General features: G+C 45.0%; 7 protein-coding genes across 32 annotated transcripts in view; 5 read left to right on the top strand and 2 right to left on the bottom strand.

Annotated features, from left to right (window-relative positions):
- Positions 1 to 22,680, top strand: part of sema3h (sema domain, immunoglobulin domain (Ig), short basic domain, secreted, (semaphorin) 3H) — a 124,074-nt gene extending 101,394 nt beyond the window's left edge. The window contains exons 9-18 of one of the 2 annotated variants that reach the window (XM_040193327.2): positions 10,421 to 10,490; positions 14,853 to 14,997; positions 15,133 to 15,222; positions 15,447 to 15,576; positions 15,715 to 15,803; positions 16,060 to 16,101; positions 16,715 to 16,869; positions 17,379 to 17,440; positions 17,894 to 18,036; positions 18,299 to 22,680. In XM_040193327.2, coding sequence (XP_040049261.2) covers positions 10,421 to 10,490; positions 14,853 to 14,997; positions 15,133 to 15,222; positions 15,447 to 15,576; positions 15,715 to 15,803; positions 16,060 to 16,101; positions 16,715 to 16,869; positions 17,379 to 17,440; positions 17,894 to 18,036; positions 18,299 to 18,760 — 1,388 coding nt within the window. In that variant the 3' untranslated portion in view covers positions 18,761 to 22,680. Of the gene's footprint in view, positions 1 to 10,420; positions 10,491 to 14,852; positions 14,998 to 15,132; positions 15,223 to 15,446; positions 15,577 to 15,714; positions 15,804 to 16,059; positions 16,102 to 16,711; positions 16,870 to 17,378; positions 17,441 to 17,893; positions 18,037 to 18,298 lie in introns of both variants that reach the window. The other variant, XM_040193326.2, reaches the window with a different exon arrangement.
- Positions 22,681 to 31,555: 8,875 nt separating this feature from the next.
- On the top strand, positions 31,556 to 38,502 carry borcs6 (BLOC-1 related complex subunit 6). Of its 2 annotated transcripts, none has more exons than XM_040193351.2 (7): positions 31,556 to 31,915; positions 32,703 to 33,322; positions 33,762 to 33,951; positions 34,149 to 34,331; positions 35,700 to 35,863; positions 35,977 to 36,060; positions 36,391 to 38,502. In XM_040193351.2, exons 2-7 carry the CDS (start codon positions 32,714 to 32,716, stop codon positions 36,514 to 36,516), a joined length of 1,356 nt encoding a protein of 451 aa, XP_040049285.2. In that variant the 5' UTR covers positions 31,556 to 31,915; positions 32,703 to 32,713; the 3' UTR covers positions 36,517 to 38,502. The 2 variants fall into 2 exon arrangements, with proteins under 2 accessions (XP_040049285.2, XP_040049286.2); XM_040193352.2 differs by having other exon boundaries at positions 31,888 to 32,058.
- A 726-nt stretch (positions 38,503 to 39,228) lies between these two features.
- Positions 39,229 to 48,333, bottom strand: LOC120829318 (hyaluronidase-2). 3 transcript variants are annotated; one of them, XM_078093600.1, is made up of 7 exons: positions 47,841 to 48,333; positions 43,243 to 43,905; positions 42,036 to 42,284; positions 41,681 to 41,827; positions 41,307 to 41,393; positions 40,981 to 41,163; positions 39,229 to 39,776 (listed from the first exon to the last, which is right to left on the bottom strand). In XM_078093600.1, exons 2-7 carry the CDS (start codon positions 43,846 to 43,848, stop codon positions 39,390 to 39,392), a joined length of 1,659 nt encoding a protein of 552 aa, XP_077949726.1. In that variant the 5' UTR covers positions 43,849 to 43,905; positions 47,841 to 48,333; the 3' UTR covers positions 39,229 to 39,389. The 3 variants fall into 3 exon arrangements, with proteins under 3 accessions (XP_077949726.1, XP_040049272.2, XP_040049271.2); XM_040193338.2 differs by having other exon boundaries at positions 40,945 to 41,163; positions 47,841 to 48,265; XM_040193337.2 differs by having other exon boundaries at positions 40,933 to 41,163; positions 47,841 to 48,261.
- Positions 48,334 to 88,696: 40,363 nt separating this feature from the next.
- Positions 88,697 to 97,627, top strand: xpc (xeroderma pigmentosum, complementation group C). The gene is made up of 14 exons (XM_040193307.2): positions 88,697 to 90,418; positions 91,805 to 92,098; positions 92,269 to 92,365; positions 92,767 to 92,851; positions 92,959 to 93,116; positions 93,228 to 93,348; positions 93,453 to 93,542; positions 93,991 to 94,860; positions 94,982 to 95,142; positions 95,225 to 95,306; positions 95,445 to 95,576; positions 95,716 to 95,885; positions 96,331 to 96,424; positions 96,628 to 97,627. Exons 1-14 carry the CDS (start codon positions 90,313 to 90,315, stop codon positions 96,958 to 96,960), a joined length of 2,793 nt encoding a protein of 930 aa, XP_040049241.2. The 5' UTR covers positions 88,697 to 90,312; the 3' UTR covers positions 96,961 to 97,627.
- Positions 97,628 to 98,430: 803 nt separating this feature from the next.
- On the top strand, positions 98,431 to 120,203 carry LOC120829320 (inosine-5'-monophosphate dehydrogenase 2). 3 transcript variants are annotated; one of them, XM_078093565.1, is made up of 26 exons: positions 102,116 to 102,185; positions 102,329 to 102,401; positions 102,922 to 103,063; positions 104,304 to 104,425; positions 104,727 to 104,836; positions 105,268 to 105,385; positions 105,601 to 105,651; positions 105,778 to 105,799; positions 106,199 to 106,350; positions 106,777 to 106,920; positions 107,439 to 107,507; positions 107,767 to 107,892; positions 108,176 to 111,311; positions 113,345 to 113,393; positions 113,749 to 113,850; positions 113,938 to 114,012; positions 114,341 to 114,547; positions 114,718 to 114,805; positions 114,945 to 115,144; positions 115,235 to 115,325; positions 115,630 to 115,725; positions 117,789 to 117,932; positions 118,151 to 118,295; positions 119,280 to 119,423; positions 119,623 to 119,706; positions 119,835 to 120,203. In XM_078093565.1, exons 13-26 carry the CDS (start codon positions 111,214 to 111,216, stop codon positions 119,854 to 119,856), a joined length of 1,545 nt encoding a protein of 514 aa, XP_077949691.1. In that variant the 5' UTR covers positions 102,116 to 102,185; positions 102,329 to 102,401; positions 102,922 to 103,063; positions 104,304 to 104,425; positions 104,727 to 104,836; positions 105,268 to 105,385; positions 105,601 to 105,651; positions 105,778 to 105,799; positions 106,199 to 106,350; positions 106,777 to 106,920; positions 107,439 to 107,507; positions 107,767 to 107,892; positions 108,176 to 111,213; the 3' UTR covers positions 119,857 to 120,203. The 3 variants fall into 3 exon arrangements, with proteins under 3 accessions (XP_040049276.1, XP_077949691.1, XP_040049274.1); XM_040193340.2 differs by lacking the exons at positions 102,116 to 102,185; positions 102,329 to 102,401; positions 102,922 to 103,063; ... (3 more) ...; positions 105,601 to 105,651; positions 105,778 to 105,799 and adding an exon at positions 116,361 to 116,432; XM_040193342.2 differs by lacking the exons at positions 113,345 to 113,393; positions 113,749 to 113,850; positions 113,938 to 114,012; ... (8 more) ...; positions 119,623 to 119,706; positions 119,835 to 120,203 and adding exons at positions 98,431 to 98,565; positions 100,826 to 101,341 and having other exon boundaries at positions 102,118 to 102,185; positions 108,176 to 109,753.
- Positions 120,204 to 126,940: 6,737 nt separating this feature from the next.
- LOC120829310 (uncharacterized) lies at positions 126,941 to 134,753 on the bottom strand. Of its 20 annotated transcripts, none has more exons than XM_040193316.2 (14): positions 134,521 to 134,753; positions 133,532 to 133,637; positions 132,989 to 133,181; positions 132,759 to 132,833; positions 130,564 to 130,670; positions 130,051 to 130,243; positions 129,827 to 129,901; positions 129,482 to 129,682; positions 129,035 to 129,194; positions 128,872 to 128,930; positions 128,729 to 128,795; positions 128,548 to 128,657; positions 128,378 to 128,462; positions 126,941 to 128,297 (listed from the first exon to the last, which is right to left on the bottom strand). In XM_040193316.2, the coding sequence occupies exons 2-14, from the start codon at positions 133,609 to 133,611 to the stop codon at positions 127,210 to 127,212; spliced, it is 2,493 nt and encodes an 830-aa protein (XP_040049250.2). In that variant the 5' UTR covers positions 133,612 to 133,637; positions 134,521 to 134,753; the 3' UTR covers positions 126,941 to 127,209. The 20 variants fall into 20 exon arrangements, with proteins under 20 accessions (XP_040049250.2, XP_040049254.2, XP_040049255.2 ...); XM_040193320.2 differs by having other exon boundaries at positions 128,548 to 128,618; XM_040193321.2 differs by having other exon boundaries at positions 128,548 to 128,615.
- On the top strand, positions 134,040 to 140,166 carry dalrd3 (DALR anticodon binding domain containing 3). Its single transcript, XM_040193334.2, has 13 exons — positions 134,040 to 134,497; positions 135,362 to 135,669; positions 135,856 to 136,175; positions 136,787 to 136,845; positions 136,976 to 137,077; positions 137,165 to 137,229; positions 137,571 to 137,629; positions 137,719 to 137,801; positions 138,032 to 138,158; positions 138,319 to 138,377; positions 138,525 to 138,641; positions 138,726 to 138,794; positions 138,990 to 140,166. The coding sequence occupies exons 1-13, from the start codon at positions 134,234 to 134,236 to the stop codon at positions 139,107 to 139,109; spliced, it is 1,752 nt and encodes a 583-aa protein (XP_040049268.1). The 5' UTR covers positions 134,040 to 134,233; the 3' UTR covers positions 139,110 to 140,166.
- Positions 140,167 to 141,081: the final 915 nt, after the last annotated feature.

The raw sequence follows: 141,081 nt of genomic DNA, 5'->3' as shown, positions 1-141,081 counted from the left end.
ATGTATGAGGCCAGTGGAGTCCTTTCTTCATACCAAATTAGCAGAGGATGGTTTCGATCCATCGACCTCTGGGTTATGGGCCCAGCACGCTTCCGCTGCGCCACATCAGTGCCTTGGACTCAAAGCTGCGATTCTTAATTAGTCTAAAACTAATAATAAATTTGATGAGCCAAGCACCATTGTCGAGAAGCCACACAATGATTTGAGATGACCACTGTTGGATCATTTTACCGCCATTTAATACAAGTTGCAGTGAAATAGTGGTAAAAAATCAGTTAGCAGAGGATGGTTTCGATCCATCGACCTCTGGGTTATGGGGCCAGCACGCTTCCGCTGGGCCACTCTGCTGTAAAACACCCCAGATGGGACTCGAACCGACAATTGCTAATGTATGGGGCCCGTGGAGTCCTTTCTTCATACTGAGTTAGCAGAGGATGGTTTCGATCCATCGACCTCTGGGTTATGGGCCCAGCACGCTTCCGCTGCGCCACTCTGCTTCAAATCAGTGCCTTGGACTCAAAGCTGCGATTCTTAATTAGTTTAATACTAATTTTAAATTTGATGAGCAAAGCACTATTGTCGAGCAGCCACACAATGATTTGAGATGACCACTGTTGGATCATTATCCGCCATTTAATACAAGTTGCAGTGAAAGAGTGCAAAAAAAGCAGTTAGCAGAGGATGGTTTCGATCCATCGACCTCTGGGTTATGGGCCCAGCACGCTTCCGCTGCGCCACTCTGCTGTAAATCACCCCAGATGGGACTCGAACCGACAATTCCTAATGTATGAGGCCAGTGGAGTCCTTTCTTCATACCGAGTTAGCAGAGGATGGTTTCGATCCATCGACCTCTGGGTTATGGGCCCAGCACGCTTCCGCTGCGCCACTCTGCTACACATCAATGCTTTGGACTCGAAGATGCGATTCTTAAATAGTTTAATACTAATATTAAATTTGATAAGCAAAGCACTATTGTCGAGAAGCCACACAATGATTTGAGATGACCACTGTTGGATCATTTTACCGCCATTTTATACAAGTTGCAGTGAAAGAGTGGTAAAAAAGCAGTTAGCAGAGGATGGTTTCGATCCATCGACCTCTGGGTTATGGGCCCAGCACGCTTCCGCTGCGCCACTCTGCTATACATCAGTGCCTTGGACTCAAAGCTGCGATTCTTAATTAGTTTAATACTAATATTAAATTTGATGAGCAAAGCACTATTGTCGAGAAGCCACACAATGATTTGAGATGACCACTGTTGGATCATTATCCTCCATTTAATACAAGTTGCAGTGAAAGAGTGCAAAAAAATCAGTTAGCAGAGGATGGTTTCGATCCATCGACCTCTGGGTTATGGGCCCAGCACGCTTCCGCTGCGCCACTCTGCTGTAAATCACCCCAGATGGGACTCGAACCGACAGTTGCTAATGTATGAGGCCCGTGGAGTCCTTTCTTCATACTGCGTTAGCAGAGGATGGTTTCGATCCATCGACCTCTGGGTTATGGGCCCAGCACGCTTCCGCTGCGCCACTCTGCTACACATCAATGCTTTGGACTCGAAGATGCGATTCTTAAATAGTTTAATACTAATATTAAATTTGATAAGCAAAGCACTATTGTCGAGAAGCCACACAATGATTTGAGATGACCACTGTTGGATCATTTTACCGCCATTTTATACAAGTTGCAATGAAAGAGTGGTAAAAAATCAGTTAGCAGAGGATGGTTTCAATCCATCGACGTCTGGGTTATGGGCCCAGCACGCTTCCGCTGCGCCACTCTGCTATGCATCAGTGCCTTGGACTCAAAGCTGCGATTCTTAATTAGTTTAATACTAATATTAAATTTGATGAGCAAAGCACTATTGTCGAGACGCCACACAATGATTTGAGATGACCACTGTTGGATCATTATCCTCCATTTAATACAAGTTGCAGTGAAGGAGTGCAAAAAAATCAGTTAGCAGAGGCTGGTTTCGATCCATCGACCTCTGGGTTATGGGCCCAGCAAGCTTCCGCTGCGCCACTCTGCTGTAAATAACCACAGATGGGACTCGAACCGACAATTCCTAATGTATGAGGCCAGTGGAGTCCTTTCTTCATACCAAATTAGCAGAGGATGGTTTCGATCCATCGACCTCTGGGTTATGGGCCCAGCACGCTTCCGCTGCGCCACATCAGTGCCTTGGACTCAAAGCTGCGATTCTTAATTAGTCTAAAACTAATAATAAATTTGATGAGCCAAGCACCATTGTCGAGAAGCCACACAATGATTTGAGATGACCACTGTTGGATCATTTTACCGCCATTTAATACAAGTTGCAGTGAAATAGTGGTAAAAAATCAGTTAGCAGAGGATGGTTTCGATCCATCGACCTCTGGGTTATGGGGCCAGCACGCTTCCGCTGGGCCACTCTGCTGTAAAACACCCCAGATGGGACTCGAACCGACAATTGCTAATGTATGGGGCCCGTGGAGTCCTTTCTTCATACTGAGTTAGCAGAGGATGGTTTCGATCCATCGACCTCTGGGTTATGGGCCCAGCACGCTTCCGCTGCGCCACTCTGCTTCACATCAGTGCCTTGGACTCAAAGCTGCGATTCTTAATTAGTTTAATACTAATTTTAAATTTGATGAGCAAAGCACTATTGTCGAGCAGCCACACAATGATTTGAGATGACCACTGTTGGATCATTATCCGCCATTTAATACAAGTTGCAGTGAAAGAGTGCAAAAAAAGCAGTTAGCAGAGGATGGTTTCGATCCATCGACCTCTGGGTTATGGGCCCAGCACGCTTCCGCTGCGCCACTCTGCTGTAAATCACCCCAGATGGGACTCGAACCGACAATTCCTAATGTATGAGGCCAGTGGAGTCCTTTCTTCATACCGAGTTAGCAGAGGATGGTTTCGATCCATCGACCTCTGGGTTATGGGCCCAGCACGCTTCCGCTGCGCCACTCTGCTACACATCAATGCTTTGGACTCGAAGATGCGATTCTTAAATAGTTTAATACTAATATTAAATTTGATAAGCAAAGCACTATTGTCGAGAAGCCACACAATGATTTGAGATGACCACTGTTGGATCATTTTACCGCCATTTTATACAAGTTGCAGTGAAAGAGTGGTAAAAAAGCAGTTAGCAGAGGATGGTTTCGATCCATCGACCTCTGGGTTATGGGCCCAGCACGCTTCCGCTGCGCCACTCTGCTTTAAATCACCCCAGATGGGACTCGAACCGACAATTGCTAATGTATGAGGCCCGTGGAGTCCTTTCTTCATACTGCGTTAGCAGAAGATGGTTTCGATCCATCGACGTCTGGGTTATGGGCCCAGCACGCTTCCGCTGCGCCACTCTGCTATGCATCAGTGCCTTGGACTCAAAGCTGCGATTCTTAATTAGTTTAATACTAATATTAAATTTGATGAGCAAAGCACTATTGTCGAGACGCCACACAATGATTTGAGATGACCACTGTTGGATCATTATCCTCCATTTAATACAAGTTGCAGTGAAGGAGTGCAAAAAAATCAGTTAGCAGAGGATGGTTTCGATCCATCGACCTCTGGGTTATGGGCCCAGCACGCTTCCGCTGCACCACATCAGTGCCTTGGACTCAAAGCTGCGATTCTTAATTAGTTTAATACTAATTTTAAATTTGATGAGCAAAGCACTATTGTCGAGCAGCCACACAATGATTTGAGATGACCACTGTTGGATCATTATCCTCCATTTAATACAAGTTGCAGTGAAAGAGTGCAAAAAAATCAGTTAGCAGAGGATGGTTTCGATCCATCGACCTCTGGGTTATGGGCCCAGCACGCTTCCGCTGCACCACTCTGCTGTAAATCACCCCAGATGGGACTCGAACCGACAATTTCTAATGTATGAGGCCAGTGGAGTCCTTTCTTCATACCAAATTAGCAGAGGATGGTTTCGATCCATCGACCTCTGGGTTATGGGCCCAGCACGCTTCCGCTGCGCCACTCTGCTATACATCAGTGCCTTGGACTCAAAGCTGCGATTCTTAATTAGTTTAATACTAATATTAAATTTGATGAGCAAAGCACTATTGTCGAGAAGCCACACAATGATTTGAGATGACCACTGTTGGATCATTATCCTCCATTTAATACAAGTTGCAGTGAAAGAGTGCAAAAAAATCAGTTAGCAGAGGATGGTTTCGATCCATCAACCTCTGGGTTATGGGCCCAGCAAGCTTCCGCTGCGCCACTCTGCTGTAAATAACCACAGATGGGACTCGAACCGACAATTGCTAATGTATGGGGCCCGTGGAGTCCTTTCTTCATACTGAGTTAGCAGAGGATTGTTTCGATCCATCGACCTCTGGGTTATGGGCCCAGCACGCTTCCGCTGCGCCACTCTGCTATACATCACTGCATTGGACTCAAAGCTGCGATTCTTAATTAGTTTAATACTAATTTTAAATTTGATGAGCAAAGCACTATTGTCGAGCAGCCACACAATGATTTGAGATGACCACTGTTGGATCATTATCCGCCATTTAATACAAGTTGCAGTGAAAGAGTGCAAAAAAAGCAGTTAGCAGAGGATGATTTCGATCCATCGACCTCTGGGTTATGGGCCCAGCACGCTTCCGCTGCGCCACTCTGCTACACATCAATGCTTTGGACTCGAAGACGCGATTCTTAAATAGTTTAATACTAATATTAAATTTGATAAGCAAAGCACTATTGTCGAGAAGCCACACAATGATTTGAGATGACCACTGTTGGATCATTTTACCGCCATTTTATACAAGTTGCAATGAAAGAGTGGTAAAAAATCAGTTAGCAGAGGATGGTTTCGATCCATCGACCTCTGGGTTATGGGCCCAGCACGCTTCCGCTGCGCCACTCTGCTGTAAATCACCCCAGATGGGACTCGAACCGACAATTCCTAATGTATGAGGCCAGTGGAGTCCTTTCTTCATACAGAATTAGCAGAGGATGGTTTCGATCCATCGACCTCTGGGTTATGGGCCCATCACGCTTCCGCTGCGCCACTCTGCTGTAAATCACCCCAGATGGGACTCGAACCGACAGTTCCTAATGTATGAGGCCAGTGGAGTCCTTTCTTCATACTGCGTTAGCAGAGGATGGTTTCGATCCATCGACCTCTGGGTTATGGGCCCAGCACGCTTCCGCTGCGCCACTCTGCTATACATCAGTGCCTTGGACTCAAAGCTGCGATTCTTAATTAGTTTAATACTAATATTAAATTTGATAAGCAAAGCACCATTGTCGAGAAGCCACACAATGATTTGAGATGACCACTGTTGGATCATTATCCGCCATTTAATACAAGTTGCAGTGAAAGAGTGCAAAAAAAGCAGTTAGCAGAGGATGGTTTCGATCCATCGACCTCTGGGTTATGGGCCCAGCACGCTTCCGCTGCGCCACTCTGCTATACATCAGTGCCTTGGACTCAAAGCTGCGATTCTTAATTAGTTTAATACTAATATTAAATTTGATGAGCCAAGCACCATTGTCGAGAAGCCACACAATGATTTGAGATGACCACTGTTGGATCATTTTACCGCCATTTAATACAAGTTGCAGTGAAATAGTGGTAAAAAATCAGTTAGCAGAGGATGGTTTCGATCCATCGACCTCTGGGTTATGGGCCCAGCACGCTTCCGCTGCGCCACTCTGCTATACATCAGTGCCTTGGACTCAAAGCTACGATTTTAAATTAGTTTAAAAATAAAAATAAATTTGATGAGCCAAGCACCATTGTCGAGAAGCCACACAATGATTTTAGATGACCACTGTTGGAACATTTCACCGCCTTTTAATACAAGTTGCAGTGAAAGAGTGGTAAAAAATCACATCTGTGGTGATTTATCAATATAAATCACCACAGATGGGACTATAGTTTAATTTGATGTCAACAATCAATTTCTGACTTGTTAGGACCACACACATGTCTACCCCGAATGCTTGTGGCCTTCTTCAGATAAGGGGGTTTATAATTATACTTGCGATTACGCTTTGACACATACATTCAAACAAAAACACAAACACATAAACAGGAGATTAACAGATCAGGAGAATGGTTTTCATGGATGTGTTTATACCATGCTCCACTACTCAAACACACCACAACTGTAAAGCCTGGACTGTGCGCGAGTCCCTTATATCAGCTGGGCAATGGATACCACGTTGCAGCTCTTTTGGCTGGATTTTTGTAGCTGAGAAGTTACAAACAACTTATTTCGAAGTATACACTAAATGCGACAGCCACCTCTTGCTCCTTTTGTGTACCATAGTAGTTGCTGACTCACATATTCAAGAAATTTAGCCCAGTTAGCATTGTTGTGTTTGTCCTTAATCACTACAGACTAACTAATTACAAATGATTGCCTTGAGTTTTCTGCTCAGTTGTTTTTGTGCCTTGACTAGTAGAAGTTTACTTGATGAGTCTAACTGGGAAATGATACGTCAAGCCTTATTGAACTGTCAAGTTAAAGTGTTTAGCTTTTTCTCTCTGATTGAGGAAATTCCTCCTGTTTCCTATTCAAGTAGAAAAACCATCCAGCTCACAGTAACATGTTCTGTTTTGCTTACTGCTGCTGTGGTTGTAGTTGTTGTGAAGGATGGTCTCGGTGCTATAGCACTAGAGACAATGAGGTACTTTGTGCCATTTCTGTAAGAGATTCAATGTTCCAGACATGAGACAGCACAAAAACCGTGTCACCCGCTAACCCTCGAATAGCATAGAAGGAGGCAGAGGAAGAAGAAATATGACGAATAAAGAGTAGCTATGTTTGGATGTCACTGGAGCAGTTCTGGACTGAACCGAGAGTGTTACATATAAATAAAAAGGAGGTGGGGAGGATAAAGACTGATTTGTATCTGTCTTTATTTTAAGATTTCCCCCTGACTTCCAGATGACGGACTATTTTGTGTTGGTCCATTACAAAAAATCCCAATGAAATAGATTTCAATCTGTGGTTTTACCTTGACAAATTTGTTGGTCAAAAACTGTCTGAGATTCAGTGTGAATTCTACAAAAGGTATTCAGACAATGACATTTGCCACTGAGTGAAAATGCCCTTTACAGCAGTCTTGGATGAGACAGTCTGGACATCATTGTTAAAATTGAGACATCAGGATTGAGATAATGGTGGAGGGGTGGGGAGGGAGAGGGAGGGGGGATCACAAGAGAATAGAAAAAAGGTGCATTAACAGAAGGAATAGGGCCAATAGCTGGGGGGGGGGTAAATAACCAGACAAGATGGTGGCAGGGCTGTTATTGGCAAAAAATACTGTAAGATGAGGGGGGGGGACAAAACAGCAGAGAAGCAGGGAGGATAGGGGTGTTTGCCCGGGGCTCTACGGCCGAACAATAAGGGGGAAGATAGGGGCTGAGGTTGCAGGTCACCAGGCTACACAAGACCATCGTCCCTGAGTGAAACACAGCAGCTTTTTGTTTGGAGAGAAAGACGCAAGAAAAAGACACCAGAGAAAATAGGCCAGACAGACAGATGGATGGGGAGATCGATGGATCGAGAGATAGCGGGAGGGAGGAGGGAGCTTGGGAGGGAGGAGGGAGGGTGGGATGGAGAATAGGAGGGACGGCGATTGTGAAAAACAAAGAGGATGAGAGACATCCAGAGGGATCCTGGGGAGTCGAGCAGGACTCGAGCAAGAAGGCATAAGGGATGAGCACTAGATGGAAAGATAAAGAGAAAAAGATGTGAGAAGACAATTCGGGTAACAAAGGAAAGCAGCTCAGAATGAGGGATTACCATTAGAATGAGACGGGGGGCTCCTGTCTGACAGTAACAGAGAAAGGAAATAAAGATAACTGCAAATGCACATATTTTAATAAGTCTTTCCTGCTTCATCTTGACTCACCTGCTAAGATAACTTTGCAGTCAGAAGCCGATTCATATTTAGTGTGCTTCGTGTTTGTGATAAGTGTGTGTGTGTGTGTGTGTGTGTGTGTGCTTTGCTTTCTCTGCCCTGTTAAAAACGATTGAAATCAAAGTCAATACGGTTAAAAAAACGAGGTGAGGTAGAACAGCACCGAATAAGGAGTAATTCGTACTACACAAAGAGATAAGAGTGAATTTCTCCAAAGCTGAGCTGTAAATAACCGGGACGTCTTGTTCAAAGTCAAAAAAAGAATATTGTTGTTCTGGTTGCGTCTTCCAAAGTTTAACTTTGTTATTATGAGAAGCTGAAGGCGTTGTGAGGTGCTGAGAAGAGAGACGCAGACTGACTTTCAAGCAGGAGGCAGCGATTCAGAGTTTTTCCCTACAGGCTTCACCAAAGTTTACATTAAGTTTACGCAGTATACTTTTTCAATTTTGAACCGAGAATATTATCACGCTGCTCTTGTCTGCTGTAGGCTCCTTGTCATTCACAGAAAGTTTAGATCTCTCTTTCCTTTGCCAGAAGCTCGTGCACGGCAGGGTCGGTTGGTCGGTCCACCTTGTCTTATACCTGGTGACTATGAGCATTATCCCTGAGAGCAGGTCAGCATGCTGACCTTTAGCTCAGAGCCCACTGTACCCAAGTCCATGCAGTAGCTAATTACATAAATTATATCAAGGTTTCTAAACAATATTATGTCATGTGCTTGTGCTGCATTTTTGGTCATATTGAAACATTAAAGCAGCAAACAGTAACAGTTTTGCAGTTTAGTCATTGGTAAAAAAATAACAAAATCAACTCTCAACTCACTTCGTGTCTAGAAACCTTTGACCTGCAAATGATCAAATCAGTGGTCAATAGAGGACAGGAACCGAACGAAAGAGAGATATCCGCTCAAATGAGACCTGAATAGCACTGAATAACATTTAATAATAAAGTGATTTTTTAAAATGAGGGATGGAGGGAGTGAGCAGCGTGTAGCCAGAAGGCTGCAGACAACAACAGACCGTACGTATCGTATCAGCGTGGCCTCGACTATGTCCTTTGGTCCCTCCAGGGTGCAGGCATGTGTCCATAGATGCTTTTATTTCTCTCTGTTTGATGCGTATGGGCTTCCGAAGCTTTCGCTGTGTGTGGCAAGTGTGTGTGTGTGTGTGTGTCTGTGTGATGAGATGAGATTAGACTTCATGCAGGGCTGTAGTTCCATGGAGGCCATCTGAAGCAGCAGGAACGTCAGGAATGCGGGAACAGTGATATGCTTCACTGTCTCTGTTCCGGCAACTACATGGGTGAGGAAAGGAGAGAAGCGAAGAGAGGAAAAAAGAAGTTGAGAATAAAGGCATGAGACATGTGGAGCACATCCATACCTTGTTTCGAACACCCCTTTTTCAACCTTTGTTGCGGCTGCCAAACTCTTTGTGTCTCAACATTAACTGGAGTACTTTCCGGTTAAAATCTTTTGTTAGAGTTTCTAAGGCTTTTAAAGTTATTTGTCCTACCGTACCTCTGGGAGCCGAGTAAAGTCATGTATTTATAGAATATCGCAGCATGCCACACAGAAAACAAAGCGCTCCGCTCATATCTGAGACAAAAGTGCAGAAGAAAAACAAGAAATGCACAACCTTGGCTCTGCTGTGACAGCAGACAACTGGATTATACAACGATGAGCAGCACAAAAAATATCAGGAAAGAAATGTTGCTAACGGGATTGACGCTTCGAGAGCATGAGGTGGTGTAGGTTTTTTAAAAATCTTGGACCTTTTTGTTCATTTTTCTGTAACACACTTCATTTCCTCTCTAATTTGCAAAAATGAACTTGATTAGCAAAGGAGAGAAACTACAGGATAACGATTTTATCAAAACAGCATTTTGCTCTATTTGTAAAACGTAATGTGTGCTTATTATATTATACGTTATAGAACTTTAATGAGTCATTCAGTAAAGTTCCATAAAAAGATAAATCAAAATCGTATTATATCATATTATATAAAAACATGAACATCGCCGTGCAGCCAATCTGTGTATTTTCTCAAATGCCAGAACACACTAAAAATCCATAATGCAAATGGTGTCTGAAGACTGACAGATGGAGAAAGCGAAAATTCCCCCTCCGCCTGATAACGCTGTGTGAAGCCCCGCTATCAGATGATGAGAAATATTTCAAATGTTTTGATTCGCTGTGTTTGAAATGGAGAGTGAGGGCTTAAGTGTGGTGTTAGTACGTGTGATAGCAGGTGTTGGTCTCCTGTGGTGCTCTGCTCTCCCATTGTGGCTGATAATTAATGGCTGCGGATGAATTTCAAGCAGCGAGTCGGCCGTGCTGCCAGCATGCCCGACTCTATTTGTCAAACCCTCACTGATAGATGCACAAACACACATGCAGGTACAACGATGACCACATTTTTACAAAAGTTCAGACACTGTTGTCTTTTTCACTCTGGCTGAAATAATACTTCCTTGTTTCTCTCCCTTCCTTTTCCTCATTACTCCCTCCTTTCCTTGTTCCCTCATTCAGAAGACATCTTTATCCTCCAGGCCAAAGACAAGAAGAATCCTCTGATCTACGGCCTGTTTACCACCTCCAGGTACGTGCCTCTGCAAAATAGAAACAAGGAAATGCACTTCAGTAACTTGAAATGGCAATTTGAAATCTGTGCATCCTTATTTAAGAGTTAAACGTGGCAGTATCGCAATTGGCGCGAGGCACAGGGAGTGTGTTTAATTTCCACTGGGTGGAGGGTTTTCATTCCTTTAGAGATCGCTCATAGTGAAAAGAAATGAGTTGAGTCATTTGTTTTGATTAGCAACCCACTGCATCGATATGTTTTTTTAGTGCAACACTGCGAGTACCTTCTTACTTTGACTGTAAACGAAACAACTCCAGATCTTAATAAAATGGAAGTGAAGCAAAGGTGTGTAGTCCACCACCTATGGCCTCCTAGGTGTAGATATGACAAAATATATATAAAGCGTAGGCGTAAATTCAGTCAAATTTAGTCAGCTCGTTGAGCCCTCGCCAACCAGACGTGTGCACCGTTTCCGTAAACCAATCGCATCGGGGCTGTCCGTTAAGAGCTGTTCTCCACTCAGTGGTTGCAGTCAGTGGACATTTCAGCAAGCACCAGAGGCAACCATCCGCCACTCGTGACACCTGCACTCAGCAGGAAACATCTGGCATGTCATAGGTAGTAATGAAACAAAGGATTGGTCAAGTTCTTGAATTTTTCCGGCCCAACTTGAAATGGCCTGGTATCCCACGCATGGGACAACTCTTTCCGACTCAGATTTAAACTTTACTTTTTATTAAAGTCCTTTTGTCTGGAGCCACTTATTCACTTATTGGGCTCCCAAAAATGGGGCTATGCCTCATCTCATCTCGGTATCCTGGCCCCTGATCTACCCTACGGCTGGATGGAGTCCGAGCCCCAACAACTTGCCCTTTGCAATATTTATGCCTGTTTAATAAATTATTGTTGGAAGTTCATGAATTCAATCTCTGATTGAAATCGCTACATTGGTCGCTACCATTTAATTTAAAAAACACAAATATTGACTTTCTTTTGTATTTTTTTTTGCTTTTATTATTACTCTTATAATAATAATAAGGGAAATTCAAAATATGAAAGTAATGCAGAAACGCAGTTATTTTGTATCCAAAGCGATTTACAATAAGTGCATTCAACCATAAGATACAAACTCAGAAGAATAAGAAAGTCCAATTTCATCAAGTAAGCCAATTTGAAACTTGTTATAGATAAGTGCCATTATAAGTACAATTTAAGTGCTACAATTTGTTAGTGTTTTTAGTCAAAGTAGAGTCTGAAGAGGTGTGTATTTAGTTGCGGCGGAAGATGCAGTCCTGGTGTCTCTCTGTCATCGGAGAGCTCGTTCCACCATTTAGGAGCAGGACAGCAAAGAGTCGTGATCTTCTCGAGTGTTTTGCTCTCAGTGAGGGAGAAATGAGCAGTTTTGCAGATGCAGAGCGGAGAGTGCGGGTTGGGATGTAGGGTTTGACCATGTCCTGGATGTAAGCTGGACCCGATCCATTCACAGCATGGTAGGTGAGCACCAATGTTTTGAACTGGATGCGGGCAGCCACCGGTAGCCAGTGAAGAGAGCGGAGGAGTGGAGTAGTGTGGGAGAATTTAGGAAGGTTTATGGCGGTAGCGGGGAGACCTGCCAGGAGGGAGTTGTAATAGTCCAGGCGGGAGATGACCTTGCAGGGATGCGGGGGAAGAGCCTGAATCAGTACCTGCGCCGTCTTCTGAGTTAGAAGGGGACGTATTCTCCCGATGTTGTAAAGCATGTATCTACAGGATCGTCTTGTCGCAGTGATGTTGGGAGTCAGGGAGAGTTGGCTGTCAAGTGTCCCACCGAGGTTTCTCGCAGTCAAAGTGGCCGTTAACACAGAATTGCCAAATTTCTATAAAGTCCTGAGTAGGAGAACCTTTTCCCGGAAAAAGAAGTAGTTCAGTCTTGTCGGGGTTGATTTTCAGATGGTGGGCGGACATCCACTGAGAGATGTCAGTCAGACAGGCAGAGATCCGCGCCGCCACCTGAGTATCCAAGTGAGAGAAGGAGAGAATTAGTTGGGTGTCATCGGCATAGCTGTGGTAGGAGAAGCCACGCAAGCGAATGACAGCGCCAAGAGAGTTGGTGTAGAGCGAGAAGAGGAGGGAACCGAGGACGGAACCCTGAGGAACTCCAGTAGTAAGAGGACAAGGTTCCGACACAGATCCTCTCCAGGTTACCCGGTAGGAGCGGCCCTCAAGGTATAGAGAGAAGGGAGAGAGCAGAGCCTGAGACCTTTGAAAACTTTGAGATTTTGAGGAGAAAAACATGTAAACAAATTGTGAAATGCAAAAAGTATTGCCAAAGTAAAACAAAAGGCTTTGTCAAAAGCTCAAAGCAAGGTCAAAGCATGAAAATATAATGGCAGCACTGAGAAGGATGTTTGAATGTGTGAGTATCTAGGAAAGGCTTATTTTCCACCTACATACCAGAGAGGAAGATAATAGCATTTCCCTGCTGGGACAGAATAATGACAATGACAAAAACTGCACTGTAAAAGTCAGACACTCAAAAAGAGGCTCTCACAAAGACCGACAGCAGGTGAACAGATACAATACGTATACTGAAGACTGACCCCAATTAGTCGAATATTGGGCTTTTTGATTTGATTCAACTGACAATCTCACAGTAGAGTCATCGCAAGCACGTACTGATGAAAGAGAGGAATATTAACAAACAACCTCATAACATTGTCAGAGCTCCAGGTTTGTTTTAAATAAATGAACGGTTGTCTTTTATCAACTGAGGGAGGCTGGTAGACACTCACATTCATGCACACGCACGCCCACGGCAAACCCTGCTGTCCATCATTATTCTGAAACAACAGCTATGCAATAGTAACCTGCAGCTCAGCCCGTAATGGGAATCAAATAGTGAGGAAAAGTAGTAGACATTATTCAATGATCAGTCAATTCTTTGTCTGGAGCACCAAAAGAATACTGAAACAATCACTGAATGTAATATAGTTGGGGGAAATATAGAGTGAGGAAAAGCCAGAAAAAATAAACTGCAGTGAACTTTGCAGCGACAAACTGCAGTTCCTCATTTCCTGCAAACTTAACGGCAGCACATGCTTTGAAAATAACCCAGTTTCTGAGCCGGACGGCAGGGCTCTACAGTAGCAGCAGATGTGTGACGACATTTGACACGGCGGAGCAGGGAGTTGGTCTAGGTCTGGGTTCGGGAAAGTGTCTGGAATCTCAGCAGGGAACGGACAAAAATCCAAAGCATCAGCCAGGGTGGGGTCCCAACCACAGAAGAGCTGAGACCTGAAAGGTCATCCCCTGTGAATGGAAACTTTCCTCACTGCTTCACTCATTAGTGCACTCACACAGACGTTGCTGTCCAGTGCGGTGAAGCCCAGGGTCTAGGCTTTGGATCTGCCCGCTACTATTTGCTACCATTTAGCCAGGACGTTTTCAAACCACGGTCTTTTAGGGACACAGTGGTGGTCCTCTGCAGACTGTGTGCCGGTAACGTAACAATGTTGAGATGAAAGTAGCTTAGCAGCTAGCTTAGCATAGCGGTGCTTTAAGTGGTCCATTTTACGTCCAATGCAAAAAGCTCTCTTTATCTTGATGTAACTGACTGCAGCTAGCAGCCGTTTTGTGTCCACGGTCAACTTCCGGTTTACCGGAAGTAAACGTTACCTACGTTAAAATATTTGTTGCATTAATCTCGGCCACATTAATCCCATAGATTAATGTGTTTATGTTGACAGCCCTAATAAATGTATAAATTCTATTATTTCTGGTCATGTGTTTGGATTCTTACACATCTCAGACACAGGTGATAATATTTCTTTAAAGAAGGAAAGTATCTTGCATGGGGGTTTCAAGCTGTTGAAAGAATTTAACCTTGATGATGTGCCATTGAGCGCTGAACCACATCCCACCAACATGAACTCTGACCTATGTAGCCAAGACGTCCTCACTGGGACCTCTGAACTTAACAATTTGTAATTTGTAACATTTGTATGATCCATCTTAGCTTAAGGAAACCACCCTGATGCATCACAACACTGCCTCCGTTGCTATAGTGGCTCTGCTCACTAACTTAACTTGAATCTTTAACCCAGATACTGCAGTGGATGTGATGAGCTGTGATGGGGGATGAAGTGCTGAAACCGGCAAATGAGTCCAAGCTGGCCTTTGGGTTGGACTACGTTCAGTAAACCGAGCCAGAATAACTCACAGCTCCTCATATTCTGCATATGTACATACAGCGCATAACTTTGTTATTTATTTTACTGCTCAAGGACCGTTTCAACTCATCAAAGACATGCTGAGGTTATGTTTTGATCCACACACGCTGGAGAATGGAAAGATTATAGGACTGTGGTGAATGACTCTCTTTTCTTTCGGGTCTCTCCATAGCGATATCCTCAACGGTTCAGCGGTGTGCGTTTACCGAATGGAAGATGTGGTTCGAGCTTTCAAGGGAAATTTCCTTCATAAAGAGGGACCTCAGTATAAGTGGGCAGAGTTCATGGGCAAGGTGCCCTACCCGCGACCAGGAACTGTGAGTTACTCGAGCAGCTGTTTTCAAGCTAAATTACACCACGAATCTAAAATGTTGCAGTTGCTCCCAGATATGCTTATCCCTTTTGTTATAGCATTCTCTCTCTCTCTCTCTCTCTCTCTCTCTCCTATTCAGTGTCCCAGTAGCACGTATGGAAGTTACAGCTCAACCAGGGAATATCCCGATGATGTCATCTTCTTCAGCAGGACTCACCCGCTGCTGCAGGTTCAAGCTGATAATTCACTTTTTAAAATAACCTCAATTTAGTTGCATTAGACTGTGGCCTATTTTACAGCAGGTCAAGGATACTTTACCTCTGTGTCCGCCCCAGTTCACGAGATAAGGAAATGAAAGGAGCCGACAGTCCAACACTGATGAATAGACTTAAACCAAATACAATAGGAGAAATTGCATTGTTCATAACCACGGCACCCGTTTCACTGCGTTAGGAAAACGTTCTGCCGCTGGGAGAGCGCCCCCTCCTGGTCCGAGTGGGTGTTCACTATAAATTCAGCAAACTCCTGGTGGACAGAGTGGAGGCCGTGGACAGCACCTACGATGTCCTGTTTATCGGCACAGGTAGATCATGTTTGCTGCACATTTTCTGGAAGTTTTGGAGGGTGTCGGATCGTGTGCTCGGCATTTCAATCCTAATGTGTGTGTTTTGGGGTTTGTGTTTTCTGCACGTTTATTAATTTATTAACGTTTATTCTGCAGACTCAGGCCTCGTGCTCAAGGCCATCCATCTGCCCAGAGAACACGGGCAGAGTCAGGAGGTCACTCTGGAGCAGCTGCAGGTTTTTCAGGTACAGAAATCTCTTTGTGTATAAAAACACAATTTATCATTTGTAATTGTGTACTATGAGTTTCACTGGTCTGCCCACTGTTTAAGATTATTGGGGTTTCCAGCCGCAGCCAAAGAGTTTCAGACAAACGTCTATCTTTAGCGTATTAGCAATTAATTAAATACCTTAGTTTTTTTATCGTCTGTTATCTAGTGCAACAACTCATTTTTTAGTCTGTCTCAATTCAACCTTGATTTCTTTTCTGTATTTCTCACAGCACAAATCACCTGTGACAGCCATGACACTCTCAAAGAAAAAGGTAACAGATGAGAGAGAGAAACAGAAACTCACCTTCAAACTTCCAAACTCCCCGATACACACACACACACACACACACACACACACACACACACGGCCGTGCACAACATCGCACTTATCACTTATCTCTCCACCTTGTATCTCCAAGGACAGCCTCATCACCAGTTGCTATGGTTACCCTACCTCCGTTGCTGCAGTAATGACGGGATGCCACACATACACACACACACAGACACACACACAAAGAAATGTGCTTTGCATTTTCAAAGTAGTCAAGGTTTCATGAAATAAAAATCTGAAGTTGGTACACGAAAATCCAATTTATAAAAAGCAAGCATCAGAATATCTCTCTCTCTCTCTCTCTCTCTCTCTCTCTCTCACACACACACACACACACACTCCCTGTGGCCACACAGTGAGATTGTTAACGTGTGAGTTGGATGTGTGACTCAGAGAGTGAAGACGTATCTGGTTAAGTGGTTGACTGTCAATGAGTCAAGCTGTTTTTCGGGAGCAAATAGAACAGGCTCTTTCTCTGTTGGCTCTGCGGCATGCATTACCCTTTCTCCACCCCAACCATTCATCACTCGGCCCCCTTCATCCTCCTCCAGCAGTGGTTGTTCGTGGGCTCCAGTGAGGGCGTGTCCCAGCTGGCGCTCTACCAGTGTGAGCTGTACGGTCAGGCCTGCGCTGAGTGCTGCCTGGCCAGAGATCCCTACTGCACCTGGGACGGACATGCCTGCAGCCCCTACATGCCCACTGTGCGCAGGTAGGCATGACCAATAACATCCGTTCATCCAAAACAACACACATCTGGCCATGTTGGATATCTTTTACAGTGTCTGTTTTCCCCCCTTTTAAAGACTGAATAGCTAAGGAGAAACTTATGGAATCAATCTTCTCAAATGAGATCTAAACCACATTTGTTGATACTTTGAAATGTGGGTCAAATTACATCTGAACTCAATTCTTTCTAATTAAATTCCAAGCATTTTTCCCAGCCAGGTCACTTTTTCTTCTGCAACTTAAAACATATTGATTTATTTCCACTAGATTTGCAAGTGACGCCCTTAGTAGCACCATCATCCCAAATGATCACTTTGCACGAACAAAATCCAACAACTTTACCTTATAATAAATATCTCTGTAATATCAGTATATAGTTTGTCAAGTCAAACACTTCCACACATTCCATGGTGTAATGAATACTGTAGCTCTATGAGCAAAAAGCAGGTTGTGATTCCTTATTATTTGTATTTGATGTCTTCTTCTCCACAGAAGGAACGCTCGTCACTTAGGGGAGGATGAGGATCCGCTTACTCAGTGTGTCAGACAAGGAGGTGAGGAGCAAACTTATGTTCAAGCAATAGTTTATTCAGCAATATACAGCAGACATACAGATACAGTTGCAGTGGCGTAACCTCAAGAAGGCCATAAGTGTAATATTTTAGCTTTCCAATGATATTGCCTCAGCTACAGTGAGATATATTCAAGGGAAATTACAACATTCTTGTCAGATTTTTTTATACGGCCCAAAATAATAAATGTATTATTGAATATAGAAAGGAGCTGTACAAGGAGCTTTACAATGTGCACCACTCCCCTCCATCCTTAGCACTTCCAGATAAACTCATACTCATTAAACACACTGAATGCAAATAATGCATCGTAAATGTATGTTGTCAAATAGGCTTACATTTAAATAATATGACAAAGGAAAGCAATGAGAACTAAAATGGAACGAAAAACGGATCTCTAACCATATTTTGCATCTCTTTCTTTCGTCCATCCAGCCGGACTGCAGGTCGAGGCGGAACAGAGGATGATGATGGTTGCCGAGGGCAACAGCACCTACCTAGAGTGTCTGCCTCGATCCAGACACGCTGCCGTTACCTGGTACAAACAGGCTGGAGAAAACAGTCCTGAACTCAACCAGGTATCCCCCCCCCCCCTCCACACACACACATTTTACTGAAATACTTTATTCTCTCTCTACAATACCAACTATCTACTTTTGTTAAGAATCCAGCCTGCAACACATATGCACCAACTGCAAATAATTGCTGAGTATGTTGCGAGTGCATATTAACATATATGTTTTCAAGCCAATCATCACTCATTTAAGGCCAGACGACCAAATACAAAAAAACCTGAATCCTGAGCATTCATCTGATACATTTATTCCTTTCTCTCTCCAGGTGGTCACAGGTGACCAGCTAGTGGTGATTGAGCGCGGCGTCCTGATTCGTCAAGCTGAGCTGTCTCACGGCGGCGTCTACCACTGCCAGGTGGAGGAGCACGGCTACCACTGGACCGCCGTCACCGTCCGCCTGTCTGTCTGGAGTCCCTCAGCCAATCGCCTACTTGCTTCCTGGTCTGCCTCGTCCTATCAGAGCCCAGGCCAACAGCCCTGGTACGAGGATGTGATGGCGCTGATTCACCCCGGAAACCTCGGCCAGCACTGCCGGGCGCTGGGATACCGCCCCCCACGCAGCCAACGTCGCCATAGCGATATCATGGCAGTGCCTAACAAGGAGAAGGGCGAAAGGTACAAGCACGGGGGAGGACGAGGAGGAGGCGGAGGAGGAGGAGGAGGAGGAAGAGCAGCGGGGAGGAAAAGCAGGAGCAAGCCGCAGCAGAGGGCACCCAGGAGCGCTTGAACGAAAGCGCAGATTTTCAGTGACTTAAACACAGACACACACACACACACACACACATCTATGTTAACGTCCACATTAAGACACACACATGTACACGCACACACACTTAACTTATACACTGAGACACACATACATACTGTGTGTAAAAAGACTATGACATGCGCATGCACTTATCTAGAAACAAAAAAAGGCATTCTTTCTTCATAGTGAGACCGAGCTACACATAAACAAACTGATGTATAGTAGGTTGTGAACAAAAGGAACAAAGACTTGTGAATAAAAAGGAAAACGTCGAACACCTTAGACTGCGTCTTAACTGACCTGCGTTCTGAGACAGACAGGGGAAACACGTGCACACTGCCCCTTCTTCTTTAAAGCAAGGCAGATGTGTTTAGATTGATTTCATACCTTCCAGGCAGACACTGGTTTCCATTAAATTCAGTACGCTTTGAAAAAGCAACTCTAAAATGCTTCAGAACTCAGAGTTATGTTATTGCATTTGCAAGCCAAATTTTCTAAACTTCACTATGTTGTCCAATTGATGGACACGCAATGTCGGTGGAAGAGTCAAAGCAAGAAGACAAACAAGGATAGATGGCTGCAGTTCACCTTCAGAGGCGCCCCGAACACATCAGCCGAGACTGTACTCAAAACAGCTTAGCAGCTAAACTAAGATGTAAAATGGAAGGAAAAGGAGTTCAAATCAATCAGCAGTGATAGTTGAAGGGTTTTGAGAGGGCAACTGTAGGTAGTGAATAGTAGTGAATAGCACTGATGAGTGTTCTTTATCACATGCCAACACTGCCAACACTACACCCACAGAGTTTTACTGGTTTCTTCTGACTGGTGGTCTGTGACCTAAAGACCAAAGGCAGGGTCCGCTTCCATGAGGTCACAGATCTACTTTCCCAGGATGTGGTGCAAACGCAACGTGGGAGATGTTTCCATTATAGTCTCCTCATGGTTCAGAAATGTTATCTGGTAATGAACACAGACAAATCTGTAGCTGCGGAGCGCCTGAGAGCTCGGTATCGGTGAGGGGGAACAGAAATGAAGACACGGGGAACTTGGTGTTATCATGTTGGTTTAGTTTGCCTGGAGTCCTACATGGGTACAGTGTCTAGATTTAGAAGATAATGTTAATTGTTACGTAGGAAGAAGAAACATCTGCACATCAACGCTAACAAATACATTTAGTTGCTTCATAAGTTGCTGGGAAAATACATGTTTAGCTGCTATTGAGGTACAATCAATGAAACTAAGCGTCATAAACACGGCCATTTTGACAAAACCCAGACATTTTAAATGTATTTCATATCCGAGTTCTAGTAAGTGAAGCTCTGTATCTATCTGATTGTAACTTTGCTCATGTCTGATGACTCTGTACAGATCATGCATGTTTTTCAACCTATGGTTCACCCCCCCCTAAATGGGCCATTAATGACAATGAGTCGTTCCAGCTCTACTAAAAAAGTGGGGCTAATATATGTCGCTGGTCTCGTATCTCCAACTGGTCATAAAATCTGGCTGCAAATTATGATGCAGGCTCAATGTATAATAAGCCTTTATTATTAGTTGGAACTTGAGAAAGTGCTGAACAGGACCGGTGGCGACTGGACTCGTGGGATTCAACTTTGGTGACTTTACAAGGCAGTAAATTGTGATTTGTCCATAACGTTAAATCAACACAACTTGTTCCATCTCTATTTTGCTTTCTGCTCAGTCGTATTTATTTTTTTGTCTACAGTAAAACTGCTTGTTTCAGAATTTCAAAATCAACCAACTCAACCTTCATGTCTCATAAACTGGATACTTATTTAAGTATATTGTTCTAATCTTTCTTTCTATATATCTACTGTGCGCACACAATGAAATCTGCACCGTGTTTTTTTGTAATTTCCATGTTTTCTGTCTCTTTTGATAGACGTTTCCATCACCACCTGTTGAAATTTAGAGGAATACTGCCAGCAGTCATGGTATTTTATTGGGATTCTGGCCACTTATGTGATTGCTTTGGGTCAAAGTACTGTTAGCTGAAATTTTGAGGGCTTGTGTTTCTGTTTCTCGGATGGTTTAAGTTGTTTTCCAGAACAGCGGCTACTAAATAAATGCTGAAATAGAACTGATCTGATGGAGCAGTAGTTTACAGAGATAATGGACAGCGGAAAAGAGAAAAACTCACTGAATTAAAACTTGGTTTATTTAAAATGGTTTGCTGAACAACACATTTACGTTCATGGAGTAGTCCGATCATAACAGCATTTTCTTATATTTAGTCATCCTACCGGGTCCTTTAGCTTCCCATTGCATTGCATTGCTGGTTGTGTGTATTTCTGAATATGTGTGTTTGTTCACTATGCATTTGTGTGTGCGTATGTTTTATATGAGTGGGATCACAGCGAGAGGAGCTGAATCTTAGGTTCAGAAGCCAAGCCATTAAATCGACCAAACATTTAGCTCAGCGAGGGATTCTAGACAAATTTGATGCTGAACGAAAAATAAACCAGACGAATGGAGAGAAGAGCGAACCCGCAGAAAATGCACATTGGACTTTGCTCCTTGGCTTTGGCCACATGAAAGAGCCAACCAGCCCCGAGCTACTTCTGAATGTGTGTGGTTGAGTGAAGAGAGCGAGTTTCTACGGGAGTGGGTTGAAACGTTGAAAGTGTACAAGTGTTAGGGACAGCCAAGCCTCAATAAGGAAAGGAGGGGGAGTGTGATGCTGCAGTAAGATTCAAATTATAATTAGGATTTGGTGTTTTCTGCTGTCCAATATGACATTTAGGTTAGTATAAGCAAACACACTTTGTTTGTGAGCATTCACAAACAACATTGTATGAGCCGTCACCACCGACATACTGTCTGGGTTGTTGAATGCCAACACATCTTGTTGCTAAAAAGTTCACAGTTATACACAATTGGGCATTAACGTGTAAACACTGTGTTACTTTAACCAAGATAATAGAAGTTATTTCTACATTAGTACATAGACAAATGAATGAATTGTAGTAATAATCAAAAAATGGTGTTATGCCAGCTTTAGTATCATCCAGTTCAGCTGTTAATGGTTAAACATTTTGGGAGAAATTGTTTAAGATGAGTGCATTGATGCAATTATCATGTCAGCTAAGCTACAACCAGCAGCTGTGCACAAAGAATGGCAACAGGATGTACAGCTAGCTGGCCTTGCAATTCCTTTTAAAATGGATGTGAACCTCGGGGACATTTGACTTTTCAGAAAGACCAATGAGAGAATCCTTCTAGCCATTACGTTACAGTGCAAACATCAGAGGCAAGCAAGGAGAGACAGAGAGTTACAGTTCAGTAAATAAGGCAACATGACTGACCAGCCTTCGGGCAACATACTGTTGGCAAATGAAAAAAGCAGACTCTGCAAAGACGTTCACACATTCTGTGAGCCAAAGTTATCACATCAAATTAGGCGCCTGTTTTTCAGAATTTTGCTAGTGAGAAGATGCCAGCTTGGATTTCATTTAGTATGCTGCCTGAGCAAAAGTTCTTATTTTGTCTTGGCTCTCACATGGAGATGCATCCAATTCAACAACCTAGAGAATATGAAAAATAAAGGTTAGAGGGTCTCTTACTTGTGGATGCTGCGTGTGTGTATATGAGCGCGCACTGTGTGTATATGTGGAGGATTTAGAGGCAGAACTTGACATTTTCATGGCGGCGCATGTCATCCATTGTGTTTCTGACAAAGATTGGTGCACGGCTGCTCTCGGCCTTGCGTGTTTTACTGTTGATTACTGTGGTAACATCTCAGTGTCGATATTCGTCCTTGTTATTATCCTGAATAACTTCTTTGGGGACATAATTAAATTGTCTTGATCGCTCATGTGCAGGAACTTTGTTTTTTCTTTTCTTTTTGTAGATATGTATAAAGGTCTGCTCTCAATTGAGTATGTGTCTGTGTGTTTTGTGGTTTATTATAGTGATGAGAAATATGCACACATACTGGACCACACTAAAACATGTATATACAGTACATATAACATACAAGTAAATACATGCGACCCTTCTGAAATAACATGAATATGGTTCTTTTTTCAGGTGATTATATACCAATCAAATCATACTTAGAGATGTTTTATTTCCACCATTAGTACTCCCACACTGTTCCTCTAAAACCCATTATTAATCTCTCTGGTCCATGATCCTAACCTACGAAGCGCAGCTCTTTGGAGTCTTTCACACACTTTACTTTGAGCTTGCATATTAAACACAAACTGGTTCGCACACAAACTCTTGCACAATTATTTTACAAGGATTCCTTCCATTCCAGGGGCCTTATTTCTGAGACACGCGGTCCATCACTTTGTTAACATACCATCCAACCCCGAACCACTACCCACCCCTGCCAAAGTGACCACATATAGTACTTCACCATTTAATGTTCAAATACTGGTATGTTGTGCTGAGCAATCATCGGGTCAAAGATGCGTTCCAATCGAGCTGGATAACCTTCCTTCAGTTTTTTAACTGTTTCCATATTCTTGTGGTATGTGGGGGGCAGCGCATCATTGTTTTCTGCTGTTTGTTTTTAATGTCACTCATGCAGGCTAATTTTCAGCCTTGACTAGCTGTTCGTCAACCATGTGCCACTGCGGCTTTAAATGTAATATACTGCGCGCTTGACTTTGTGAGCTTTGAAATCATTGACAGGAATTTCTTGGAGGAAATGGACTTTGAGGAACAGGATATTACAGCAACAGAAAACCAAGCATTTAAAATCCAGCATTCGTTTGGAGTGAGACATTCTTTCCCCACTGCATCTTACGAGCCTCGACTGTCTGACAGCACGGATGTGAGACCAGAATTACAGTCTTACAGACTTTCACCTGAGTGGCCAAAGGATAAGACCGTACCTCGCAAACTAGATCCCATTTAGATAAATAAAGGCTATTTGGTGTCAAGCTTCCCTTTGAGGCCAAGAGGAATCGGATAGAACAGGATTTTTATTCCATGCATTTTATGTAAGCAATGTGAACTTGTTCTCATTGTTGATTAGTCACGTTTCATCTATTACAGACACTTAAATAGAAACATTTTGGTGTTTACATGTTAGCGTCTTCACAATAGCTTTACAAAGCTGTTAGCTTAGAATACAACTATGTTACTACATTTGGTAATAATTGTGGGGATGTTGCGTTATACTTGTATTAACAAGTATATATTGATATTCCTCACGGCACGCTTATATTAAGCGTGTTACATCAGCCAAAACAAAATGCTGAATAAAGATGTATGAAGTTATTTCCTGTCTTTAAAATTTTCTAAAAGATATCAAAATAATATTATCATTGCAAAAAATTTTGGCCATGACCATCAGGTAGTGATTACAGCTCTTGTCTGACTACAGCTGTGGGAACAGATAAACAGCAAAACTTATTCAGCATTTCTACATCAATCTTGTACTTCATGAAGATAGTGAAGCTGTGATTCAAACCACAAACGTAAAGCACATTTGTTAAAAAAAAAGGGCTGGTATTGTTATTTGACAGCAATCCATTGCCACGGTTTCAACATCTGCCTCCAGACGTGTGTTCCTGTGGCACAATTATAGAAAGAATTTACAGGCGTGGTCATTTATAATGAATCTATATTTATTGTCATTTTCCGTTCCCTCCCAGGGACTTAATAAAAAACTGCCCCGTGGATGGATTATGCACTTCATCGTAGGAAACAAGCAGTTAGGAGGAGACACTTTTGGCATTTGTCACACGGGTGACTCATTCACTTTTATGACTTTTTCCCCCAGCGCTCAGTCAACCAGCCCTTTTCTTTTCACCATTTTGCTCATAAAAGCGCCCCAGTATCCCTTTTCAACGCAGTTCTCCTGCTGCATTAAAGTGTGCATCAAAGTATTATTTTAAAGCTAACTGCCCCTGAGGTTGTTCTGTGAATCTCAATTGAATTCCACTGGACATTAAAGTGCTCCATGGGGATTGAATATGCACATATTTCTACATCTCTCTTTGAATTTGTCCTTTCCCCTGAATTGGCACCATTTGATCTTCTGCCCGAATACTGTTAACGAATACATTTTCTTCTACCGCTGCCCTGTTAACCTTTCAAATAAGCTTTGTTATTTCCTTTTAAACAAATAAATAAATCAAACTCAAATAAATATCTTAGAATGTAAATACTTGAGAGTTTCTACTGTGGGACACTGCTTCCAGGTAAATGTTCATAAAACAGATCCGAGACCTCTAGTGGAATGCCCTTTCTCTACCTCTGGTATTTGTCTGTACACTGACATATTGACAGATAGCATTTAAAACAAAGAAAGATTCCTTTGGAGTTCAGAGTGAGGTCCCGTCTTTCTGCGATATAACTCTTTGTCTGCAGTTTTTGCCGTCACCAGTTGATGAGTCGCATGTGCATACAACATTGGGGGGAACAGGAGGTTCATATCCCGGGTTCAACCTGCCTCTGAACAGAGATGCAATTAATATTTTTTATTTGGACTAAGCGCTATGGGCCCTCCCTGTCATTTTGGATGCGTATGTGCAACATACAGTCTTCAGCTTTTTTATGGAATGAACACATCTGTTTGAAGACATGTGTAAGGAGACGCCGGATTCGGAGGGATCCATTCGCAGGTTTTTATTAGAGCATCAGACAGGCAGAGTCAATGACAGCAGACAGGGCAACGTAGAGCAGACAGGATCGTAGTCAGCGGGCAGGCAGGGGTCGGGGCAGGCAGAGAGCAATCAGCAGTACGGTCCGGGGTCACTAAACAGGGATCAAGACTAGGAGAAAACGCTCAGAAATGACAGCCGGGGCAGAATCATGACTTCGCAGTGAGTGTGTGGGTGTCAGTGGCTTTTGTGTGTGTGTCAATGAGGTGCAGGTGTGTGTGTCAATGAGGTGCAGGTGTGTGTGTCATCAGTGGTGTTGTGGAATCAGTCCCAGGTGTGAAGCATGATGGGAGATGGAGTTCGAAACCAGTTAGTACTCGGGAGAGGGGTCCCTCCGATGGCGAGAGGGAGGCGGTGCGGGAGCGTCCTTCGTAACAGAGCCCCCCCCCTGTGAGCGGCTCCTGACGCGAAGAGATACGCGGCGCCGAGGTCTTCCGCGGGGACGAGGGGCCGGCTTCTCCGGGTGTGCGCGATGAAACTCCTCCGTGAGTGTGGGGCCAAGGATGTCCTTAGCGTCGGCCCAGGATCGCTCCTCCGGACCGAACCCCTCCCAGTCCACCAGATATTGGAGGGTCTTGCCCCGGCGTCTGGAGTCGAGCAGCTCATGCACACGGTAAGCCTCCTCGCCGTCGACCAGGATGGCGGGGGGAGGTTGTGACGTGGATCTCTCCTCCCGCGCTCCTCTCGGGCCATCGGCAGGTTTTAGCAGGGAGACATGGAATGTAGGGGAAATACGGTAGTTGGCGGGTAGGTCTAATCGAAAGGATACAGGGGTAATTTGCTTCTTAATTTGAAATGGACCCTCATACCTGGGGCTGAGCTTGCGACATGGGAGTCGAAGTCGGAGGTCTTTGGTGGAGAGCCAGACCCACTCTCCGGGACTGTACTGGGGACCAGGACGACGGCGACGGTTGGCCTGACCTTCCTGGCGTCTAACGGCGTGGAGGAGGTGAGTGTGGGCCTGGTTCCAAGTCTCCTCGCTTCTCTGCAACCACTCTGTAACGGATGGTAGGTTAGTGGGCTCCCCTGACCACGGGAATAGCGGTGGCTGAAAGCCCAAGACGCATTGGAACGGGGTGATGCCCGTGGCGGGTTTGACCAGCGAATTCTGGGCGTATTCGGCCCAGAATAGATATCTGCTCCACTCCGTCTGTTGTCGCTGGCAGTATGAGCGGAGGAAACGGATAACGTCCTGGTTCAGACGCTCAGTCTGCCCATTGGATTGTGGGTGGTAACCGGAGGTGAGGCTGACGTTAACGTTGAGGCGTTGGAAGAAGGCGGACCATACTCTGGAGGTGAATTGGGGTCCCCGGTCTGACACTATGTCCTCCGGTAGTCCGTAGAAACGGAAGACCTGGTTGCAGAGCAGTTCCGCAGTGGCTAGTGCTGTGGGAAGTTTGGGTAGTGGGACGAGTCGGCAGGCCTTGGAGAATCGGTCTACGATGGTGAGGATGGTGGTATGTCCCTGCGATGCGGGTAGGTCGGTGATGAAGTCTATGGCAATGTGGGACCAGGGTCGTTGGGGTATGGGTAGTGGTGTTAGTAGGCCGGCTGGTAATTGTCTGGGGGTTTTGGAGGTGGCGCAGTTTGCGCAGTTCTGCACGTGTCGGGTGGTGTCAGGAGTCAGAGTGGGCCACCAGAAGCGGTTCTTGAGGAGCTGAATTGTGGCGGTGATACCGGGGTGTCCGGAGCTTGGGGTCGAGTGCACCTGATCGAGGAGTCGTGAACGTAGCGTCTCGGGGACAAAGAGGAGATTTGCGGGACATTCGGAGGGAGGTGCTTGACGAAGGTTCAGCTGCTCGATCTCCGTGATGATGTCCCATTGAACCGGCGCCACGAGCAAGCTTTCCGGGATAATGTTATCCCTTGCAGTGGGTGGAACTCCCTCGGTCTGGCGAGAGAGGGCGTCGGCCTTCGTATTCTTGGAGCCTGGTCGATAGGTTACCGTGAACTGGAATCTCGTGAAGAAGAGGGCCCATCTGGCTTGCCGGGGTTCCAAACGTTTAGCGGAGCGAAGGTATTCGAGATTCTTGTGATCGGTTAGAATGATGAATGGCTGGTTCGCTCCCTCCAACCAGTGCCGCCACTCCTCGAGTGCCAGTTTCATGGCCAGTAACTCACGATTGCCCACATCGTAGTTACGTTCGGCTGGGGTTAGTTTGCGAGAGAAGTAGGCGCATGGGAACATCCTGGCGGGTGTGCCTTGACGCTGGGAGAGAATGGCCCCTACTCCGGTGTTGGAGGCGTCGACCTCCACTATGAATTGGAGCTCGGGGTTGGGGTGTCGCAGGAGGGGTGCTGAGGTGAACCGTGACCGTAGCTCGTCGAAGGCGTGTTGTGCCTCCTGGGACCAGTTGATGCGGTGCGTGTGGCGCTTGGTCAGGGTGGTTAGGGGAGCAGCCACTGTGCTGAAGTTTCGGATGAATCTTCGGTAGAAATTCGCGAACCCCAGGAATCGTTGCAGTTCCTTCACCGTGTGGGGCACTGGCCAGTTCGCCACTGCCGTAACCTTCCTCTCGTCCATGGCCACCCCCTCCTGACTGATTATATACCCCAAGAATGCAGTTCTGGTCTGGTGAAACTCGCATTTCTCTGCTTTGGCATAGAGCTGGTGTTGAATGAGTCTTTCCAGGACAAGTCGGACATGTTGGATGTGTTCCTCCATGGAGGTGGAGTAGACCAGTATGTCGTCGATGTAGACGATGACCCATTTCTCCAGCATGTCACGGAAGATGTCATTCATGAAGGACTGGAACACGGATGGGCTGTTCGCTAGGCCGAACGGCATGACCAGGTATTCGTAGTGCCCGCTAGTGGTGGAGAATGCCGTCTTCCACTCGTCACCCTCACGGATGCGAATCAGGTTGTATGCGTTGCGTAGGTCTAGTTTGGTGTAGTATCGGGCTTGACGGAGTTGTTCTAGGGCGGCTGGGACGAGAGGCAGAGGGTATCGATACTTGACAGTGATGTCATTAAGTCCACGATAATCGATGCAGGGGCGAAGGGATCCATCCTTTTTCTTAACGAAGAAAAACCCGGCCGCTGCCGGTGACGTTGATGGTCGAAGAAACCCCTTCGCTAATTCCTCCTCGATGTAGTTCCTCATCGCTTGTGACTCGGGTTGTGACAGAGGGAATATTCTCCCATTGGGGGGAGAGGTGCCTGGCAGTAGGTCTATGGCACAGTCGATTGGACGATGTTCGGGGAGTTGAGCAGACCTCCTCTTGCAGAAGGCCTCAGCGAGGTCGGCGTATTCGGGTGGCAGATTCTGTTCTGTTGACCCGGGGTTGACGGGTTCTGGAGGGTGATGGGGTGCACGGGGTACCCTGGTTAGGCAGTGGTTGTGACATGAAGTGTCCCATTGTGTGATCTGATTCTCTCTCCAGGAGATGTGTGGGTTATGGGTGCGTAGCCAGGGCAGGCCCAAAATCACAGAGTGGTTGCGAGCCTGGATAACGTAGAACTTGATCCTCTCCGAATGTAGTGCACCGACGTGCATGTTGATCTCTTCGGTGAGGTGTCGTACTCTCCCCTCCCCTAGCGGTCGGCCGTCTAGCGCCTCCACTGTGAGGGAGGAACCACAAGAATTAAACCTCAACTGGTGGTTAGTGGCAAACTCACGTGACATGAAATTCCCCGCGGCCCCAGAGTCCAGTAGCGCTGTGGTTGGGATAACTTTGCCCCGAACCAGCAAACGAATGGGTAGAATGAAGCAGGAATTTAGTGTGCTAGATTTGGGGATCGCACTCACCGATTGGGGATCGTTAGGAGGACGTACTGGGCAGGCGGCTCGCAGGTGTCCGGTCTGTCCGCAGTAGAGACACAGATGTTTCTGCAAGCGGCGTTCACGTTCCTCCTGAGTGAGGCGAGTGACGCCTAGTTGCATGGGTTCAGGTGTGGCGGAGGTCTCCCGTGTGAGCCGGGGTGGATACCGGTTAGGACGCCGTGAACGAATCAAGTTGTCGATTTGAATGGCCAGGTTAATGTATTCGTCCAACCCTCTTCCCTCGTCCCGACAGGCCAGCTCCGATTGTAGTTCGGCAGACAAACCTTTGCGAAACAGGGTCTTCAGTGTGTCCTCGACCCAGTTGGTTTGCGCAGCGAGTGTGCGGAAAGATAAAGAATACTCAGCTGCGGTTCTCCTCCCCTGGGTCAGTTCGAGCAGCTGCTCCCCGGCATCCCCGCATTCAGTGGGGTGTTCGAACACGTTGCGGAACTGTAGCAGGAAGTTGGTGAACGTGGGGAACGCGGATCCGTCGGGTCTCCAGACGGCGGTCGCCCACTCCAACGCCCTCCCGGTGAGTAGCGAGCTGATGAAAGCTATCCGACTCGAATCCGTTGGATACATCGAGGGTTGTTGGTCGACGAAGAGTGTGCATTGGTGAAGAAAGCCTCTACATTTTACAGCAGTGCCATCAAACTTTTCCGGAAGAGCCAGACGAGGATTAATAGAATGGTTTACGGTCGCTGGGGAGGCATTGGGAGGAGGATTCGGTGGCGTGGCGTCTGCTGATACCCGTAGCCCGTGTAGTGCGTGCACTAGTTCCTCGGTGAGGGTGGTCAGACGCTGTAGCTGATGGTGGTGCTGGGCCAGCTGGGTGGCTTGAGCGGAGAGCGCCGAAGACAGGTGTACGAGGCCTGCTGGATCTGTGAGTGGCGAAGTCTTCTGTAAGGAGACGCCGGATTCGGAGGGATCCATTCGCAGGTTTTTATTAGAGCATCAGACAGGCAGAGTCAATGACAGCAGACAGGGCAACGTAGAGCAGACAGGATCGTAGTCAGCGGGCAGGCAGGGGTCGGGGCAGGCAGAGAGCAATCAGCAGTACGGTCCGGGGTCACTAAACAGGGATCAAGACTAGGAGAAAACGCTCAGAAATGACAGCCGGGGCAGAATCATGACTTCGCAGTGAGTGTGTGGGTGTCAGTGGCTTTTGTGTGTGTGTCAATGAGGTGCAGGTGTGTGTGTCAATGAGGTGCAGGTGTGTGTGTCATCAGTGGTGTTGTGGAATCAGTCCCAGGTGTGAAGCATGATGGGAGATGGAGTTCGAAACCAGTTAGTACTCGGGAGAGGGGTCCCTCCGATGGCGAGAGGGAGGCGGTGCGGGAGCGTCCTTCGTAACAACATGTGCTTTCAATTTGCTTATTTTGCCTCATTTCCACGAACGTCGCCTTTCTTGTGGCAGTTACTTAAAAAAGTTTAAAAGGTTCTCTCTGACAGTGGTCTAAATTGTGATAAAGGTCGTGGTGGTTATCAGGTATTGTGGAACTTTGGAAGCCATTGGCGGATTTTGGAGGGCTTAGTCAATGATCTAAAGCTTTGATATTTGAAATGGGAGAAAACTCAGCACCAGGGAGAGAGCAGCTGGCCAGGATGGATGGGGCTGATTACCAATTTTAAAAGACCTTTAGATGTGGTGACAGTCTGCGTGACAGTCTGTTCACCAATCCTCTCTCCTCTTGTGCAGCAGTGTTTGTCGTTTCTTGCCACATTCAGGGGTTTTAAAAAAAGGCCACAGACTTTTATTGTGGAGGGAAACAGGCAAAACAAGGTCTTTTCATTATTTACACCTCCTCTCCAGTCATTTTCACCAGTAGTTTGAATAATTGCAAACACATTTCTTAAATTCATTAATGGTCTATGAGGCAAAACAAGAACAACAGTTTATCAGATCACTGGACACGACTGTGTGACATTTGCCCTTGCTGTCCTTTTGGTAACAGCCAATTAATTTTAATGAGGACTGGACATGAGAAGATACTCATTTGCGAATCAATACTGTGAGCACAATACCACAGAAAGGAACAGCAATCATGCCATTATGATTCCTGAAATTTAAATTTCTGACAAATTGTATGTTGCTACTCACTATGCAGTAGTTTGCTGCTTGAGCAGCTGCAATATGATATGCTTTAAAAATATATAGCTTATACTCAAATTTGTTTTTATTTATTATAGGCTACAAATAATATCTTCAAGGTCAACACGCATTCATTCATAAGGTGAAACAGCTCATATTCAATTTTAATTTTGAAATCTTGTAATGTTGGGCAAGTAATGTCCTGAGGGACCGTGGTGTTTGTCTCCATCTGCAGGAGACCGGAGATGAGGGCAGCGTGAAACTAGTGATGCTACGAATAGCGACAAATAAATCACACAATATGCGGGGTTTAATTGTGGCGCACCATGCACTGCACTACTCGAGGAATACTTAACGTTAGGTCTTCTTTTGTAGATACGAGATAACAACAATGACTTTTTCTTCCTTATTTCAAAATCCGTATGTAAACAAGTGGCAATAGAACTGTGTATATATTAGCACTATTCAACGAAGAAGACTGTATATATATACAATATATATATACAATATTCTCGATAATTTTCGATGTTTTCATGGTTGCTTGTTGCAAGGCGGAACCTTTCTCCCGAGAATCGTGGGGAAGGATTTTATTATCGGACTCGGTTGTTAAATTCTTTTGAAGAGGAACTACACAGGTGAGTGTTTTTCTTCGTGAAATTCGGCCATGACGTACTCATCATATGACTTTATCAGTACAGTAATAACTGTCTTTTTCGCATTAAATAACCATGTGTCGTGTAACCGCGTGATACGATAACACACGAGCTGTGTAAGAATGGTAACGTAAAGGCCCGAACAGCAAACGTTAGCCATTAGCCATCATCCAACATTTAACGTTACGTTGACAGCGAGCTAGCTAGCTGATCATTAGAGGACATCAACTTCCTCAACGTTGACGGGAAGTTATTCATGTCTCCTTCATGTCTTTATGGCAATTGTCCACGGACGTCGGATCGACCTTCTCAGGCGTCGTTTGCTCAAAACCATTAGAATGCTTTGCTAGTTAGCACCAACTTAACGTTAGTTATCGTCAAGTGTATACGCTAATGCTAAGCTAAGCAACCTAACGTTACAACATGTCACACTTAACCACACATGATATCTTGTGATGATTTAATGTAAATACGCTTGGCCATTTAAATAGTAGGATATAGTAAATATATATATATATATATATATATATATATATATATATATATATATATAACCTTTATCTTTGTAAAGTCCTTATTTTAACTGATCTGCATCCTTTGCGAAAAACATGTTTTTGCTCCCCAGCCAAATGTATATAAAAAATAAAACATTGTATAAGTAAAAAATATATCAGATCAACACTAGTTATCAAAAAATAAGTAAGTACAGTAAGAGCCAGAAAACTCTTTTCACACTGTATTTGAATCATAAAGTCTGTCTCCTCCCCAGCAGGTGGAGGGATGAGTCTCTCCCCTGTGATTGGCACAGAAGTGCCAGAAGCAGCTAACGGGGTTTTGACACCCGTCTCCTCAGAGAAAGGAGCCCGCGTTCCGGTCTCGGTCAAATGTGCCGGGAGCAGAGAGCCCCGTCCTGGGCAGGCATCAGAGGATACGGAGAACCACGTGCATGCGGAAAACCGAATTTACGATGGTGAAAGCCACTTTGATACAGAGAAGTACAATAACGGGAGAACGTCTACCAGTTGTACGCAGCACGCCCGTCACGTGACCAACGCCTCACTCCCCGCTGCCTCCCGCACAGGAAGCGCAGAAGACGGGGACTCAGGCTCCAAAGACACAGACAGTTGTGAGGCCTGTGACCGTGTCGAGCCTCCCGATGCAGCTCTTTTGTGGGACCCCGCACAGCAAGCACACTCCAAAGAGTCATCTCAGCGAGGAGGCCCCGCTGCTACAGGCAGACGGCAGACTGAGACCGAGACCTTGGATGGAGACAACGACAGTCGAGACGAGGAGGAAGACGGCGAGAAGGAGAAACAGGACGAGGAGGAGGATGAGAAAAATGAAAAAAAGTGGATTAATCAGCGTGCAGGAGGGAGAACACACGGAGAGGTGAGTGGACTGTGATCTTTATTAGATCGTGTGAACCGGATTGAGTGGCGGACACCATAGGATTAAGAGAGAAGAGCTGGTTGAATTTGCACAATCTGAACTGAGGTCAATGCAAGGAAATGTTGTAGAGAAACCATCACTTAACTGCTCGCTTTTAAATGAACTCAATGATGAGACTTTAGTGCGCCTCAAGTGAGCCAACACACTTTTATCAACGTCTCACTACCAAGTTGGTCATTGTTTCTTTAAAAACGGTTTCAAAATGACAAAAAAATGGGGTCCAGGACAAGAAGTCAATGAATTAGAAGAGTGGACTTGTGAGCATAAATAATAATGGGCTCTTTTGCTGTTCTCATAATGATTTATTCATACAGCAGTATGATTTGCTAAGCAGTAATTGAACTTCTCTTACCCACCTCCTCTTCCATTCTCTTTTTAGTCTTCACGACATTACTCCTCCTCAGCCCCTGGTCCCAGCACCTCGTCCACATCCTCTCCTCTCCCCCCTCCTCTTCTTCCCTCAGACGATATCCCCTGCCCCCCCCACGTCATGGCCCAGGTCTGGGTACGCAACGTCAGGGGGATGCAGGACAGCAAGAGCCTCGATGAAATCAGCCAAGCTTGTGGAGGTAGATATCCCTCAAACAGGTTTGATTTTATGTTTACTGCGGTTTGGCTTGGTTCTCTACCTCTATTGATTATCACTTAATCGAAATCTAGTGGGTACTGTAACTAAATTAATTAGGTCTTCCATTTCTTGATAAGTCAGTAATTACTAGGAATATTTGATAACTTTCTTTAACTGATTTTGGTGTGTTCTCCACAGGTGGTTCGGGGACCCGGGTCGGGGGCAGAGGCGGCCAGTCAGAAGGCCGGAGGGCCACGATCTCCTCGGCTCTGGAGCTAGAGGGAACAGTCAGCCAAGATGGGGATCTGACTCATTTCATCACCAAGAACCTGGAGCAGAAAATCAAAATGAGCTCCAAGCCCAGTCTGGACTGCAGTGACTGTGAGTAACCCTTCCTCATTCCTCATCATTGTAATTCCAGGTCAAGAAGTAATATAGAAGAGTGGTCCTCAACCACCGGGCCGCGGACCGGTACCGGTCCCAAGTGTCACCACGCGTCTTTCTTCACGTTTCGTCTTACCGTGTACGGCAGCTTTGCCCACCAGCGAACAGAGGGCACGCGACTACTAGCCCCCCCCCCCCCCTCCGTCGGTTGGCTCGCAACGACTGCTACCCCCTCGTTATTCAGCCGGACCTTCTTGACCGGTCCACGATATTACATTCAATATATAGTGGACAATCTTTTCCTTGCTTTGTTGAAATGGACATGGCCGGCCCTGGTCTCATGATAGCAGAAGATTACAGAAACTTCACAGGAGTATTCTAAGGTTTTTGTTGAGAGGTCAGCTCTTTCCTTGAACATTTTTAAGATTGGTCAATTTTATGACGAATGTGAAATGGGGTTTTGTGGTAAGCGCTAATCATTTCAACCCTAGTTTCTGCTTTCTGCTCAGTCATCTGCTCAACATGAGGGATGTACCAATTAAAATAAAATAACACATCCCAGCGCATAAAGAAAGCACCAAAAAGTGTTGGTGAATTTTAGATGCAGCTGGTTGTCCTGTGTAGTCACAATTTCAGGGCCATAAAACTGGACTTGTGGATGGAGAAACATTCCCTCAGGTTTGGTGATCGAATCCCAATCAGCAGGTTGACAAAGCCGAGCCTGTCCATCAGCAGCCAGGAGGAAGAGGCTGAACCGCTGCCCTTCAACCAGAGGAAATAATCCCATCTGTATTCCAGTGTCTGCTGAACCGGACACTCAATTTAAACAGGGGGCCGCAGCTCAATGTGGCCTTGGTGGCAGCTCATTCGCTCCACCTGCTGATTGAATTAGGATAGATGACTCTGGCTTGGTTTGACGGGAGGGATTTCCTCCCCATGGTCCTGCTGCAGCCTCACAGGAATTCATTTCAGTGATAGCAACCTGCTCATTTCCTTTACTTCACCATTCAGAGCGTTTGTGTTTTTATTAAGGGCCGTGATTCGTCTGAATCTGCGCTGGCAGTTGTTTTGTAAGAGATGCTTTTCCTTCTAATGGGAATCATTCATCAGTTGTTCTTGCGTGTCATTTGCGTGATGTTTTTTTCACTTGATAAAGCGATTTCTTTGAGGTGGTCGTTACCTCATGCTCGCACACATGACGTGTTTGTCTAAATCTGACAGTTTGTGTTTGTCCTGAAAGAAAAGTAATCCACATTTTGTACAATCAATGAGTTATTGGTCCTTTTATCAATCAAAATGTTAATGTTACTATTATGTTTACATATAGTAAGTTATCCTTCATATATCCTAATTATTTCTCACCAGCGGACTGTTCAGGTCCCATCCTCCGAAGCCGGGGATTGTCCCGGAGACCGGCGGACATCCCGCCCATTGATCCTGCCGTCCTATTGGATCTTCAGAGACACACCCAGGAGGTGGCGCACAGTGTAGAGATGATGATGCGGAGCCTCAATGGAACAATTCAGAATGTGAGTCTTCTGTTCAGGATGCATAGTGTGTTTGAGCTTCGTCATATTGTATGTCTCAAATATATCCCATGTCTGTTTTCATTAACGGATCGGTCTCTCTGTCCCCGACTCAGATGACCGCTCTCAGTGTGGGCTACATTCAGACCTACAGAGACTCCGTCGACAGCTTGGGGGAGTCCGTGGACATGAGCATAAAGGTGACACCGTGGATCTCTGTATCTCCCTATGTGTGTTATTTTGACAGAGATAGTTCATCTGGGGGGGTCGGTGGTAGTTCTGGGAAATGTTGCAATATATAAAACACAAAGAGCGAGTTACTGGTCCAACCATGACGTGAATTGTAGACGGTTACAAAAACCTGTCTTGTTAAAAACCTTTTTTTTGTTATCGAAGCAAATGAGCGTGGATGAAAAAAAGAACTCTCATCGTTTTAACTCCATGTTCCCATTTTATTCACTTCCGAAATGGCTGGTTTATATTAAAGCTTCAGCCCTTTTACTGGCTGTCCTGTGATTCCGCTCCCACAGGGCATGTACACACTGATGGCTCGCTGCGAGGAGCTGGACCGCTCCATGCAGCCCATTCACACCCTGTCGGCCCAGATCCGTGACATCAAGCGCACTCTAGACGCGCTAGAGGCGATCTGCAAGTAGCCCCGACTGTCCGTTTTTCAACACACTCCCCAGCTGAGAAGTTCCAGCATCGAGAGCATCCGGCACGGGGCTGTGTGCCAGTCGGCCCACCTCTCTGCAGGCAGCAGGTTAAAGATTGAGCGCACCTCTGGATTCCAGGAACCATTGCTACTAGGCAGGCTGGGATTCAGTCAGTGCCGCCGCGTGTTCATCGTTTGAAGATGGTCGTCTTTGTTGTTCTTTTGAGATTCAGACTGAATTGCCATTGATTTTCTCTCGAGGGTTTTCTCTTATCTTCTGTTTTTTGACAGCCACCATCACGTCCTCCAATGAATTGGTCATGAAATATACCTCACTAATCTATTTTGGAGATAGTTGGCCCCGTGCCCTAGACACACACACACACACACACACACATACAAAAACCACTCATGCAAACCGATCCTTGAAGATGAGTTTACAGTCTGTGGAGGAATATTGTGTCGTTATCCGTCCAGGCCGCTTTGTTCAGATTGCACTAATGTTTCCTCGCCACATGGGGGCGATGTCTGTCTCTCTGTCTCTCTGCGGATAGAGCGGACAGCATGAACTGCTCAGTAGACAGACATTTGCACATGGAACTGAAAGTCTATTTTTTAATCTTATGCAACAACCGATTCTTTCACTGCAGGCTTAATGAGGGGAGCGTCGTTATTTTAATATTTATTTATTAGGTTTTGCAGCATGCTAGCATTTTTCAACAACGATGCAAACCACATCTGTCACTGGAAACTAACCAGTACAAACGGAATTTTCTCCTCTGAACTTGAGCATTTGGAGTTTAAGGTCAAATACTGCTTGAGGGTACTTGTCGCAAGTAATGAAAGTGTTTCACTTTTCCTACTCGGATTCGGTCATGCTGTTTATCGATTAAAAACTTGCAAACTTCATCACTCACAGGTCTTCTTCTGTAATTTAAAGACACATCAGGCCAGGTGTTGCATAACCTCTTTGTGGCAATCAGAGAAATCTGCATATCCCAGCATTCTCAATGGCATAACCTATTTGAAAGGCTTTGTACTTATTTGACCATCAAAAGTAGAAACGTGATAATTTTAGCCAACCTGAAGACGCTAATGAAATCTGAACTTATTGAAGAACCAGCAATTGCTTCCTTCTGCTTGTACTGACCAGTCACAGTGACGCAGCCGCTGCGTTTCTGGAAGGAAGGTTTGGTCCACTTGTTTCAACATCTCTGGACTCTAGATTCAGTCTTTACCATCATGGAGCTTTGTACTTGATTTAATGAAGATACTGTGGTATGTCTGTCATTGCTCTGGTGGGTTGTAGATCATTGTATTTCTTCTACGTAGACCTATTACCGATGGCAGCAAAGATTTCATTTGGTGGATTTCTCGATATTCTTCTACAAAACTTTCAAAACAAAACTGGAAGGAAAGTACTTGAACATTTTAGCCTTTGTTCTGCATTGTAAACTCTTACTGTGTCTTCTGCCCTGCGAGAAAGGCGTTAATGGCTTCACAAAAACCTCCAATAGCAATCTGGGTCCAATCTGCTCCATCCCTCATTGTCACTTTCCTCAGACTTGTTGGCAAAGGTTTGTTCTAGTTGTCAGGGGAAACGTCAGAGAAGAAGGGCCGCACGTCTAAAAAGCTTAAAGGAAAGACTGGAATGATCCTGCTGACGTTCATTTGGCCAAAACTTACCTCCAAATGTCCGTGATTGCAAAGTTGTCTTTTGCAGATAAAGGTAAATCGACACAGAGTGGACATTTTGGTGTCTTAGTAGATTTCCAAGGATCCCTGAGATGGGAGATGGGAGAGAAAATGTCCTTGTTCATATTGTAAATGTGTGATTATTCATTTTCTGTTGTACAATAAGATGACGCACCTGTGTAGATATGATCTCTTTCTGTAACTAAAGAACAATTTATATACCCTTTGTCTTGAGTGTATATTTGAATGAAAAATAACAAATAAATTCACATTCAATTGAGAGATGCAAGAACGAACGTTTTCATCTTTTTTTTTTGTTTTATAAGTGTACTGCTTTAGGGAGGACTGAAGGGTGTGTATGGAAAAAAATCAGATACAAACAACTTTGACTTACAAAAAATATATACATGTATGCAGGGGTTTCTCTTATAGACCAGTTGAATGGTGTGTGCTTTGAGTAAAAGCGCTCCTGCATTTATTACACATTGTAGGAGAAACTACACGCTGGTGAGAGTAAAAGCTCCTTGATGTACCGTGTGAAATGGAATTCAGACATCACTTTCCATGTGTACTTCTTACTATGCGTTTCCTACTGTGCTATTTCATAAGGATCATGATCACAGGACACTCTGTCAAGCAGATTAAATAATCCGGTTTACCCAATTTATAAATAAACAAAAGGTCCCCCCGGCCTCCGTACTATCTTGCAACGGCGATGGTTTCGTTTCATTTTAAGGAATTCATCAGCATTCAAAAAAGGACTGGAAAGAAAATGTCCAAAGAAAAAAAAACATGTGCAGGTTTTAAAGCCAGTGTTGCGAAAGTGTAATCTGCAGTTAACGGTGGATTGAAGAGGGACGCCCGGGTCACTATATGGTGTGTATAGTGACTATATGGTGTGTAGACGTCCTGGCTGTTACAGTTAAAGGGTTAAATTCAGCCTCTGGACGCGTGTTTGTACCTCTACTGTCGCTTGGCACATTCAGTGATAGTTCACAGTTGGAACTTGACAAGTCTCTTTTTTTTTGTTGTTGTTGTTTTTAATATATTTTTATTAATTTCTTTAACAAAGCAGCACACCTGCAGCCAGCAGGGATTCTGTGTCTTGCTCAAGGGCACTTCAGACGGGCTCTGACTTACAGCCCAGACCAACCAGGTAAAGGATGGTTTCTTCTCAGTTTAAGGTTCCGAGCAAAGACGTCCAGCCGCCAGCAGCAGCAGCAGAACGGTGACCATCGGGACGCTTGGGGACTCTGTCCCGCCGCCTGCAGCCACTTCCTGTGGAGGCGTCGGGCTTCCGGCTCCTGGCGAGCTGCTTCCTCTCAACTCAATCGCAGAGGCACCCTTTGCAGTCGAAGCTGCTGCGTTGCCCAAAACGTCTCCAGGATTTGCTTTCGCAGCGCCCCCAGCAGACGCCCCGTCTTTGGGGGACTGCTGGTCCGAGACGTCCCCGTCTGCCGTCTCGTACCACTGGCATTGGAAGTCCGTCTTCCAGATCTCAGCCGGGTCGGGTTCGGATGGTTTGGTGTTTGTTTCGGGCTGATCTGTGGCTTTTTCCGTCTCTTCCTGATGGATAGAAAAATAATGTCCACATTAGGAAACGTTGCTGTCGGGTTCAGTCTGGAAATGAAATAATAAATAGAAAGGCTCACTCAGATGGAAATAACCAACTTTTAATAATGTTCTGTGGCAATAGTCATAGCTGTGTCTTCTATTTGATGACAACTAAAAAGTGACAAATGTTCCCAGAGAACACAGTGTTCCTGCGTGCAGTCTTCCAGCACATCTTACTTTGTTGTAAGTCAGCTACTGTTTCCCTCGCTGCTTTCTTACTGTCGAAAGATGAAAGATCTCCAGACAACTGGACTCCCTGCTGTTGTCGAGGTTATTTTTGTCAGTCGTGACTCAAAGTAAGTTGTTTGGTTTCCAACGGAAACGCGGAAGGAACATAAGTTGAGAACTTGTGTCTCTTTTGACCGTTGCCTTTTAACACGTGCACCCGAGCATTCAGACTCTCCAGTGTCACGAAACAGAGGGAGTCAAAGGGGAAATCAGAGCTTTCATCTTTTCAAAACATTGTAGACGAATCTTATTTCTCACCATCATGTTTGTTAAGAACTTTTCTGCAAAGCATGATTTCCTCAAATAATACAATTTATTGCAGACACGTTGCCTACATGATTTACGTCAATTTGAGCAAAGTTGTAATTAAGCATTCAGTGTCAACACATGTACCGACAACAACATGCGGATGCACCACTTTGCACACGTTACATCAACGATACATGTACACACATGTCACATGTTACAAGTCCACAGCGGACATCGGGGACTCTTCCTGGTGAAGGACCTTGTGGCATTCGACCTGCTGTCCTCAACTCAGTCATGCAGTGTGAAAAGCAGCATCACTTCCAGGCTCCTAATTACAAGTCAACCACTCTGACAGTCATGTAGTGGGAGCTATGCTGTGGACCGCGGCAGTTAAATCTTTGTGTAGCTAATTAACTGGAAACTGAAAAAAAGCTTCTTCTGTCATAAGACCCTTTGGGTCACCGCCAACACAACGAGTCTATCCTTCTATTTCTGGCTCACGGTGGGGGTGGGATTCAAGCTCGTGAGCAGGATTTATGTCATGTGTTATGTCAATACAATACATGAATGGAGCTTTATAAATCCAGTACTGATAAATCTTGAAATCTACTTAAAAATTACAATCCCGTACTTTTTCCGTCACCTTTTCCGTCACTTTTTCCGTCACTTTTTCCGTCACCTTTTCCACCGGTTCGGACGGTAGTGGGAGGTGGAGGTAGACGGCGCTCTCTGGATTCTGACGGACGCATCGGCCCTTTCCTTGGCAGAGGGAGGCTGAGCACAGTCGGGTTGCCGTGGTTACGTTGATGGAGTAGGGTCCCAGGACCTTGCGGACAAACTCTGCCAGGTCTTGACACTCTCTCTGGGAGCCCACGGGATTAAGAAACACAATGTTTGTGTTAGTTAGATGAGGAACAATTCATCTGAAAACATAACCAAAGAATTGGTGAACATACAGTGTGTGTAGATATATTTGTGGGTGTACGAACTTGTATCGCTGTATACCTCTGTTTTAGTCTCACTCTTCCCCCAGATGACAACTCCAGCTGTTCCCATGGCAGCACTCTCTCCGATGGTGCTCACCAGGTCTGCCTGTTCACAAGACATTATACAGAGAAGCTTCTTGTTCATCTTCTCTGTTTGTGTTATAGTATAAACACCGGTCTGCTCGTCATGTAAGCTTCATTTTTCAGTAATCTGTCAACTGATGATACAGGCGTAAACCCAATACATCTTCAGCTTTGTTATTATTTACTTATAACGGGGAATAGCTAGTGCTCTGATTCAACACAGATCACCTGCCGTACTTCCTCTGCACTTGTTGTCCTTCGTCGGTTATGCAGGGTACTTGGGTCAAGTTCCAGACATTGATTTCTCACCTGTGACAGGAAAGTGTTTGTTGATGCATAAACACTCCTGACGATTGGGAATACAGGAAGATCCGACCCAGTGCCACTCAGAGACGATACTCGCACTGCCTCTCGGATTTCGCTGGCCAGGTGAAGCCTGCCTCCAGAGGTTCCACACTATTGAAAAAAATGGGAACAGATTGTACACATTACACCAGAGCAATCCTATTTATTTAGTATTTGCATTAAACTAATACTCAGGTTGGTTTATAGTGAAATTCCTTCACTGGACACAGAAATGTTGCAATGCACTGGTTTTGAGAAGGACGAGGACAAACATATTACAATTTGATTTATTTTAGTCCAACACAGGAGTTTTACCCACCTGTAGCTTCTCCAGGGTGAGAAGAGGGTAGAGGGCGGAGCATCGTTTCCACAGCCACAGGAGCTCGTCGTTGAGGGCCATCTCTGCAGCAGGGCACTGGCCCGTGTAATTGGCCAACGAGGTGAGGGCGGGATCGCCGTTGTAGCAGCTGGGGTAAGGGGAGACGCCCCATAATGCTTTGGGCCTTAACCTTTTGACCTCCCGGAGAGTTTCCATCATTACTGACTGGGCTGCTGCCTCAAAGTCCACCTGCGACAGGATCAATGTATCCTCAGTCTTATTGTTCTTTTTGGTGAATAGTGAATATTAAATGCCAAATCATCAAACCAAACCAAAAGGGCTGTGTGATTGAACCATATTAGCCGTGAGGTGCCTTAACTAATGATGCTGCACAATTTGAAAAATAGACTTTTCTGTTTTCTTGTTAAGAGTGAGATGTGAAGATCGATAACCACTCTTCTTTCTTTCGATTCACTTTGAAGCTGGAGACAGCTGGGAACGGGTTCCCATAGATTAGCATCTTTGAAGCTCACTAATTTGTGCTCCTCATCTTGTTTGTGTAATCCGCATCCGCAGGTTGCCTGGCAACGTCACGGTGAATAGAAGACTCCACTGTTTGTTTTCGTCCGGATTAAACAAATTAATTAGCTCAACTGTGGTTACCTTTTAGTCTGGATTTGTCTCATGCGGTGCTGCTACTTTAATTTAAAATGTTCCAGTTAAACCACAAATCTACTGTTCCTTCTAACAACGTTTTCCAAGAATCAGAGTTAAGCGTTTTCTACCCTTCATTGTAGCCTTGATGTTTCTGCTGAGCGATTTCTGCAAAGGGAAGCTCACTTTGTCAGCTCATGGCATCAAGTCACTCTTCTTCCGTCTCTTGCTAACTCACCGGTGCTCCATTATCCGCTCCTTCCTCTCTCCACCCTCTTTAAAATGTGCTCACATCATGACGTCACAACAGAACGAGACAACAACACTTTGGTTCATTGACCAAAACTAAATGGTACCATGCTTATATTATTATAGTCCCATTGGATATTTACATCAAATATTGTTCCTTGATTACAGGAGAAACATCAGTATCTCGCACTCTTCAACATCTCCCAACAACTTTGTAGGATTCCTCTCCCCTTCCACTCATGACCCCTAATCCATCTTCACATCACTTATCACATCTTCTTCACTCTTTATAATCTCTTCCTACCTTTGACCACTTTTCCACCTCCTCCGGCGTCCACCCAGGAAAGAATGTCTTCATCAGGTCTCTCGATTCGTCCAGATAGATCGCCTGCCTCTCTCGGTTTCTTGACCACTGCGGGACCCACTCGGCCCAGCGAAGCACCCCCAGCCCAAGGTACCTCGGGGCGGGTAAAGCCGCCTCCACGTCCTGCTGTGTCTTCTGGAGGTGGTCTTGCATCCGTGTGTGCTGTGGTAGCCCCCTATTGACCGGCGTGTCTTTGTCTAGGAAATAAGGGTAGTTCCCCAACGTGTCCTCGTAAAAGACGGCCACGCGGCCCTCCCGTTCCATCCCAAAGGACCTGGGATCTGGCCGTCCGGAGCAGGAGGAGTCACGGATGCCCCAGAAGATGATGAAAGGCTGTCCGGACAGGAGAGGGGGCCACGCTGGCTGCGGTGGACCGGCAGTACCCAGGTCAGCGAAGGCAGCGAGCAGAAGAAGGAAGGGCAGTAAAACTGGAGGCTGGACTGGAAGGATCGCTGATGGAAAAGTGTTCTGAGTCTTTAGACTGCGAGGCGCTGGTTTTGGGTCGAGCTCGGGGTCTGGACGGGACCGTGGCTCGGTCCAAGCCATTGGAGCAGCCACCTCTCAGGCCGTCACCCCTTCAGGCGCCCACAGCCAATCATGTCCCTGTTAAACACAAAGCAGAAGTCAAACCTTCTTCAGTCTGTCGGATGGTGTGATTAGGATCAAATAACGGGCAGAAGGCGATGAAGACGGTGTCACGAATGCATACTCGCATGTATGACCCATACATTTAACCCTTCCTAAGCATTGAGGAGCCGTGGGCTGCTGTGAAGGGGCACGGGGGGAAACTTGGGGTTCAGAGTCTCGTTCAATGAACCTTTCACAGATCACTACGCCAACATTGTGTTTAAAAGAAGACCAACTCAAACCCCCTGAGCCACAGCTGCCACCAAAACCGAACATCGACAGATCAGCACGTACATATAAAAAAAAAAAACATTTTCCATCCTCAGTATTTGTGAAATGTATCTTCAAAGACAACACACAAACAGAAGGAGCATCATTTTTCCTGCCATTGCGTTACTGTAATGATACCTAGAGGAATCTCCACATCCATCTTCCCATCTTATCTCCATCTCTCACTTCCATGTCTTATAGAACATATTTATAAGTTGTATGTGAAATAAAGTTCTGCTAATTCAGCAGACTTAGATGTAGGAGAAATCCCTTCTAATTAACAGACAGGAGGTGGTCAATATCTGGCCAAATTAGCAAAGCATTTGGCCTACTGGGAGAAATATACTATATATATAGTGATGAGGCTCTCGTTCAACTGGCAGCACAAGATGTAAGATAATGAGAACTGAAAGCAGCTTTAAATATGACTCTTTTTTAAATGATATGTGGCTGAGTGGCAGCTTTGCTTGCGGTATGATCAAAACAAAGCTTCAAAAATACCAGCAGAGAGGCTGACTTACCCAACAAAAAGTGTCCCAACACAATTCAACTATTTTTAACTTTTAAATATTTTTTTTTCGTTTGACAGTTTAGCAAATTGATATTAGATATTAAATGTAAAGATGTATGTTCTCACAGCTGCTGCTGCTGCTTCTGTTGACCAATGGGCCTAAACTACAACAGCTGACTGACTATTTTCTGAGCACTGGCATTCATCTGCGCCTCATCCTCACTCACAACTCGCCAAGTACCACAACTTAGTCAGAATCCAAACGAAACCCATCTGGATCCCTATTGTTACTGAGTTCAGAACCCAAGAAACACTGCAATATCCCTGCTGTCAGTAATTGTTAGCAGTGGAGACCCTCCTCTGATGCTCTTCATGAGCCTATTAAGAAAGGTAAAATATACTATGTGAACAACATCCAGTGGAGATAAAGTACAAGTTAACAGAATGCCAAGGGATTAAATATTCTACATAAAAACTAACCGCATGCCGTAAAGGAGACGGGCGAAGGGAATGTATCCTCCCCCTCACAGGTGCTTTTTATAAGCCTGTTTTTGGTTGGACCTCCAGTCAGGATGTGCTATGCTGGAAATGATGTGTTATAATGTGTCACCAAACGTGCTCTTCGTGAACCAGCAATAAATGTGTAGGTGTCCCACGAAGGATTTGGAAATCAAGTGACGTCTTTAGACGCCCACACAGTTGTTTGTCTAATCAGGCTCAAGTCAAAACACCTCCATCAACGGCCACTACATTGAACCCATGAACACGAGGGGTTTAACAGCTTGAACGGAAACGTTTAACTTATTTAAAGAGAGGATACCATTTTCTACATTGACATTTTTATCGTTATCTTAACTTAACCCTTTTTTTTAAATGTCAAAATGACAAGTGATCCAATAGATCCCCACCACCGTCTTTCCAATTTAGCATTTTCTTTAAGCTCTTATCCACACAGACCTCCAAAGAACTGTTGAATAAGCTGCTGGATCTCCAACATTATAAGCCACTAATACTAAGCAGGTCACGGAAGTCACAGTGTACTGCTGGTACCTAGTGTTTCTCAATCAATTATGTAAGTGCATAAAAACATGAATACATGCATGTTGTATCGTTGTGTATATCCCAAATCTATGGGATATTCATTAAGCTTATTAATTTAGTGATGCTTCACGTATTTTTCATTGGCTTCAAGGAGAGACCGAATGACTCGCTGTTATTTCCATAACTAAGATTATCTTTACCTGCTAGTTATTACAATCCTTGCCTGCCAGTTATCTGGTCTCAAACTGATACCTTTTATTTATTTCCAATAGCTGCCACCGCATCAAACTGATATAGTGTTGGCTGGATGGCCACCTAATGTATCCAGACAAAGCCGCTGGTCTGTGTTTACTCGTGTGTCTGAGCTCAGGCTGATCCTGAGCTCACCACCTCCGCAGCTGAAGGAGAAACACCTTCAACCACGAGGGTCACACAGCTCATATTTCACACGTTACTTTAGAGGCTCACTTTAGAAAATCAATTTACCGATTCAAACTTTATAGGTACTATATATAATTACAATACACACAACATACAGACCCTCGATCAGGTCATTGTTGACACTTTAAATTACGAAACGCCTCAATAATTGCCTACTTCAGCCGAGAGTATATATTTTTTAATTTTCTCATTAAAAATGTCTTGTTTTAACCTGCTGCCAGTGTGATTAGATTTCGTAATCGTCAAACACTGCTAGAAGCAGTAAAAGCAGGCAGCCAGGTGGATATTTAGTCAAACTCCCATCTATCTATTTCAAACATTTCAGGAAAAAAGATGGCAAGACTCTACTTTTTTTTTATTTTCCTCCTTGAGGCCTTTAAGGGAATCAATAGAGTTTTCTGGTTGGTCTTCACAGCCGCCTTCTCATGTCATAGCACAGTAAAGAAAGGTAAAATGAATGATTCATTATTCAGTGTGTCACAGCTTTACCCAACCTGAATGAAACAGGGCCATGAGTATTGTACTTTATTACAGTTTTTTACTATGCCGTGACATTTTAACAATGCTGCAGGTATTTGTGGTGTTCTCCTTGCCCATGTGCTCTGTCTGTGTTGTTTGTGATGCTGCAACGCCGATTGGATCCAATCAAGGCGGGAAATCGGCGAGATTAGGAAGATATATGCGTCCCTGCAATCTAATGCCCAGAAAAGAAACCCGTGCAGCCATGCGAGTCAACGTGGAGTTGGTTTCCGTGTTTTGAGTTGCATTTGATCATCGACAAGAAACCCGCAGCACAGAGATTTTTTACCTTCCATATTGCATCATTATAATGATTTGGCACAGCAGTTTTCTCGAGCAGTGTGGTAGTGAATGTTTGTCATAACTGCATTGTTAGACTGCTTGGATTTAGTGGGGAAAATGATAGTTGCTTCTGTTTGCTCGGGAGATGCATAGTTATCAAAACTCCAGAAGGAATTGCAAACGGTAGGAGCCTCGTTTGATCAGTGAAGCGACAGCGAGGAGTCTGAGGATGGAGATTTCTGTGCAGCACTTGTCCCGTCAGGGCCATAACATCAAGCTCAATATCGACTGGGATCAGCTCAAGCCCAGCGGTAGTTATAATGCTTAAAATATTATTCCAGCAGGCTGAATAAATTTGAATATGAACAACAGTATCAGTGATGAAATCATGTTTTATATATTTCTTGAATGGCAGCTAAAAGACACCCGGTCTTCTAGGACAACAGATTTTATTTAAACTTTTTTTTTTAAATGTGACCATTACATATAAATAATAACGGAAAAGAATTCAGAGTGTAGTAAGTAAGCCCAATGATGTATGATAGGTATTTCACTAGAATCAAACAATCCAACTTCATGCCTTTGAACTAGGTGAATAGTTTAAAAGGGAAAATTAATTTTTATTTTCTTATGGTTAGTTTAATTATACAATACAATACAGGTTGGAATGATGGGCGTCCCTGCACACATTTCATGTATGGAAAAAAACTGGAGTCCATTCAATTTAGTTGAGTACTGTTGTGTTGTCATGTAGTCCACCATCATTATTAAAGTATGACCAGATAGACTACTAAAATTAGATAAATGATCTAATGTTTATCGCCATAGAAAGTCAAGACAAACTTACCAAGGCCAAGAGGTTGCTGCCGTATTTACTCCTCACAGTCCGGACATGATCTGAGTTGCCGCTTGTGATTCTGCAAAGTGTTATTCCTCTTTCTTCTATTTCCTTTGCTATTCTTTCAGATAGAAACAACCAAGAATCCTGATGGATTTGTGAGGGCATGGATGAGCTGTGCATGTATAAAATGCACCAAAAAGAAGCCTGACATCTGGAGGACAGAGATAAAGATGGAAAGGGAGGGAGATAAAGAGAGAGAAACAGACAAGAGAAATGTAATTATCCGAAGGGGAAGAGGGAAATGAAGAGGGTGAAGACAGAAAAGTGGTTGAAATAAATAAAAAGACAAGAGAGGTAAAGAAGGAGTTCGGAGAGCGGGAGATAAAAGGATGGGTGGATATGTGTCTGTCTGTGTGTGTGTGTGTGTGTGTGTGTGTGTGTGTGTGTGTGTGTGTGTGTGTGTGTGTGTGTGTGTGTGTGTGTGTGTGTGTGTGTGTGTGTGTGTGTGGGAGACCTCACCTTCACATCCAGGCTAAGCTTCCTTACTGAGAGAAGGTAAGCAGGGTCAGTGTCGACCACGGCACCTCACATGACCAACGACACGTCCGTAATCCTCTAATCCTCTGCTCTCCACCACCACTCTTGGCTAAACAAACACCTGAGCTGTGGAGGATCACACCTGTCCTCCGCTCCCCCTCCGTCCCTTCCTTCCTCTTCTTCTTCCTCTACCTCACAATCCCCCCCCCCCCCCCCCCCTCTCACCTCTGTTATTTTCCAATTACCTGGATTCTTTTGCCTCCTCATTTTCCTCGTACTCCCCCACCGGCTGCTTCACACCTTCCCTCCTAAATCCCGCTATTCCTAATCTCTTTCCTTCCACGTTTCACTCTGATGTTTTTTATATTTCACTTTTATTTTAAGGATTCAGCAGCTACAAAAAAAACAAATTGTCACACCGCGGTGAAATTGTCTGTTGTTTTACTCTGTGGGGCATTTTGTCTTGTCATTTACGGTTTTATTTTGAAATAATAACTCCTCTCGTTTCAGGTCACTTACCCTTCCTCATGTGTCACCAGTCTGATTGTCTTCCCTGATTCCTGATTGTGTCCACCTGTTCCCCATTCCCCTCCATGTGTATTAATAGTCTGCGTCTCCCTTTGTCCTGTGCCAGTGTGTTCGTCATTTCCCATGTGTTCTACCTCGTTCTGCCACGTCACAGGTTCCTTTTTGTTGTTATTCAGGATCTTCGATCGGCCCAGTGCCTTCACCTCCACGCAGGTTGTTTTTTGGTTTTGCTTAAGTTTTGTATTCCTAGGTTAGATGCAACATTAATCTTTCATAGTTCTTTGTTTTTCCTCCTATAAGGAGTGATTTTGTTTTGAGACGTTGCCTCTGTCAATAGAGTGCGTTGGTTACTTTGATAAATTTAAAAGCCTTTTGTTTTCCTCCTAGAGCGGAGTGATTTTGTTTTTTGATAGTTTTATAGCCACACTTCTTCCTGGTTTATTTTATCGGAAGAAGTGTGACCTAGGATAATTTCATAGCCCGCTTTAGACTCTGTCTGGAGGACCTTCGCTGCATAAATAAAGATCTCCTTTCCTACCTGAGAACCCTGCGCCTGCTTCCTATCTTCCTCACGGGCTGATAGTACACACTGGCCAGTATGGAAGCAGCAGGGGAGGACCTTCTCGCGCAGGCCCTAGCCTCTCAGGGGGAGCGTCTCTTCCAGCAGGAAGAGCAGATGACTTCACTGAGCCAGGGACTCAGAGGCCTGGCCCGTAGTCAGGAGGACTTCAAGGCTGCTGTTTTTGACCAGATAGGGGGTCTCGCGGGTCAGCTTCAGCAGCTTCTCAGAGGTTCTGAGAGGAGGGACCCGGCACCTCCTGCACCTGAACCTTCGCCCCCTCCCACCTTCCCCTACGCAGGAACTGGGGTTCGGCTGGCACCTCCCGAGCGATATACGGGAGACCATGGACAATGTAAGGCATTTCTCATAGACTGCGACATGCATTTTGAACTCTCGCCTCAACACTTCCCCACAGATCGAGCCAAGGTGGCTTACGTAGTCTCCCACCTGTCGGGAAGGGCGAAGGCGTGGGCCGTCGCAGAATGGGAAAGCGGATCCTCAATCTGCGACTCCATTCAGGATTTTAAAGAAGGGCTCCGAAAAACTTTTGATCCGGTCACAACAGAGCGAGAACGGGCAAGAGAGCTCAGTGGGCTGAAGCAGACAAGAGAATCCGTCTGTGACTACGCCATTCGCTTCAGGACTTTGGCGGTGCAGAGCGGCTGGAATACCACAGCGCTTTATGACGTCTTTCTTAAAGGATTGGCTGCGCCCATCCAAGAGCGATTGCTGCCTCTGGACCTTCCTCCAGACCTGGACTCCCTCATCGCCCTCGCTATCCGAACGGATAATCGGCTCCTGGAATTTAGGGCTCTCCAGGGACAACGCCTGGACGCTCCACATCGCTCACAGCACTACCCCGCCCTCTCCGGGTGGGCTCCCGGCCGGGCGCCACCAGATCAGCGCCGGTCTTCTTCCCCGGTTGGCGGAGACGAACCTATGCAGCTGGGTGGTGCTCGGCTCACCCCGGAAGAACGGCAGCGCCGATTGAGGGAAGGTCGGTGTTTCTACTGCGGGGAGCTCGGTCACCTGGTAGCCGCATGTACGGCCAAGACGCCGTGGTTAGGCAACCGACCCACGGCTCCAGGCTCATCGACACGGGTTTTGACCTCCATTAAGGTACAACACAACACCACAGTCATGACGTTGGATGTTTTAATTGACTCAGGGGCTGACGAGAGCTTAATGGACTGGGGACTAGCAAACAGACTGGGGTTAAAGACAAAGACTCTCGCACGTCCCATCAGGGCTAGTGCTTTAAGTGGGGAAGCATTATTCACCATCACACATGTCACTGAGCCTGCTGTACTTTCCATAGACAATCACACAGAACTGATGAATTTTTTTTTGTTTCACTCACCGACAAGCACCCTAGTACTGGGATTCCCATGGCTTGTTCGCCACAACCCCCACTTAGACTGGCCTACGGGCAAGATCATGGGATGGGGAAAAGACTGTGAAGGGAATTGTTTGCGGGAGAAGCCTCACCGACCCATCACCACTTTAATAAACACTGTTTCTGCTCACCCCGTCGCAGAGCCCCAGTACCCAGATCTGACCTCCGTTCCCCCCTGCTACCATCATCTCAAGGAGGTCTTTAATAAAACAAAGGCCACGTCTCTCCCTCCACATCGACCGTATGACTGCGTCATCGAGCTCATCCCCGGCTCCACCATTCCTAAGGGTCGCTTGTATTCTGTGTCGGGACCCGAACGTCAGGCGATGACTGAGTACATTGATGCATCTCTGAAATCGGGGCTCATCCGGCCGTCATCGTCACCTGCGGGTGCCGGGTTCTTTTTTGTTAAAAAAAAGGATGGGTCTTTGAGACCATGTATAGACTATAGTCCACTTAACAACATCACAATAAAGAATCGCTACCCACTTCCCTTGATGACCTCTGTTTTTGATCAGCTCCAGCAGGCCACAGTCTTCACAAAACTGGACTTGCGCAACGCGTACCATCTGGTCCGAATAAGAGAGGGAGACGAGTGGAAGACTGGGTTCAATACACCGAGCGGTCATTACGAATACTTAGTCATGCCTTTCGGCCTCACCAATGCTCCTGCCGTATTCCAAGCCATGATTAACGATGTCCTCAGAGATTTTCTTGACCACTTTGTTTATGTTTACCTCGACGACATTTTAATCTACTCACCAGATCTAGACACACACAAACGCCATGTACACCAAGTCCTTGAACGTCTTCTCTGCAATCACCTGTATGTGAAAGCAGAGAAGAGTGAGTTTCATGCCGACACCATCTCCTTCCTGGGTTTTATTGTAGCCCCTGGAAGAGTCCAGATGGATCCGGCTAAAGTAAGCGCGGTGGCTGAGTGGCCTACGCCCGATAGCCGCAAGAAGGTTCAGCAATTCCTGGGGTTTGCTAACTTTTACAGGCGGTTTATCAGAGGCTTCAGCGCGATAGCTGGTCCCCTTCACGCCCTGACATCCCCCCAGGTGCGGTTCAACTGGTCCCCAGATGCAGAGGAGGCGTTTCAGAACCTCAAGTGTCGCTTCACCTCGGCGCCCATCCTTACTCTGCCAGACCCACAGCGCCAGTTCGTGGTAGAGGTTGACGCTTCCAATGAGGGGATCGGGGCCGTCTTATCGCAACGGTCAGCGGCCGATGGCAAGATGCACCCCTGCGCCTTCTTGTCCCGGCGACTAAACTCTGCACAGCGGAATTATGACGTGGGCAACCGGGAGCTGCTAGCGGTCAAGGTGGCCTTGGAGGAGTGGAGACATTGGCTGGAGGGGGCACAACATCCGTTTATCGTGTGGACAGACCATAGGAACCTCGAGTACATCAAACAAGCGAAGAGACTAAATTCACGCCAGGCCAGGTGGGCATTGTTTTTCAACCGCTTTTGCTTCACCTTGTCTTACAGGCCGGGGTCCCGGAATGTTAAACCAGATGCCCTGTCACGCATCTACGACCCGGAACCAGTGGCCAAAAAACCAGAACCCATCCTTCCACAGAACTGTGTGGTTGGAACAGTTTCCTGGCCGATAGAACAAGAGGTGAAGCGTGCGAATGGGGGGGCGCCTCCACCTCGTGGGTGCCCAGAGCATTGTTTGTTTGTTCCAGTGGAATTGCGCCCAAACGTGATTCGGTGGGCCCACACCTCGCTGCTCACCTGTCATCCAGGAGTCCGGAGAACAATGTTCGCCATATCTCAGCGGTTCTGGTGGCCATCCATGGAATCAGGGGTCCGGGAATACGTCGACGCATGTCCGGTCTGTGCTCGGAACAAAACGGCCACCGGGGCACGCATGGGACTGCTGCAACCCCTACCCATCCCATCCAGGCCGTGGTCGAACATTTCGATGGACTTCATCACGGGGCTCCCGGCTTCAAAAGGTAACACCACGATTTTAACCGTGGTGGATCGCTTTTCCAAGATGACACATTACATTGCCTTGCCTAAGCTACCTTCAGCTAAAGAGACTGCCCAAATCATGATGCAACACATCTTTAGAATTCACGGATTTCCCAAGGACATCGTGTCAGACCGGGGGCCCCAGTTCATCTCACGGTTCTGGAGGGAGTTCTGTCAGCTCATCGGTGCCACAGCCAGCCTGACTTCAGGTTACCACCCGGAGGCCAACGGCCAGACCGAACGGCTCAACCAACAGCTGGAGACAAGCCTCCGATGCCTGGTGTCACAAAGACCGACGGCGTGGAGCTCCTATCTGGCCTGGGCGGAATATGCCCACAACACGCTGCCCACCTCTGCCACAGGTCTCTCACCCTTCAAGTGTGTATACGGTTACGAGGCTCCTGTATTTTTTTTACTCTGAGCAGGAAGTTGTAGTTCCCTCCGCCCATGCCCTGGTTCGTCGCTGTCATCGCATCTGGGCCGCCGCCCGTCAAGTGCTCATCAGACAGGGGGACAGAGTAAAGAAGGCAGCCGACCGAAGACGCCGTCCCGCACCAGAATACAAACCGGGACAACGGGTTTGGTTATCAGCCAAGGATCTGCACCTCAAAGTCCCTTCCAAAAAACTAGCACCGCGGTTCGTTGGGCCCTTCCCCATTTCCAAAGTAATTGGCCCCGCTGCCGTCCGTCTCCGTTTGCCCAGGTCAATTCGGGCGTACCCCACATTCCACGTCAGTCAGGTCAAACCCACCAAGGAAAGCCCCATGGTTCCTATCGCTGAGCCCCCGCCGCCACTGGAAGCAGCCGACGGAGGCTTACTCTATAAAGTCAAGAGACTATTGGCCGTACGCAATAGAGGCAGGGGTAAACAGTATTTAGTGGACTGGGAGGGATACGGTCCTGAGCACAGACAGTGGGTCCCGCGGCGCCACATAGATGACCCTTCACTTATTCAGGACTTTTACAGAGACCACCCTGAGCTACCTGGACCGTCAGGTGTCGGTCCTAGAGGGGGGGGTTCTGTCACACCGCGGTGAAATTGTCTGTTGTTTTACTCTGTGGGGCATTTTGTCTTGTCATTTACGGTTTTATTTTGAAATAATAACTCCTCTCGTTTCAGGTCACTTACCCTTCCTCATGTGTCACCAGTCTGATTGTCTTCCCTGATTCCTGATTGTGTCCACCTGTTCCCCATTCCCCTCCATGTGTATTAATAGTCTGCGTCTCCCTTTGTCCTGTGCCAGTGTGTTCGTCATTTCCCATGTGTTCTACCTCGTTCTGCCACGTCACAGGTTCCTTTTTGTTGTTATTCAGGATCTTCGATCGGCCCAGTGCCTTCACCTCCACGCAGGTTGTTTTTTGGTTTTGCTTAAGTTTTGTATTCCTAGGTTAGATGCAACATTAATCTTTCATAGTTCTTTGTTTTTCCTCCTATAAGGAGTGATTTTGTTTTGAGACGTTGCCTCCGTCAATAGAGTGCGTTGGTTACTTTGATAAATTTAAAAGCCTTTTGTTTTCCTCCTAGAGCGGAGTGATTTTGTTTTTTGATAGTTTTATAGCCACACTTCTTCCTGGTTTATTTTATCGGAAGAAGTGTGACCTAGGATAATTTCATAGCCCGCTTTAGACTCTGTCTGGAGGACCTTCGCTGCATAAATAAAGATCTCCTTTCCTACCTGAGAACCCTGCGCCTGCTTCCTATCTTCCTCACGGGCTGATACAAATATCCACTGCCAGTGTTGATGTGACGCAGCAATAAACCACAGCTCCATTTTGCACCTCACTCTTTCCTTCTCCTCTACTTTTAATCTCATCCTTATTTTTCTACCTCCTGTTTTTGTCGAATCACCACCATCATCTTCCTCCGTTTCAGTCTGTCATGCTGCACTTGCATACGTGTTGTGTTGGTCTTGTGCATATGACCATAGGGCCGCACTAACCCGCCCATGACAAATCCAATGAGTGTAGATATTTTGACCAGGTGACGATGCTCGATGGAAATGGCAGGATGGAGTTCTCAGTTGATGTAAGTCAAAGGTTGCGCAACAAAATTTCACAGTGAAAAGTTAAAGATGGATGTTGGATACAGATGCAGGACTTCAAGTTGTGTGATTGTCAGCAGACAGTATTGTGCGTGTATTCGACAAGCTAAAACCCAGGAGTTGCCCAAGTTTATGTTTTGCTAGTCAACCCAAATCACATTTGACTAAATCAATTCATGGATACACACCTATAAGCTGAAAAGATATTCAATGTTTTTTACCGAAAAGAAAAAACAGAGGGATTTTGTTTTTCTGTCCCCCAAAAAATGATCGTTTTCACTTTTAATCATCTTATAACTAAATAATAATTTTATATATATTACAATAATTAAAACCGGGACACAGGATTATCATTTTTGGAGACAATATTTCTTTATTTGGTCGTTAATCCTGTTCCATGATGCAGCATCCACGATGCAGAATGTTTGCATCATATGTTTAAGTCTGTAAAGTTAGATTATAAGCTTTGTTTCTGTCACGCTTGTTTATAACCCAGGATGATGCATGGTGCAGAGTTAATGGAGGACAGATACTGTATATGTAGACAAATGCATCCCAAACAATGTCTGCCTTTGGTGCCACAAATTGAATACCCACATTCTCCATCTAGCCTCATTTCTGCTTTCATTGTATGCCGGACTGCATCATCTTTCCCTTCATTGTTTTTGTCTATGTTCATTTTGCCTCTTATATTTCCATCGCAGTCCTTTATTTAGGTTCCATACCTTTCGCATTCCATCTTTCTCTTCTAAGTTGCCTGTCATTTTTTCCATTAGAGCTGCCAGGACACACAATGGCTAATAGCCTGGTCAAAGAATCACACCTGCGCTCTCGTGCTATTTCCATAAATATCCCGTCTTTTCTTTGGACCTCTGCACTGTTACCGTCACAGTTTCTGATTCTGCGTGGCATGTATTATTTTGTCAAAACTCTACTACATTTGACTAAATTAATTTGATTTGTCTCTAATTAAATGCGGCAATTATTTATAAAACTTAAAATATTGCATATAGTCTTTATTTCCTGTGCGTGTCAATCTTGCATATTTAAGGTTTTATGCATTTCTCACAGTATCTGTGTTAATACCCATGGATCTTACTCACTAGCAGTTCTATCTGTTTCCGTGTAGAGCAACCACATAATGAGTAAACATCCTGCCGCATAGTCACACACGTGGACGCGCCGTCAGGTGTCCTGACTGCTACCGCATGTTGTACCTGTGTAGTGTGGAGAGGTTTGCTGAGCCACTTCACGGTGGCACACGGATTGTACAAAGGTTACCAGTAATGCCTTGAGGTTGAACCCACACCGACCGTCATCCGCACACAAACATGCTTGCACGCCAGTCAGATTAAATGTTTTCAACACCCTAAGGTCATCCACTTTGTGAGGCCATGTTTCCTCGAAGCTGATCCGCAGGAGGATCATGGTGATGATTTTGGTCTCGAAAGCTGCTGCATACGGATGGAAATAGGACACACCGAGCAGATAAGGACACAGGAAGCAGATAAGGAGGCGGGAAATGGATAAACTGGAGGAGGTAGATAAGGAGCTGAGGTGCGGACCAGCTGTGGCTACGGATTCAATTGGCATTTTTTTTTTGTCAATTTAAATCAATTCACACATTGGCTGCACAGCAGCTGCTTAGCTGCAGCTTGCTCGTCATTTGATGTGGGATTTGGTCCCACCTGAGAGCAGGACAAAGGATCATTGATTTAGGGGATGAAGGAGATATTCAGATTTTATGGCAAACTGTTAATTTATCATCATGAAACACCTATTGTTGGCTGTGACCAGCTCCTAAACAACGCTGTTGCTCTGGCTGGTCCACCACAGTTCATACATAAATCAAGAATCACCCACAAAGAAAGTCTAGCTTGCTACATAAATTATATTTCAGTATATTACCGTAGAGAACATTTGTGTTTATTATTAATCGGCTATTCCGGTTTAAACGTCTCCTTGATTCACCATTGTGGATCAGAAATCACACCACATGTCACAGGCGTCGGCTCTCAGGGTGAATCTGAACATTTTTAGTCACTTCAATACATAAAACATGCATTTGTGTACTTCTGTTGTCATCAGAGATATTCTGGATAGTTAATGAGTATGAAAATCCCAACCGATGTTGGATCTGGTAGTGCAAACAGCATTTAAAGGGAATAGCACAGGTAATGAAGAAAGGTCGGCCTGTGGAAGCGGAATCCCTCACAGGAGAGCAGGAGACAACCACCAAGCGTTTTGGAATATATCATCATTTAGAATGATTCAACTGTCATTTTCACTCATTTGTTACAGCCTACTTCCACACTGGCAAGTGTGTTCAGTGTTGTGCACGGGTGTGGGGATTTTGGGGGGCTTGATTCCAGCTGTTGGACCTCCTTCTTGGCTCGGCCATTGTTGCATGTTGGCTCACTATACATCCAAGCTTTTTGCAAGGCGGACGGTAAAGACACACAACATTCACAATGAGAAACCACTGACTCTGAGAACTTACTGCATGAGAGCCCCCCCTGATGGCCAAAGAGAGAAAGAGGGACAGGGAGTGAGCAATAAAAGGGACACCCAAACACACGCACACACACACACACACACACACACACACACACACACACACACACACACACACACACACAGCAGAGTGAGTGGTATTACAGTTTGGCTGACGTTGCGGCTCTCAACTAAAAGATTTGCGGTGTGAAAGCACCTCTATTGTGCTTTTTAGTGTGACAGTATCCAGTAGGAATGTGAAGCTAAATGGTCCTTTTTACACACAATAGATACCATCGAGTTCAGCGGGGACACCAGTCACACGGTTTAGAGCTGACGTACAAGAAAAAAGGAAACGAGAAAAGAAAAGGAACCGAGGGGGAATGCTGTGGCTCGTGCGTTGTCATCCCAAACTAGCAAAAAAAAAAAACTTGTACCGATAACAGTTAAATGGCAATATACTTTACTTCAAAACAAGATACCAGTTTGTTATCATTTAAGGCAGCTTCTTTTCTGTCAATATAACTTGAGTTAAAGCTGCCGATCACAAATGCAAGAAGAAGATCAACATTAATGATTGTGGCCTTAAAATTCCTTACACTCGCAGATGAGTTTACTTTTCTGTTGCAGATCATTTTGCAACAGCACATCTCATTTTATTAAGTGTAATATCGGGTGCAAACTTCTCAAATGCAACGCTGTGTGTTGCGTGTGTGTGCGAGAGGTTGGAGGGGAGGTGCAGGGAAAAATCTCTTGACACTCTTTGAACTGGTCCGTTAATCCTCAGCTCTTCAGGTGGCTTGTCCCCATGGAAGCAGTGTGTGTGTTTATGTGTGTGTGCATATGGCAGAGAGGTCCATAACACCAGAGAGGTGGGGATGGTGGATGGTGTTTGAAAGAAGAGAGTGTGTGTGTGTGTGTGTGTGTGTGTGTGTGTGTGTGTGTGTGTGTGTGTGTGTGTGTGTGTGTGTGTGTGTGTGTGTGTGTGTGTGTGTGTTCCCCGCAGCCGAATGACAATAGAGACGGATGTGGTACGACATGAAACAGGAACACTGCTCTTTAAAAAGAAGAAAAAGAAAGAAAGGAAAGAGGAATAACAATTTAAAAAGAGGGAAAAGAGAAAATAAGAAGTGAAAGAAAGAAAAGGAGAGAAGGAAGGGGTGAGAGGATGTAGGAAGGAAGAACGTTTAAGGACATTGAATGATTTGGAAGAAGGAAAGCAAGACGGAGGGAGGCAAAAGAGGAGGAGTCAACAAAATAGTCTTTGATCTCTCTCTCATTTAATGGGAAAAGAAAAAGAATGTGTGTGTGTGTGTGCGCGCGTGTGTGTGTGTGTGTTCCTCAGACCTGGCTTATCAAACCCTCAACTGAAGCAAAGTGCAGAGTTTAGTGTTTGAGTGTGTCTTAAATGTAGTGTGTGAAGCTATATGTGTGTGTGTGTGTGTGTGTGTGTGTGTGTGTGTGTGTGTGTGTGTGTGTGTGTGTCTGTGTGTGTGTGTGTGTGTGTGTGTGTGTGTGTGTGTGTGTGTGTGTGTGTGTGTGTTGAGGCCTTAGCGGATGTTTTCTGAGCTCAGCAGCCGTGTCGGAGTAAGGACGGAGAGAGGGAGAAAGAGAGAGTAGGAGAGAGAGAGATGGAGGGAGAGAGAGATAGGTGTAAAATAGAAAGAAGAGAGTGGAAAAAAAGTGTGTCCCAGGAATTTACAAATGAAAAGAGAAGCTTTTTCTCTTAATGCGATTAAATTTTTCCATTTCACCGCTTCCCCGGCCGACAGTTTCAGCTCTTTAGGAGCACAGAGCCGCAACGCAACGCAGTCTTGAAGAGGGGAGGCAGGCGGAGGAGGAGGAGGAGGGGGAGGAGGAGGAGGAGGGGGGGCTAGCAGGGGGTAAAAGGGAGGGTGAGGAGAAACGACGAGAGACGCTGGCAGAAACTGTACATTTTGTGAAGCACGTTGGCAGCGTTTGGTCTGGATTACAGTCGAGCCAGTGCACTGATTCAAGATGAGAAATGAAATTGAGAAACTGACAGACAGAGAGACACAGACAGAAACATCACGCAAGAGGATTCATGCTGGATGGACTGAGCGAGTTTAGGATGAACGTGAAGGTTTCATCCATTTAGCCAGACGTGAACAACACAGTTCGCATTTGAAGAATTTAGTTGTTACTTTGTTTCTTAGTCAGAAATGTGACACCTTTACAGATACACTTGCAATGTAAGGATATAAAAATACATTTCCTGAAATTTCTCTACCGGATATAAGCAGCGAGCACCATAGTCTGAGGTTGATGGGCATCTCACCCGATATGAATGTATTTGGCCATAAACCAAAGCAGTGGAAACATTTTAATTTTTGATGGAAAGTCAGTCAAATTCACCCCGAGGATTAATGATGACATTTAAACATTTAACTCTTTATAATACGTGTAGTGAATGAAAAGCTCCAAACCAACTATTAGAAACACCAAAGCACAAGTGATGATGGTGTTTCATATCAGCCCCATCAGCTGATGATAAGAACCAAACTGAGATATGACAGGATGTGTGGTTGTAAAGTGTTGAACAATGTCGTGAGGTTTTGTGGGAAACATCTTTGACTTGCCAGAGAACCTTGAAGTGTTTAAATCTTTGCTCTGATGGTGTAAAATGTGCTCTGTGCATTAGTCGCTGGTGGGAACGCGCTCTGCTGGGTTTCACAAAGGTTGTGTTGCTGTCTCACTGAACGGGAGCAAACCGGCTGCTGTTAAACGTTGTGTAATAGAAAACTATTGTACACAAAATGCAATAACCTGAACTGATCCTCAGTGATTGTGACCAAAGAAGACAAACATGTCTGTGGGTACGATTACATGAGGCCGATGAGGCGCCATGATGGGACGTTACCACTTCTTCTCCCGTCCCCATCTGAGGCGCTTTGCAACGAGGCGGACGGCCCGAAAGGATTTTTCTCAGAGAGGAGGTGCAGAAAAGAGGAGCTGAGGGCGGAAATGCTTGTTTTGACAGCAGCCAATCCGTGAGATTTTGAGGCGATTTTGCTTTTTAAGAAACGAGCACAAAGGAGGAGGCGAGCAGTGCCCCAGCTGCGTGTTTCACGCAGAGGCTCAGCAGCAGCTGACAATGAACAGACACGACACAACTTTCTGACAGACGCTTCTTGCCAGCAGCGCTTAAATGTGATTTGGTGGCGTCTTCTCATATTGATGTATGCTGAGTGGATGACAGATTAAAGAAGGACACCGGGGGACCATCTAACTAACTAATTCACAGTGAAGAACGTAAGATCTGTCTGCTTACGATAAGATTTTTCATTCAAGGTAACCACCTGGTGTTATTTTTAGCTGGTTGCCACATTCAGCACAAAGTGGTTTCCTTCCACTGTGAAATAAACAATTTTAAGCTCCACTCAGAGTGAATGAATGAAGAGCATGAAGCCTGGGCAGCGTGCGCTGCAAAGTGCCTGTCTGGCGAGTGTCCCTTCCTCCGCCGCTATTTGCAGTTTTGGCCACAGTGCTCATCTCTGTTGTCAGACAGAATCCACTTATCGGGGAGAAATAACACATCTTTTGTGTGGTTTAAAGCACCCAAGCTGTCACACAGGGAAACCTCGCTTTAATTCATCCGTTACGCTGCCAGCTGCCGTATAAAAGTAGACCACTTCCCAAAAGCATGCTGGGTGCACTCTCAGCCTCCAAGACGCTTCCACGCGCAGTTCCTGGTAAATTAATGCTTTAACCTCTCAGGCACTGCTGGTGGCTTTACTGAAACATCCTCTGCATTCAGGAACATTTCCATCTTGCGCCTTTTCACACACACGGCCATGTTGTTAGGAATAAGGCAAGAGTCAGTCCAGATGCAAATGGTGCCACGTGGAATGCACCTGTACGCGGTGGACCAGGTTTTCAGGGACATGGCGGGCGAGGAGCTGCTGTCGTCTGGTGACAATTCCCTTGCGATGCATTTTATATTTTCAAGTTTGCATCTGAATGTCGAATCACCCACAAAACTGACACCGGTTTGATTGAAACTGTAATATGATTTGAAGAAGTGAAAAATCCACCCAAGTGGTAAATTAGCCATAGAGAGGGCTGTAAATGATGCTTTTAAGGGCATTTTAACACGGATGGATTCTATGTGGACCGGTTTTAAGAGCCTCAAGTCTCAAGTGGCGATTTGAAGAACTGCAGTTTTTGGCATTTTCAAACTGGCTTCATTTCTCAGCATTCAAAGTGGGAAACAGGCAGTACAGATTACCCCAAATATTGATCTCTGCCCCCACTCACACGTCGCCCCAGGAAAGGTGTCTGAACATTTAATCGATACAAGTTATTTTTTTAAAAGGAACCAAGATTCCACTTTCTGTCGACCAAAGCTGTCGCCATTGCCACATCGTCATAGTTTGTTCCCTCGTCGTTCCACATCCAGCCTCTCACCCCAATCGGCACTCACAAGGCTCACCTGCAGCCCCTTCCCTCATTAGTTCCTCACTACGTAAGTCCACTCAATTTGCACCAAACCTACTTACTCTGTGTGTCGTGCTTCTGTGCGAGTGGTGCTGCAACGTTCCAGAAGACGCCCTCAGGCTTCTCTGTGTGCAGTTAGACACGCTCTGGATTTCAGCCCAAACAAAGATTACAGAGATCCGATGTGTTTAAAAAGATAAGCCACAATTTCAATTGAAAGCTAAGATGCTGCAATACATGGAGTAAAACCGGCAAATATTTATGCTTCAGGTTTGTAGTGTGTTCCGTGCATCAGAATATAGCAATGTTTTTGTGTTAGTAATGGATGACATTAGGACCTGGAACTTTAAAGCAATCTTTCAACTATAACGCACCAATGGAAGATTAATGATTGCCTTAATGCTGCATGGTTTTAAAGAAGGGCTTGAGAACCCTTTCCAAATAGATCATTTCAACATCAAATAGCTGGTAATGATTACTAGTTGAATGATCACCGATCCATGCAGTGTGGGTTAGTGAATAATTACAGGCTACAGACAACCTGTTCCGCTTCGATTTAAGAAAAACTGGACAAACGTAAAAGTGAGTGCTGGAGTAATGAAGCCCTTTACGAACAATTTGGAAGGATATGAAGACGTGAAGATGAAATGTGTCAAATTGCTTGTAGCCACTTCTTGGCAGGTAAACAGAAGAGCCGCACACGCAGAGGCGCGTCGTTTTCATCTCGGTGCAGAAGCAGCAAAAAGGGACTTTGGCTAAATGCTTTGTTGCTCTTTACTGTTTGGCCCGGGGCACCTGGCGTCCACTCTGAGCCACAATTCTGTAATTACAAACAGTCCGTTTGGTGCCAGGACGCGGATTGGCACTCACCATGCCAGTCAGCGTAAGCGCCCACACTCCGGCCTTTGTAGTATTACGCGGCAGCCATCTTAGCTCCCTGCTCTGTGGATGTTGCTCAGTAACTTGTGTGTCTGTGCCAGCTGGCTGGCTGGCTGGAAAAGATTTAACACATTAAACCATGGAGATGTTACAGAGGAAAACGCTGTGTGTCTGCAGCCAAAAACTTGTTGGGTCCGGCGAGGAGGCTGCATCAGGTGAACCCAGCAGCGTGCAGTGGAGGGGGAAATTGCTCTCTCTTAAATAGATTTCTCCCCGTGCATCGGTTAAAACGAAAGAATTAAGACCAGTCGTTTGTTTTTTCTGTCTTTCTGTCTCTCCATCAGTCAATTCACACCTTGATTAGATTGGATTAGTCCTGAACTTCTACTGGAGGAGACATTCTTTCCGGGCCATTCAAGAGAAAACAGGTAACAAAAACACACACATGCTAATGTGTGTGTTTAATCGCACAAAGGCCCTACACTAAAAAGTTGCATATCATATATTAAAGCCATCAGCCATCTTCTTCATACTAATACAACAATGAAATGGTCACTTCTACAGGCTTTAACTTGACCTTGTCTTTGCTCATTTGAACCCTGCTCATCTCTAGCACATTACTTTGAAATATTGCCCATCAGTTGGTGAAAACAAATCCAGTTCATCTGGCTCTCATAATGGCGCCAAGGACAAGCCGTGTGTGACAAACAATGTGCTTTTGCCATAATGCAAATTTTGTTTTACTAAAGTGTGCTAATATATTATTCAAATTATAGCTCAGCTTTCAGACTTTTCATCTTTGCATCTTTGAGTAATTGGTGGAGCGCAAATGCAGAACGCATGAGTCATTACCTCCTCAAGGCAAAACTCACTGCTGTTATTGTGTGCAGTAGAATATTTTGAACAAAAACTTGAAAACTCACAATTGCATTTAAATTACAAGGTGCCCTCTTGTATAATTTGTTTTTCACTTTGCCCCTTGAGGCTTTCCTAGGAACACTTTCTGGCAATTTTTGTGCAGAAGAGTGTGACAGTTCCCCATCCAGCCGACGAAGCAGGAATCCTGCCGTCCTGCCAGCTCTCTCTCTCCTCTCAGGCCCACGGACAGTGGGCCTCTGGAAGCTAATGGTTCATGCCCTCCTCCCAGGGCAGAAAATGGACTGGAATGTTGTTTACCTCAAGCACACCAGGCTGCAGCAGGACAAAACATGGCTTACAGAACCTCCAGTCTGAGACTAATGTCATTGTCTTGGATGCCGGGATATGATCATCCGTCTCATTTGTTCGCAGACAAAGCAAAAGAAAACAAGTGCGACAGCTTGAGAGTGAATACAAATCTCACTATTGATCCAGCGCTTGACATTTTTCAAAGGAATAAATAGGATATGTTTGTCTTTTGCATTTTATTTAAATAATTGTCCTCAGCTGTAAAATGTAAGTATTTTCTTTTTAGGACCCTGAAGGGATGACACATTTTTATACTTTATACTACCTTTCATTTGAAAGAATGTGGACATTTGTTTACAATTTATTTCACTGAAGACAAGCAGGTTGGTCCAACAAACACCAGAAAGCTGGCAGAGGGGCCTATATCGACGCCATATGGGACATTAGAAATGGGTTTGTTGAACTAAACGTCATTGAAGGAGTGGCATTATACACCAACTGGGACATTTAGTCACACAGAAAGGCTGCTGATGTCTATGTTGACGTATTTAATGCCTTTCTGTGTCCATCACGCAGTGCGGCCCAAGTTATTCATTGATGGGGCCCGACGCAACATTGAGAGTCCAGATCAATGGAGAATAGAGGGACAATAAAGGTGAAGTGGGAGGTCCATTCAGGCTCAATCAAAGGACTCTCCCAACACACACACACACAAACACACAAGGGTACCAGTTGGATGGTGAACAATGTCACAGGGGTCAACGGTTGTTCGTAGGGTCACAGAGTTGCGTGTCAGAAGATCAGGTCAAGTTGTTCCAAGTTCAAGTTTATGTGCAACTCCGTTGTCGGTAAATAACTTTCCGGTTGATAATAATAATAATTGTGTAAGACCTGTTATTTTTAGAACAGCTACGTATAAGGAACGTATGATATGTGCTTTGGGGATTTGGATTCACCCCACATTGTACAGATGGAATTCAATTAGTGGCTCTTCACAGTCGTGTTGTTGTTTCATCAAAAGAAAACAAACTCTTGTTGCGCTGGAAAGTGTGGCTCACAAGAAAACGGCCATTTTAAGCAATGATGATTTCCGCACTAAAACATTTTTCAGGAAGGAACTGAGGCGAAACGAAAACTCTATCTCCGACTACGGCAACGACAGATAAATTGTTCCCTTGTTAACACAATGTGTTCACGTCCTTTGACTCTTTTGAAACTATTCAAATGCTCAAATAACTCTCAGAGTCTGATGTGTAAAAACGAGGTGGAAGTGAGTGAACAATGCGACACCCTGAATGTTCGGTCGGCGCTGTAAAGGACAGCAGGTTGAATACGAGCAGTACTCTGGCTGCCTCAAACAGGCGTGCTGGGTATTGTCAGTGACCTTCAAAGCACACAAAACTATCCAGGAACCGAGGAACCTGCTCCCCTTTCTGTGTCTGTGAATGTGCGACTTTTCACACAAAGTGATTATTCATGTAGTGGGTGTAATTGATGCAGTATTGAAAGTTTTCAAAGGTGACATTCTGCAGCTGTTATCACTGTCACTTCCTGGTTCTATGGACAGTAAATGTGTGTAAATGGTTATAGTAGCAACTCCATTAAGCGGTTGTGATCGTGACACGCCTACAAACAAACTAGCAGGGCTGGACGGGAGGTGGAGAGACGACCTCGTTGTTCCCTGCATGCCGGAGGAACGGCCGCGTCGTGTCCCGATTCAGTTAGGGTTTGGTCCAGTTTAGGAGGCCTCGGACCTGTCAGTCTTATTTCAATATGGTCAAACATACCTAAGCTTCAATCCAGAAATGCTCTCGAATACACATATCAATGTAAATGTGTAGGAGGTAACGGTACGATGGTGACATCATGCTAATATTAGAAAGCTAACACTGACATTAGCACGTTAACAGGTCTATACTTATCAACCCGTGAGGTCCACTAGAATGGTTCATTAGCACAGCTGAAAAGCCAATTAGGCGTGATTCCGTTTACCATGCACTCATCTTTACGGTTGCTCTAGTGTGATATTTGTTAATAGCTGTGGGTGTTTGGAGATGAGTCCACAGAGCGGGTGAGGTTAGGATGAGGAGAACTGGTGGCCCGCTGGTCCGAAAGCGAGGCGCATCACAAAGAAACGGTCACATGCATCTGAAGTCATTAGAGCATGTCAGAGCAGGGTGGCGAAGCGCGTTTGTGGCGTGCCTGCGCGTCACGGCAACCATGTGAATCGCAGTTGAATCCTAAATGTAGTGGAAAGACACTGGGAAAATAGTGAGGGAATGTCTTGCTTGAACTTCTGATTTTTCGCTTGGGTGAGCATGTCTGGAGGCGGAGACGTATGGGTGTGTGTGTGTGTGTGTGTGTGTGCTATGTGTGTGTGTGTGTGTGTGTGTGTGTGTGTCAGTCTGTGCGTGCTAAATTACTGCACAAAAACATTTTGTTTTTTGATACAGAAATGGCATCACAGCAGTACTTATTGGTTAACTCCCGCTCCCTGCTGTGTTAAACTCACGCACACACACACACACACACACACAACATCAGCAGGGCGCCAGCGTGTGGTAGTTTCAGTGGAGTAACAGTTGTCTTGTAACCCCTCGTTGCTATGAACCTATGTGACCCCGGCACTCACACAACTACACAAACAAAAACAAACATCAGACGCAAACAGGTATACGGATCCACAAAAATAATTTTAAAAAGATGAAATAACACACTCAGTGCCTCTTTTTCATTTTGACACGCGATAAAAGCACACACCTCTTCCCTACCCCCTGAAGTGTAGACATTCACACCCCTCGGAGGCTCTGACAACAGGGCTCATCTGTCATCACACACACACACACATATATATAACAGAGGGGGGAGAAAATAATGACCTGTGCGCGTGTGTGTGTGTGTGTGTGCGTGTGCGCGTGTGTGTGTTTGAGCGAGAGCGTGAGTGCAAACAGCATGCACATTCCTGGAGCCGCTGACCCGGGCTCTGTGGGTAACCATGACGACCGCTGCTTCACCATGGAGACGACCGTTACTCCCTTTACTTGCCCTCCTCCTCCTCCTCCTCTTTTGCCCCCCCCCCTTCCGTCCCCTGTTCTCCCCGGTCCTCCCTCAGTGTGTCTCTCCGTTCACCGATGATATGAGTCGATGCTCAAAACCCCGGCCAGATGTAGTCTCCATCCCTCAGCTTCTCTCACCGTCCATTTCTCCTGGTCGCCACCCGTATTTCTGTTTTACCTCATGTCACTTTCTTTTGTCGTTGATGAAGGGGTACGACTGGAGATTTTCTACATGGTTCTTATTGGCAAAAAGACCAAAAAGGGTGTTTTTATTCACCAAGTGCACTATCGTACTAATTAGAAGTATTTACCGGATCACCAAAACGTGTATCGATGTGCCATTGTCCTCCAGCGAGTACCTCCAGCGAGTACCAACACTGACCTTATTGTTTTTGGTGTTTAAGTGGTTTACATACATATGACCAAACCTCTTGATAACCGTGGATTAGAATACCTGGATTTCAGGTCAGCTGAACCTTTTCTTTTCTTGTTACTTTTATCAACAACTTGTTTCACTGTTTTTTTCTTTTAAACAAACACTGGAATTGTATTGAGTGAACTGACAACAACCTGGTCTGTTAAAATTCAAAGGCAGGTCTGAGCATTGTCCTTCCCAAACAGCATCCCCGGGTAACAGTTTGAGGGGACATTTGCATAGACCAAACAACACCTTCATGCTTACCAATCTGGCGGGTCTGTGATCTGTTATTCCAAAGGAAACCAAAGAGACCCAAAGGAACCGGATCGGACACTGCGGAATCCGGCTCCTTTTTGCCAACGGGGCTGTTTCGTCACTTCCCACGGTTTCCCCTCCAGTGGTCCCAGTTGATGATTTGGGTCTTGAAATGTGTCTGGTTTGGAGTTGTTGAATGATGCAATATAAATGATTTGTTTGCCCAGTATTGAGCTGCAGACCCCCCCCCCCGGTATGTGACACAGGTGGGGCTGACACAGAGACCCCTCACTGGGTTATTTACCGCTGACTGTTTCTGGATTGCAACTCATTCTTTTTTCCCCCCCTCTGGCACGTGTTCTAGGTTTCCAACAAAAAAAAAAAATCGCTGAATACTTTTTTGACGTGCACCCGACAGCGGACAAACGGCACCGTGAACACGCATCGGACACATTGCCAAAGGGCATTGTGTGGATTTCTTATGCTACTTCTCCGCCCGCGCTTTGCTGTCACTAGATCTTGACTCACTACTTCCTGGCCTCCACACATTAATGTGACTGATCAGGTTTTTGTGGACGGTAAAGTCTGACCTTCACTCTGTGACGTCCTGGAGATGTGTTACAGCGCAGACAGGGCCCACTGTCGAGCGTGGCTCATAATCGCATAGTTATCGGCAGAATTCATCCCTAGCAAATGTTAAATAAATGGGCCGTAAGAGAAGTCTTTCCTCAGCTGTGCCCTAAATCGAATAGGTAGGAAGAGTGATGAGCTTCCCCTTTGTGTGTCTGCTGAGGTGAACACCTTCTCTCTTCACCTGCTGTTTCAAAAAGACCATTTTTCAGGAATTTAGGATGGCAGACTCATTCTAAGATTGATGACTATGGATCTTTGAAATCGCATTAAGGCTACTGAGTGGATTTTGCGGGCCTCTGGGTCAGAAAACTTGCACCACCAATAAAATATCACATAAAAGAAAATACTCACCAGATCGGAGAGAGAATCCTGAAAATGTGAGATGTTTTCCCTCCGCAGAAGATTCCACAGCTCTGTATTAAAAATGTTCTTTACCTCACTTCTTCCTTGATGTTGCACCTATTGACATGCACAGCAGCTCGTAGAGGATTTTTTGGGTCACATTAATAACGCAGATGTCCAGCGAGGTGTTCCTGGCCCACACCGTGTTGGCGTCTGGTCACGTGCTTCACACCTTTATGACGGTGTGACGTGGAAATCACACTGCGTCAAAAAGTCAACAAGCCTTTGAAGTTCAGGGCCAGTACCACGTTGTCCCACTTCTTTTGTCTCGTCTCCGTTCTCTCCTCCACGTTGTTGCTTTTCGTGTGTATTTGGCTTCTTGTTCCTCCTCTGTTACTTCTGTTATAATTCTGGCAGATATTGATTGACAGGTATCTCAGCCTCGGCAGCAGGTGTTTCCTTATGCCACCTCACTTCTGCTCAGGCTCTGCTGACTTTCCGTCTCCTAACATTTAATGTATCAGACCCAAACTCGTATCAATGCTTCACCATCTTAAACTCAGTGGTTGCTCCTTAAGAATCTTTTGTCCACCTTTCTAGGTTGCTCACCGGTTTTTGAGAGGATGTCTGAAATGAAATGAATATACCTTATAAATAATAAAATGCAGCACATAGCATCCCTGAATATGAAAGTCAGAGGAGATTTCAACTGAAACCTGTAATCGGAGTCTTGTTAAGCGAGAGTGTTGTGCATATTTAGGTCCTTACAGAACACTGTTTGCTTCCTTTTCCCGTCTCCTTGTTGCAGCGCAGTGGCGTCATGCACCAACAGAGGTGACACCCGGTATACCGAGGCTGCCATCGCCGTTACTTCTTTTCATTTCTCCTGTCTTTCTTTTATCTCATCACCTGCACTCCTCCCATACATTCGTCTTCCCTGTCTGTTCATCAGAACCCTTTTCGCTCCTCATCACCTCCTTTTTTCATCTCCTGTCAAATGATCTTTGAGAGCGGTTTGATCCGCAGACCAACTGCTTTCTCCAACGCCGTCAGTCTCGCTCTGTTCCTGATTGTCTGCCTGTTTTATGTCCGCGTGCACAAATGGGTGCCTTTTCTTCTCCCTCTGTCGTTCTCTTTTGTCCCTGTTCTGTTGTCACTTTGCAAGTCTTTGCGTGTGCATCTTCTTCTAACCTTTCTATCTCCTTTTTGTTCACTCACTGCATCTTTTTCTCCCATCCTTGCCCATTGCTCCTCAACGGTCTCGCTTACTTTCCATTCTTTGACCCTCCACTTTTCTGTGCGCCATCCTCTTTATCCGCCGTATTTCCATCTGACTTTCTCCATTACGCCGTTGAACTTTGCCAAGACGAAAGCAATTTGTCTTCTGAACATTGCTGGCCATAAACACACAAAGCCCTCGCGGGTTTATCTCACAAAAATACCAATCCCACAGCACAATTAACCACTTGTGAACATCGTCGGTAGGTGAAAATGTTGTTGCGTTGTTAAGAAGACCCATCATCTGACCTTCTTTCTCCGACCTTCAAAACCCTTTTGTCTCATAGCTTGTAAATCTCTACCTCTCTCCCTTCTCTTTAATGCAAGTCCTATCCCTTTACCTATTATCTATCATTTCCTTTTGCCTGTCTCTTATTGTCTTCTGCCATTAGCTTTCCAGTCGGTCTCTTCTCTCCTCAATCAGCTTTTCCTGAAGGCTTTTGACCCTCCTCTTTCATCGACACTATTTCTGTCTCCACTCTGTTCCTTTTCTCCTCGCTCCCACTTCTCATCGGCATTTCTCCCAGTGTCTCTCTCTCTCTCTCTCTCTCTCTCTCTCTCTCGTTTTCTTTCACTCCACAGGTCTCTGCACCACCATTCGCTCTCCTTGCCTCTCATCCCACCACCCCTCACACACACACACACACACACACACTCTCTCTGTTTCCTCATTCATATTCCACCTGTGTCAGTCTCCTTGGAGTTGTCTGAGGGAATGAAATCCACCTTCAAATGCATTTTTTTATTCTTCTTATTCCCTTTACGACCCCGGGTCTTATTCTTTTCTCTATTCTTCCCCTCTCTGTAGTATGTGTTTTAGTGATGGAGTGAGTATGTATAATGGATTTTTTTGTTTACACCCATGCAAAAATATGCAAAAATACTGACAAATAATGTTTATAAATCACATTCAGTATCTACACGTTGACCTACTTCATACATTTCTCTAAAAGCATAAAAAGAAACAGACAACAACAAGGTGAAATGCAAAAAAAGAAGAAAAAAAACAGGACGATAAAACCAGGTGAGTCTCTGTAAAGGACAGTGAATGATGCTCGCTCACTCGCCTCCACAGCGAACAGATTAAAGTCCATCTGTGTAAGTTGAAGTAAATGGGGGTCACACAAGCGTCAAAACACTTCCGACCAGACGAGCCGCACAATCATCGTGCTTGAAACTTTAATAACCGTGATACTGATGCAGTGCGGTCCCAGCTGTTTGTTCATGGGGTATTTTGAGTGCCTCAGCCAATCATAATCCAGGACGGCAGCGGTGCAGCGGTGCAGAGGCGACCGATCTTTGTACACATGAAGTTAGCGTCGCACTAGTTTGTAATTAGAAAAGCAAATGGGAGTTTTTCATTCCATTTATTGCATTGCATTTTTCTCCAGAAAATCGGCTTTGTGGCAAACATAAGTCTTTGAAACTGACACGTTTTGTTTAGCGAGAGATAATCTTCACAAATTGTCAACACCAAAGCGTGAACATATTCGGCAGAAATAAAAAAGACGGGTTTGGCCATGAACAAACCACTCCGCGGTCGGGTGAGTGTGAGCGCACACAACGGCGCTGTGAAGGTGTTTTCTGGTCTCATTCTAGCTACTTCTTAGCAACCGTCTATTTTAATACCCTTCAAAGCCACACGCTTCACAAATAGCCAACATGACAGATTTTATATTACAGAAAAAAAGCATCTAAATATCTTGTCGTGTGCAAACGTGCTCACTGAATGCCCGGTTTGAGGACTCATCTGCAGCACTCTGGAGAACATGTATCTGTGATCACAGAGAGCAGAAAGAAACCAAACAGAGCTTCTTCCATTTGAAACTGAGTAGAGTAACCAGGCACTCTGTTTACCACAGAGAGGCCGCGACGCGCCGCTTTGACATTTGCGAATCAACAAGACTAAAAAGAAGAGTTGAAGCCCATCTCCTATTGTTTAGTTGTTTCCGGGTGGGAGCAGGTCTTGCTGATCATTCTGTCACGTTCCACACCAGGACAGCGTCAGCGTAGCAGGGCCTGTGCATCATTCCTCCCCTCCGCCCTCTGACAGGTCGCTGGGTCTCCTGTGAGAACTGACCTTTCTGCTGAAGGAGAGAGAGGGGAAGTAAATGAAGCGAGAGAGGCAGTGATGTGTGTAAATGAGTGAAGGATAATTTACTGGCAAAGCAAGATGAGATGTTTGTGTGTTATACGGCAGAGTTTTGCACACAATGTGTGTTCAGTCAGGATGGATGCTGAAGTGAATGTGTGTGTGTGTGTGTGTGTGTGTGTGTGTGTGTGTGTGTGTGTGTGTGTGTGTGTGTGTGTGTGTGTGTGTGTGTGTGTGTGTGTGTGTGTGTGTGTGTGTGTGTGTGCTAAAACACAGACACAAAGATATTGTTTGTTTATGTGTGTTGTGTTTCACACTCGGTAAAATGTGTGAGTGACAAAGACCAAAAGGGGCAGTTGATTGTGCGTGTGTGTGTGTGCCATATGTTCAGGCTTTTGTATGTGTGTGTGTGGTTTATTGATAGTAAACGGAGATATTTACAGCATTCTGCCATCATGTGGTAACCATGACAACGTCTCAGTGGGAGAGTCTGAGGCCGTCTGTCTAAATGCATTATGTTATCAATGTTTAACCCCCCCCCCCCCCCCAAAAAGACACATATTCAATATACACAGTGAACACACACTCACTTTTAGTAAATACACTTGGTCCACACACACACACACACACACACACACAGTTGCTGCTTGACTACTCACAATGCATTTACATGAAAATACACTCATGATGCCAAGATGTGCCTAGTCTAGAATTAGAGCGCGTGTAGAAACCTCACACACACACACACACACACACACACACACACACACACACACACACACACACACACAAACATGAACCGAAGTGTGTACACTCAAGTGGAGCAAGAAGAAAACCTGTTTACACTCCGAGGGAAGGATGCAGGTCTCTGAAGTACTTTAAGAACACATTGTTGAGTGGTAGTACGCTGTGTGCGTATTTCATAAACCACCTATTTAGCTGTATAAAATATTGCATTTTGCATTTTGAATCTGCTCATGGAGCTTTCACAAATACACACAATGACACACAATCAATAAACACATGTCGGGTTAAAACATTCTAGTTAAGATATTAAAATCCAATCAATCATGTTAATGTTAACATGCAATTTTGAGCATTGCATGTTAGGATTAAACTGAAAGTACAACTGATCCCTGTCAGCAGAATTATAGTATTGTGTTGAATTGGGATGTTTTTGCTCCAAAACAAGAAACCATCCATACTTAAGTGGGGAGATGGAAATGTGGGTATTAGGAATAGTTGTGATATATTGTTAGAGATAAATGTGGTCTGGTCTTTAAGATTTGCTTGTCAATAATACAGAGGGAGGAAAGGAGCTTGAGGTTGAAAACAAGAAATGACTTTAAACACAGATCTAAGACACTTTATTTCATGCCATAAACAAAAGGGATTCCACAGAATACTTGATGATTATCCCTCTTTGTAATTTTAAACTACAAAAAGTGTGGAAGATGCGTAAAAAATGTCCCCTCTGTTTACTCTTTCAGTACACAGCCAGCCGGCAGCTTGTTTACAACTTTCTTATAATCTTTGCAATCATGTTTCTTAAATATAATTAATGGCCAAAACTGTGAAATGAGGTCCAAGTTGAAATAACTATCCTTTGATGTTTGATGTTAGTTTGACCAAATTAATCCGTTTGGGTTTCATTAGAGGTCGGCAGCGCCAAGCAAACACTGTTCAAGGAGAAATACACAACACAAGAGGAAAAAACTACACTTTCTGCACCAATAGTTGCCTTGATGAAAGAAAAGAAAGTGTGTTTTAAACGAGAGGAGGCAGAACTATGACCTTAAGAACAAATCCCCTTTCTTACGCTCAGTCTTGTGGCTCTTACTGTTGCTCTTTCCACCTGATGTTAAAGCCATTGGATTCAATTTAAATGCATCTTGGGAAATATAGGAAGTGAATAAAACAGTTTTGGGTTTTTTAAGAAATACATCACAGCACTTCATCTGAAAGTCTCTCTTTGCTGTGAACATCTCAGGCTCGTGATATCCAACAATGTAAAGGGATCCGAAGGAGGGTTTTTTCTTCTGATTATACTGAGGTAAAGACGTGTTTCCAAATACTATCCATCACCTCGATGTGTGCGTGTGTGTGTGCGTGTGTGTGTGTGTGTGTGTGTGTGTGTGTGTGTGTGTGTGTGTGTGTGTGTGTCAGAATGTGTGAGATACTGCAGGTGTGTGGGTGGTGGAGACAAGAATTGGATGGAGAATGAGAAAGTGAACAAGCGAGAGAAAAAGAGAGAGAGTGAATCATTCCCAGAACAGACCACCTCGACAGCGTGATATCAGATGCATTATTTGATGATTGGATCGCCGGCTACAAAAGCTGATAGATCTCCGCCTGAAATTGATTTCTGTCTGGATGTGACGCACACACACACACACACACACACACACACACACACACACGGTGGCTGTGAGACAGAAAGCCAGGGGAAACTAATTACCAGTTTATGGTGTGTCTGAGAAACCTGAACCTGAAGGAAAACACCTGAAGGACTGGCGGGCTGGCAACGAGAGACAAAATAAATTGGGAAATTAATGTTCTATTATTGGACTGAGAGTGTGTGTGGGCTGTTATTTCAAACGATATGATGATTTGATCGCCTTCGGGGTGACTTTTAGTCCTTCACAGGGCCAGTTTTATTGAACTATGAAAACTAATACGGTTGCACTGCATATTAGCAAATACAGGCTGAGTTTAAGATGCTAATATTTCTTTCATTTTAAATTAGCATGTAACAGAGGAAAGGATTTTTCTGCTGCTTCAGGCTGAGCGGGTTCATTTTCTCTGTGAGATATGTGGCATTCTCTTAATATTAAAGAGCATCGTGCCTCCTTCTGGACTTGTGTGTTCTTCATTGGGATTTTCTGGATGTGCGTGTCTGTTTGAACTTAACTGGTGCAGCCTTTGTAGCTGACAGCGGCGTGAGCACGTGAAGGAGAAGTAGATGAAGTCCGTGTTCACTATAAGACAAACCATCCCTAAGAGTCAAAGTCATTTTCACACAGCCTTATCGCCCGACTTTAGTGTCTGACTCCTAAAGCTCTTGTTGCCGAATTCGAACAAATCCCTGCAGCCGGGTTACCCAATCTTGTGAAAATCCTCCCAGAGGAGCTATGATAGGGACGTATAAATGCCCATGGATTTTGAATGAGCTCTCCAACAATGTCACAGCACAGGTAATACTGATCAAATGATTGGTTGTTATGTGTTGGGGATTTAATCACCACTAAGCCACAGGCCACAATGTACACCGAAGGCTTTGTGTGCCCACACAAGAAAGGATGCAGACCTTAAACCGAGCCTTGATGAGCTCCAGTAACTTCAAATCTTTGAATTTGGGGGATTTATTCCTTTATGAGGATGCTCTCACTGCCCGGGTAACGCTTGCGCTGCACCTCTCGGCTTCCTAATAGCCACACACAAGGCACCCTTTAGCGTGTGGTAAGGACAGTTTACAGGATTCAGGTTTTTTTAGATGGTGTATGTAAAGGGAGTATGTGAAAAAAAAGTTAAGCTAGTTAAGTCAACCGGAAGTGAACAAAACGTATGTTAACTACGTTAAAATATTTAGTTGCGTTCATCTCGGCCACATTAATCACATAGAGCGTTTCTGTTGACAGCCCTAATTATTACTACTTCTATTATTAAATATAAAAATAAGAAATGCTGATCAGAAAATAGTGACAACATTTCCAAAAGTGTTTCATTATCTTTAAATATTAACAGTCCACCTGCAACAGCTCAACTTTCCAAATCCAATGGTGCCACAAACAACAACGACGCCACGACGGTGGAGGCTTCGCACTGCTCCAAACCCGACATATCATTCATTCAAAAAAAGCACAAAAGATATTCCTGCCATTGACACAACAAATTTTGCAAATCTCCAAATTTTGCAAATCTCTGGTTTTAGATATCTTGTTTAAACAAAGATACATTTAGACAATTACTCATTGATATTAGAGTAGTCTGTGATCTATTATCATCTGCAGGAACAGGTCCCAAGGTATTAGGATTAGGTTCTTTGGCTCTCTCACTCGGTCTGCGAATCTCTAAATGACCAAATTAACTGCACAACCTTTTAATCCGGAAACTACACGGTTCATTAACAGCGGAAATGTTGCAGGGGCATTCTTCAACCCAAAAGGCATCACTTTGTAGGAGTAAAGACCCGACGGTGTGATAAATGCCGCAATCTCCTGTGCACGCTTCGACAATGGAACTTGCCAATACCCAAATCGAATTTGCTGACAAACGTTGCTGAACCCACCTGATGTATACAATCATGCATACGAGGCAAAGGAAATGAGTCTGATTTTATCACAAAATGTACCTTTCTCATGTTAGTACAGAATCTGGGTGTTCCCGCCTGCAGCATGGCTTCAGGAGATTTACATGGCGAAGACGCTTGACCTTCCTACGGTCTTGGGTTTCCAATGACATAATTCAACTCCGACACTTTCTCCGGGACTGTGTATGAATCTCTGTATTCAGCCTGAAATGGAGAACACAAAATGTGCTAGGACCTGGTCTCCCGGACTGAACTCATGTCCCTCTGTACGTCGGGCATACAACTTTTTCATTTTAATTCGCGACACAGACACCCTTTCGTCTGCCATACTTCCAGCTTGTGAGTCACAGAGAGAGACTGCAGCGTGTGTCTGAGTAACCATGGTAACAGCGATCATTAACCAGCTGCTCAAAGGACACACAGAGACAACGATTTACACAGAATCCACACCTCAAACAAGTTATAGGAAACTATAACTCAAATCCCAAAAATTATGAGATTTGACGAGACCCAAGACTTTGACGAACACGTCTAGGTTTTTACATGTCTCTGCGGTAATAAATACGGCTCTAATGGCAGTTGACAAAACATGTAGCTTCTGTTTTTTTGAGAAATATGTCAGCAGATTTGAATTGGAGCCTATGGAGCTCGGGCTTCTCAGGACAAAAAATAAATGTCTGTGGGATTCCATAGTCACATGAGTATAACTAGCACAAGCATGCCGTCATTTTGATCCAACAATGAGGCCTGAAGAGTAAATATTGTGGCAATGAGGGTAGAAGAGCAATATTTTTTTTACCAGATTCTGAAGCTGTTCAGCTCTCACTCTAAGAAACGCAATACACACTAATGTAAACTGAAAAACTAATAAAACATAATCAGTGATTATGAAAAAAGAAAAATAGATATCAACAAGCTTATGAAAAGTTTATGATTTTTATTTATATCAATTAAATTATAAGAGCTTGAAAGCTGAAACATCATAGCTGGAAAGCCCAAAAGGAGCAGAATATTTTAATATTTGAACGGTTTTAATAGCTGAAAGTATGGAGGGGTTGAAAGGTGGCGCAGAAGAAATAGAAAAACTTGAATAGAGTCGAAGAATAATACTTGGAATCCTTCAAAGCATTCCAACAAAAGATGATTCAACAGATAACAGATGATTCAAATGACAATGGCGACATTTGTTATTTGCAGCAAGAATTCATGTTCAGAAATAAGAAATGAAGCGAAAAATATCAATTCACCCTTTAAAAAGCAAGTGGAATGGCTTTTAGCCTAATCTCAGCTGTTAGAAGTACTATTAGTGGTTATGGTGATGTTGTTACTGGTACGTGTGTGTGTGTGTGTGTGTGTGTGTGTGTGTGTGTGTGTGTGTGTGTGTGTGTGTGTGTGTGTGTGTGTGTGTGCTGGGGCAGGTCGGGGGTTTACCTCTCTGTCAGAACTTTTCTGTCACACTCGGTAATGATCAAAGCTCTCCCCTGGACCCCCTACCGTACACACTCACAGCCAACCAGCCAACTGGACAGCCATTGCTCAGCCATGCAGAGCGCGCTCCACACGGCGCACACAGGATCTCTCACACACGCGCTTTCACATACACACCCACATGCACGCTACCGCTCTCCTGCTTCATGTCTTTCTGCCCTCCGATTCCTTTTCCCTTTTCTTTTTTCTTCACGGTGCTCTTTCAGCTCCTTCAGTAAAATGTTTGGAGTTGAATGTATTACCGCTTGCTGTCTCCGTGTCTTCTGCGGATTTATCTTGCTGTTACACTGCATTTTACATTTTGCTTCTCGTGCTGGTTCACAGTCTCTATCTCATTCTTTTCAGCCGTTTCGAATCTACCATAGAGTTTCGTTCTTCCAGTCTTTCATGCTTTTATTTTTTTTATCTGATTAACCTTTCATTCCTAATGATACCATCTGTGCTATTTTCAGTCTTTTCTCATCGTGTCCAGATTGTTTTTTCCTCGAATAGATTGATCATATGGTCACGAAGTTCTAACCAACAATGGATTGCATTCTTTCATGTGTTACCTTATTTCTTTTTCTACATCCTTGTTCCATCTCTTCTCCCCTCCCGTCTTCTTTCTCTCCTTTTTAACTTTCTGTTATCTGTTTCATAAAACACTGACCAGATATGTTTTTACTGTGTATTTGAACTTTCTTTGTCCCTGCATGAATCCCAGCCTCAAGACAGACTTTCTAGGTAGAGGTAACCAAGAAAATAATTCCTTTTCTTAATCATCAGTCCCTAAAAACTTCAAAAGACTCATAATGTAGCGCCAAACGTCAATGAAAGACGCTGCTGGACTGTTGTCCCTGCGATTACTGGGGTCATAAGAACCCTCTCTCCCTTCATCATGAATCCCTGGTTTGTGTAACAACTCACATCCTCCTCCGGGCCCTTGCGACAGCCCGCAGAGCAGAGGGACAGGAAATGGAGCAGAGAGACGCGACAGCCCAGCACGAGATTGGAACCAAACCCGCACGCGCGCACATATCTGCACTGATACACCGAAACCACCAGGAAGCCCCATTTGTTTTCCATCCAGCCGCCCTCAGAGATGCTTTTCTGTTTCGCTCACAGCTGTTCAACATGCTGTGATATAGTTTTAGATGAGCTATGAATGCTGTCCCATTAGGAAATATTTGGACATCTAGCTCTGTGGTGGACAGCCCTATTAGCTACGGCTGCTCCTTTTATCCTTTTTATTCAGTTTAGCATTTGCTTCCAGCTTTGTGTTACATTGACTGTTTCATCCTGACTTATTCCCAAAGACCCACATGTGTCGCTACGGTAGAAGCAGGTTCATTCATTGCAACTACTCTCAAAACAGTCACGCGTTGTTCTCTTCATGAAATGAATGTCACTGTGAGCTGCAGAATCCACCTTTTTTCCTTTCACAACAGGAGCAGATTTAAGACTTATGTTATGATGGACATATTCATTGACTTTTATCCACCACTGGCATTGGTGCTTTGCTCCACCGTGAGACACCGGCAAGCCACACTCGGGAATCTCGTCTGCAGCCGTTTCAGCTCAGACTTTTCCGTTTCAGAGGCTTCTCAATGCATGGATTTCGCTTTGAGTATCCCTAAACTGCATACCTGCATAAACTCATCATAAACCGCCCTACGTGTGTCTCAGTAGACACAGGTGCTCGCCCCAAAAGCCTAAATCAGACCCCGGAACTAGATTACTAGCCGCGGCCGCTCACAGATTACTGTACTCTAGCTGGCCGGGGCTGACTGTGCGCTGCACCCTAGAACAAAGCAGAGATAGCGAGAAAATCGTCATCGGCTCTGTGGTGCTGAAATCCCTTCTCTCAGCTCTCTGGCCGGGGAACAAGCAGGGAGCCACAATGGCCAGCAGATGCCTCCGGATTTGGAACACAAAGGGTCGGCAGTCGTCCACCCAATAACCCTCAAATCCCCCACCACCCCGCCACACGCCTCCCTCCTCTCCCTCATCCCCCCCCCCCTCCACACTCCATCCGCATGGGCCTTCCATTGGATCTGACCGTCGCTGGCTGCTGCAGCATAGCCGGCAAACTGCATGGTGAATGCATATGTCTGTGCAGACCACATTTGCACAATAAATCCTGGAGATTCAGACAGCTTTCCCTGTCCTGACAAACAATAAAGTCAAAGTTGTGGCAATTGGAGTTTTTGCTACCGGCGCAAACCCAGGTTTGTATTCTATGAGTGTGAGGACAATAATGGAGCCTGTCTTTGGACCCATACGCCCGTCCTTTTCCTGCTTTTAATCATACATTCACTCTGAAATATACTTGAGTCACTACTGCAGGAATAGTTGCAGAAAAGGCGACTGTAAAAAGTGAGAGTTTTACGTGATAAACACACTGACTTTCCACCAGCTCTCAATACGTTGTGTTACAGGCTCATTAAAAGTTACCTGCTCTTGTCACACATGGAGCACGCAGAGGAGAGCCCTTGACCCATTTCCAGTTCCTTCCCTTAGCTTAAGAAATTCCTTGCTTCAAGTTTATTGCAGCCAGGTGTTTAGCGCGCTTGAGCTTGCCGTAATCATTAGGTTGGTCTCAGACAATTAAACAATGAGACGATTTACCTCAATTAATGACTAATGTCTAATGTCTCGGGCACTGTTATGTTCCTGCCTGAAGCGAAGGTACGGAGACGGCAGCAGGTGGCTGAGTGTAGAGCGGCGATGGAGCATCCACTTATCCAAACTACAACCACCACTCGTGTGTGCTGTGAGTGTGTGTATAGGAGTGTGTGCCTGTCTGTCCGTCTATCTGCGTTTCCATGAGAGGTTGCCAAAGCCCGACTCTAATCACCATGAGTCTGCCACTTGTGTCGCCCATGACAGTGATAGTAATTGCAGCAGAATTTGGCTCCGGTGCTAATAGAAGTGTTATGGCCAGCCGGGCGTCCGGTGGGACTGACGGCCTCTTCAGAAATGGACATCAGCATGCAGCTCACACGAATCATTCTGTTTAAAAAAAAATTGACAAAATGTAGTTTCAATGTTTTATTTTATTTTTTCAGCGATGAACGCTCATCCGAGAAAAATACAGAGGAGGGCAAAAGCTTTCCGAGAAGACCAAACAATGGATGTATAAAGGGCAAGGGTATATGTCTAACTCAGAAGAGTCCAAAAGAGTTAGGAAGTGTATCATCTCAAAACTAAAAGGCCAGTTGGTGAGCACAGACCTTCACCGAGGCCGTTTCCATGAGCAAAAAGAGGAAGCGTGTTTCCGCTCCAAAACGTCCACAACTAAGAATTCATGGCTATTGGGCGAGGAGTTGTTCTGCAATCCTGCTGACAAAGAGATAAACAAACACGCCAAACGAAAAATAGAACCTCCTCGGTGGAAGTGATGAGTGAAGCCGTTGCTATATTTTTGGCACACTGGCTAAATGAGCCTCTCCGCAGGCTGAGTTCACCCTCAGAGAAACCGGTAGGGAACCAGAACAACTGAATAGTGTGTACACTGTAGATTGGACATGTAATCAGGGCGGCTCTTGTCCCCCCTGTAACTAGAGGAAGACTTTGCACTTGGCTTGGAGTACCTTCCCAGGACCTGTAAAGCGGAGCAGATGAACATCTGGGCTGCTTTGAATAGTTTGCTGCCATAGTGAGCCAGACCAGGATGAGTGATGGAAACAACGTAATACAAATCATTTTTTTAAATATTTTAGCCCATAACAATGAGTTATGTACATCAAAATAAAAAGGTGTTTGAAGGTAACTTTTTGCTATTTTTATATATGAGAACACTCTGGAAGTCCGTTTCTGTCCATTCACAGTTTGGTTTCAATCCCACAGTGTTGATCAGCAGGAAGGAAATATTTTGACTTCTTACCCTTTGCTCAGAGTTTTTATATATAAGTTTCATGCAGCTCCAAACATGCAATCAGTCCTAACCTCTGCAAGTTATATGCTACATAAACGGTTAATACTGCAGTAGTAATCAATAAGTCAAAGGGTTCAAGCTGTTTACAGACACTTTTTACGGTCAATCCCGAATTTCGTTTTTACAGTCGTTCTTTTCAAGGCTGCATGAAGCGGGGACGAGACGTCCGTTCTAATATTCTCCACCGTGTCAAGAGGATCAGCGGCTCAGCTGACCAACAAAAGGTAGAAAAAAAATCTGATTTTCTGCTCTATTGTGAATGTAACCAGTGACTCATTCCAGACTGCCTTCAAGGCCTCGTTCGCGCTTCCAAACAGTTTCCGGGCAAATGACCAATGCTATCAAGGAAAAAAGCGTTGATTCCCATGGCATGTTTATTGATCATAATGCTGCCTTTTGATATGTGCTGCGAGAAGGGGAGCTCTCCCCTGAATATCAATGAAGCCCCACTGGCTGGCAGAGAGAGTGGGAATATCATCAAGGGCCTATTCATAAATTTCATTTCTCTATTGCAGCCACACTCTTCTCTGCTATGTTCAATTCCGTCTTGTACTTTTTATTTTATGCTGTTTTTTTCTCGCTCCCCCATTTCGATCTTTTGCTTCCGCTTGCTCACCTTCTCTCTTTACGCCACTAATGTTTTGTTTGTAACCACGGAGCGTGCCGCAGTCAGGCAAGAGCAGCTAGAGTTTGCATGAAACGCATAAACCTGATGATCCTTTTTTTAAAGGATCAAACACCCAAAGCAATGATCAAAAGACACACATCCTTTTTTTCTTGCCTTGAGTGCGTTTTTTCTGTGCATTATTATTCTAGTCTTGCACTAATGATCATTCAAACAGCAGTCGTAAATGTAAAATAAGAAAACATACAGCCAGAGTTGGAGTCCATGTGATTATGCAACCTTTTGTTCAAATATATCTTTAATGAGGTGAACTTCCAACCCCTTTCTTCTCTGAGCAAACCCATGAAAGATTAAGTAAAGAATATATATATATATACCTTATAGGACATTGTGTTGCATAAAATTCTGCTAAGATGTGAGAACATTTTTCTCTGCCGATGCTGAGATATTAAAATTCCCAGCAATCCCAGAATGACTACTACATATTTGATTACCGCTGTGAAATCGCTGTCATGCTTCACCACTTCTTATGCATCACATCTATATTCACAGTACAGAGCAGCCTTCTGCACATTATTACCTTTTTACAAGAGTTGCCAGTGCTGAGGTACCAACTAATAACTCATATTAAGAGTCAAATGCGTTTGTGAATTCAAAGCAAAACATAAAAAATGCCATTCTTCATAGTGAACATATGCTGTATGTCACAGTATACGTTCATACAGATGCCTGGCGTTAACTGTAAATCCACAAGCTTGTTAATCAACTACTTTGGTGCAGTAGGAAATATCTCCACAACCATGTGAAGGATTACCATGAAATTTGGTCAAACAATCACTGTTGATAAAGGAATATGTTTTTGGTGTGACAATGCTATGGTTAAGATTGGATTTGGTTAACTTTAGGCAAAACAAAAACCAAAAATGTCTGATTAGGTTCCAGTAAAAGCCATAACTTGGGTAAAAATCCATACAGTATACTTTGTCTGTGCCAACAACATTAACTAAAATGGTAAACAATGCAAGCTGCTGTTGCAATTAACAAGAAAATTGTAACTTGCTGAGGACAAAGACACATTATCCAGAAAGAAATCCAACGAGATAAGAGTAGTAGCAAAACAGCTGCTGGTATCATCACAAAGAAGGGTTTGATATTACAAATAATCAGCATGCACTGTTGAAGTGTCTAATCTTCCTCCTATTTGCAGTATGGTTAACTTGAGCAGAGGCAAAGGGCACTCCAACACGTCCATTACTGTCTGCAGTGACGTTTTTAAATGCGAAGGGAATGGAATCTGCCTGCAGCATTTCAGTAGTGTGGATTGTTGTTGCATCCATTAAAACGTGTGCTTGCAACAGCAAGCGAGAAACTACCGATTCGTCTCCAAAATTCAAATCAAGTCAAGTTAAAGGTTATTCACTAATTCCGCACTGAGCGTGTCAAACAATGATGTACATCATGGGGAATGATCTCCATTTGGCGGTTTAACACATCAGTACTGTGATGCACGTCCTGTGTCCTAAAGACGCTCAGAGCTGTGGGTGAGAATAAGATCTGGTTGGTGACATTTGGGTCTGAGTGGCTGTCATCAACATGAGGAAACTTCCATCTGATCCTGTCTTCACATAAACTGTTTCAGAATGTTCCCATGGATTTAGTATCCGGTATTTTTTCCTCCTCTATGCTTTCCTTCTTCTGCCCGTCTTCTTTCTTCTTTCTCTGTCTCTTTTATCATGAGAGCAATGTGTCAATCAGAGCTCATTGGTGTTAAATATCACATGTTTGTCACTGTACTGAATGTAGGATTTAGGGGGGTTAAAAGGCAGAAATGGAATGTAATATAATATTGTATCATATCATGTGATGTCATATGATATCATTTGGTTTGATATAAATACATTTTATATCATGTAATTTATTATAACATGATTTGGTTCCATCAGTATGTTAATTAAGTGAAACTAAGAATAATTGCGTTATCTTTATATACGAGGCCTTGAAAGATGTTAAGAGGCAATTTAAATGCTTCCAATTGTGGATCTCGAAGCTAAAGCTTTCTGAATTATGGAAACATCTAAACGCTTGGATAACATGATTAACACCTTTAACTAATATAATAGTTAAAACAAAAGTGATTACACGGGGAACACACCGTTTAAACCAAATATAGATTTAGATGACAGGAATCCGTCATTAGAAGAACTATTGTGATAAATGAAGCTTTCTGCCGTGTTTTATAAGCCAATGTTCCACCTTTTTGGAAGAAAACACCACAACTTGTGTGCTGTGTCACCTCTCAGTCTTCATTGTCATATCCCTCTTTCTCTTTTACCCCAATCAACTCTAGTTTATTCAATTTCAGTCACCGTGCAGTTCCGAACAAACCCATCTAACGTTAATGGCTTGAGAGAAGCAAATGACACTGAACAGCTATTTCATTTTTAATTGTATTGTGACATTGAATTAGATCTGGGGGGTCGGGGGGGTTGGGGGGTTTCAACCTTGACTTTATGCACTTTGTATTTCTGTTTTCCATCTTACTTTTCCATCTCCCCACCTTCCTTTCACACATATTTCCTCTTTTTCACAACTCCATCCTTCCTCTCACCAACACCTGTCTTATTTCATATCGTCTCTCCTCTCCTGCGTCCCCCGTGCTGTCTCCTCTTCGCCTCCCCTCACCTCTTCCCTTTGCTTTTGCTCTGTCTTCTTCAAGCTTCCTCTACCCTTTCCCTTCATCCTAACCTCCTCCATCACGAGGATCCACTCTCACCTCCCTTTCGTCCCCCTGCCTTCTTATTTATCATTTGACAATCAATCCTGTCTCCCACTTCTCCCCCCTGAGGCTCCCACCTCCACCTCCTCTCAGTGCCTCCCTTCTCCTCCTCCTCCTCCTCATCCTCGTCTGCCCGGCATGACGTGGGACCAGATCAAGGAACTGTGTTGCCGGGAGTAACAGGGATTGAGAGCGACGCGTTGGAATGCAACTCCAGCAGAGCCCCCGAGAGCAGCAGCAGGAGGAGGAGGAGGAGGAGGAGGAGGAGGAGAGCAAGAGCAAGTATTTCTTTAGCCCCGTGAAGTGTTTCTCCCAAATTCTCTCCTTTTCTTGTCCCATTCACCTCACTGTTGTCCTCGTCATTTCTTGTGTTGCCGTGTGTCTCTGTCTCGTCTGTAGACACATGGTAGCTACGTCCCTTTTGTTTTCCCCTCCTATTTCTCTGAAAAAGAGAGCCGGTGAGTGTTTTTCTCCATTTTTGGGGGGGAGGCTCAACCTCCTTTATCTCCTTACTGACCAGTCTCCTCATCGTTTACCTGACACGTACTTCCCTTTGTTTTTCCCTCTTTTCTTCACTATCTCCACTTCCTTGTCTGTTTTTGGGGGGCTTGTGTGTGTCGGCCATCAGTCCGGCCGTGCAGCCAGCCGTCTGTTTGTCTGCCTCGCAGTGTAAATGCCAGTGAGAGAGAGACAGAGAGAGAGAGAGAGGGCAAACACATGGAGATGCAGATGGACACACACACACACACACACAGTCGCACATTATCTCGCTCCACTGTGCCACCGTACACACACACACACACACACACACACACACACACTCTCTCTACTTTATCAGCAGAATGAAAGTGCTTTCTGGCGGTATTTGAATGAGACAGAAAAGGGCCTTATTCAGCCCCTCTGCCAGGCTTTTATTAACACTGTGCGTCACTGAGGCGACATAAGCCCCCCCCCTCACACCCTCTGTCTGTCTCCTCTCCCTCTGTCTCACACACAAGCAGGGGGAGGTCTCCTGTTCAGGTATGGTGATCCCCCCCCCCTCCCACTCCCCTCTCCCTTTTTCCCATCCCTCTTTATGGTTGGCTCCTCCTCACCCAGGGGCTTTTGTCCCCCCCCCCCCTTCTCCTCTTCCTCTCTTTTTCCAACACACTTCCCTCCCTCCCCTCCCTCTCTTCATCTCTCTCTCTCTCTCTCTCTGTCCGTTTGCCTCTGCGGCTGAATGGAAATACGCACAGATGCGTAAACGGACGGTCAAACTCCTCACATCCACCGGCGGCAGCGGCAGCGGGACCGAACCCCCCTTGTCTTTGCGCACGAGGGCCGAGCAGGGGGACAAACCACTATCCTGGACAATTGTTGGCGCCTGACGCAGAAGCGACCAGGAGCGCAAAGCGGCAGCGCGGAGCCCACCTGTTTGCAGCCGGCGGTGGGACACGGAGGCGCGCTGTCCCGGCGCGGCCGCATGGAGGCTTAAGCTCCTTTATCTTTTTCTTCTGTTTCTTCTTCTTCTTCTGCTTCCCTCTTTCTTTTTCTTCTTCTTCTTTTTTTCAGAAGCGGGGGTTTGCTCGTCTGTGGCGATCCAGAAATAGCAGCAGACAGTCTAGAGGTTGAGTGAGGGAGCGTCTGAAGACCTTTATTTGCGGTAGTTGTGTTTTCAGAAAATGAATTTTCCTGTTTTGCGTTAATTTTGTGTGTGTGTGTGTGTGTGTGTGTGTGTGTGTGTGTGTGTGTGTGTGTGTGTGTGTGTTTCCAGCGTTGATGCCACTTAGTCTGCCGGAGTCGTGCTAATTAGCGCCTTGATTGACAGCTGGGTAATTGGATTTATTTCATATCCGCTCCTTGAAGTTGGGAAGCCTCTCAAGGCGCGACAGGATTGGTTTCTAAGGCTGTATTTCTGCAGAAAACAATAATGGCAGAGCTAATCTAGATTTGTGTTTTTCTTTTGGGGGGCGGATTATTGAATTCAGTCACTTGCCAAATACTCAAATCCTTTTCCAAGTAATTCCACGAGTTTAGGAGGCACAAGAATGCAGGGCAGGTTACGTATTTCAGGCAGAAACAAGAATCCCTTAACCTCCACTGAGGTCTTTTTATTGGACCACTTATCTCTTCTTAAAAACAAATATTTCATATTCAGGATTCAAGAATGTCCCAGAAATAACTCTCCGTATGTGCCAGAATAAATAGGCCGTTTACTGAAAAGAAAACCATTTTTTTATTTGATCAAAGGTGTGTAAACCATGTGGTTCCTTCTGAGAGGTCAACAGGTGCCACACAGCTCATTGGTGCAGAAGTTCTCTTCTTAATGGAGCAAATTGTTTTTTATGGGAAGTTTCTTCTTTATTTTACATATTAAATCCTAACGGTTTGATTTACAATGAAACAAAAAACAAGCATGTTGTAGCCTACTTGTTGGAACCAACGGCTGCGCTTATCCTTGATTAAAAATGAAAACACAAGGCAAAACTGTATTTTATTTTTTTATTTTTTATTTTTTAAATACACATCAAAAGAGGAGTGGATCTGGAGCGTTTTAAAACAAAATAAAATTGATCTAGAGTCAACTTCCAATACTCCCAAACATATTAATTCTTGGACAGTCTTAGTAAGAATTTGTTATGTGGCCGTTTTGTTAGAACAGTACAAACAACGTGGGTTATTAGAAGAGCTGAGTTGTGGGGCAGTAATGCACGTGTTGAGGAGATGAACATAGAGTATAATAAGAAAAATAATGGTCCTGTTCTCTAACCCGATATGACCGCAGTGTTTTAAATGAAAAAAGATGCAAATTCTAAATAAAAAATAATATTTTACACTATAGACACGGGTGGTTCAGTCTGATGCTCACCAGCCGAAAGCTTCACAGTTAGAAATCCAGGTGCCTGGAGACGCTGAGGGGATAAACAGCGGATGTCACCTGTTATCACGCCACAACACTGGATGGCATCACTCATCCTTTGAAGAGGCTTCACGTGTTCTCCCTCACACACTATCTGTCTTATGGGTTCTTTGACCAGTCTTTGGCCTAGTATGATGCAGTATTCCCACTGGTATACAGGGCCTGGTGTTATCGTCTATCCGCTCCCTCTGTGTCGATGTCCTTCGCCTGCTGCCATTTTTCTGTTTTGCAGCCCCCAGAGGTATTTGAATGTCTTTCCATCTATTAACCATCTATTAATTAAGTGTCTGTGTGTGTGTGTGTGTGTGCGTGTGTGTGTGTGTGTGTGTGTGTCTCCTTGATCTCAAAATCCAGTCTTCCCAATGCCCAGTGCGCTGTATGGCTTTTTATTCCTATCTGACTGTACTGATGGTTCATATAGGGATGGAAGCCATGCACCGCGCTGGTAGCACATCACACTCGACTGTGGACTGAAACCCACAAACCATGTCCCTCTCGCATAAACACACTTAACTATATGTACAAGCACACCCTCAAGAGCCTACATGCTCAAGTGAGGCATTAAATGCATGCACACATCCAGGAGACCATGAAGCGATGACCTGTCACACAGAAATATGGAGGCACACGCACTATAAACTTGTATTCATGTATGCGTATATGCACTATGCATGGGTTTTGTGCATGCTTTATGCACACACACACAGACACACACACAGAAGGACAGAAATGGTCCCCTGGTTCCATCAAGCCATATACTACAGCTAGTCAGTCTGAAGCTGTCTGACTGTATCAGCTGACAGACGGCTCTCTGAAGTGAAACCCACACATCTGCTACAGAATCACACCGTGATCGATACGGATCACAACAGAGCAGAATGAAAATCAAATTGAACTGAAATTGACCAAATTGATCCGCACTCAGGAGGCAGAGCTCGTAGTATTCATTCAGTCATGGTACTTTATCCACTTAAGGTTATTCAAGTTTGCCTGAGATGTCGAGGCACACACTAGGTGAGCCGCTTTGAAACTCACAGGAAATGGCTGACATACAGAAAAGATTTTTTTTCACAATATTGTAATTTATTGAGCCAGTGAATGAGGTCGTCCTGACAAAATTGTCCTGAAAACTGTACAAATGAAAGGAATCAGGAATCAGGAAACATTTATTAGCCAAAATATGTCAAACATACAAGGAATTTGTCTTGGCGGTTAGTGCGCGACAGTAGACAGACAAGACAACAGTGCACAGGTAATAAAATAAAGTGGAATGAAATGCTAATGCAATGGGTTAGTAAGAATAAGGCTAAGGCTATGGGTTAGTAGAAAATGAATATATTTGTGTTAATGATGTGAAAAATATTACAAAACAAAGTATTCCAAACCTTGTCACAGGACACATTATCCATAGAAAACATGGAAGTATGTGAAAATACACATTGACTTTAAAAAAGAATAGAAATAGTCACATCTGCCTCTACACACAAAAGTAAATGTGTCTCCTTATTTTAGTTCTTCTAAAGTCTGCATGATTTGCATGAGACCGTTAACCATTTATTCGCTGATGGTCTCATGTTTCTGTGCACACTGTAATATTCATAAACCATCATGCTAATAATAAAAGGGAACAAAAATCCATAATTTGTTTTATTTTTTATATGTTGGAAAAAATTAGATAATTTCTACTCTCAATCTGTGGTAAAACATTTAAGTGAAAGTGTCATTAATCACTGGTGTATAATAAGTCAGTATTGACTTGTTGGAGTGATCCTGCTGTGGAACTATGGTATCTTTCCTAAAGCCCCATGGATGTAGTGGCATGTCACTGCGAAACTGCCAAAGCTCAAGATGACACTTTAATATGTGTTAACATCTCTTCTGTCAGCCTGTGGATGGCACAACATCGCCCCCCAGTGTCCATAAAGTAAAATTCACCTAAAAGGTAAAATAACAGACACACAAACGCGTATTAAACTTTCCTTCAGTCAAGATAGCAGCACGGAAATGTGTCTTAAAAGCTCATATAAGCTTTTTATGGGAATACAAAGAGGAAGACGGCAAATTGGAAGACTTTGTTGCGGGTGCAACATTACCAGCGTAGAAGAAGAAGAAGAAGAAGAAGGAGCGGAAGTGACGTCAGGAATCCTGCCTCCACAACAATCGGAGCTTCAACCCTTGACTTATGAAAGGTGCAGATGGAAGTGTTAGATAACCCGGGGTTCCCTGCCCACACGCGCCACCATGTGAAGAGCTAAACGACTTCTGCCGAGACACACTTTTATTCAAAGAAAGGGATTATTATTTTTTAGTGGGACAAGTTTGACAAAGGACAGAGGGACGGCATGGCGAAGCGCCGAGGGAGCGCAGAGACAGAGGTCGGTACAAAGAAACCGAAGCCGGTGCCGAAGGCAAAGAGCAGCGCAGCGAGAGCGAAGAATAAAGATGCAGGTACGAAAAGCCCGGGGTTCACTTCTCAGCCTCCCTGTTTGCTGCAGAGCATGTGAGAAGCATCCAGCAACAAAAAGAAAACTACAGCCAATCCCAGAAGCCTATTTTCCTCCTAACTGTTTGTGTTTATCGGCGTGAAAACGACTCAGATTGTAAAGTAAGAGGGTCGTTTTTTGCACTACCGGGTACAGTACGTATATTTGAGAAGCTTGTATCCTGCTAAGTACAGAACAGATTGATTGATTGATTGTAGCTGTCTGTCATTGCAGACTGCAGAAACCCTGCATCAAGTCACAACAGATGTAACATGTGACTGTATCAGATCAGACTTTCACATTGTTATCTTAAGTAGCATATAGTATATATGTTGGACTGTAAAGTATGTTTAATTCAATAAATAACAAAATATGATTAAAAAAATATGCTTGTCTTTTTTGCTGTGAAAGGTGTCTTCAAAGGGGTTTCCCTATTGTTAGTTCGATTAATTGCTACGTTTGGCTGATTTGTTATATTTGCCACCAAACAAATACACTTTTCAAGCCAGCACAGTGCAGGTGCATGTGCGGGGACATGGATGGTTACTTCAGGAGGTCAACTGACATGCACATCTGGGTTCCACTTCATCGAAACATGAAGCCTTTATATGTGAGTGTGGAACGAAGGGACCATTTGGTTCATACACATTATTACCTGAAATGTATTCATTTGTCAAGACGCCATATGAAACAATACAAAGTACTCAGAAGAACACAGAAATATAAAGTAAGTATGTGTGTAAATCATGTGCCATAAATGAATATGGATAGCTCTTTTTTTGATCAGCCCTAAGAAAATGCATCATTCTCAGTGACCTCATGTTATATTTGCGTATTTTTATCCAGCCTTTTAGGCATTCCTGTATAGGAAACCAACACAGTAGGTCCAGCAGCAGCAACGTGCTCTTGAATGATTCCTCCTGTGTTTTTTGAACAGACGCATCAATGATGCACGGTTGTGTTTTCTATCTATTTCAAAAGTAGACTTTGGTGATTGGAACTTGTTTTTGTTGCCTTGTTATGTCTTTTATGTTTTATTATTATTCCGACCACCCCCAACATTGTGCTGTTTGATTTCTGCTGAAACGTGTTTATTCATATTTAGCTGTTAATCTAATCTATTAATAATTCAAACAGATTTCCTTTTAAATGTCCCCACTTACAATCTAAAATGCAGTACAGCATAAAGGGTACAGGGTAATTAAATTAACCAAATATAAAAGCTTTACATCACAAACATTGAAACTATCGTAGGGAATGAAAGTGAGGCATAGAAGTGAAAACTAGACTATCTGCCTCGTTATTCAACCTCTGAGGCACAAAAGTAATTAGTTCTTTCTGTCCTTTCCAGGTAAAGTCATCTCCGAGGACGAGGAGACGCTCAAGAGGAAGGTCAAACCCAAACCACGGGCCTCCACCAAGCGAGTGTCGGGGAAAACCTCTTCCACAACCGCAGTGGCTGTCAAAACCAGTAAATACTTCCCGTCGCCGCTGAAGGGGGAGCAGGCTGACATCGAGGAGGACGCGGTGACCTCGGCAGCCACCGCGGTCCGAGGGAACATCAAAGAAACCAAGAGAGAAGAAAAAGAGCAGCAGGATGAGGAGAGTGAGGAAGACGACGGTGATGATTGGGAGGAAGTGGAAGGTAAGTGAGAGACGGCGGCTACACAGCTCGTTGTCCCTGATGATACATTCCCAACTTTTTGGGGGGTGAGAGTTGTCCAGTATTGTTTTCAGAGATATATTAAAGCATGTTGGGAGGAAAGTAGGTAACTGAACAGTGACAAGCAAATCGATTGTGTCTGTGTTGACTAGAGCTCTCTGGGCCGCTGGGTCCAGTGGAAACACCCGAACCCGTCCTGCCGTCCCAGCCGGTTCAGATAGAGATCGAGACTCCAGAAGTCCGAAAAAAGTAAGCAGACATTTGTGTAGTAGTGAAAAAAACGTAATATACTCTTTTTCTTTTTAAATTGTTATCATTTTAGTATTCTGTTTTTTTTAGTTAAATCAATCTCATCTTAAATGCAGTTCCATGTAGCGTCACTAAACATCTTTAGTCTTGATAAAAAATAAACATTCTTCAGGCACTCTTCTAACCATAAATGTCAGCCCTTTATTCTTGTGCCTAAAAAACCTTTTCTGTTCTATGGCCGGTTTTATAGAGGAAGCCATTGCAAACGTTTGTGTTACAATCACTCTTCTATGCAGTTCAACAGCCAACGGGTGCATGTTTGTCTTCATTTACTATGTATTTGTGTGTGAGTATAGAAGAGTCTGTGTGTTTTACTCTAATCATCATTTCCCGTTGGCCAGGAAAAAGAGGCAGGCGGAGTTTGAGACTTATATGAGACGGATGGTGAACCGACTCAAGAAGGACGTGCTGGTAGACACACACAAGGTGAAGACCCCCACGTGTTCTCCTTATCGCCGTTTCCACATTCTGCCCGATTCAAAGTCACCACAGTGGGCTTTTGGGACATTGTAAACCTCCGATTGGTCTCTCAGGTCCACCTGCTGTGCCTGATAGCCAACGGGATGTTCCGCGGCCGTCTGTGCAGTGAACCCGACTTGCTGGCCATCACTCTGTCGCTGCTGCCCGCCCACTTCAGCATGGTCGCCGAGGAACGCATCGACCAAAACTACCTCTCTGGCCTGCTCAAATGGTGCATGGCCTGCGCCGTGGAGCCTGAGATCGGCGTCAACGTCACCATGTCGGTCGCTGTTACTTCGGTGTCTCTCATTCTATTTTCTTCTCTCTCTCTCCTCCCTTTCAGGTTTACGTCAACGTTCACCCTGAACGCCAGTCTGTCCTGTGAGGAGAGTCTGAACCCCCGCGCGCTGCTGGAGCGGCGGCTCGCCAGCCTCTCTGCCAGAAACCACCAGGAGATGACTCATGTTGGTGTTTTGCGACAGGATTAGTCCGATTAAGTCACATTCTGCCTTTCCGGGGTGTAATAAACTGTGATTATTCTCGCGTGTGTGCTTTGTGTTTCCTGCAGCTGTTCCTGTTGGTCCTGAGGTCTCTGCGGCTCTTCTGCCGACTGGTTATTTCTTTGCAGCCGATTCCTCTCAAAACCCCATCAGCCAAGGTGCGTCAATACCGACAGAAGCCCCACTTGGTCTTAAATGTAGAGAGAAATACGTCCTCAGCCTTTATTCTCAAGTTATCAGTATGATGGCCGAGACAAAAACGTTGACTGGTGTTGAAAACAAAAAATTTTGAAATCTGGACCCTTAAAGACGAGCACATTCAGCATTAGTCATCTATGAAACTAGCCCTATGATTGCTAGTGCTCATTTAAACCGGTTAACCCATGAGAGACGAGTGCATCAATGAATATCATATTACATTTCTATCAAGATGTGTTGTATACATCCTGTTGGAACCGCCTCGCTTTAGGTTGTTATGGTAGAAATACTTGTACCTCTGCTTAGGTCTGTTCATTTGAGACAGTTTACACAATATAAGCGGGTATTTAGTTTTTCGATTATTCAGCTCGGATACACTTGATCTAAATATCTTTGTCCTTCCTATAGGGCAAAGGTGCTGGGACATCTACCAGCGCTCCGGGAAAGAGCAAGACAAGCCAGCAAACCTCCAAGACCATCTCCCCCGAGCAGAAGGTCTCTCCTGGCACCAAGAGACCGGCTGGAGGGGGGGCGGTCAGAGGAGGCCACGGGGGAAAGAAAGCCAAGACAGAAGAAATAAAGGAGGAGTATGACGAGATAAAGGAAAAGACTAAAGCATCTGGAGGGCAGAGGCCAAAGAACTCCAAACGTCGCAGCGTCGCCTCTAAAGTCAGCTACAAGGAAGACAGTGAGAGCGAAGGGGAGGAGGAGGAGGGGGGGCTCAGCGAAGACGACTTCCAGGCGACCAGCGAGGAAGACAGTGAGGAGTCAGAGAGAGGGGCTGAATCCGCAAAGTCGAAGAAAGAGAAAGGAAAGGGAAAAGCCTACGTGACAAAACGCAACAACAGCGCGGCTCCGAAGAGAAGAAGCGGCGGAGGGAAAAAACAGATGAAAGACGAGGGGGGAGAAGAGGAGGACGCGGACGAAGAAGAGGGAGCCGCGGGCAACGGAACAAAGCGGAGGAGTGGCAGAAAGAACGACGGGCCCAGGGCGGACGAGTGGCTGGAGGTGTACCTGGTGAAGACGTCTTCCTGGGTCTGCGTGGACACGGAGCGCGGCGTCGGGATGCCTCACCTCTGCTCCCAGAATGCAACGGCGCCCATTACGTACGTGGTGTCGGTGGACGGAGACGGCTTCGTGAAGGACTTAGGGAGGAAGTACGACCCCACCTGGCTGACATCTTCCAGGAAGAGGCGCGTGGACGAAGAGTGGTGGGAGGAGACGCTGCAGCCGTTCCTCGGACCCGAGGACGAGAGGGACATGAAGGAGGAAAAGGAGGTGAGACCGAGAGACATGTAGACTTTCGGGCCGAACGGTTTACTTTACACACAAGCAACCGCCGCCTCATTCTCCTCAGCGCTGGTTCAACGCTCCCCGCACACGTCTTTTCTTTCCGCAGCTCCAGAACAAACTGCTGAACAAACCCCTGCCCGTCTCGATAGCGGAGTATAAGAACCACCCGCTGTACGCCTTGAAGAGGCACCTGCTGAAATATGAAGCCATCTACCCATCAACTGCCACTTCACTGGGCTACTGCAGGGGGGAGCCGGTGTACTCCAGGTCAGCTTTGTTTATACTTATTTAGAGATAGAACTTAAATCGACTGTGTGAGCGTTGGTTATCACATTGTCTTTCTCTTTAGGGATTGTGTGCACACGCTCCACTCCAAAGACACTTGGTTGAAAGAGGCACGGACTGTCAGACTAGGAGAGGAACCGTATAAGGTGAGGGGGAATTAGTTCCTCAATCGTGTTTTGATTGAGAAAATAGAGTGAATACAGTGTGCTCGCTGTATGACTGAGCTGAGAAGATGAGGAGACGATGTGTATAAGAGCGCTGGTGTGTGTCTCTCTCTCTCTCAGATGGTGAGGGGCTTCTCTAATCGGTCCCGCAAAGCCAGGATGGCGTCTGAGCAGAAGGAGGAGAATGACCTGTCTCTGTTTGGAGAGTGGCAGACTGAGGAGTACCAGCCGCCTTTAGCTGTGGGCGGGAAGGTAACCGCCTAGAGAGATTATTATTATAATAATAATAATAATAATAATAATATAAATCATAAATTCAATACACGCAGAGGAGGTGAAATGTGTGCATTATGTGCATGTTTACCCATTTTTTCTGTGACTGTCTGTCCAGGTTCCCCGTAACGAGTACGGCAACGTCTACCTGTTTAAGCCCTGCATGATACCGGTGGGCTGTGTTCACCTCAAGCTGCCCAACCTGCACCGCGTGGCCCGGAAGCTGAACATGGACGCAGCCCCCGCCGTCACAGGCTTTGACTTCCACGGAGGATACTCGCACGCTGTGTAAGACCAGATCAGTGCAGCTACTCCAGCGGGTTTTCAGCTGCGTTGTATCTGATTTTCTTCTGTTTTCTTTAGTGTTAGTCATTCCAACAGTTGCTTTTGTCACGTGAAGGATGGCAGGAACATACAAGATAACACATTACATACATCATTGTTTCATGTTTGTCTTTATCATTGACAAAATGTGTATGTGTGTGACATGAAATGTACTCTCACACACTTGCTTGGATCAGTTGTTGCATTGTTCTCAATTAGATGTGACAGTTTGATGCAGAAATTGTATTAAAAAAACACTGCTGTTACTTTCACTATTGTAAACATTTTCATGATTGAATATCAATTATAATCACTCAAACAATCGTGAAAAAAGACAAATAAGCAGGTTTTATAAAAACATGAAAAATGAGTCTTATGCACAATGTGTGGTTTAATATGTGTGTTTCAGGAATGACGGTTACATTGTGTGTGAGGAGCATGAGGAGATTCTCAGAGCGGCCTGGGTGGAAGATCAAGAGATTCAGAAACAGAAGGAGAAAGAGGTGTGTGTGTGTGTGTGTGTGTGTGTGTGTGTGTGTGTGTGTGTGTGTGTGTGTGTGTGTGTGTGTGTGTGTGTGTGTGTGTGTGTGTGTGTGTCAGTCACTGATTAGAAGTATTTCCCTTTTAAACTAATTTAAATAAGAACCAGCATACTTTTGAGCAAAAAAACGTTATTTAAAATATCTAATATATTTCCATTTTCCAGAAAAAAGAGAAGAGGGTGATCTCCAACTGGACTGTGTTGGTCAAGGGGCTCCTGATCAGAGAAAGACTTAAACAGCGCTACGGAAAGAAGAACCAGGGACTGAGGAACCTCCAGGAGACGTGCGGGCTTTCGTCAGATGAAGAGGTGCCTGAGGCTGCAAGTCCTTCAGCCAAGACGGCGTCTGAGACTCTGGCCATGTCCTGGCCTCAGAACAGACAGGCGGAGGAGGAGGAAGACGGAGGGAGCATCAGCGGACTGAAGAGGAAGACGAAGACGACAAAACGAGAAAAGAAGGGACAGGAGAAGCACATGTTCCCCTTTGAGAAAGTGTGATGTCAGGGAGCCCAGAACACATTTAAGTTGAGTTAAGTCAAGCATATAGAACCTCAGGTGTAACACATTTTTAAACCAACTTTTTTAACATTTGTCATCTTTGGAACTTCTGGCTTTGATATTTAAGGACAGGAAAGAAGGGGAGGACAAAGGAGAGGAATGTTTCGTGGTGATCCGCAGAGTTGGGTTCTGGTTGGAGTCTGTTGTCATGGTTTCTCATCGCATGCACAGCTTGCGCCAACTTGAATAGTGGCTTGTGTGGCAGGTGAACACAAACAACCCTGTGAAACCTGCAACACAATAAGAAATACAGACAAATGAACTATGAGAAATAAACATTTCCTCCATAGCTTGTAGTAGATCCACTACCTACTTATGGATTATTTGTAAAAGATACTGTATTTCTTTTTTTCTTTCTTTCCCTGTCGGGCTGCTACATCCATGGAGGATGTTTTTGTGCTGTATTTTGAATCAGCCCTCACATTCAGCCTCTTACTCATCGCTTTCACACTTTTGTCACTGTTTCACACCTTGTTTCTACGTGTTTTGTACAAAGCAGGTGATGCCTGTATTTCGCATAATAAACTTTTTGTATTAAAAGTATTTTTCTAAGATGTAATACCAGTTTAAAGCAATATAAACAAAATAAAGAAATGATTTTGTTGAATTTGTTTACTTTCGTTGCACTTGGGAATTCTAAAACAAAGTACTAACTTATGATGAAGTTGAGCATGAGAAAAAGCACAATACACTGATTAAACAGATGATTGTCAGACTAAAATTGTTTATATTGCCACATGAATTCTAATTGATTTCTGACCTTTTTTTTTCTCCAAGAATCCAAATCGCATTTCTAAGTTATATTTGGGTTATTGAAAACAGCTTGTGCATAAACATAAAACATCAGCTGAGATTCTGATGCATTTTCCTTTTCAACGATTCAAAACCGATTATCAAGGCATTAAATCCAGCAGCCCAACCTTCTGTTTCAGTCAGGCGCTACTGAAGATTAAAGCGAAGGGTGATGCTTTATTCATAAAGCCACCAATTGCATAACTTTAGAGCCAAAGTTACACAAGTTACAAGTTACTTTACAAATGAGGAAACAATGTAACAGTGTATGACGAAAGAACCATTAAATACGTTTGAGTAAATGTATAAATTCATCATCAATATGGGTAATGATGGTGTTGGCATATGGTTTGAATATCAAACATAATAATCCAGTCAATGAAAAGAAAAAAGCATGGATAAAAATATCAGATTTTTGTCATATAGATATGTGCACTCATACAATACACCGGAAAACAAGAATGTTTCATTAAGTTGTGAAAAGAGATCAGGGAAAGGGGCAGTTGACTAAAAATGAATCCAAGTTGTTACAAGCTTGTTAATGTTAAACGAACCCTGAAACTCCTGTAATAATAATATTGCCTGTTACTTCACGTCCCAGCAGAGAGGAGGTGGGCACGAGAACCGCGGAAGTGACGTCATTAATAAGTACCTCTTACTGTCGATCTTCCGCCGACCAGCCAAGCTGCGATTACGCCGCACAAAAAACATCCTTGCTTGTCAATGCGGAGAGAGCCGACGCTTCTACGAGAGGTAAACACCGCCGCCTTTAACTAGCAGGAATGAATGCAGTAGTTTTTAAATTAATCTATTTACTCTCGAGTTCCGGGGGGCCTTGTTTACATCTCAATCCCCGGGCTAGAGTGGGCGAGAGGCGGCGACGCAGCTACAGACAACGATAAGGGGGTGGCTAACGAGGCTAGCTCTTATGTCGTAACAAACAAAAAAAACAGTATCTCTAAAGCTTTTGCTAGTTTCCTTTGCATGTGGCCAACAATCCAACTCGTCTGACTCGTGCGTTGAATATGCCGTTTACTCCACGGCTGAGTTGAACGTAACGTTATGCTGCGAGTGCATTAGCTAGCAAGCTAATCCGGCTAACGGGACATTTGCCATCCGTTTTCTGTGTTTGACTCAACGCTAACCCCTTCCCCTCGTGTCTGCACCGACAACCGTACCAACATGCCCGTGTCAATTATCAACCAAGCCGGGGTTTTTTTTTAAACGTCGCTTAATCTCTTCCCCCATCCTCTTACTCCCCCATCCCCCAAGACGGGCTATCAAGCGCCGTACTGCTGAGTCGCCGTGAATCGTTAGCCTAGCTATGGATGTGTGTCACCCAGTTGGCCCGACTATTTTTAGCCTGAACCGGGCGGAATGCGCCCGTCGGTAGGCCGCCTGCCAGCTTTTCCCCGCTGACCTTGTTTTGTATTCAGTTGAATATTTTGCAAAGTCACATTTGGTGCCCGGTGCTTGTATCCGGTGCCTCTTGACCACAGTAGATAGCAACGTCGACACGAGCCGACGGTGCACTTGAGCTGTTGTATCGTCTCCAGAGTGGAGCTGTGAACTGTTACTTTGTATTACCTCGTATTATATGCGGAGAAGACATGTTTTGGGCAAGGAATTAAACCCAGGCTACTCATCCAGACACAATAGAAGGGGAGCACCATCCTGACGGTGTCCTGACTTTAAAGGCATTTGATTAGTCCATCGAAAGGATGAGTGATGTGAGGGTGGGACATGGCAGCACCTGTCACCCAATCAGCCATAGTCATGTAAAATCCCATGTCCAGTTGCCATGGGGATGTTCAGCACTTTGGTAAATATCACCCAATCAGCGTTAGTCATTTAAATCCCAGGTCAGTACTCTGGTCATTTTTAACTGACTTATTTTAATATTTGGGAAGTCCTCATAGGAGAAGTCTGTGTATATTGTGCTCCAAAACACATGGTCAAAGTAATTGGACTCAATTTGAATACAAAGTACATGTAAAGATGTATTTGGCTACCCCATTCCACAAGTTATATCAATCTTTTCTTGCATTTCTGCTTTTCTTTTTTGCACTTGCAGTTAACTTGTTTTTTAAAATTAAAGCTTTCCCTTCCACTTGCACGAGTTAAGTCTTATGAGATTCATCAAATCTAATGTGCATTTAGAAATAAATTCAGGAAATGTGAGCAACAGCTGATTTAAAATCATGTTAGTTAAGACAGAACTGATAGACAATACACGCATAGAATTCAAGATTACCATCCTAAGAGTAGTAATTCAAACTCTGTATGTACATTGAGAGCAGCTTCAATACGTTATCAAACTCTTCAAATGCTCAAATGTTGTGACCAATAACGGAGATTCTAATGACGGTCTGTCATAAAGGGTCAACTGCCAAGTAGAAAAGGCAGGTGAAGAAAGGCACAGCCGAAAAGTTTAGCAACAACTGTTTGGTAACTCCCGAGCTTGTGTCGGTCTGCTGCAGAATACATTATGCAAAGAAATTAACTGGAGGAAGAGTCCTGTTTTGAAATGGTGCAAAAATTGCGACAGGTTCTTTTGCCGGGTCGATTTTCTTTTCCTCGACACCGCGTGTAATCTGTGGGCGAAACAGGAAAGAACCATTGTCCCCCTCCGCAGAGCGACCGGTGGCTTTCAAGCACCACCGGCGACCGTGTCGCCGTCAGTGATGTGATTTGAGGCAGTTTAGACCAAAGTGACGACCTGACGTGTCAGAAATAGCGGCCATTTCGATTACGTCCAAAATGAACTGCTGCTGATTAAATCGTTTGGAGAAATTCACCGAAATCATGTGCTTGTAGGAAAACATTTGTATCCGCTCCAACGAGACATGTAGTTTGATGTATCATTTGACATGTTTTGATTAGGAATTTTTGTTTAGGATCACGTTTGGATACACAAAAATGAGCAGGCATGCATGTTTCTTCCTCATCATTCCCCGGTTTTCCTCTGTTCCTCCACTTTTAATAATCCCTCTTCTCCTTTCCTTCCATTCAGCCATTTCTTCCTCCTCAGAACCCCACGCTGCGAGCTTTCCACATGAGTGACGGGGAGTGTAACTTCTTCTGCTTCTTCCGCTGCTGCTGAGCGCGCTCCGTGCGCGCCTCGGGCAGACGGGAAGGCAGCGACGTGAGCCGGTGTGCGAGGAGCTGCTTCACACGCCCCGCGTCAGCCAATCGCGCCGCTTGGACGGGTAGGCGGGCCGTCCACCTGTCCGGGCAGGTTGAGTCGAGCGACCGGATGTCCGTGGACATGAACAGCCAGGCGTCGGACAGCAATGAGGAAGACTTTGGGGTGAACTCTGAAGATGAGGAGGACGACGACGACGACGACGGAGGAGAGGACGACGATCAGGGCGACATATCGACCTACTACGAGGGCGTGGCCAGCGACGTGGAGCAGCAGGGCGCCGACTCCTTCGACCCGGAGGAGTACTCGTTCACCTGTCTGACCTACAAAGAGAGTCAGAGGGTGCTGATAGAGGAGGTGAACACTGTGGCCGCCGCACTGAAGGTGAGCGTGCGTGTCTGCAGCGGTTTCCTGGTCCTGAGAACAAAACCAGATGTTCTCATTGTAGCGTTTGCAGAAGCAGGATCTGAAATGAGAACACGTTGTGTCACAAATGTGTCTTTTAGAACCGGAAAGTTTCACATGGAACTTTATTTCAAACCTCGTTCTTAAATACTTATTTTGACCAAGTATGAAGCAGTTACATCAAACAGTAATAACAACCACACCAATATTCTTTACATTAAATGCCTGGTTACTCTAAACCGTGTTCCTACTGTCCTACTATGATTAGAGAAACTGTGTTTTAGTTGGGTGTTGTTGAGATGTTTGTGCTGCTTCTGTAACGAGAGGATTGCAGGACTTCTGTCCATAAAACTGTTTTTCAGTCCAAAGGGAAACTTCTGTTTACATTTGAAAAGCTTTTTTAAGCAAACATGGTTTTCATTTAGTTTTAAATGTCGTTGAGGCATTTTCTTATGGGCACATAATCAAATAATTGTTTTAGTTCTTTCAGTTTTAAGATTCTTATAATTGTTTTTATTTTGTTGGGAAAATGCTTGTCCTTTAGCCACAATATAAGTTTGATTAAGCGGTGCGTTGGTTATTGATGTTCATAGTAGAATCCTGAAGGATTTCATTCCCATGAAGGACATGGGCTCAGCTTATTCTCTATTACAGTGGAAAGACGACGCAGCCAAGTTGTGTGTCACTGAAGCAACATCTTACAGCGTTCTTTTCCTCTGTTTCTCTCTCCCTCCCCCTCCCTCTCCCTATCTCAGGTTTTACCAGCGGTAGCGAAACTGATCCTGGTGCATTTGCACTGGCAGATTTCACAAATCCTGGACAGGTATGTGTCCCCCCCCCCACCCCCCACAACCCTCCGCTTTTTTGATTTTTATATCTGACCTCTCTATGTTGTCCCTCTCATGTTTTTCTCTCTCTGCCTCTGATGGTTTGGGGTTTGATATTTCTCTGTCGTGATCCCCACAGATTTAAGTCCAACGCGTCTCTGCTGTTGTCAGACGCTCTGGTGCAGCCCAGCAGCACCTGCAGATCAGTCACAGTGAGTACCGGGCCGTGTGCAGTAAAGTATGGTAGTAGTCGTTACGCACGCACACACGTGGCGGGGTGGAACTGCCATATGCAGCGAGGAGTGAACAAAAGACTTGGCCCCTCTTGTTCAATGTTAGGGGAAATATTAGGTGGTTTCTTGCAGCCGCTGCTGAACATCAATTCACACAAAGCAACTCTAAGGACACATTGTCTTCTGGTTGCAACGACGCAGCAGATAATCCAGAAGTAGCACAAAAATGAATAATTTTTCCGTGAAGGCAACTGATAACTTGGGGTGGAAATAAAGCATCATATGTAATTTAATACTCTTATCTATCAGTTTATAATATAAAATGGTAGCTTTATCTTTAGCTTCGATAGTTGCGGTACAATTCCTACACGCAAAGTTCAGATCAGTCGGCCATCAGGTTTTATCAAACTGATTCTTGGGTGTTTTTCAGTATTTCAGGGCTTTGCATGTGGCTCCATAGCTTGTGTCTGACGTCATGTTTGTGATTTCTGTGTTTCAGGCCCCTCAGTCGCTCCAGTGTGGCGTGTGTCTGCAGGTCGTGCGGCGAGACACCCTGCTGGCTCTGCCCTGCCAGCACTCCTTCTGCAAAGCATGCTGGGAGCAGCACTGCACTGTCCTGGTCAAAGATGGCATCGGAGTGGGTGAGCTGTGTGTGTTTGTGCGTCTGACCTCTTCAAAGCTTGTATTTTGAAAGCATTGTTTTCTATGCGCTTTGGGCTTTTTGTCAGGCATCTTACATCATTGAAAAAAAGAACTTTGGAAGAACTCTTGGCAGGGTAAAGATTTTCAGAAACGTCAAATATGTGTGAGCTCTGCTTTATATTGTTTTATGAGGGGAAGCACTAATCCAAACCAAAACGCTTGCTCACATCTTGTGTGTACGTGTTAGTACCCGGATGAGGTTTCCATTATTACAAATTAATGGACAACCTCTCAGTCAGAACCGTCCAATGCAGAGACTCCGAAGCCGCTACGTTTCCCCTTAGAGACTCCTGGAAGGGCTAAATCTCTCTCACACCACGGACTGATTCGTAAGGACAAAAAATTTACAATTGTAGTATTTTTCACAAGCAACTTAAACGGTCTTTCCGGTAACTCTGTAGGGTTTGATAAAACTTTTTTGATAAGAATTTTTACCATCCCATGAGGCTCTTAAGCCATGAAAACGCTGTTTAATGCCCCAACAAATGGGACGGACCTTAGATAGGACTTTGCAAAGGACTCATGCAACCCTTTGCCTCAGCTATGAGGTTCGCCAGATTTAAGATGGTATAATCGTTATATCATCTAAATGTTAAACAAGACTAGCTAGCCATGTCATGGCAAATCAATCTTTTCACAAACAAATGTGAGGTTATGTGTACGGTCCCCTGCGGCTCGAGGTAGCAAGTTACATAGAGAAGAAGATGCGAGAGCCAATAGCCTGTGTCAGGAAGTCCAAAGGGGCCGTGTCATTTTACCTCTTTCACCTCATGCACTGCACCGCGTGGTGTTCAGAGGACGGACTGATGGACTACACTCATTGTCGTAAATGAGATATCCATATTATTATTTTTTCCTATCAATGAATGTAGCCGGCACACTGCTTGAGTTCAAATACCCATCAGGTGTCCATTGTCAGTCAGAACCAAGTATTCAGCCAGTCCACGGTGTAAGAAGTTTGGATCACTCTCATTGGTGTAAGCCTCATGATCATTTATGTGTGTGTGTCTGCACCCCCCCACCGCACAGAGAGCGCATCCGTGTCCGTCTCTCTGTCCCCTCACCACCCCTCCCCCTGTTGCAGTGCAATTGTAAGAAACCCAGAAAGAGCGGATGCAATCTCTGCTGGACAGTGTGTGTACATATTTGTAATAGATTTGTGTGTGTGTGTGTGTTCAGGTATCTCGTGTATGGCTCAGGAATGTTCCCTGCAGATGCCAGAAGACTTTGTCATGCCGTTGCTTCCAGGAGAGGAGCTGAAGGACAAATACAGACGCTACCTCTTCAGAGACTATGTCGAGGTGTGTGTGTGTGTGTGTGTGTGTGTGTTTACTCTGTTTGCTCAGATGCTGCAGCATTTACCGCAAATGAGACATCCAGGGATCTGAGGGGGAGTGTGTGTTTTTTATGTGTTTAATCTCGGACTCCTGACACAGCGTTGACTCTGAATGATCTCTTGCGGTCTGTCTCACAAGGTGCTTTGTTGTCAAATTAGATTAGACACTCTATCTGGCCTGAATTTGAACATTGTCATGATGCATCTATTCATTTTGTTGATGTACTAAAGTTTCGCCTTTCTCTCTCTCTCTCGCCGTCTCGCAGAGTCACTTTCAATTGCAGTTATGTCCAGGGGCCGACTGTCCCATTGTCATCAAGGTGCAGGAGCCCCGGGCGCGCAGGGTGCAGTGTAGCCGCTGCAGTGAAGTCTTCTGGTAGGACGCACATGTACACACAAAAGGAGCATGTGGATTTCCTCTTTAAAAAATTTTTTTTTAAACTATTTAAAAAAAAAATAGTTGGTGAGATTTCTTTTCAGCCTGCCAGCTGTCTTAATAACACTGTTGTATTCATTTCTCTCAATTAATTTTTTTTTTTTTTTTCAATACTAAAGCAGCTAAGTTTGCTGCTGATTTTCTCAAATTCCATGTGCATGAAAGCTCGACTGTCAAACGGGGGAAGCACTGAGGAATTTATAGATTCAATGGACACAAACGGATTGGTCATCCACATAAACTCCCATTCAAATAAACGGAATTTTTAAAACCCACAAAGGTCCCTAATTAGGCTTTGTAAAGGATCTGTGTGGTTTAACCATCACTGCTTATGATCCGTCCTGATACATTTTTCTGTTTCTCTGTCACAGTTTTAAATGCCGTCAGATGTACCACGCACCCACAGACTGCGCAACAATCCGGAAATGGCTGACGAAATGTGCCGATGACTCTGAGACCGCAAACTACATCAGCGCACACACTAAAGATGTATGATGATCTGTATACGCACGCGCACGCACACACACACACAAACAAACAAAGGCTCTTGTGTGTGTCAACATACTATCACACATATTGTTGTGTTGTACACATGAACTCGTTCAGGTTTGACACAGTGCATTCTACTCATTCTCTGTAATACGGAGCTATAACTTGTTACTTACTCTAATTGGACACTATTTGGTTCTGTGTTTCTTCTTTAGTGTCCTAAGTGCAATATTTGCATTGAGAAGAACGGAGGGTGCAATCACATGGTGAGTTAAAGATGAAAATCAACTTTCTAAGAGCGACAGCAATGACGAAAAAGCATTAAACATTATGATTTGTGGTAGTTTTAGTATTTTCTGGTTTACTAATTTGACTTTCTGTGTTTATTTTAGCAATGCTCCAAGTGCAAACACGGTAAGTAAGATGCCTAATAGTTTCACCCCTGCATTCTGACCTCTTGACCCATGACCTCCCAGTTTTGGGCTCTTCAGAGCCTCCTAGAGACATCACACAAAGAGAAGCCAGCAAACATAATTGCCAGACAAGATTGGCTAAACTTCCGAGAAATTCTTAGTGAAATATTATCCTAAAGGTGACTGCTGACATTCATAGTTCTATCATGGAGTGGACTACATATAGGCATATGTCTCAGCTCTGTATGTAGCGGCTTTTCTAAGATAGAAAAAAACTAAAGGGCCCACATGCTGGCCCTTTAAAAGTCGAGCTAATCTTTCTAGGTTATGAACTGTCACGCCGTCTAATGCATGTCTGTAGTGGGGAGTCCAAAAATGTGTGTTTTGTGCGTCCTGAAAGACTTCTGCTGGATGTGTCTTGGCGACTGGAAGACTCACGGCAGTGAATACTACGAGTGCAGCCGCTACAAAGAAAACCCAGACATAGTGAACCAGAGCCAGCAGGCTCAGGCCAGAGAGGCCCTCAAGAAATACCTCTTCTACTTCGAGAGGGTGAGTTTTTTTTTTTAGTTGGCTCCAAAAAAATAAACCTTTTATTCAGAGCAAAAATGCCTAATGGATAAAAGGGAATAATAAAAAATCTCCTTTCCTCCCTCTGGACACAAAACAGATCTTTTTTTTTTTTTAACCAATTACTGATCACTCCAAATCTTGCTTTACACAAAATAACAAAGAATATTATTTTATTCAGATTTTAGAGGGATTAACGCAACAGATTTTGCACTGCAATCTTTAGGGACGTTTGTGTCCAAAGTCATTCTCTGGGAACAAAAAGAATTACAGCACACAGTATTGGAGCTTGTAACGGGAAAAAAAATTGAGTCAATTGTAGCTTTTAGTATTGATTCCACCTCCAGAAATATATTTGTTCTGTATTTCATTCTTTTAATGAGTTTGTTTTAATCTCTACCCCTCCAGTGGGAGAATCACAACAAGTCTCTACAGTTGGAGGCTCAGACGTACCAGAGGATCCAGGAGAAGATCCAGGAGAGAGTGATGAACAACCTGGGAACCTGGATCGACTGGCAGTACCTGCATAACGCTTCAAGGCTACTGGCCAAGGTACTGGCACACACAACTGCCACAACGTGCGTGTGTTTGTTCTAAATGCAGAGGAAGTAGGTTGTTGATGTTAGTGAGAGGTGTACACTGATTATATGAAATCAGGGATTTTTCTGTTTTAGGATTTATTCAGGAAAACGTGACTGTATTTTAGCTTCAACTCAGTGTTTCCGTTTATAGCATTATATTTGGGGGGAAAGGACAAAGCAGTAACCTGGACAGTTTTAATTAGAAATAAAAAGGAAAGGCTGCTGGCTTTTTAGCTGCTGAGCAAGTCACACTCATGACAAAGTGCTCACATAACTCACATTTACTGGGGAAAAAAGGACCGGTCATCTGATTGACTTTCCTTAGTAATGATCGCTTCAATTTAAATCTGACAATCTGTGCGGTCTGCTTAATAACTTAAAATATGACTCATTATTTTATGGTTTAATATTCTCTATCTGGTCCATAGCAGATTGTTAACAGGGACGTTGGAAGACCATGTTGACATTTACCCATTTCTCTGCTTGCAGTGTCGCTACACGCTGCAGTACACGTACCCGTATGCCTATTACATGGAGTCCGGCCCTCGCAAGAAACTGGTGAGAAACCAACCTAACCCTTGTCCATGATTACAGAACACACATAAAATAGAGTAAGAGCTATTTTAATCCACCGTAAAGTCCACTCGGACTCAAGGATGAACTGATTGGAATTTGGTGGTCAAATGTCACTGTGACTTTCCAAAACGTTTTGCTCTAAAGCATCTGTGAGTGAATTGGGACAATTTCACACAAATGTATTCGATCCACATGCATGTAGGTCCACAACCTGACTGGTTGGTCTTTCCTTTCGCTGCAGTTTGAGTACCAGCAGGCCCAGCTGGAAGCAGAAATAGAAAACCTGTCATGGAAGGTGGAGCGGGCCGACAGCCACGAGAGGGCAGTGGTGGGAGGCGAGGGGGAGCTCAGCGCCAGCGACAGAGGGGTAAGGTCTACTGGATGCTGTGTAGATGGTAGCATGCTAATGAATGCACTCAACTGAGATGAGGAATGTGGTATATCTCAAAGTATCAGTATGTTATCATTGTGAGCGTTAGCACTTTGCAATTAGCTTTACGTAGCTGCAGTGGACTCTGTTTTGACTGAGAGAAGAGTAATGGAAAAAAAATTCTGACTTTGCTTGGTCAAATCTATCACTCTTAAGGGTCAATAATATGTTATGTTGTATGTTCTCTTATGTTTAAAGTTTTTTATTATTATTTTCACAGGATCTGGAGAACCAGATGCACATTGCTGAGAAGAAGCGACGCACGCTGTTGAACGGTTTCCAAGACACCTAAAGCTCTGTTGCAACTGCAAAGCACCAGCATCTCCCTCCTTGCTTCCTTCCTTTCTTACTTGCCTCCGCTCTTCGCTTCCTTCCACGACCGTCCCTCGGTGTCGGTGCAGTCATACTGATCCCCTCTTTTTGCATCTGCACTTGCCCATTCGCTTCTTGCTTTCCCTCCTCTCACTCCCATAATGCTGCAGGGCTACAGAATGGCACGATTGTATCTCCCTTTCACATCCACACCTCATTCACATGTTTTGGCTCTGGAGCGACACATTCACAAGGGTTAAAGCTTTTCACATCGCATCCTAAAGTCACACAAGTACTTGTCATGTGTCTGTTTGTGTGCTTGAATTGCACGAAAGGCATTTGGACGATGACACAAGCAGCTAGAAACAACTTATTTGAAAGAGTCAGAGTGACAATATTCCTGTGACGCTAGAATATTCATTGGAGGAAAATGATGGAGAAGCTTTTGCTGATGAGCAGACAGGGAAGATGTAGAGGATGATGCACGTCATTTTAAGGAGACCGTGCTCGTTGTGGGCCTGTATTTGGGGGTTTCAGTACTTATTGGATTGGCCTGAACCCTTTAATACGAGTAGGCAAGAACACATGCTAAGTTGCTTTTCCCATAACATTTCAAATGTTCTGTTACTGTTGGTTTAATTAACCTAAATAAAAAAACAAATTCATAACGGCAGAGATGAATGAGGAGCCGTCGACCGTTTTATGGAAGTGGAGTACGTGATCCTTCCCAATCTTTACGAAACAAACCACGTCTACCATGACCGGTGCAACTTCACAGGAGGTTATCGATGGCAGATTATGGAGCGCTTTCATAGTGTCGGTATTTGTTTGCAGCATCCTTCCATAAAGGTGTACATTGTGACCAGAAGTTTCACAATAAACACACCTTCCCGTGTGGTTTGTTTGTATTAGTACTTAACCGAACGAACTACTGCCAGCAAATATTTTGAGTCAATGTTTTTTTCGCCATACAACTACTACAATAGGCGTTCTTGTCTCTACATACTCGTACTGATGTCGTTGCTTGATTGTGTCCAGCTAGTTTAGATCCAAACCAGTGGGAGCCAGACCTTCTCCTCAGCAATCCAACCCTGGCACCTTCACTGTTCAGATGAGGAACCTGAGCGTAATCCCAGGCATTCATGCACACTACAGCACCCACCACACATTGACATAGCATTCGCACACACACACACACATACACCATGCTCACGTTGACTCTCATGCTCAAACACTCCTGCAGAAAATAAACGTCAACAGTTAATTTGTCTCCTTCCCCCATCTTGTGCTCGCTTCTCTTTTGTTTCCGTTCATTCCCTCGCTCTATTTTGCTTTATTTTTGTCTTTTTTCTTGCTCACATTGTTCAGTTTTCTCCTGGAAAATGGCTGTTGATAGATCGTTTAAAAAAAAAGGAAAAAAATGGTTGTAATTTTCAACAGTTGTACATTAATACAGAAATAGTTACTGAGAGTTTTTAAAACCAGACCCCGTCTCTCGTGTGTTCATTACAGACGCACATACACTCTAAGTAAAGCGATTATATTCTGAAAACTAAGTGGGGTGTTTGTCTTAAGTGGTAGTTTTTTGACTTTGTACAAGATTCAAATATTTATTTCCCTCTTAACATATGACACCTGAGGAAACGTAACCCCTACATTTTAGGTGGATCTTTCAACAGCAAAACCACCTGATTTTTGCAGAATATACAACTGTTTTACATCGTACTGCCGACCGCTCTGGCATGAAAATTCAATGTAACTGTCTTGTACGGGGAAATGCTACACAATTCTACAAATTAGTAATTCACACAGAATTCACACAGATACACAGATACTTGACGGTGGTGGTGGTGTTGTTGAAGAAGAAACCCGGGCCACCTGTGATATTTTGAGATTGGCTCCTGGTTTGTCACAGGGCCCGGCGGTCTGCCTATTGGCCTAATATAGTCACGCGTAGTTGCTTGCCAAGGTGGTGTTAAGCACTCGTGTGAGTGAGAGACCCAGTTCCTATACGGTAACATGTAGTGTGTGCAGGACAGCACCCTCGGGTGTTGCAAAGCAGGACAGGGAGGCACATCCCATAATTAAACAGATGCAGGCTGTTTGGAAGCCGCTCTGCAGTGGGATGTGTTCAGATAAAGTGGAGCAATTTGGTATTCCATATTGTTGAAATCAAGCTCAGGCTTCTTTACACATATTCTTTAGTAACTAGTGTTGCACTAGAATTGTGAAACCTGTAATTGAATAATTGCATGCTATAAGTACTTAGACTAAAAATGTGTACTTTTCCCTCCATTACTTAAAAATAAAGCAAAATCTTTACTCCGCACATTCAGATAAACTAAACTGAATTAGTTTGACAAAGGATTTAAAATAGTTACATATTTACCTGCTACATCAACAAAATATTTAATATATTTATAAGTTAACGATGAGTACTAGATTTTAAAGTCAAATAACGGCAAAGTATGCGGAGATTTTTGTAGCAATTTTTAACGTCTTCCCATGTTCAATAACCTGAAAAAAACGTTTTAAGCGGTTCCCTCTGACAGGGGCGGATAAGTGGGCGTGTCGGCCGGATGTCGCGTCAGTGTCGGAAACCGACGCAAAGGATAGAAAACACGTGCTCTGCGAAAAGAACACGAGCTCCAGCTCTGGCTGGCGGAGGCCTCAATAAAGACACACAAACGTCAATTCCGACTTGGATCAATTGTGGTCGAAGTGCATCCGGTGAAAAACTACCAGGAACGTCGGACTCCTCCCGGCCGCTCCCGCGCTTTACGACCACGGGGCGGAAAGTTCTGGCTTTCTGTTCCCTCGTCGTCGTCTTTTTATCCGTTCACGTGTGCTCGCGTGGTCGTAACTCTTCGTTGAGTTGTTTTGTTTTTACTTCGCTCTCTGACCGCTGAAGACGACGGGTGAGGGCTTTTTGGTTATTCGGACGTCATGGCGGACCTTCTGATCAGCGGTCAAACCGGCTACGTCCCGGACGACGGGCTTTCGGGACAGCAGCTGTTCAACGGTGGAGACGGGCTCACATACAAGTAAACACCCCTACTAACGTGCTAACCGTCCGTTAGCCCCCCCGTATGCTAACAGCAGGCTAGCCTCCCCGCTGCTCCTCCGGGGGCCACGGTAGGCCCGAGCTGTGCCTGTTCTAATTATTGATTAATCCACCAGTTGTGTGGTAGAAATGAAGCTTGATTGTCGCTTTTTTGGGCTCCAGAACAATGCATCCGTTGTGACTGGTTCAAAGGTCACGGTTGAGTAAAGTCAACGCTCGTGACTAGTCTGCGACTTGAACTTGGTTCCCACAGACCAGCAGGGTTCCTTGGGAAGACACGTGCATGTTCTATTACATGTTCTATTCACTGCGCGGTGCGGGTCCTAAGAAGGTTCATCTGTATCTGTCTTTAAAAAAAGAAAAAAACCTGTGTCTGATTTAGTTCCTTGGAAATCAAGGGACACACACTGGTCCATATTTAGGTCCTGGCTGACATTGGATCCAGAATATACTTGTGCAACAAGGGAGGAATGCGACTGCAAAGTACCGGGTAGTTATTAATACATTTTCCAGGAATCAGATAATCAAGTCATGTATTTGTCATCACTCTGTGTTTACCAGTACAGGAGTTTCCACTTTTTCATAGTGATTAATCAATAAATTGACACTCAATATGATCACCACTTGCAGCCTTGGTATCAATATCGATACAGTGGTTACCGATACCCACCAGCCCTTCAAGGATTACATTCTAAACTCAACCAATATCCAAAAGTTATTCAGAATAGTGTTTGATTAATTGGTCAACCACAGTAGCATGAACAACAAATGAGTATTACCACACTGAACCGCTGATTTTAGTTATCGCTTTTGAACTTTTTTTAAAAGTGCAAATTAAAATGAAGCCTTATCTTTAAATTGATTTGATTAATGCTTCAGCGGTCAATAGTTTGGCATCACAGAACCCGCAGTTCTTCATATCTTCTTCACATGACAGCACGTGATTGTCTCACATCCACAGCGGCAGCAGAAGCCGCTCCACGGTGGTGAAAGGTTTCTTTTGTGCCACACGTCTGGCTGCGAGGCAGCTGCCTTTCTAGGCAGATTCAGAGTTGCCAGTTAGTGAGATGACAAACTTCTTCTGCATCTGTAGCCCATTTTTACTTGAAAAAAGAAATTCCACCTGCTTTCAAACCAGAGTTGGATCTTTGGTTTCCATATGACGCCTTAATTTTGCCGGCTTCGTTGGAGAGCCGTATGCTGCGTTCACACCAGAAGCAAAGCGAATTTTCGCCGCACGTGTCTCCGTAAAGACGGTTATAATAATTTCTGCTATCCACCATGGAAATAAATAACCACTATTTCTGCTCTTTATTTCTTGTGTGAATTACACAAACGCCGGAACCGCAAACGGTGTTGTGTTTGGATTCATGACATCATCCGTCGCCGCTCACAGCTTGAATTTCACAGACTCCTCCAAGTGCGTCTGCTTCAGGCGGACCAGCAGCCGGTCTGATGACCTGTTGTGTCCCTCTCGGACGTTCGGTCTCAGCTGTGTGTGTGTCTCTGGCAGCTTAATGAAGTGTATTCACGCTTTGACAGCAGGACGGCGGTGATGACGAGCGGAGCATCTCAACTCTGATTTGCTTTCGCAAGACAAAGTGTTTTGCGGCCCTCTATGTGGAGCTCGCGGCCCAATCGGGGGCCTTTTGGTTAAGAATCGCTGGCTTAAATATCGCACACCACGTGACTCACTCTCAACCAATCAGAACGCTGGATTTCATCTCCCGCACTGTAAAGTGTATTTAAGTATAGTATTAATGATATCAATGTCGTGGACTATTCCATAACACTCCCGTGTGTCTTTTGTCTGGTCCTCACGTAAGCCTCCCTGACTCATCCTCCATATGAACACACATGCTGCTTTGGCTCAAACATTTCACACACACATGTATTGTTGCATGACACCTCCTGGACACTCCCAGTGTGTCCTGTTTAGAGTAGCTTGAGCTGTTAGGATGGACGCCTTGTAAGAAGCTGCTCTAACCTCCGTGTTCCTCGTCTCTCCTCCAGTGACTTTCTGATTCTGCCGGGCTTCATTGACTTCACATCAGATCAAGTGGTGAGTCGCGATGACGATGCCGTCCTGGTGTTAAACTAATGAATTTGGGATGATCTGAGAGTGAGGATTAGCATCTGTGTGCCTGCCAGGCTCCCAACATCAACACACGCACAGCAGCTTACCCTCAAATCACAGCCACTGGATGGATTGAGCGATTATTTTATTACAGTTGTGCTCTTCCTAAAATGACATGTAAAATGTGTTTAATAGAAAAGGTTAATCACATTAATATTATTATATATACCAGTGTAATTTCCGGTCTTTGAGGTAGATTACACAGATTTTCCTTTTGAGTATCCCACCTCTTTTTTTTAATTATTGTGTGTCAAATATTCTCCTGACGTCTTTTGTCCAGGACTTGACCTCAGCGCTCACCAAACAAATCACCATAAAAACGCCCTTCATCTCCTCCCCCATGGACACCGTCACGGAGGCCAACCTGGCCATCGCCATGGCAGTAAGTAGCACAAGCCGCCTCCCTCCGTTTGTCGGCCTGTTTATTGCTCCCGCTAACACGACAGCGCACTGTGACTCTCGCTCGCAGCTAACGGGCGGCATCGGCTTCATCCACCACAACTGCACGCCGGAGTTCCAGGCCAACGAAGTTCGCAAAGTCAAGGTAGCGATGACGACACAGAGACACACTTGTTTTCTTCCTTCTTCACACTCTTGCATCTGCACGTCTTGTTTGGATGTTTTATCTTTCCTGTCATCTCACGTCAGCATCTTTTTTTGTCTTTTTCTATTTTTATTGGATTTTCTTAGTGTGAAAAATGTATCCCTGCATCCTTTGCTCCTCTGCTCTAGATAAAAGCCAGTGAATATTATTTATCTAACCCTCCCTTTTGGATCCCTTACATTCACTTCCCATTTATACACACCCTCCTACTTCCCTGTGCTTTCTTCCACGCCCTCTCCTCATCTCCTGCCTCCCCTCCCTCCGCCAGCGCTATGAGCAGGGCTTCATCACAGACCCAGTGGTGATGAGTCCCAACGAGCGCGTTCGAGACGTCTTCCAGGCCAAGGCTCGCCACGGCTTCTGTGGAATCCCCATCACAGACAACGGACAAATGGGCGGCAAGCTGGTGGGCATCATCTCCTCTCGAGACATCGACTTCCTGAAGGAGGAAGAGCACAACCTGCCACTGAGCGAGGTGGGTGGAGCTTAGATGAGCCATGAGCTGGTAGGATAGAAAACTACCATGATGCTGAATGTGGATGAAAAGGGATTATTGTGATACAAATGGATGTTGTGATGGAAAACGGTTCAAACAGACATATTTGAGAGCCCTCGTTTTCACTCCGTGTGTAAATGTCTTGCCAGGTGATGACGAGACAGGAGGACCTTGTGGTGGCCCCTGCTGGAGTGACACTGAAAGAAGCCAATGAAATCCTCCAGAGGAGTAAGAAGGGTGAGGTGGTTGTTTTAAGTTTTCACTCATGACTGATTTTTTTTCTTTACCCGTCACTCACCGATGAAAACCCGTCACAAAAATTGACCCGCATGCACGTGTGCTCACTTTGTTTGACTTCCTCCGATCCGCCCTGCAGGTAAGCTGCCTATCGTGAACGAGGAGGGGTCCCTGGTGTCCATCATTGCCCGCACCGACTTGAAGAAGAACAGAGACTTCCCTCTGGCCTCCAAGGACTCGCGCAAACAGCTGCTGTGCGGCGCCGCCATCGGCACCCACAACGACGACAAGTATCGGCTGGACCTGCTGGTGCAGAGCGGGGTGGACGTGGTCGTGCTGGTATGGAGGACGCTGGTGCCGATTTCGTGCGCCTCCAAAGTAACGATGCTGTGTGAATAACGACGTCATGTGCTTCTTCTGTCCCTCCAGGACTCGTCCCAAGGCAACTCCATCTTCCAGATCAACATGATCCGATACATCAAAGAGAAGCATCCCAATGTGCAGGTCATCGGAGGCAACGGTAACTTTGTTGACCAGCTTTTCTTTACGTAACAGCCACAGAGGGTATTTCCTTTGATCCCAGCTATCCAGCCCCGAGTGATCTCATTGCTCATCGATTTGATTCAGTCCTGCTGGGTTAGAGATATTTGTTTTTTACTCGATTGAGGTCTGTTTAAAGCTTCATGCATTCCTGGGAAAAAGCACTTTGTAAAAGATCTATCTCTATTTTACAACCCGACAATTTCAAATGGAGTCTGTTTCAAATCAGAAAATCCCTCTTTCCCCACCCTAAAGGCCTTTGTGTCTCGCCCCCTCTGCTGCAGTGGTGACCGCGGCTCAGGCGAAGAACCTCATAGACGCTGGAGCGGACGGGCTGAGAGTCGGGATGGGCAGCGGCTCCATCTGCATAACACAGGAGGGTAAGTGACCGACTGACCACCAACTAGCGCTAACTGCTCCACCCACAGAGCAGCCCGCCGCCGTCCGGATCCTTTGCTCAGGTTATTCAATGTGCCATTCAAGGACACTCTTTGTGCAGTTTGTCGTTTCGTTGATAGAAAAAAAGCGTGACGTTTGGCGTCCGGTTTGTGCGATGTGTGATGCGATCGTTTGGCTCAACGGTTTGTGGTTGTGTCGTTGTAGTTCGTCTTGGTTGAAGACTCCTTGTGCTGCTCCCGTTGACTTGTTTGTTCGTCTTGCTTTAGAAGCACTGCGTGTTGACATTTTCTGGCGATTAGTCAAGATCTTTGAGCTCTGACCGGTCGGGGATCAGCTTGTGTTTCTCTCACACGTCAGCCAGGCCCACCTGGAAGGGTGAATCCTGCCGTTAGGTGTGGATTCTAGATACGTAATGTAAGTCTGTATTTCTCCATCTTGTTCCAAGATTCCTCTCAATTCATTGGCATCATGTGTTCATTTTCTTTTACTTACGCTTTTCTTCCCTTTTGCCCATCACCTGGTCTTCCACCAACCTGCGAGCTCTTCTTCTCTCTGTTTCTGCCTCGTCGATTCTTTATCTTACTTCCCACCCTTGTGCGTGTGTGTCCCTGTCCAGCTCCCCTCAGTGTACCACCAGCAATAAATCGCCACAGCCCCAAAACCCCCACCTCTGTTACGGGATACTCCAGTAAGTTCACCTGGGCCTTCCATTGGCCCCACTATCACAGTGTGCCCGCCCTCCCCACTCCACAGCCTGCTGCACTGATTGGTTAACAGCTTTGCATCGGTAGCAATACTAAAGTTAGTGGTCCTTGGACTGTTTGCTTTGAGAGCTCAGCCTTTGGGGTTTTGCTTGTTTCCCCATCATCGCTAATCTGTCAATCAGCACAAGAGAATGATGCTCCTCCTCTTCCTCCTCCACCCACGTTACTGAACTGTTGGGCTCAGGTCTTGATGATCGATTCATTAATAATTGTGATCACAAAGGACAAGCCGCCCTTGATAAGTGTCCATTCCACAGTTTGTGTCCACTGGTCGTTACACACGACGGTAGTTTCAGAGGACGTTGTAATTGTTTGTCTTTAGGAAGACTTCGTATTAATGCATATGGAAGCAGAGCCGACCATACTTCTACTTCAAGTGATCAGGGCCTCATTATGAGCCCAAGTGTACTTCTTCAATATTTTATAGAGGACACGTCAATGCTGCTCTTGTGCCGTTCATCATCTGAGGCAGGATGAGGTATTTCTATTCTTTCCTTGTTTTGTATTTGTGTGTCTTTTCCCCCCCATTAATACCAATTAAACGTGTACATTGTGTAACACCTCTAGATACAAGTTACTCTGTGAAACGTATTTGTACCGGAGCCATTTTTCTATGGTAAATGCTAATGCTTACTACTGGTACCTCCTTGTCAATCCCAGTGTAAAGACGCAACAGGTCCTCTCTGAGACAATATCGGTACACAGCAGGAGAATTGGGACTAGTAGTTTGGCTGGTAAGTACCGTGCAGCCCTGCGTTCACAGAAAACCCCCAACCGGCAAAACAGGAATCGGGATGTTTTTCTTTGGTGGCTCTTTGAAAATGTGATTGTCTGCGTACCTTTGGTACCTTTGGGGCTTGGAGTCTTCGTTGTGTCTGAAATCGATTAGCAGTCTGTCTGTGGACACACGGCGGGAGCAGGGGATTTATCTGCTGATGCGACAAGTACAACTTCTCCATTCTCCCTTTTCTTTAACACCAGAAAGTGATTCATTCTCAGCCCGTCTGCTACTTCACCGTGCGTGAGAGTAATTTATTGTTTTTTTTAACATGACCTAGTTTCTTTATAGAAGAAGCTTTATAGAACTCTCTTGAGCTCATTCAGGTTAGTCACGTTTTTAATGTCAATTTGTTTGTAATTGTGACTTTAGTGAGCTTAGGTTGTGTGTCCTGTAGTTGCTTGTGGAGTCGATGAATAGGAGCTCACAGCCATCATGAGACCAGCAGCACGTGTTTACGCGTTTATTTCATTAACCTTCTCTTCTTCTCATCCCTCTTCAGTGCTGGCGTGCGGCAGACCGCAGGCCACCGCCGTCTACAAGGTGTCTGAGTACGCCAGGCGCTTCGGCGTGCCGGTCATCGCTGATGGCGGCATCCAGACGGTGGGGCACATTGCCAAAGCCTTGGCCCTGGGAGCGTCCACAGGTATTTCACAGTCAAGACTGCAGATGTTTAAACTCGTATTACAAAGGTTTACTCCCTGAGTGGATTCATGATGGTAGAAAGCAACAAAGAAAGCTGTCATCTTAACTGCTGTGTGTGTGTGTGTGTGTGTGTGTGTGTGTGTGTGTGTGTGTGTGTGTGTGTGTGTGTGTGTGTGTGTGTGTGTGTGTGTGTGTGTGTGTGTGTGTGTGTGTGTCCAGTGATGATGGGCTCTTTGCTGGCTGCCACCAGTGAAGCTCCTGGTGAGTATTTCTTCTCCGATGGCATCAGGCTAAAGAAGTACCGCGGCATGGGCTCCCTGGATGCCATGGATAAGAACCTGGGCTCCCAGACCAGATACTTCAGGTACAGAAATGCTAAAACGGGCTCAACGGAATGTATCATTCAACTCCATCTCCAGCGAACAGCCCCATAGCGACTGTATATCTGCAGGTTAAATTACCTCAAGACGATGGTTCAACTTGGGTTTTACCCAAAAAGACTAAAGCCTGGTTTATGCTTCTGCGTTTTCAGAGCGACGCAGACGTGTCCCTTGCGTGCCTTTTCACACTCCCTTGCGTCCTTGCGTGTGTCGAGCCATTTTTCTAGGCTTGCGGGAGGCTTGCGTCGAAAGCGACGCAAGCCTCCCGCAGCGCACCAGGCTGCGATTGGTCTGCTAACTACATCCTTTACGGTGACTCAGATTTCCGCTTTCATAGCCCGATACTGCCAATATTAAAACGAAGAATGTGTACGAGAGAACGGATCAGATTGAAGAACGTTTGTCGGAAGAAATGCGTAAATATGACCACTTATACAAGCCGTCATTGGCGGGTTGTATAAGCGGGTTGGATTCACGGAGGGAGATCGCCGCAAACGGCGGTTTGCAGGTCGAGAGGTGCGGAAAGTTGTGGAGGAAAATACGGGACAAATGTGTCCGCGATGAAAAGCAGCAGTGGCGATGCACGGGGCAATAAAGTCTATGATAAATAAACAAATAAATAGGTGTGACTCTCTAGGTCGTCTTCAACAAAAACACGTTACTCCGCCTGTTGTTCTGCCGGTGAATTGCTCTGCAACACGCTCTGCAGCACAAGACTTTTAGAAGCATGAATTGAAACGAGTGCGTCGACGCAACGACGCAGAAGCATGCGCCAGCCTTAAGATGATAGTGCATAGTTAAAATTGCTTTAATTGAATCCTCATTTCAAGGATATTTAGCCACCAGGTGGCAGTACACAGGTTGTACCCACAATCTGCTTTAAATGTCCCTGAGAGATTGTGTGCCCTTTCTATGGCACCAACACCCTCACTTCACTCACAGGTCGTTGTCCTCCTCTTCCCTCCCAGTGAGTGCGATAAGATCAAAGTGGCTCAGGGTGTTTCTGGAGCGGTGCAGGACAAAGGCTCCATCCACAAGTTTGTTCCCTACCTGCTGGCTGGCATCCAGCACTCCTGCCAGGACATCGGCGCCAAGAGCCTCACACAGCTCAGGTGAGCACACAGATCATTAAATAAAGGTCCACGCTATCGATCTGGCAAATGAAATAACAGCTGAAGGTACATTTACGCTGTCCATTGCATTTTTGCTATACGATAGCTGTGCATTCTACCGTTACAATATGCACTGGTACCACTTCAGACCTAGTACCTTTCTTTTTGGGTAACATTACTTTTACTTTCCTCGTTGCAGAGCCATGATGTACTCTGGAGATCTAAAATTTGAAAAGAGAACAACTTCGGCTCAAACGGAGGGTGGAGTCCACAGCCTGCACAGGTACACACGTGCAACACAAGAAACTACTCACCCGAGTAGACTTGAACTACTCTTAGTAATTTGGTTTAATGTTTTAACATCTTGCTTTGCTCAAACCCAACGGTTAAACTTCCTCTTTCTCCCCACAGCTACGAAAAACGTCTGTTTTGAGAAGACGGCAGACGGAGAATTGGTAGTAGAGGCATTATGCAAACACATCTCATGCCGGATCCTCTTTCATTCACGTCCACACACATTAGTAACTTTTCATACTAATAAGCCTTTAAAAATGAGCCCTTGCAGCCATTGGCTCAAGGATCCATTAAGTCTTCCTATCAGTGTCATCTATGCATTGTCTTTGTGTGGGTGACGGGTGGGGATTAAGCATTTATCAATCAGTGCATGTGTGATTGAGTCCCACGATGTCTTTCGAGTTGTGATAACGGTAGATGTCCGGAGTGTCCATGTGAAGACAAAAAAACGTTGTCCAATGATAAAGCTTCTATGTTTTTCCACGAGCTGCTGTCTTTGGTTTTGTCACTTGGGCTTTTGGATTTGTGAACATCTGTCATTTTAACAATATAACAAAATGCAATTTTTAATTAGTCAAACTAGTACTTTGCAAAGCGCAATGGAGAAAAGATAAATAGTTTGGTTTGTTACAAGTACATGAAATGAATAAGGTTGGACACAATTCTATAGTTTGTCAAGATATGTTTTGACGTTACGTGTCAACAAAAGTAAAATGCGAGTGTAGCAGTAAACCTGAAAAATAATCAAATTATACTATTATTAAAGTCAAACTATTCCATGGGTAGCAGATTTATGAAGCAGTTTTTCAAGTGTAGTGTGTTTTGCTTCGGTTCAAAGTTGAGAATGTTTAAAAAAAGTAATTGGTCCTCATGTCAAAAAAAGCCAAATACTGCAGTGTGTGCGTGTGTGTGTGTGTATATATATATATATAGCTATAGAATAATGATGTTGAAAAAAGTGTAGTATTTTGACTAAGTCAAAAAACTTCATAATATAGTATTATAGTATTGTTGACTAAAAAGTTAAGGGATAAAGTGTTGGTAATGATACAAGTATTAAAAAAAGCAATGAAACAGTTTAGTTCAGTGTGTCCATAAAGTCATATGAAGTGTCAAAGATTTATAGAAAATAATAATTTCGCAAATGCAGTACAGAAAGAGTTGTATAGTGTGTTGTATCATTTTGCCAGAAGAAATGTCTGTTATAGTATTTCAGAATGTCAAAGCTATATATCGTTTTTTAAATAATTGTTTTAAAGGTAAAAAAAAATATCAATAGTCATTAATTTTCATAATGTGTCCAGAAAAAGTAATTAAAAGCCGCATATAGTGCATATACAAAAAAGGGCTAAATATTGTCCTAATACCATACAACAATATGCCAACTATAACAAAAGACACATTGTAGTTTATTTCAAAATATTACTACTATAATAGTAATTAAATAAATGCCATTAAATGTCAACATTTGCAAATATGTTTTCCTATTTGATAGCATTTAGGCATTTAAAAAAATAAACTAAAAGTTCCCAATACAGTATGTCATATACTATATTTCATAGTATGGTGTTAAATTCACTATATACTGCAATATAATTAAATGTTACATAAAGTAATATAAATGTAACAGTATAGTTGCATTTGAAATGTTATAATCAATCAACGGTTCAAACGACATAATAAAAAGTCCAAGTCCGCACAAATGTCACAATATAGAAGCTCCACATTTCTTTTTATTCTTCATCTTCATACGGCTGCAGCTCAAAAGAACTAAAACTTAATAGTGGCCCAGAGAACTTCATACAGAGAGAGAGAGACACCAAATAAACGCATCAGATCACATAATAACTGATCTGTTGATTACTGAGCTACACTGAGGTTCAACGCGAAGCGGAGGAGCCCGGCCTTCCTCCATCCGTGAACAAGCAGCCGCCTCCGCTCCACCCACCTCGCCTCCTCCCGCTGCAGGTCTCCAGGGCGGATCAGATGGTCCACAGAATCCCCCGGACTTTCCAGGGTGAAGCCCAGACAGACTGCTGGGTGTCACCTGGTCACACTCCGCTGGTCCCACCTGTCTCACGTCGTCCATCATGTCCCATGCTGATTCACACACCTGGACGAGTCCGTTTAGAGGCTCAATTAGCACAACAAAAGATCCCTGTTTTACGCGGGAACCTAAGCAACGAGTCGCAGAATACCCATAATACCCATAATCACTCTGACATGAAGATTCTGCTTTTTAAATGTCCAGGTTGAATATGACTTTCAACGACTTTCAAAAACAGGCTTGTTAAATAAGTTATTAGAAATTGACTGAAGTTAATGGTTGCTGTTGAAGCATAAGATGGGTATTTAAAAAAAACGTCTTTAAACCAGATGTAACCAACATTAGTATTAATGCCAGTACTATGATCACGACTAGTATTAATGTCAGTACTATGATCACGACTAGTATTAATGTCAGTACTATGATCACAAGTATTAATGTCAGTACTATGATCACGACTAGTATTAATGTCAGTACTATGATCACGACTAGTATTAATGTCAGTACTATGATCACAAGTATTAATGTCAGTACTATGATCACGACTAGTATTAATGTCAGTACTATGATCACGACTAGTATTAATGTCAGTACTATGATCACAACTAGTATTAATGTCAGTACTATGATCACGACTAGTATTAATGTCAGTACTATGATCACGACTAGTATTCATGTCAGTACTATGATCACAACTAGAATTCATGCCAGTACTATGATCACAACTAGTATTAATGCCAGTACTATGATCACGACTAGTATTAATGTCAGTACTATGATCACGACTAGTATTAATGTCAGTACTATGATCACAAGTATTAATGTCAGTACTATGATCACGACTAGTATTAATGTCAGTACTATGATCACAAGTATTAATGTCAGTACTATGATCACGACTAGTATTAATGTCAGTACTATGATCACGACTAGTATTAATGTCAGTACTATGATCACGACTAGTATTAATGTCAGTACTATGATCACGACTAGTATTAATGTCAGTACAATGATCACAACTGGAATTCATGCCAGTACTATGATCACGACTAGTATTAATGTCAGTACTATGATCACAAGTATTAATGTCAGTACTATGATCACGACTAGTATTAATGTCAGTACTATGATCACAAGTATTAATGTCAGTACTATGATCACGACTAGTATTAATGTCAGTACTATGATCACAACTGGAATTCATGCCAGTACTATGATCACAACTAGTATTAATGTCAGTACTATGATCACGACTAGTATTAATGCCAGTACTATGATCACGACTAGTATTAATGTCAGTACTATGATCACGACTAGTAATGTCACTACTATGATGACACATTCAGGATAGTAATGTGTACTCTATCCAAGAAAGTAAAATAACAATTTATATTCAGAAATACTGAAAAAGAAGAAGAATGAAGAAAAGCCGCTGCACAGAAATGCGTCGTGTGTGTGTGTGTGTGCGTGTGTGTGTGTGTGCGTGTGTGCGTGTGAGGCATTTTCACTCAACTTCCAGTTACACTCACTTCCCTCTAGATTCATTTGCTTTTATGTGTCTGTATCTGTTGTTTGTGGCGCTTCAGACGTCACGTGGTATCACTTTAACGCGACATGTATCAAAAAAACACTCACAGTGAAAACAAGCAGAGTGAACGCACACCGCATCTGTGCGCAACACACAATATCTAATCAATACTTATTTATAGATAAATAAACTCTAAGCACCTCGAGGCAAGTTACGACTCCAATTTTCACACAGCTGACTTGTTAAGCTGGCGGTGGACCTTCCGAGCGCGAGGCCGGTTGTCCCGGTGGGGGACGGGGACACCGGGGGGAGTGGACACAGAAAGGAAAGGAGGAGCTTCCGCGAGAGCAGGAGAAGTGAAAGTGAAATGAACCTCTCCAGTATTTAAAGAGGAAGTCTGAGCTCTGAGAGAAGTTGGCAGGCGGGACAACAGGAGACGACGATCTGCTGCGAGACGTCGGTGAGCCGGAGGACATTCACAGACTATTCTTAATAGTACTTTACACTCGTGTCTTCCTCCCTTCATGTCTTCATGTCACTCCGCTGGCTTTAAGGTGAAATGTCCTGCTTCCACCTCTGTCCCGCTTTGACTTCTTAAACTTTGTCCTCACGTTCTTCTCAGTAAATCTCTTTCCACGGCTTGTAAGACTGTCGTCGTCTGTCCAACGGCTGCTCTCCTCGTTGGACTGAGGCGTCAAGTGTCCTTGTCAAGGGAGCGAGGAAGCCAATAGGCGACAAACTGAAAGTGACTCTATTCTTTTTTTTTTTTTTTACATTCTTTGACCTCAGTGTGTTGAGTTGTTTATTAGTCGTTGTCTTTCAGATGTGAGGACCAGAGGAAATCGTAGAGCTTTTTTTTATTTCCTGAAGGAAGAATCAATCCCGCGACGGAAACGTCCTCCTCAACGTCTCCGTCCTTTTATCGCTCCATCAGCGCTCGTCCGGCTCACCTCCTGTTCCTGCTTTCTTCCTCCCTCTCGTCACTCGGCACACGATAAACAACTGGTTTTTCCAGACGGGCGACCAGAGATAACACCGCTCCAAGAAGCCGAGGTGGACTCCTGAAACGTTGACATCTTCTGTCCTTTGGGCTTTGTCACCGTCACCACACCTGTTTGGACCCGGCGCTGGTGTTTTGGGCGGGTGGGATTGTAACGGAACCCATAATGCAGCTGTGATTCTTCGCTCCAGCTGGTTACGGGGTCCGTTTCTATCCCACAGCGCGGAGGTCTTCTTCCGGTCGGCTCCTTCTCCAGCAGCACGACGCCTGTCTTTGCACCTCAGCCTCAAATGGAATCTGATTTTATTGATCCTTAAAAAAGGGAAACACAAACATTACATTTACAAAAACTGTTTGGAAAAGTAAAAAAGTTTTTAAAAAAAGTATCCGCAGTAAAATGTAAACATCCCAGTTTATCACTTAATCTCTCTCAGTCAGCTGCTGAGGGACACTTGTTTCTTTCAAAAGAAATACATAATGAAAGTGAAAATGTTGAACTCCGTCTCGCTGGTAGAACTGAATGAGGTGAAGTATAAATACATCAGATGTTTCTCTGATGCAGAAGGTGTTTTTCCTCAATGACACGTTTTCTCCCGGATTGCTGACAACAGTGAACGCAACCGGGAACTTCGTGTCAGCCAAGAATGACACCTCGAACCGCAGCAAGAGAACTTCCCGCCAATCAGACCTCAGTCTGTGTAATGACATTTTAGCTTCTCTGTGCACTATTTCTAAATAAATCCACAAGATATGTCTCAAAACTATAACCGTCCGTCCCTGTGTGCATTTCTCCTACTGTGTTGAAGTCGACTACCATTCAGATGCACCATACAAAAGAGCCAGACGCTAACTTACTTACTCCTCTGGCGTCTCTGATGTTGACTGAAATGATAAATGGATTGTATTTGTATAGTGCTTTTCTAGTCCTTCAGACACTCAAAGCGCTATACAAATCACCTGCCCCCTCTCCCCCACACACACACACACACATGCACGCTGCTGGAGCGCTGATCCTCTGATAGGACGATCCTCCTCTTCCAATGAGAAGTGTACGTAGTAGTAATTTGGGGCCTAACGCAGATAACCGGTTAAATGGTCGGCCTAAACAGGACAAACGCCACGGGTGCTTTAACGCAAATTAGGATACTAGAAGTGTTTATTCAGTAAAAACGGCACACACACAAAAAAACACACAGGTAAAATGCGTCCGTTTAAAAGAAAAACGCCCAGCAAAAGGATTCAGGGACCCGAGTCCCTCTTAATGCTGCGTGCCTTCAGGGACACACCTTCACTGAAATAAACGGTTTGGTTTGAAAATGAAGGACAGCATCGGCGTCCCTCACACCTGAAACGCCCTCGACACTCACACAGGAAGCGCCAGTGACCCCGAAGGTGCAGGAAACTAGACGGCGTGCGGTGCACCAGCTCCAAGTCTGGCTCGTAGTTTCCTCTGCTGTCATGCATGACCGACTGACTCTGACTATTCTGCATTTCCCTCTCGCGCTCCCTCGACCACGGCAGCCGAGTTGACTGTCGCCGATTTGCTCCTCCGCACCTTTTTTCTTCAATGGAGCCGTGACGCGTCTTCTCGCTTCGAAAGACTGCACTTTAAATGAGGTGACAATGATGTGAAGACCTGCAGCTGTAAGAGGTTTTGACACCTTTTAGTAGCTTGCAATTTTGTTGTGACCAACTGACCGTAAAACATTCCCAAGTTTACGTAGATTAGGAATAATCTCGCCAATTCTACTAAAGAGACATAACCCGTAAGAGAATGTATGTAGAAAAAAACAGATTACAACTTGATTTCTGAGAAGTAGAAACTTTTCACACGATGGAGGAGGAATCGGGACAAATGCTTCCTCATTCATTTGGTCAGTCAGAGGGTTTTTCAAAATGTGACTTGTCTGGATAGTGTGAGAACTCTTAATGCCACCGAGACAACCACCCCCCCACTAACATCTGGCTTTAGTCTTTGTTCATTTTATGTCGTCTCCGATCGTCAGTGATAGAAACAGAAGACCTGGAAGAACTTTCCTCGCCTTCAGTTGGCTGAACACCTGCACACACGCGCCCGCCAGCTCTTTGGTCATTTGCTTGTAGACCTCAGCGTCCTTCAGCTGGCCCGTGATCTGCTTGCAGACGGCCTTTGACCCCCTCGGGTGGTCAGCAGTTCTTTGATTTCATTCTCCAGCCAGTTGTGCATCTTTTCTCTTGCTAAAGCATTAATGTTATTTATCTGGTCCTGAACTTATTATAACCCCCCCTGTATGTGGTTTCATGTGCAGCACTCGCCTTGTTGTTAAAAGGTGCTATACAGATGAAATTGCTGTGCCTTGTATCTGATGGTGGTCCTGCCGTACAGCTGGTTTACTACTCTACGTATTTGAATCATTTCTGTCATATGAATTGAATCTTTTAGGTTTTTGGGGAGTTTTTCCTGTGCTCATGTGAAGGTTTTGGGACGGGCAATGTTGCATGTGGACAGACTGTAAAACCCCTTTGAGGTAATTTGGGATTTTGGGGCAGTTGTCGTCAGTGTGGAATTGCCGTGGGTGAAAAAATAACAAAAGCACACTTCAGGGGGGCCCTGTTATAATGGCAGGGGAAACCCACACATATCACAAATTAAAGGCCAAACTAGTTAGTAGGTTGAATTAATTTATTTTGCAACAAATAAAAAAATATCTTTTTAAAATGATAAAACCATCAATGTAACGAAGGTACAGACGATTTAACTACGACGCAGTTCCGACCAATCAGAAAACATTGTTCCAGCTTGTGTCAGGTGACATCACTTGATCCTTTTTCATAACCAAGAGGCTCATGGGTAGTGTAGTATTTAAAAAAGCGCTTCCGCTTCCTGTCTCCTCACCGACTGCACCAAACCCCAACGAGAAAACGTCCCATTTAACGCTCACGCGTAGCCGCACTTGTGCAGCTTCAGGTTGCGCTGGTCTGAGTACCTCTTCCCGCACTTGTCACAGATGTACTGCTTGCCGCCGGCGTGCACGCGTGTCTTGTGAGTCTTCAGGTGGCTTCCCTGGCTGAAGGTCTTGCCGCACACGTCGCAGGAGTACGGCTTCTCCCCGGTGTGCACGCGCAGGTGCAGCTTCAGGCTGTTGGCGATGCTGAACCTCTTGTCGCAAAAGCCGCAGGCGAAGGGCCGCTCGGCAGAGTGCGTGCGCCTGTGAGTGTTCAGGCTGCTCTGCTGGTTGAACGTCTTGCCGCACTCGTGGCAGCCGAAAGGCCGCTCGCCGGTGTGGATCCTCTGGTGGATCTTCAGGTTCACCGACTGGCGGAAGGTCTTCCCGCAGATCTCGCAGCCGAAAGGCCGCTCGCCGGTGTGGATCCTCTGGTGGATCTTCAGGTTCACCGACTGGCAGAAGGTCTTCCCGCAGCGGTCGCAGCCGAAAGGCCGCTCGCCGGTGTGGATCCTCTGGTGCATCTTCAGGTTCATCGAGTGGCGGAAGGTCTTCCCGCAGACGTCGCAGCCGAAGGGCCGCAGGCCGCTGTGGACCCTCTGGTGGTTCTTGAGGTTGGCGGCGTGGCGGAAGGCTTTGGGGCACTGCTCGCACTGGAAGGGCTTCAGCCCGCTGTGGACGAGCTGGTGCGTCTTCAGGGCGACGGCGCGGGTGAAGCTTTTGCCGCAGGCGCCGCACACGTGGACCTTCTTGGCGGTGTGCGCGTGCGCGTGGCGCTGCAGGTTCTGCAGCAGGTTGAAGCGCCGGCCGCACACCTCGCAGCCGTGCGGTTTCTCCCCCGTGTGCAGGACGGCGTGCGTCTTTAGCTGCGTCTCCTTGGCAAAGTGCTTGCCGCACTGCGGGCATTGGTGAGGACGCTCGCCGTGGCTCCGCAGACTTTGCCGTTGGGCAAACGCTCGGCCGCAGACCCCGCTGGCGAGCGGCTTCAGATTGCTGGGAGACGTGAACGCTTTACCGCTCGCTGCGAACCCCGGCTGCTGGAGGTCAGAGGTCGCCGGGTCGGTGGCCTCAACTCGAGCTCCTGGAAGGAAAACACCAGGTCTTATTCGGACGCGTCTCTTGATCACACACCGATCGGCTGAGTATTGATCAGGCACTCACGCTCAGCGATGGCTCCCAGGTCCACGTTGCCTTGTTCGTCTTTGACCGTCACCGCCGGGACAAGCGGGTTCTCGGTCGGCTCGGCCTGCACAGTCACACAAACAAACAGACGTCAGTCAAGTCAGCGAACGCACCACGTAGCGACAGGCGGGTCAACAGGGGAGTCTTACCCGAGCGGACTTGTGACTGTCGGAGTTCTGGACCTCCGTGACGGACGAATCAGTCGTTCGAACAGAAGCTGCTTTGAAACATCCTCTTATTTGCTTTTTATTTCTGAGTGCTGATCAGGGATTGTTTAGGTGCAGGTCAGATATTGATCAAGTATAGGTCAGGTATTAATCAGGCACTCACTCTCTTTGATGCCGTGTTTGTCTCTGTTGGTCAACAGGTTTTCTGTCCCCTCGTCCCCTGGTTTGGTCTGCAGTCACACAAACGGACAGATGTCAGTCAGTCAGGTCAGTGAACGCACCACTGACCCGACAGGTGAGTCTTACCTGAGTGGGCCGTCGAGCATCGGAGGTCTCAGGTTGGACTCCGTACGAGTGCTCCGCCTCTGGGACGGGCAGAGCACACAAATCGTTAGTATGGACTCGCCCCCCCCCCCCGGGAGCTCGCTGATTGGTGGTAGTTTTGTGTGGGCGGGGCCTGCATGCGTACCGACGTGTGCGCCGTTGAGGATGTTGAGGACACTGGTCTGGGGTCTCCTGCCCCCCCGACCCGACGGAGGCTCCGGTGACAGTTCGGCTTCATCCACCACATTCATGATCTTCCCCAGAGCCTCGTTTCCCAGAGTCTCCATGACGGAGGCAAACTGCACCTGATGGGATCAGAGGTCACGCAGAGGTCAACACCAGACATATTCACGCACATGTTGGGGAGGCCGAGCGTGGGAATTAAAAAACAAACGACACAAACACTTTTTAAATCTCCTGTCTTCCAACTTTTTTCCCCTCTTGCTGTGTTTAGTAAGTTATTTCATCTGTTGTGTTCAGAGCTCACTGATAATAAAACGACTTTCCTAACGGAGTTTGAACCTAAGAAGCTGAGCGGAACAGAACCACTCGTAACACATGTCATCCGCCGGGGGCGCAGCAAGCTCCTCACCAGCTTCTCCCGGCTGTGGGGCCGAGGGGGGGCCTCTCCGGTCCGGATCTCCAGGTGGAGCTGGAAGGTAGAACTGTCCTCCACCAGCTTCTTCAGCTGTGCCACCGCCGCGTGGACCAGCGACTCCATGACGGCGGCTAGCTGTGTGCGCAGACCTGCAGAGGAGCTCATCCTGACGGCCAACGGCCGATTCTGCGCCTGCTGGATCCACAGATATGTATATATATATATATATATATATATATATATATATTTATAAAGGCTTAGATATCCGCGGAGTCGAACGTCCGCACATGGCGCCATCTTAGTACAGTGAGTTTTGCAGTTTCACAAGAAATTACTCACAACATCCGGCAGCAGGTCCACTGGCAGGTTGTCAGCCGCTCTGCTAGAAGTGGTTGTGCTTGTTGTTGCTACTGACTGAAATAGACCGTAAAGAAGTTTTGAGTGTCTAAAATGTGCTGTAATAAACAACATATTATATAACTTGCGGAAACAAAAAACTAATGTGTGACATTTAATCACATATTGATACATCTTAAATTATTGTTGGTCGATGATGCACATACCCTTTGAACATGAGCTGGAAAGTTGAAAATGGTTGGCACAACACCATCTTTAAGCCGGACAGTCTGCCCCGTCCGGTCAAAGTCCTCACTCCTGAAGTGCTCACTGCAGAGCATTGTCCTCACAGAGGCAGCAAACCCGTCCCTCCTCAGGGCGACTTCCCACTTCCTCCTCCGCTCTCTGGTTTTAGGAAACCTTAAAGAGGTGAGAAACGTACCCAGATATAAAAAAAATATCGTCAACATTTTCAATCCGTATTTCCATTGAGGGTAAGGACACAAATACACACCTAAATTATCATATTTCTAGGGTAATTGTATGTATGCATGCATGCATGTACTTTAAGAAGAAGGTAATCACTCTAAAAACAATTTAAAAAGTGTCCAAAACAAACAGTGATTGTGTAAACAAACATTCTAAAAAGCCTTGTGTCAACAACAATCTAGCAATACTATTATGTCATACTTCCACTAAATAACCAAGAATTATCCTAAAAATAAATCCTAACATCCTACCGGTGAAAGGTGATCCCTCGGGTTCTCGTTTCCAGACAGCGGCGATTAGAACATCCGTAGGCTGCACAAAAGTCTGGCATCTTCACTGGTGAGGAGTCAACAATTTCCTGTAGAAATCATAATGTAAGACGTTTTTAACAAACCAACCCGATTGGAAATCATGTGCAACGTAAATTATATTGAAAAGAAAGAACGATTCTGCCTAGGGTTTCCACCTTCAATACAGAAAAATAAGAGTAGGTGCGATGATGGTGATGACTACAGGCCCAACCGCGTGCCAGTGGTGGTAAATTACAACCTGTTTTCATAGAAATATTAAGATTTACTCAGACATTATAAAATGATATCTGATATTGAAAACAGCTCTATAACTCAAGGGGTCATATTGTCTTAACTGTGTATTCAGCTACATTCAGTCAACAATGTTTGACAGTGAGACCACAAAATATAGGCTTTTGGAGGAACTATAAACCATATTTTATTAACTTATTAAATGAACAGATCCATAAAGTTAAACAAATGCTTTGATCCTCAAAAAAAGTCTCTTTAAAAAAAGAAAAGAAAAATAGTGCAGGAGATCTTCCGTTGCACTATATTTGTACTATTAAATATATCTCTCATCACTTATTAAAATAATGCGTATGTGTCTGACTGTACAGTAATAAAGAAATCATACCATAACAACATTTACATTTTAAACATTATTTCTCAACAAATAGGCAGCCTATGCAATTTAACGTAATCAATGGGGAAATTATCGAGGTGATTAAAAAACTGTCACCATCTGCCTCACGAGATGATCGAGGTGAGAACAACTCGGAGGCGGTGCGGTGACTTGTGCAATTTGCTCGATATTCATTTATGCTGAAACTTTCCAGCAAAGTTTTCGATTCCTCCCACTACTTTTGCATCCGCATTCGCTTCAGAGCTTGGGGGAGGAGGGAGAGGGGGAGGGGGAGGGGTATCTGGAGCTGCCTCCGCCATTCTTTCAAACCGACACTCCGCCAAGAGACCCGCCCTCCTCCGACTCTGATTGGTTTGCTTCGGGTTCACGGCCAATCAAACCAACGATGAAAGCGAGTGTTAGCCAATCAGGGGCAGAATAGGACGAGTCGTCGCAGAATTCGGGTGGGATTATGGACTGAAGACAACTCAGAAAATACGGGACAAACCCCATCCCGTATTCGAAACGGGACGCGCTATTTTATTCTCAAATACGGGACGATTCCGTATTTCAAGGGACGGGTGGCAACCGTAATTCTGCCTCTCCCATTGATGTAAAATGACTGGGTAGTAGCCTAGCCGTAATACACAACTAAGATGCATGAAGAGAAAAGCTGCGATTTCAACATGTCCACGCATCCAGAAATATAACCACGTTAATAACGTTTGTAAGGAACCAAACCATTTGTAAATCCGCAAGAATTTCAGCGATATAAGAGTATTAGCGTTTGTGCAGATCACTGACCTTAACACGGGTAGCACAGATCACGCCAGCAAGCTTGCCTGTGGCAAGATGGCCGCCCGTGATGACGTGTCGTAAACGCGCTATTAGTCATAGACATATATATAAAGGCTAGATGTCTTATCCGCGTTGCCGGCCAACGGAGACGAACGTCCGCACGTGGCGGCCATCTTGATACAGGTAGCTCGCTCACCCATAACATTGTGTTGGTACTTTTTAAATAACCATAACTTGCTCGATTTTTTTACGGTTTGGTTTGTTATAAACGTCAGAGATGTAGTGCATACATAATATGAATAATTATGTTATAAAATAGGTACAAAATAATAAGATCTCCCTTTACAAATATACATCAATAAATACTGCATGTTGAAATCCCCACCCTGTACAGAGATGTATTTATGACACTGCATACTTGTGAATAATTACAACCATGAGTTTTTATATGAAAATAGCATTAAACAGAACAGATAGGTGCAATAAATACACACATGCACAAGGTATTTATGTTAAATGAATATATAGGCTAGTAAAACTCTGAATACGGAATGGCAACATGAGATGAGCCAGTGGTTTTCAAACTTTTTACACAGAATACCACCTCAAATAATATTGGGCTCTTAGACTAACACCATCACAGACCTTTCTGGGTACCACAAAGATAAAGGATTTAATATAACAGGCCATGTGATGCTCTCATTAGTGTGACATTCAACATGCAAATACTCACAACATCCGGCAGCAGGTCCACTGGCAGGTTGTCAGCCGCTCTGCTAGAAGTGGTTGTGCTTCTTGTTGCTACTGACTAAAATGGACCGTAAAGAAGTTTTGAGTGTCTAAAATGTGCTGTAATAAACAACACATTATAGAACTTGCAGAAACAAAAAACTAAAGTGTGATATTTAATCACATATTTAAATTGATACATCTTAAATTATTGTTGGTCGATGATGCACATACCCTTTGAACATGAGCTGGAAAGTTGAAAATGGTTGGCACAACACCATCTTTAAGGCGGACAGTCTGCCCCGTCCGGTCAAAGTCCTCACTCCTGAAGTGCTCACTGCAGAGCAGCGTCCAGCCAGAGGCAGCAAACCCGTCCCTCCTCAGGGCGACTTCCCACTTCCTCCTCCGCTCTCCGGTTTTGGGAAACCTTAAAGAGGTGAGAAACGTACCCAGATATAAAAAATATCGTCAACATTTTCAAACCTAATTTCCATTTACATTGAGGGTAAGGACACAAATACACACCTAAGTTTTCATATTTGAATTGGTCCGTAATTGTATGTATGTATGTACTTTAAGAATAAGATAACCACACTAGAAATAATAAAAGGTGTCCGAAAGAAACAGTGATTGTGCAAACAAACATATTCTAAAAAGCCTTGTCTCAACAACAATCTAGCAATATTATTATATCATAGCCCCGATGTTCCCGTATATACTTCCACCAAGTAAATAACGATTATCCTAAAATCAAATCATAATAGTGTAATATCTTACCGGTGAAAGGTGATCCCTTGGGTTCTCGTTTCGAGACAACGGTGATTAGAGCATCCGTAGGCTGCACAAAAGCCTGGCATCTTCACTGGAAATAGTCAGCAAATCTCTATAGAAATCATGATGGAAGATGTTTTTAACAGACCAACCCAATTATAAATCATGAGCAATTTAAATTGATATAGTTGAAAAGAAAGAACAAGTTTGCCCAGCTAAAAAAGCTGCACGCTTAACTCGTTTGTCCAAGACGTATTCAATCATCTGGAATTATAACCACGTTCATAACGTTCGTAAGAAACCAAACAATTTGTAAATCGGAAAAGATGTCAGCGAGATATGAGTATTACGGTTTGTGCAGATCACTGACCTTACCTCGGGTGCCACAGATCCCGGCAGCAAGCTTCCCCCTACCAACATGGCCGCCATGTGCGGAAGTTCTATACTCCGCCGTTTATACTTTAGCCAAACCCCACTGGTCCTGCACGGGAATGCGCCACGGAAGAAACACAGCGCAGTTTACTGGTTCCGTACAGAGAAAAGCAGCCGATGCGGTCCTCCACCACAGCCAATACCCGACATCGATCCGCGATTAAGCGCGCGCCTGTGAACTGGCATGCGATTCGGCCGCGCACGTTTTTACAGCCGGCCCGAGCACTGAAGGCGGCGAGACGGCGTTTTGAACCGCGGACTATGAGAAGGGTGTGAATGCGCCGACAGCCTGCGCGTGTTGCGGTGATGGAGAACATCGAGGAGTCTTCGCCCCTCCGGATCACCCCGACCGTCCGGGCGCTGAGCTCCGCACTGCGGGGGAAGCGCGAACAGGTCCCCGACTCCGGGCCGCTGGACGGCGAGGGGATCTCGCCTGACACGGAGAAGCTCTGGTTCAAGGAGAGCAGCGCTAAAAACCTGCGCAACAGAGACTTCTTGTCCCCGACCACGATGCTAAACACGCTGTTTGCGGGCGGGCAGGTTGGTGCGGCTCGACAACTTACCCGTTGGCTTTGCGAGTCATTTAAACGGCTACTGGCTCATTTCGCCGTGTTTATGCGTTATTTTTCTTCAGTTGGTGTCAACGAACGAGAGTGACAGCCGGGCACGTTGAACATTTCTGCTTAAACTTGGTGCGCTTTGACATTGTATTCGTCCACTCCGTAGTATAGTTCCGCCCGTGACAGCTAACTGGAGCGATCGATTGAGCCGCGCGCAGTGATATTTAAATGGGCGCACGGCGTGGTTCGGTTTTCAAACGTGAAGTCGGCGCCACCGGAACTATCTTCTCTGTGCAGCGGAGGGCAGTTGGCTGAAGGCGGTGAACGCCGACTCGAGTCCTTCAGCTCATCACGTCGTGAAGACGTTTTTGAAGTCGCACCGCGGCGGCGGCGGCTGCTCCGGGATCCGGGGCCCGCTGTCGTCGCCGCGCCACGATCGATCCGACAGTAACCCCCCGCGGCAGTAATTGTTCTACGTGCAATGTGGGTCAGCTGACCGGCTGCGCTGCAGCTGGAAGCCACCGAGGCCTCGTCCGCATCGGGGTGTCACAAAGTGTGACGTCATTTCGCGTATATACGAGTGTAAATACATGCACATGCAGGCGTGCTCATGCATCCTTGTATAAGGGGCCGCTGATATTTCTGTATGTTGTGTACTGTTGTGATTTTAAAGATACACGTCGGGGAAGTACAACATCCACTCATAGTCCTTGGCATGCTTGCATAATCATTTACTTAAAATTCAGTCTTTTCCCTTCACATGTTTCCCTCCTCAAACACTCACATATTCTTTAATTACGGCTGCATGTGTGCCCGTCTCTAATCGCTCCGTTAACCCTCACAGGTCCCTCCATCGGTGATGTCCAGAGTACTGAGCCTCTGTGGGAGTGGGATTCTCCCTGTGGCTGCTGGGGAGGTGACGGGTGAGGGGCTGAGGGTGAGGGTGGACCGGCCCGCAGCCTTCAAGGCGGTCCTGGCAGACGGAGCCACCGAGTACCGGAAGCCCTCAGGCCGGAGACAAGGCTGCTTGGTGCTCAACTGCCCCGCGCTGCACCCAAAACCCAACACACCCACCCCCGATACCCTGACTCTGGGCCAGCTGAGGACTATTCTGTTGGCCGACCACATGGGGGCGCTGCTGAGGAGACAGGGGTGAGTCCCCGGGTCTGTTGCCCATTTCTAAATTGTCGGTACGCGTCGACTCCTTTGAATGCTTCTTGGGATTCTTCTTATTTTATAGCAGTTTGTAGATCAAATATCTCATGAAAGTAAATGTTAAACGCAGCCATGGGTTAAAATGCGTGATGCAATAAGTTCCACTCTCCTTACCTGTCTCAGGTTTGCAGTGTCCTATTGCCCCACGCTTCCCGAAGACAGCGACATCATCGCCTTCCTCCGAGCCCTGGGCATTGATTGGCCGACGGCACCGGCCAACTGGACCAACGAGGAGCGGGAGGAGAAGATCCAGGAGGCTCTGGAGAGCTCCCCGTACAGGGAGAGGGAAACGGAGAGGGGCAGGAGGACCAGCGGCGGCGGCGGCGGGGGAGGGAGGAAGGCGGAGGAGGGGGAGAACGACGGAGCTCTCAGGGTCAACCTGAAACGAGTGTTCCAGGAGGAGGGGCTGCTGGGATACGACCCCAGCCTCGGCACCTGCGTAGGTGAGGTCACGAGGAGATTTTATGTCTCTCCAGCGGCTTTTTGAGATACCTGTCGGACATTTGTTCTGCTCGGGCGAAGAAAAATGCTTTCACAGCTCCAACGTGTTGTCGAGGTCGATGCTGACAGTGACTGACCGTTAATCAATAACACATCACTCTTGATCACATAGAGCAACATTGCTTTGTATATTGGAACGTTAGCCTATTCGTGTGTGTGTGTGTGTGTGTGTGTGTGTGTGTGTGTGTGTGTGTGTGTGTGTGACCCATTTGGAACTAAATATGGTGTCCGTAGTGCTACTAGAGGCCAAAGTTTCACCGGGAACCTTTAACAGACGGGAGCTACACCAACTCTTTGCAAGTCAGCAAATAAGTGCAGTTCCCAGAATGTGGCACTATTCCAGTCATAGCATGACCGCGTTGCATGTGTGGCCACGTCCAATGTTGCCCACGGAGAGAAATACTTCCTCCTGCTGTGGAGCCGGGCCAACATTCAGCCAACTCGGATCGGCAGAGAAATAGATGAAAAACCTGCACTTTATCTTAGGAAGAGAAAAGATTTGCCGGATAACAGGCGTGTTCTAATAAGACACTTTCTGGTGCATCTGTTTCAGTACACAAAGACAGTGTTTCTCAACTGGCCCAACTGGAACTCGCCACTGCCAACTGCACAGTAAGACACACACACACACACACAGCTTGGCAGTATACGAACGCACTGGCGACTTCCTTATTCCCACCATTAAAAACAAGAGCGAAAAAAAAACACTCATTGCTTCATGTCTTTGCTATCGTTTTTGTAGGTAGCCACGGCAACAGCGTTACATGTGACTTCCTGTCAAGACGAGTTCCGTCAGCAGCAGATAGCAGTGCTGTGGAGAGCCAGTGGAGCAACACACACACAGGTAAACCTCGCACACACACACACACACGCACACGCACGCACGTTGCACTGCGCTCCTATTCTCACCTGCTCTGCTGTCTGCCGGCAGAGACATCTGGTGTGTGGGCCTGTGAAGACTCCTGGCTCTCACCTCACGGCTGCACAATATCTGCAGTAAGCCACATCGCCGTCTCCGTCTGCAGTTGTGTCTCTGCTGTTGTCCTCCTGTCTTTTCTTTGCACTTCTGTCTCTGTCTTTTAGGTTCCTCTAACGTCCCCCCGTCCCCACTCGGTCCTCCCCCTCCTTTCCTCCAGACAGACGTCTGTTATCACTAAAGACACTCTCGCTAGGATCTTGTCTACTCTGTGAAATTGTGGCTTTAATTAAACCGGATTAAAAGCACACTAATGGGCGTTGATGATCTCGATCTGTGTTATCGCTGCATATTTTTAGCCCCAGCTGTCTTGTGTGAACGAGGCTCCTTTTGTCTGTTTCTCCCTCCGCGTTTGCTCCAGGCTGAGAAGAGGTCAGATGAAGGAGGCCTCGGAGATGAAGTATGGAGATCAAGTAGAAGGTGTGTGTGTATACACATACTCATTGTTATTTTCATACCTACCTAAGTGACCTGAACGGTACCAACACCTCCTGTTCTGCCTCTTGTAGGTCAGACGTGGGACGACATAATCAGGGTCATGACCTCTGCCACGGTCAGATTTGAGCTGCTGTCGACGGTCCACACCAGTCCTGTGAGTCCTCATCACACCTCTGTTGGTGTCATGCAGGCTCTGTTAGAATTGAACTCACTTCCTGTCGCTGTGTGTGTGCATCTTTGATTGTTGTTGTTTGTAATGTCTTAAAAAACGCCTTATTGATTTAAATCAAAGAGTTTGTCTGACTTGGCGGTGATGACGCTCCGCTCTTAAATGCAATCTGTTGAGAAGGAACGACCGACGAAGCTGCTGTTGATGACGTTTAGGTGACGCTGGACGTCCAGCGAGAAGGGGGCGTGTCCACCAAAGGGCCGAGGGGAGGAGTGTTCGTCATGTATAACTGTGCCAGGCTGCACACTCTGTTCGACAGCTACGAGAGAGGAGTGGAGAAGGGTGAGCGTTTTGTGATGCAGGAAATTCTGAAGCAATGTTAGGAATTAAGATAAAACTTTATTGATCCGGGGGACGTTTTTGTATTTTAGTGCATTTTTAGGAATTGAAACGGCATTGTTTTAGGATTGCATTATATTTTTCTGGCTTTTTGTATCTGCAGGTTTATACCCTGAAATCCCTGAATGCTCCCAGCTAGACTTCACTGCTCTGAAAGAAGAGGTACCACGTTGTTATCTTCTATGCTCTTCTAATCCTTAAGCTTTGGGTTTCCTTATATTTTGCCCTTTCTTTCATTCCATTCACATTAGAAGTGAAACCAATATTTCAGTGTTAATCCTATTGGGCTGTCTCTGTTCTGACTGACAGGGCGAGTGGCTTCTCCTCTTCAATTACCTCATCCCCTTCTCCGAGCAGCTGGACCAATCAGGACACGCGTTGGACTGTGAAGGAGGCGGAGCCAGAGTCAACATTAAGACCGAACAGGTCAGGGGATGGAGATTTACTGATTATTGAACAAAGGTGTAGATGTTTATCCATCTACCTCTAAGGCGTTTTTGTGTTCCTCAGATCTGTAAGTTCCTGGTGTCTCTCAGCAAAGACTTCAGCTCGTACTACAACAGAGTCCATGTGCTGGGGGTGAGGATTTATTTATCATCATCATATGCAGATTAGTGTGTTAACAGCCCGTTGTCCCGTCTGGTGACTTGTTGTCAGTGTGATTACTGTGGCACTAAAACAAAACATGATCAGCTCAGCCTACAGTTAGCAATATTTTATTTTAACCATCACTTTTTTTATTTCTTCCTCTCCCCTTGTCTTTTTTTCTTACAGGAGCCGTTGCCTCATCTTTTCAACCAGATGTTTTGTCGTCTGCATCTGTTGGCTGCGCTGCGAGAGCTTTACCACTGCGCGCTGGACACCCTGAACCTTCCCCCCATCCGGCAGCTATAGCTTAGTCCCAAACTCCGTCACCCTGTGATCACTACTTCTCTAGCACTCGTAGCTTCATCTCGTACATCTTTCTCAGCTAAGGCGGTCGGCTTTTCCCTCATTTTTGTCTGACTATTTGTGACCTGCGATCCGTTCCGTGGTGCTGGCCGACAAATAGCTGCAAACACGGGATTTATTTTTCTGTTTACGCCCTGATAGATCATTTTCAATTCTGCTCCAATGGGCACAAATAACCCACATAAGTGAGCCACCTTTTTAAATTTCCACAATATCATCACACACACACACACACACACTTTATATTGCTAAAGGTCTCTTTGAAACACAAACATCTTGGTCACTGGCTGAAGAAAGTGTTTTGCTTTTACTAAGCAAAAGTGTTAACGGTCCCATTTCATGTATGTTACCCACCTTGTATTTATCAATGCCACACAAATATTTATGGTCGTTTAAAGAAAAAAAAAAAAGGGTGCAGAATATATATATTGTCCATCTGAGTCTTAGTGGCTGTGTTCATAGGATAATTCCGCTCTTCCAATCCCACTTATCCTGCGTGACAAATCACAAATGTTCAGTGTCAACCAACCATGTACCAGATATAACAAGTGTTCATAAGTTACTTACAGAAGCAGTGCATTAGCAGCATTAGGGCATTGTGCCAAAAAGATAGGAAATGCATGAAATGGCATGACGATAATATATATTAAGAGTTTAATGCCCAAAATGGTTATTTATACATTTTGATAATGACCTAAAAGTGATCCTTGAAATGTGAAATGTGTTTCCATTTCGTCTGAAATGTGCCATAGCTTTCTTTAACTCTATAACATTATTTTGTAAGTTGGTGTTTTTTCTTTTTTAGGTGAATATCTCATGTTGGAACAAAACAATCAATGTACACAAGTATCAAATGTACTCACAACTCTCTCAATGATGCTTGTAAAAGAAAATACTTTTTTTTACTTTCCTTTCTAGGGAAAAGGGAATGGTATGTTTAATATCCTGATCATTAACAGTGACTGTAATTATCACAGTATTAAAGCAGGACGGATGCACACTGAGGGATTCAGCTTTTTTGTTTTACCACCTTAAAGTGTGCATTGCCTCACTGTTTGTGTACACACACACACACGCGTACTGCACGCTATGTGCACGGAGGCCATTGTTGTGTTTCTCTTGTTTGAACCCCTAAGGCCTCGCAGCGCTGACCTTCTTCTCCCGTCTCTTGTTCTTTTCTGCCGCCCTGACTCCCGTCCCTCTGCTAAGTACTGTATTATGTACTCGCATTCAGGGCGTAAGTCTGCCTGTCCTCATTTTAGTGCCACTAAAATGAAAGTTCCACTAACTTCTTATCTGTTTTCTTCATGGACCTGACGCAATTCTTGATAAAAAGCCAACTCGAATGCTTTTAACTGGAGCAAAAATAATGCCTCTAAAAGAGATAATGAATTAGTCATCCGATAAAGCCTTGGGACAGATGTCAGTTTGGCATCAGCTGACAACATTTACTGCTCAAGGTCACAGAACATTCCTTCCTGTCCTAAAGTGTCTTCATATGCCTTCGCCCGTCAAGTGTATTCGTCACCCCTCTGAATGTGAATATTAACGTCAAACTCTCCGACACGCGTCCGTCTGCCTGCAGTTTCTGTGTCTGTCCTCTGCAGAATAAAAAAAACAACGACACGACAGACTCTGTGTGTTTGTCTCTGAGGGATTTATATACTGATTCTGTGATTCTATTGATAATTCCCATCATGCGCCATTACAGCCCCCCCGGCCTCAGGCCACGTGGATGCAACATTAACCCACACAGTTAACAGTCATCCATCACTGTGCACACAACCCCGGTGATGTGATGTGCCATTTGTCTTTGCCCTTTTTTTCTCTCCGTTTCCCTCTCTTCCCCTCGCTTGCTTTTTGTCTTCCCTCCCTTACATTTGCTCTTTTGGACGTCCGTTATAAAACCGGCGCA

This window comes from Gasterosteus aculeatus, chromosome 2 (genome assembly GCF_964276395.1).
Source record: "Gasterosteus aculeatus chromosome 2, fGasAcu3.hap1.1, whole genome shotgun sequence".
Lineage (NCBI taxonomy): Eukaryota > Metazoa > Chordata > Actinopteri > Perciformes > Gasterosteidae > Gasterosteus > Gasterosteus aculeatus.
This window is presented reverse-complemented; position numbering and strand designations above follow the sequence as displayed.

Excerpts from the sequence above, each read along its gene's own strand:
- dalrd3 (XM_040193334.2), top strand. The coding sequence starts at position 134,234 with ATGCGCCGACAGCCTGCGCGTGTTGCGGTGATGGAGAACATCGAGGAG. Across the intron at positions 136,846-136,975 it reads TCGCCACTGCCAACTGCACA|GTAGCCACGGCAACAGCGTT; the intron begins GTAAGACACACA and ends TCGTTTTTGTAG. Across the intron at positions 138,642-138,725 it reads TCAACATTAAGACCGAACAG|ATCTGTAAGTTCCTGGTGTC; the intron begins GTCAGGGGATGG and ends TGTGTTCCTCAG.
- LOC120829310 (XM_040193316.2), bottom strand. The coding sequence starts at position 133,611 with ATGCCAGGCTTTTGTGCAGCCTACGGATGCTCTAATCACCGTTGTCTC. Across the intron at positions 132,834-132,988 it reads TTCCAGCTCATGTTCAAAGG|TCAGTAGCAACAAGAAGCAC; the intron begins GTATGTGCATCA and ends GGTCCATTTTAG. Across the intron at positions 128,931-129,034 it reads CCTCAACGGCGCACACGTCG|AGGCGGAGCACTCGTACGGA; the intron begins GTACGCATGCAG and ends TGCCCGTCCCAG.
- LOC120829318 (XM_040193337.2), bottom strand. The coding sequence starts at position 43,848 with ATGGCTTGGACCGAGCCACGGTCCCGTCCAGACCCCGAGCTCGACCCA. Across the intron at positions 42,285-43,242 it reads AGGTGGAAAAGTGGTCAAAG|GTGGACTTTGAGGCAGCAGC; the intron begins GTAGGAAGAGAT and ends ATCCTGTCGCAG. Across the intron at positions 41,394-41,680 it reads CAAACACTTTCCTGTCACAG|GCAGACCTGGTGAGCACCAT; the intron begins GTGAGAAATCAA and ends TCTTGTGAACAG.
- borcs6 (XM_040193351.2), top strand. The coding sequence starts at position 32,714 with ATGAGTCTCTCCCCTGTGATTGGCACAGAAGTGCCAGAAGCAGCTAAC. Across the intron at positions 33,323-33,761 it reads GAGGGAGAACACACGGAGAG|TCTTCACGACATTACTCCTC; the intron begins GTGAGTGGACTG and ends TTCTCTTTTTAG. Across the intron at positions 34,332-35,699 it reads CAGTCTGGACTGCAGTGACT|CGGACTGTTCAGGTCCCATC; the intron begins GTGAGTAACCCT and ends ATTTCTCACCAG.
- xpc (XM_040193307.2), top strand. The coding sequence starts at position 90,313 with ATGGCGAAGCGCCGAGGGAGCGCAGAGACAGAGGTCGGTACAAAGAAA. Across the intron at positions 95,307-95,444 it reads TAGGAGAGGAACCGTATAAG|ATGGTGAGGGGCTTCTCTAA; the intron begins GTGAGGGGGAAT and ends TCTCTCTCTCAG. Across the intron at positions 95,886-96,330 it reads GGAGGATACTCGCACGCTGT|GAATGACGGTTACATTGTGT; the intron begins GTAAGACCAGAT and ends TGTGTGTTTCAG.
- LOC120829320 (XM_040193340.2), top strand. The coding sequence starts at position 111,214 with ATGGCGGACCTTCTGATCAGCGGTCAAACCGGCTACGTCCCGGACGAC. Across the intron at positions 117,933-118,150 it reads GGCCCTGGGAGCGTCCACAG|TGATGATGGGCTCTTTGCTG; the intron begins GTATTTCACAGT and ends GTGTGTGTCCAG. Across the intron at positions 119,707-119,834 it reads GGAGTCCACAGCCTGCACAG|CTACGAAAAACGTCTGTTTT; the intron begins GTACACACGTGC and ends TTCTCCCCACAG.